Source organism: Pristis pectinata, chromosome 3 (genome assembly GCF_009764475.1).
Source record: "Pristis pectinata isolate sPriPec2 chromosome 3, sPriPec2.1.pri, whole genome shotgun sequence".
NCBI classification, from domain to species: Eukaryota; Metazoa; Chordata; class Chondrichthyes; order Rhinopristiformes; family Pristidae; genus Pristis; species Pristis pectinata.
In genome coordinates, this window is record NC_067407.1 from 56,135,748 (window position 1) to 56,279,926 (window position 144,179).

At 40.2% G+C, this 144,179-nt stretch overlaps 2 protein-coding genes across 4 annotated transcripts; one reads left to right on the forward strand and one right to left on the reverse strand.

Annotated features, from left to right (window-relative positions):
* Positions 1 to 2,776: 2,776 nt before the first annotated feature.
* Positions 2,777 to 20,311, reverse strand: tmed5 (transmembrane p24 trafficking protein 5). 2 transcript variants are annotated; one of them, XM_052012890.1, is made up of 4 exons: positions 20,196 to 20,311; positions 9,798 to 9,895; positions 5,540 to 5,720; positions 2,777 to 3,315 (listed from the first exon to the last, which is right to left on the reverse strand). In XM_052012890.1, the coding sequence occupies exons 1-4, from the start codon at positions 20,256 to 20,258 to the stop codon at positions 3,097 to 3,099; spliced, it is 561 nt and encodes a 186-aa protein (XP_051868850.1). In that variant the 5' UTR covers positions 20,259 to 20,311; the 3' UTR covers positions 2,777 to 3,096. The 2 variants fall into 2 exon arrangements, with proteins under 2 accessions (XP_051868850.1, XP_051868849.1); XM_052012889.1 differs by lacking the exon at positions 20,196 to 20,311 and adding an exon at positions 19,619 to 19,835.
* A 211-nt stretch (positions 20,312 to 20,522) lies between these two features.
* Positions 20,523 to 100,125, forward strand: suco (SUN domain containing ossification factor). 2 transcript variants are annotated; one of them, XM_052012179.1, is made up of 24 exons: positions 20,523 to 20,757; positions 51,307 to 51,397; positions 51,715 to 51,816; positions 55,235 to 55,377; positions 59,870 to 60,001; positions 60,217 to 60,400; positions 62,517 to 62,640; positions 63,349 to 63,470; positions 65,731 to 65,798; positions 65,988 to 66,095; positions 66,591 to 66,696; positions 68,604 to 68,624; positions 70,453 to 70,508; positions 71,325 to 71,416; positions 78,613 to 78,678; positions 83,894 to 83,974; positions 85,175 to 85,265; positions 87,247 to 88,500; positions 92,399 to 92,486; positions 94,255 to 94,359; positions 94,665 to 94,819; positions 96,708 to 96,799; positions 98,239 to 98,297; positions 98,439 to 100,125. In XM_052012179.1, the coding sequence occupies exons 1-24, from the start codon at positions 20,705 to 20,707 to the stop codon at positions 98,880 to 98,882; spliced, it is 3,837 nt and encodes a 1,278-aa protein (XP_051868139.1). In that variant the 5' UTR covers positions 20,523 to 20,704; the 3' UTR covers positions 98,883 to 100,125. The 2 variants fall into 2 exon arrangements, with proteins under 2 accessions (XP_051868139.1, XP_051868140.1); XM_052012180.1 differs by lacking the exon at positions 68,604 to 68,624.
* The last annotated feature ends 44,054 nt before the right edge of the window (positions 100,126 to 144,179 follow it).

A 144,179-nucleotide genomic window follows, 5' to 3' on the forward strand; every position in this document is an offset into this window, starting at 1 on the left:
TTGAATGTCACAGTACTTGGCTAACCACGTCAATTCAGGGAGATTATTGTCTGATATACCGTTCAAATATTATGAATTAGTTCATCGTATGTAAACAAAGACTTTGATGATCATTCCATTTACACTGAAGACTTGCTATAAAATGAGCTTTTGTCCATCTTCATTGAATACATTTGACATTTCATTACTGTCATATCTAGTTGTCATATGTGTTCTACCAAATCTCTGCTTGTTGGTCATTTAGAGGACAGGTTGCATAAACAGCATTTGTTATAAAACTGCATCTCTAAAATAAATCTACAATATTACGAGTTTTATACATGAGGTCTTCTGACTCCTAGAGAAAAAGATACCAAATGAATAGAGGATTCAATCTAGCTTCAAAGCATCAACAAGATTATTTTAAGAAGTTTAGCTCAAATAATAAAACATCATGACCTCTGAAATTTAGTAACATACTGACTGAAGTCCAATAATGTCTGTGGAGGACATAATGTAGCTGAACAATTAGGAATTCAACCAGGGCTAAAGTGGAGGAATTAGCACATTGAAATAAAGCTCGAGTGCTAAAACCGAGATCTCATGCATCTTCGAGTGGTTTGCTGCAATTCAGGTTTATCAGAATGGAGCTGGCTATTAAGGCTGCAAAACAAAGTTTTACACTGTATCTCGATACATGTGACAATAATAAATCAATTTTCCAGATCCCATCATGCTGACAGAATCCAGTGTGGACCTATAAGTGGCTAAGTGGGAGCTGGACTGGAGATTCAATGGTGTACTTCCCATCATGTTACATCCACACACCAACCATGTGATTGACGCTATTATTTCACGCACAATGTTCCTTTTGGGAAATTGAGTCACATTGTTCCAGGAGCAACTACTCTCCTGGGACAAACATGTTGCTTAAAAGCTTCATGGTATGGAAGTCCTTTAAGTCCCTACACTTATTTTTCTATCCCAAACAGAACTCACATGGAACACAACCAGACCACTTGCCCCACCTCCCCAGTCACCTGTCCGACTTTTGTTATCACGACAGGAGACAATCACAAAACCCTTGCCACATACCCTAGGTCTGGTGTGCACCCCTTCTCCCAATCCCCAACCTAGGCCTGCCCCATGAATACCTCCCCCACCCCACCCAACCGTCAAGGGCCTTCCTTCAATGTTTTCCAATCAGCACCTGACCACCCCCAACCCTGCTGTTGTCACCACTTACCTTGATGCCTATGACTGCAAGCCACAACAGGTCCTGGAAACACCAACACTTCTTAACCATTGTACAAGGTAGTACATTTTTTACTGTGAAAGTGTGCAACACCTTGCACGTTATGCTGAGGACATGACTTCCACGGCTGCCCAGTATCAATATGATGGGCTCACGACCTGAACTGTTGTAGGCCCACCACATAATCTGTACATTATTACGATGATCCTCCAAAATCTGGGTTAAGATTTTTCTTTACCCTGCACGTGGCACAACCTTACCCTTATATAGGCAGGCAAAGGAAGGTAGGTTTCCCAGAGAATAAACCATCATTTGTAGTACTAGTCAATGGACATTAGGTTATGGACAAAAGTACCTTTTTAATACAATGGCTGTAGTTAGTCTGACACAAAGCAAATCTCTTTTGGGTTGTGGATTGTACAGCTCTAAACTAGTACACTTCAACACAAAATGAAACACCAGTAGCTTGTAGTCAATTTCCCACTTGTACTTGCTTTTGCTGGTCAGGAGGACAGAAGAAACCAGTGAAAAGTGCCTAAATGATATTTTAAAAGCAGTATCTTTAATTGCTGTACAAGCCTGTTCCATTGTTCAAATCAGTCATAAGATCACTAATGAGGGAAAAGGAAAAACTGGGTTCAATCACATCAAAATTATTAAAGTGATGTTTTGAAGAATCCAAGGAAAATGGTTTCCAGGTAACATTATTTCAAGGAAACAAGAATGACAATATTGGTAAATAATACTGCTTCCATAATGTGCACATACACTTGAGAAGATTTTCTATGAAACTACAATACTGCTCTGAAGCCACAATTAACAGGGCTGAAATAATCTCAAAACCTTTCTGTTAAGCATGACAGATTATAATATTAATAACCCTCACACTGTCCTGGAAATAGAAATATGCAAGAGAAAGAAGTAAAAAGTATGCTCATAACAAATGAGCTCACATTATTATGGGCATCTTGGTGAAGGATTCTGGAGAAGAGTGCAGTTGCTGTATTGTTCAACCTTTGCAAGTCCATTAGATGTTTGTATCCTTACATTTTGGCTCTAAGTGTATCTATTAAATTGCTGCACGCAGTGATAGAGTAACTGAATCAGGTTTTACACCAGAACATTTACAGATTGTACCATGGCAGTTTCTGTTAAGAATTCACTATTCTTTTTGCTATGAAAATTTGATAAAACATTTTACATAATTTCTACAGCATACACTAATTAACATCTTCAAAAGAGGCAGAGCTAAAGATTAGGAAGTTGTTTTGTACTTTGGCCCCAGTCAGCATGTAATGCTGCTGTGGACTATGAAATGTTCATGTACAACTCATAGTGCACCATTACTCATATATAACAGCACACTGGCTTTTGTACTATGAGTCTATTACACTGGACTTAAAAGACTCAGATATTCAAGTCAAAGTACATTGCTGACAGGCACCAACATTCCACAACATGATAACATCACAACCTTGAAAACTAGTGACATAAACTACCTCTGTCCAAAGCAGCTTGCAGGATGTAGCAGATGGCCAGTAGTGAGGAGCAGTAATTATTTTATTTGTGTGCTGGCAGAGATCACCAGCTTGTTTGGCAGTGATTTTAAGGCATTAAGCTCTTAGTTTACGTCACCAATATTATTAAAGCTCTGATGTGTCCATTTATTCTCCCAAAGATTACAACGTTTCTCTTTTTTGACCATTGCATTGCTTAGTTACAGCCCTATAGAATATTAGTTTTTTTATTTAAACATATAAAAGTCTACAGTAAAGGAAATCCCTGCATACACGATTTTTAATAGATGCAGTGCCCTTGCAGACGCCATCTTGTCCCGTGAATCAACAATCACTCTTCAGGCACTACGTTCGGCTTCTTCTCTTGTCATTGAATAAATTTTTCAGCATGTACACCTGCAGACACGACACGATGAGCATCACAGCCAGGTTCACCATTGACCAGAAATTCACCCGATCATAATTGCCTTCTTGGAGGTTTCGATCACGTGCCTCATAGGCTCGAAGCAGCCCCTGAATCTGGTTGCTTTTACTAAGTCTTCCTTTCACACTATTTATAGTTTCCTAAATAACACACCAAAAAAAAACATTTCAGAACACAGATGTCCAAGTTGCAAATGAAATACTGCACAGAGTTAAAACAGTGGCAGACTTTTGGCATGCAATTCTATTTTAAAAGCAACATAATTTTTAAACCCAAATTTTTCTGCATCAAGGTGAAAAGTATGTGGTCTAAAATACTTTCCAAAATCAAGTCCATCACATAGAACAAACAACAAACTGCTGGAGGGACTCTTGAGTTGAGCAGCATTGGGTGGTTGGGGTGGTGGAAAAAAGGGGAAGGGATTGTTTACATTTCAGGTCAAAATCCTGGCATCAGGACCCTGCATCACTCCCCTTCTCCTGCCCCTCCCAGATGCTGCTCGACTTCCTAAGTTCCTCCAGGAGATTGATCGTTTGTCGATCCAGATTCCAGCATCTGCAGTCTCGTGTCAACATTACGCAGAACCAGTTTCTCTCTTTCACAAATCAGTTGACCTAATTCTCCATGTGATATTTCTGACAGGCTGATTACCACCTTCAATAATGAACATAATCACAATTGAATTAGTAATGGTGAACTTATTTTTCCCCTCCAACTAAAGTACATGGAACAAGATTATTTGCACAATTCCACTTATGTCTGAAAGTCCCCAAAAACCAAAGAATGTGAAAGATGTTAACACAAACTCTACTCTCCCCAGTTTGCAAATCTGTTCTTTTCATTATTTTAAGCATAACATGCACTCTTCCACATCTGCCCTTTTTGTATTTTTCCCTCAGATTCCCATCACCACCTGTAGTGGGAAGCAGATATTTAACTGTATGTTATCATATCATCGATCTCAGCCACAGAAACAAAGGGAGTGTTGCTAACAAACAAGTGAGATTTAGCTCAATGGGCTGAGCAATAATAATGAGGGAAGGATAAAAGTTAAAAAGCTAAAGTGAGAGGGAATATATAAAAGAAAATCTATACTAGAATTTCTACTTCTTTATTTTCTCAACCTCCCACACAATTCCCAGATTAGGGCCGGAAAGCAGATCAGTGCAGCCAAATTCTACAACATTCAGTTAAAAGTTTTTACAGATATGTAGAAACAGTACATTTGAATTTTAAAAAGTGCTATTTGATCATAATGGATCCAAGTATTGTACAATGCTTATATTTGTGCAAGTTCAAATTAATCTTTAGCAAACTTGCAGGGTTAGAATACCCGAGGTGCAGTTTTATTCTTAACATTAAGTAAACTGGGATCTTTCTTTCTACAGATTCTGTATTGTATCCTTTGATGTAATTAGTTTCAAGATAGGATCAAATTGCTGCCATTTTCTGTTCTTTATTGCTCTTTAAAGGTTTATAAATTGAATTACCTTTGCCCTGCAGATTATTCATGCAGAATCAATGTAAAGCTTCATTCGCAAAATTGTTATTTTGTTGAAAACAATAGCAAAGGCAATTTGTAGAATAGGGAGTGCGTGGAGGGAAAAATGAAATCAATGTGGCTCTGGATACTATGAGAATTTGGGATAGCAATCCATCAGAGAAATGTGATCATTTTAGAAGAGTGAAAAGCAAAGATTCAACATTGCCCTTACTTTGATTTGTTATCAAATTGAAGCTATACTCTGCCTGTAAGGGGTGGGTATGGAGGAGAGAGGGGCTGCTGTTTCCCTCCATTTCAGGCAGTCCCTCAATACTGAGGATTACTTATTTCCACTGAGGTGAGGAGGCCAGAATCAGCAGACTCTTCTGCAGATGGGACTGGCTGGTGGGCAATTTGGGAGTTGGCATATTCCTTATGCCATCTACACAGAGATTCTCTGGGTTCCCAACACACACACCCAAAATTTCATCCCTAATGCTCTTTCTCCACTTTCAGTGCCCACGGACCAGGGGAACTCCCAGGAGTCAGTGGGGATGTTGCACCTAATCTTCAAACAACACATTTTAGCCAGGAAAATCCAAACCAACAGTCAACCCTCTGAGATGGTTTAATTCCCATAATGGAAGGAAGACAACATTATTTCTGCCACAGGGGTACTTGTTAAATATCCATTTAGCAATGCATGTTATCATTCAGCAGACTAACAAAACGTGTGCAAGGAGTTTACTGGCTGTTAAACAGTGGTTGATTTCTGTTTACTCCCCACACCCATGCCTCCTGTTTTTTCCAACTCATTACTCATTTTATTGCACACAAGAAATTCACAACAGAATAAAAGCCACATGTAAGTTGGAACGTACTAGAATATCTTCCAGTTTCATATCAAGCATCTCCCCTCCTGGTAGAAAATCATTCCACTTGGCTGAGTCACCCTCAGGTTCCATGTTGTCTAGAATAAGCTCAAAGAACACTATCTTCTCTGATATAGAACTAAATGAGTTGTCGAAACAAAACATGTAGTCTCCATTCTCAGTTTCGATACTAAAAGTGGAAGAAAAAAAAATGTTTTTTTTAAGTAAATAGTAAATTTGTTCATTGAATCTGAAAATAACAAACAAATGCAGATGGTGAAGGAGGAAGCAGCAAAACAGTTCTACATTTTTAACTATTTATAAAATAGGCTATGAATGTCACAAAGCATTGCTTTATAAATTGATCATACAAGTAATATGGGGAAGAGTCAGCCCCAAGTCAGAAAGGAGTGAAATTTAAAAACAAAATGACAATTAAAATCCTGGATATTTCTCATTATTGGTTTATCACTTGCATACAAGGCTACAGGTTTCGTTTCTGAAAGCGATCTGTCTTTAATCCTTAGAACATAATGTTAGCATTCAACATGTGCACAATTGCAACATACATATGCATTTTATAAAATCATTGATCATTAGTATTCTCTGTAAATTGCACCACTGGAAGTCAAGAGTTGTTGAACTAAGGGGGATTTATTATAAACAAGTTTGTGATCAGGTGCAGTTTCTTTTCTGTTGCCTTAAATTTTTAGCTGATGCAAAGTTAACGTCACTCGTTTCAGAGATCTCATCTTGATCCTCCATGGCTCCACTCCAATTCATTCCAGCATGTGTTTTATTTTTCTTTCTAATTTCCTTCCCACCCACCCACTCTCCAAGGCAGTTCCTTAGGATTGAGGACAACTTGCTTCCGCTCTAGTTTTGTGGATTCTGAGTGGGCTAACCAAGGCAACACGGGAACCGTAGACTCTTCCACAGATCGGGCAGGAGATGCTTTGCGGGACAGGTAGGTGGGCAGTTTGTGAGGTGGTGCGCCTCTTTTGGTTTGCCCTTCCAGAAACTGTACCCATCATGTTTTTCTTTAAAGTGGCTATTTTCTGTGTCTCACTGATGTCAAAGAGTTGGTGTTCCCAGGCTGTGGTAGCTGATGAATATACAAGTTTGTTGGGTTGTCCAGGAAGATCCTGACATTCGAGGCCCTGAACTTCATAAAGTGGAGTGAAGCTTGCCTGTGAATGGTTTCTTTTAATGTAGGGTGGGCATAGCAGACATGGAGTCTTAAAGCTAGTGTTAAAGGGGTCCACGACAACTGGAGACCAGGCTCTGTTGAACAGGATTTGATACACAGATGCAGGTAGGCACATGAATAGGTGCTGCCTTGCAGGTACACGCTTGCTTGTACACACGTGCACACACTTAGCACAGGAGCCTTCGTCTACTCTCTCCTTATCATTTCACCCACCCACCCCGAAATTCGCTCTCAAGTACTTTGCCTGGACACTCTGCAGATAGACTGCATTGGAGGTTAGAAATCCAGACAACACATAGCCCACAAATACTAATTATATAAATTCTTCCTTGGTTTTTGCTTGTCACTTTAAAGTTATTTAAAACATTTTAAAATTTTGGTAGGTGTTATTATAATATGAATGTTGTATCAAAATGTGCACAGCAAACATTCAAACACTAGATCTTAGATCACAAATTGCCAATGCAATGCAGATCAATGCATCTCACCTGTGTCAAAAATACAGTTGCTTATTTATTATTCACATTTGATTTAAAAAAAATTAAGCTTCTACGAGTTGCTTTTAAAAATGCATGTCCACATATGTAAAGGAATCTGTTATCATTCAATAAATGCATTCGCCTGCCAATGGTGGTGCTCTGGCAACTCTTTGGCTAGTCCTGTACAGAAACCTACTGGACAGGGTTGATGTGTGGGGTGACATTAAAGTCATTTACTTCCCGGTGATCAACTTTTCACCTGCATACGTTTTCACAAATCATCTGCCAAAACGTACAGTACCAGCTATTCCATATACATATTAATAAACGGGATGACATTTCCAGACACAAGACAGGCATGTCAAATCAATGCATTAATACTGTTGGTGTGTTCACTCAGATTGTGGATACTGATGCCAGCCATTCAGCTCCTAGCATTTATTCTGTTGTCACCATTTCCAAGCATTCAACTGTGTGGCATCTGTGGAACAGTTCTGCACAAACTGGTAGCTGCGTTTCCTACATTACAACTGTAACTAGTGGAATCCTTAGGAATATTTGAAGCTTTGAAAACCTCTCTTCACGCACTCTTTCATAAGATATCTTTAGTCACATATACATCAAAACACACAGTGAAATGCATCTTTTTGCGTAGTGTGTTCTGGGGACAGCTGGGAGCCTGCCATCTGTAAACCAGTTTCCAGAGTTTATGTTATCATACTGTGGTGCCACACCCCTTCCTACCATCCGATGGCACATATCGCTGGGATAAGAGACCATGTAAATGTATGCACATATTAATGTGTGCACAACTGCAAACATTTATATTCATATTCAAAGGATTCAGAGCAGAAAGGCTGAATAAATGCAGAAAATGCTGGAAATGCTCCATCGTCAGGAAGCATCTACAGAAAGAGATACAGAGTCAATACCTCAGGCGAAGACCCCTTGTGTGATACACAAGAAAGGTCACGACCTGAAACCTCGACTGTTTATTTCCCTCCATAGATGCTGCCTGACCTGCTGAGTTCCTCCAGCATTCTGTGTGCTTTACCCCTTGTGTGATGACCCGAAACATTAACTGTTTCTCTCTCCACAGATGCTGCCTGACCCGAGTGTTTCCAGCATTTTCCATTTTTATTTCAGATTTCCAGCACTAACAACTTTTTTTTTAAAAAAGATTTTCAGGGGCAGAAAAGTTTTGGAAATAAAATCTGTAGGCTACATAAGAAATGTCCAAGATTTTAATTGTCAATTCAGCTTTAAATTTCATTGTTTTGTAACTTGGGACTATGTGATATATTAAGCAATGCTTTGCAACATTCAGTTTCATAAATTGATAAAAATATGTAAATAAAAGTTTATTTTGAGAGTACTGGATATATATATATATATATATATATATATATATCACACACATACACACACACACACACACTGGATATCGTTACTTTGGCTTGAAATGACTTTGAATTTAATTCATGTATGGTATTAGACAAAGAAACTATCCACTGGAATCATCTGGTGTTAGTTCCAGTGATATATTAATAGATCTGGTAGATCTTTAGATAGTTTAGAAGAAAAACTTTGCAACATTCAGTTTCATAAATTGATAAAAATATGTAAATAAAAGTTTATTTTGAGAGTACTGGATATATATATATATACACACACACACACACACACACACACACACACACACACACACACACACAGGATATCGTTACTTTGGCTTGAAATGACTTTGAATTTAATTCATGTATGGTATTAGACAAAGAAACTATCCACTGGAATCATCTGGTGTTAGTTCCAGTGATATATTAATAGATCTGGTAGATCTTTAGATAGTTTAGAAGAAAAACTTGAAATGGCATGAGGACAGAATTGACTGAAATAGTTTGGAAAATAAATTAGAAGTGAGACAGTAGATCAGCAGTGGCAGACATTTGTGGAGGTATTTTACAAACCTCAAAGGTATGTTCTGGTGAGAAAGAAAGGTTCGATAAGAAGGATGATAAGAAGTTAAAGATGGTGTCAACTGAAAGAAAAGGCATACAATGTGATAGGCCACAGCACTGGGACATTTTTGGGAACCACTAGTAGCTTAAGTAAACTGGGGAATTAATGGAAAACAGAGAAAATGGCAGGGATTCTAAATAATTGAAAGTCACTAAAAAAAAAATCCCAACAACAAGGAGGAATTTGAAACAATCTCTTTCATTAGAAGAAAAAAGTACGAGGCAAAGTAATGGGGCTACAGGCCAATGCCCACAGGACCTGATAGCCAGCATCCAATGGTCTTAAAAGGAAGTGACAGCAGGTACCCTTTTGGTGCCAATTCCACACGGTCTCATTGCTAGGACTATATCCTGAGTTCTAAGTGAGGTACCAATTGCCATGTTCAGATACTTATGCCTCACTTTGCACTTATATTTTGTCTTCTGTGACACAATAAATGAGGTATAAAATAATTGTTAATCAGTTTAAAGTTCAAACAGAATTCAATGACAAAGCACATTTAATGTTGTTGACAAGACCAACTCCCAAGATGAATAATGTTACAATGTCTGTCACTTACCTGTGCACTCCATCAGATTTTCTCTTATCAAAATACAGAATGTTTCCATTTGGAGAGGAAATGTAGAAATCCACATCTAATCCTGCCCCATCAATCACCTGGAGGGTAGGAGAGAAAACATTTTTGTTCAAAATGATACAATGGATTCACTTGTTCACAATGTTAGATTGACTTTTTCTTTTATCTTTTCATAACAGGTTAAAATAATAAAACCCCACTGAAAGCAACAACAGCAATTTACTGGTATTACTCAATTTACTGGTATTACTCAATTTACTCTTAATATACCATATAGTGGAAAATACATCAGCCAAATATTATTACAGCCAATGCAACTGGCAGGTTTCAACAGTCTGTGTTAAAAGCAACAGAGTGGCACAGTATTCAGTGTTGCTATCTCATTGCTTCGAAGACCCAGGGTTGATCCTGACCTTAGAGTGTGGACTTCCCTGCAGCTGCATGAGTTTCCACTGGGTGCTCTGGTTTCATCCAAAATCCTAAACAAGTGCTGGTAGGCTAATTGGCTACTGTAAAGGTAGGTACAGGTAAGAGACAAAAGAATCAGAAGGAAGTTGGTGGGCATGTGTGAGAGAACATGTTGCAGGGCTACAGGAAAATAAGAGGGAGAAATGGGACTGATGGGATTTCTTTATTATTCACATTTGATTAAAAAAATAAGCTTCCATGAATTGCTTTTAAAAACATTGCTTTTTTAAACAGACGAGATATAGATCCACCTATGTGGTAATAAGTAAGCCACACCTGTTAAAGTGAGCAAGTGAATACTGTACAACGCCTGGAGATTGCAGAACTTAAAAATAAAATCATTCTTCCCCTAACTTGTACAAATGCAAGGCTGTTCTTTCCATTGCAAAGTTAACTTACCCAAAGAACAGTATTTTACATAAACTTCTTACAAGGCACAGTAGGTTCCTTTGTGCAGTCAAGTAGAGTCAAGCTTCAGCTAAAATTGGGTTGAAACCCCACTCACCAACAGTATTCTGCACCATAACATCTCAGAACCCAAGAGCTTAGGGCAGAAAATAAAAAAGCTTCAGTAGGTACTTAGCCTAGGATTATCATTCACCTTGATTTTGTATACTTGATCAAAACGGGCAATCTTTAAAAATTCAGCTATTCCACTTCTGTACAAGCACCCAGAAGTGAAAGTAAAATATATTGCAGTTGCTGAAAATCTAAAATAAAAACAGAAAATGCTGGAAACACTCAGCAAGTCAGGCAGCATTTGTGGGAGGAGAAACAGAGTTAACATTTCAGGTCTAAGAACTTCCCTGGAAAAGGGTATTGAACCTGAAATGTTAACCCTGTTTCTCCTCCCACTGACGCAGCCTGATCTGCTGAGTATTTCCAGCACTTTCTGTTTTTACTGTGCAAGCACCCCGTCTGTCTTCCAAGTAATTGGATAAGTACAGTGAAAACAGCACAACCCCTGATATTTATCAGGCACAATGATTAATCTGCACAAAAGGAAGGTCTTATACAGCATTTACCACATTTGTATCAGGTATGAATAGCAAACGAACAGGAAAACATCCAACCCCTTTATGGTTGTTCCACCATTTAATACAGTGGATCTATGAACCAACTCTACAAGTCCATCTTTTCTGTATTGACCTATACACCTATGGCTAACTAAAATATATTAATTTCAGATGTACAGTTAATCTAGAATGATCCATTAATGGTGAAAGAGTTCTCCAAATTTTTTCCAACCTCTGCATGCTGAAACATTTCCCAACTTCACTGCTATTTTTGGATTATATCTTTAGTTCTAGATTTCCCAACCAACAAAAACAATTTCTCTCCATCTTCCCTGTCAGTTTCCCTTAAGATAAATCTTGATCTTCTAAATTTAAACTCCAGTTAGCATAAACTTTTCTCGAAAATTGACCTCCAAGACCAGGTATTGTTCCAGTAAATCTGTGTGCATTTCCAAAGCCAATATATCCTTCCCAAGCTGTGGTGCCTAGATCTGCTCAAACTGTCCAAATGTAATTTAAGTTGGGCTTTATACTGTGCCTCTGCATAACAACTTCTATATATAAAGGCCAGCACTTCATTATGAAAAACACTATGATGGAGGAACTCAGCAGTCCAGGCAGCATCCGTGGAGAAAAGCAGGCGGTCAACGTTTTGGGTCAGGGCCACGTTGAAGAAATTTTCTTCCTTTCTTCGACCACTTTGAAGAAGTTTTCTTCCTCTCTGACAGGTCCTAAAGAAGGGTCCTAACCCAAAACGTTGACCGCCTGCTTTTCTCCACAGATGCTGCCTGGCCTGAGTTCCTCCAGCATCATCATGTTTTTCATCTAGATTCCAGCATCTGCAGTCCTTTGTTTCTCCAGCACTTCATTACCTTTCTTTTGATTATTTTCAATAATCTAAAGATTAATGAATTGCTGGCCTTCAATGATCTATGTAGATGCCTCCTGAAGTCTTCATGAACCTCCCCTGCTTCAGGCTTTGTCACTGATGATATTCTTTACTCTATCCTATAAGGTCCAAAGTTAATGACCATATTCACTTGCATTTAAATTATTTTACCACTGCCCATTCCTTCAACTTATTAATGTCTTTGTTATTTAATGTTGCTATCCACAGTACTTATAATGCTGCCTTATCTTTGCCTCATTGGCAAATGTGTATTGTTAGCATTTTATCCTATTATCCAGTACATCTATAAATACAGAGCTCACAGTATTGGGAGAGGTGTGTTAATGTAGTTTTTAAACCGGTAACCACACAGAAGACAGCGAGTCAGAATAAATAGGCCTTTTTCAGGCTGGAAGGATGCAACTAGTGGAGTGTCCACTAGTGGGAGAGTCTCAAATAAGGGGATATAATTATAAAATAAGAGGGCAGTCATTTAAAACTATGCTGTGTAGGAATTTGTTCTCCCAGAAGGTGGTGAATCTCTGGAATTCTCCACCTTGGAGGGATGTGGAGGCTAGCTCATTTTAAGAAAAAGGTAGATTTTTTTTGAAAGATTGGGGGTTATGGAGAGCTGACATCAAGTCCTCCTCCAGGTCGGCTTTCCATAGCCCCCAATCTTTCAAAAAAATTGTTAGATCAGCCATGATTGTACTGAAGAGCAGGGCAGACTTGACAGGCTAGGTCCTGCTCCTATTTTTTGAATTCTAGCACAATCAGCAGATTTGGATATCAAACACCAAGAGAACTAGATTGCCAAATTTGAAGTGGTAGTGTTGATTATAACTCTTAAAGGCTTACATTCAAATTTTTAATCAATGTGACCGCAAAAGGAGCAACATGGGCAAATTAAATTTGCAAAATAAATGGCATGTAAACTTGCTGACGCAAGCTTAAATACAAAAACTACACACAGTACTCCAAATGAGGTCTCTCCAAAAGACCATTAGTATCTCATTTTCTTTGGTTCTCCAAACCCCTTAAAGGCCAACATTATTTCAGATAAAATTTCATGTCAAATTTCACATCATACGCAAGCTTAATGGTAAAAAAAAAGATTGGATTAACAAATAATTTTGCAAGTCATTCAGGATTGAAACCCACTCTGCTTTGGTAGAGCAACACTGGGGATATCGTGAGAAAGAAAGAAGCAGGTAACCAGTAATATCCAATCCCAATGTTTGACAGGGCAGGTAGAAATGTATCAACTTAGCATGATTAAACTATGTTTAGAAATCTTTGACAAGCTCCAAGATAGCGTATAGTATTATTTGGCAAACGAAACTTTGACACGGCATTTTTAAAATTCACCTGCCACCGATACAGGTTGTTAATGTTGTGGCCCACAACTCATTGCAAACTAAACATCAAAGTTCAGTGCTAGAAAACCTTTGAGCTGTTGGGCCATCTAAATTTAGTCTGAACTTGCAATAGGTGGTTAGGTCATAATGATCTATTAAATTGTGAAGTACAATGCTACCATTCACAAGTTCAGGCTGGATGCAACCATGGGGGTGATCATTTTTGCTGTCTGCCTCTCTTCCATGGCCACCCAAGAGGACTCCTTATTTGTGAAGCCTTCTGTGAAGAGTGAGCATTGAAGGGACTGCAATGTAGACCAGACATGGAAACACTGCTCTTTAATTTGATGTTTAACTACTTCATCATTTCTGTGTTTATGGTTGAGGTCCTCAAAAAAAAGGCATTCTTGCTGTGTTTTTTTGGAACGCTTATGACATTTGAAGCGATCCACTGTCACCATATGGGATATGTTGCCAATCCTATTCTTAAGAAAATGTTTTGCTCTTTTATAATTAAGGGTCCTGCTTTCTATGGAGATTTATACATTATGTGGAAGCATCCCTTCATCAATAGACATTTTCCAGAAACTTGTACTGCCTTAGATTCATAGTATGTGCATTTTCAATTCATTTTATAAGCCCCTGATATAGCTGTGTGTTTGCAACTGTGGCTGAGGTATAAAGTTAGAAAACTGAATAATCAAGCTCAGGTGACATCTAATTATAAAGGAACAAAAGCTTACAGAATCAGGGGTAACATGTACGCATGCAAGACTGGTTAAGGACAGAAAACAGAAAGAATTAAACAGGTCATTAGTTCCTAGTTGGACATCATAGAGATCAGTCAGGTTCTCAGCTAGTCACAATTTATACGTTACTTAGATGAAAAGATAATGCCATGTTTGTAAATTTGCTGATGATATAGAGTGGGCTATGAGGAAGACACACTCTGTACTGTCAATGAGATAGGTTGAGCAAATGGTCAAGGTAGCAGCAAATGGAGTACAGAATGTGGTAAAAACATGAGAATGTATCTAATAGCAGCAGCATTTGAGAACAATACATCTTTTAAAAAGGCAAGAAACTGGACCATATTGGTGTAGAGAAGATCTCAGTGTGCTGATTAAGTAAATGGGTACAGAGAGCAATTAGGAATACAAATGGTAATGACTCAGAATCAGAATGATTACCTCTGACATACAATGTGAAATTTGACATGAAATTTTATCTGAAATAATGTTGGCTTTTACTTTAAAGGGTTTGGAGAACCAAAGAAAATGAGATTCTAATGGTCTTTTAGAGAGACCTCATTTGGAGTACTGTGTGCAATGTTGATCTCTAGACCTCAAGAATGATACATTTACCCTGGAGTCAGTGTACATTGATTCACTAGATTGATTCCTGGTATAAGAGGGAGGTCCTATGAGTCAGCAGAGTAAGAACAGCCTGTACTCCCTCTGTGTAGAGTGCCAGATGATTTTATTCAGAGTTACTAGAGGGATAGGGCAGGATAGATGCTGAGAGACTGGAATTTTTTTTGGGGGGTGGGGGTGGTTCACGAAATGGTTTACCCAAAAAATTAAATGAGGACAGTTTCAGAATAAGGACATAGATGAGAAGAATTTTCTTCAACCCAAGGATGGAATTTTCTATCCAAGAGGGCTGTAGGGGCTCAGTTAATAAATATCCAAAAGAGATGGATAGATTTTTGGATATCAAGGAATAATGGGCTAGTGCAGAAGTCATGATCGGCTGAGAACTCACTGAATGACAGAGCAGTTAGGAGGGGCTTCTATTTCTTATACTGATATTCGGTCCCAAGGCATAATCAGATTTATCTTAAAACAATAAACAGAGAGCTCTCTGATGAAAATGGTAGAATGGAAGAAAGAGCGCAATAGATTACAGACAAGAGAATGCTGGAACTCTAAAATAAAAACAGAAAACACTGGAAACACTCAGCAGGTCAGGCAGTAACCGTTGATGTTGCAGGTCAAGGACCCTTCATCAGAACTGGAAAAGAGGGAAAACAAGTTAAGTTGCAGAGAGCATGATGGAGGGATGATTAAGTCAAAGGGAATATTTATGATAGGTTGAGTCAGGGGTGCTGTGGTGATAAGCTGTTGAAGAAGCCATCTCGTTGAGAGGGAGAGAGAGAGAGAAAGAAAGAATAAAGGGACATTAGGAAAAATAGGGGGCTTTGTGGGAGGGAAGGGTTAGAGCAGGATAAAATGTCAGCACAACATTGTGGGCCGAAGAGCCTGTACTGTGCTGTAGTGTTCTATGTTAAAAGCTGTGAAATGCAGGTCAGAGCTGTTGGAAATGTTGTGCAGATTAGACAGTGTAGAGACTGAGTCGATGTTGCAGATGGGTAATCTGCAGCAAAACTGACCAGCTCTGATACAAACAGAGAAAGCAGGTTATCCCAGACTGTTGAATTCAACATTGAGTCCTGAAAGCTGCAACGTGCCCAGATGAAAGATGAGGTGGTTACGTTCATGCCTTGTTGGAACAGTGCAGGAAGCCACAGGCAGAGGTCAGAATGGGAATGGAAAGGAGAATTCAAGTGACAGATGATAGATGCTTAAGATCACATCTGCAGACTGAACAAAGATGCCACCGCAGAGCAGTCACCCAATCTGTATTTGTTTTCTCCATTAGAGAGGAGACCAGATGCAATATACTAGATTGGAAATAACTGCAAGTATGGGAAGACTAATAAGAGTAGGACATGCACAATGAATGATACGACTCCAAGAAGTACTGACAAACAGAGGGATATTGGTGTGTATGTCCAAGGATTCCTGAAGGCAGAAGTAGAACAGGTACATAAGGTCATGAAGGTGGCATAGAGGATACTTATTCTTATTCGCCAGGGCATAAAGCATAAGAGTAGGGAGGTTATGATGCAACTACATGAAGTTAGGCAAAGGCTGGAGTTTCACTTACAATTCTGGTTGTCATACTATACAAAAGATGTGATCGCACCAGAAAGGATGCAGAGGAGATTCACCAGGATGTTGCCTTTTCAGCCATGCAGAGAGACTGGACAGGGTGGTTTTGTTTTCTTATGGAATGGGAAGGCTAAGTGGGTGGGGAACTGATTGAAGTATACAAAATTATGATTGGGTAGATGGTGAAAAACTTCTCTTTAACTGAATTGACCATGACCAGAGGGCATAGGTTAAAGGACAAGAGATTTAGAGGGCTTCTGAGGAAGATTTTTCTTTCCACTCAAAAGGTGGCTGTAACCTGGAACTCACTGCCTGAGAGGGTGGAGGAGGCAGTACTCTCAAAGTTTCAGAAGTATCTGGATGAGAACTTGGATCGCTGTGATACGAGGCTATGGCTGAGTGCTAGAAAATGTTAGTACAGCGGTAGTTCATTGACCAAAGGGCCTAGTTGACTCCATGACTGATTTGCTGCTTCTCTTGAAAGGACAGTTTGAACCTCCGGATGATAGGAAGGCACGAGCCAGATGGGATGATGCTGCATCTCCTGCAGTTGTACAACAGAAAGCTGTAAGAAGGGGATTTTTTTGGACAGAGATGGAAGAGCAGACCAGGGAATCATGAAGGGAACAGTCTCTTTGGAAACACAAGAGACTGCAGATGCTGGAATCTGGAGCACAAAACAAACTGCTGGAGGACTCAGCAGGTCAAACAGTATCTGTGGAGGCAAAGGGATGGTCCCTTTGGAATGCTGAAAGAGAAGGGGAAGATGTATCTGGTGGTGGAATCTGGCTGAGGGTGGCAGAAGTTGCCAAGGATGATCCAATTAAAGTGGAGGTTAGGAGTAGCGGAAGGCGAGTAGAGGAACACACTCAAAATAGCTGTGGGCTTGTGATGGATGCATGTTGTGGTGGAGACAGAGGGAAAGAGCTAAAGAGGGATCATGTAAAGGTGAGAGCAGGGTGGAAATTGGTAGCAAAAGCAATGAGATTTTCAAGTTTTGAACAGAAGGGAAGTGGATTGTCACCACCCACCCCGTCAGCCTCCAATGCAACTGAACCCGTGGTCACCGACGAGGACGCAAAATCAGTCTTCCGGAGAGTGAACCCAAGGAAAGCATCTGGCCCAGATGGTGTCCCTGGCAGAGTGCTCAGATCTTGTGCTGATCAGCTGGCAGGGGTATTTGCAGACATATTTAACCTCTCCCTGCTTCAATCTGAGGTTCCCACCTGTTTTAAGAAGACCACTAACATCCCAGTACCGAAGAAAAGCAAGGTAACGTGCTTTAATGACTACCAACCAGTAGCTCTGACATCCACCATCATGAAGTGCTTTGAGAGGCTGGTCATGGCATGCATCAACTCCAGCCTCCCAGACAACCTGGACCCACTGCAATTCGCCTACCACTGTAACAGGTCTACAGTGGACACCATCTCCCTGGCCCTACACTCAGCTCTGGATAATCTGGACAGTAAAGACACCTATACGTTAGACTATTGTTTATTGACAACAGCTCTGCCTTCAATACTATAAATTCCAAGCAAACTCATCACCAAACTCTGAGACCTGGGACTCATCACCTCCCTCTGTAACTGGATCCTTGACTTTATGACCAACAGACCGCAATCAGTGAGGATAGGCAGCAACACCTCCAGCACGATTATTCTCAACACTGGTGTCCCACAAGGCTGCGTCCTCAGCTCTCTACTCTACTCCCTATATACTCATGACTGCGTGGACAGATTCTGTTCTAACTCCATCTACAAGTTTGCAGATGATACCACCATAGTAGGCCGTATCTCAAATAAGGATGAGTCGGAGTACAGGAAGGAGATAGAGAGCTTAGTGACATGGTGTCATGACAACAACCTTTCCCTCAATGTCAACAAAACAAAAGAGCTGATCATTGACTTCAGGAAAAGGGGTGGTGTACATGCACCTGTCTACATCAATGGTGCTGAGGTTGAGAGGTTTGAGAGCTTCAAGTTCCTAGGAGTGAACATCACCAATAGCCTGTCCTGGTCCAACCACGTAGACGCCACAGCCAAGAAAGCTCACCAGTGCCTCTACTTCCTCAGGAGGCTGAAGAAATTTGGTATGTCCCCTTTGACACTCACCAATTTTTATCGATGCACCACAGAAAGCATCCCATCTGGATGCATCACGGCTTGGTATGGCAACCGCTCTGCCCGGGACTGCAAGAAACTGCAGAGAGTTGCGGACACAGCCCAGCATGTCACAGAAACCAGCCTCCCCTCCGTGGACTCTGTCTTTACCTCTCGCTGTCTTGGTGAGGTAGCCAGCATAATCAAAGACACCACCCACCCGGGTCATTCTCTCTTCTTCCATCAAGCAGAAGATACAGAAGCCTGAGGGCACATATCACCAGGCTCAAGGACATCTTCCATCCCACTGTGATAAGACTATTGAGCAGTTCCCTTATACAATGAGACGGACTCTTGACCTCATAATCTACCTTGTTGTGACCTTGCACCTTATTGTCTACCTGCAATGCACTTCACCGTAGCTGTGACACTTTACTCTGTAATTGTTTTTACCTGTACTACCTCAATGCATCTGCACTGTGTAATGAATTGATCTCTACGAACAGTATGCAAGACAGGTTTTTCACTGTACCTCGGTACAACTGAAAATAGTAAACCAATACCAAGTTCTGTTTGAGTGCTCGGTGCAACACCGATATAGTCTGGAAAAAAGAGTTGCAGGAGGGAGTTCAGATGAGAGTCCAGGAGGGGATATCAAATTACATATTACAGGATAGAATAAACTGGGTGTTTGCAGCAGCTTATTGGAGCTATTAATACCCAAACGGATATTACCCAACAGTTACTTTTCTGGATTGGTTGTTCAGTCTTTTAATAAAATGCACGTTCTTATTAATAGTTATTAAAGAGAGAAATATATCAATACCCACGCAGCTAGTACGATCCCAACAGGGATGTTCTTACACAAGTATCCTGTACTTGGAATCCCACCTACTTCGCATTCATAGTCACACTTTCACAAATGTGGCCATCATTTAAAAGAGAAACGCCATCACTCAATGAATGTATACTTAATGAAATAACACTTTAAGCAGAGAAACGTGCCGGTTGCCAACCTGATACTCAATCTCCAAGGTGGCATCTTTCTTCATAGTTTGGTAGAAACACTCCTTCTGCCCCGCCGGCAGAGTGAAAGTGAAATCGCTGTCAAAGGACTGGGTGAAACCGAGCGCGACTCTCGCCAAACCGCAGAAGAAGAGGTGCAGCCACAGCATCGCACCCATCGCGGGCGGCGGGCGGCCGGGGGCCGGCCGTGCGGGGAGGTGGGGGGGGGGGGAGTGGTGGTGGGGGGGGGGGGGGGGGGGGGTGGTGGTAAAGGCGCGGACGGAACGAGGAGCCCGGGCACTGGCCCGGGACAGCACGCACGCGCTCCAGAGCCCTGTCGCTCCCGGCCGCGTGGACCAATCACGTCGCGAATGCGGCTGCGCCGCTCCCCCCACGTCACTCCACCTGCCGCCGGCCTAGCGCCCACCTTTCCCCCACCACAGTCCGTCGTCAAAGACCACGTCCCGATTACTATCGGTACAACAACGGCGCCCTAAATCACCCGGTACAATTCACCGCACGGCGCGCTGGTGGAGTCCTCCGACCGCGCGTCTCTGGTACATTTAACCCCTCCCGCCCGGTCCGTACCCCAGGTCGGCGACTCGCCCCTCCGCATGGGGTGACGGAAAAAATACAACTCCCATAGTGCATTCCGGCAGCACGCACAGATGGCGCCGAACTCAACAGGCGACGCAACAATGCGTGAGGTTGCTGAGTGGGCGGTTACCCTCCTCTGTTTATTGCGTCAGGGAGCAGGGGCGGGGAGCGGCGTGGAGATTTTTTTTAACACCCCTCCCCCTCCCCTTCAATGGTTGGCGGACGTCACAGCATTGATGGAGGAGGAGGAGGAGGAGGAGGCGGGGCTGCGAGGGGGCGTGGCCGAGCGTTTGAATACTAATGAGGTTCCAACTCGACAGCGCGAGTCGGTGGACGGGGTCCCCCATGTGCAAGGAGCGCGGACGCGGCCTGCTGGCTCCCGGCGTCGGCCGAGGCGACGGGCTGCCGAGCCCCCATGGAGTCCAGTGACCGAGCGGAGGGCGATTAAAGAGCACGGCGGGCGGAGGGAAGGCCACGACGATGTCAATTACTGTGAAAAGATGAACCAGCGGCACGTTTTGTTTGTATGTCTGATTATCTCCGTGTTATACTGGTGAGTGACGCTGCTCCGGTCCGGACGCCTTTCCCTCCGTCGTCGTTTTCACCTTCCCCGGCCCATCTCCATCCCTCACCCCAGTAACCGCAGGCTTGGCTTCCAGCTAGGCCCGGGCGTCAGCTAGAACGCTGTTTCCTTTTCAGCGGTATCTGCCTGAAAATAGGACAGGCAGAAGCTCTCGGCAAGGTTGAAGTTTCATAATGTGACTGGGGGATTTCGGGGGGAATAAAACACGAATCCTTCCTTGGTACTGCTAGAAAATGTTGCCCTCTGTGCAGTTGGGGCCATTATTATTGGGACCGTGCGTTTGATTTCTCCAACTGTCTCTCTGCCAATCTGCGGACGCCTTTGCTCCTTGCTGCCCAAGTGGTTCTGGAGGTTTTGTGCCCTTCTGACACCTCTTGTAGATTCTCATTCTTCATTATCTCTTCATCCCCACCCCCCCCCCCCCCACTCACATCTGTTTTTAAAATGCTATTTGTATTACAATAGCTTAAATACTGTGTATATATTTTTCGATGTTTTTCTGCTTCTCATGAAATATAACGCAGGCTTCTATTTTCATTTCTACTCTGAACCAAGCCTACTCATAATCTGGAATTGGTCTCAAAAGTACATTCACATTTTTATGGGTGATACTGTAAATTTAAAAATTGCTTTCAAATAGAGTTTTGCCAGGTACCATGCCTGTGTGATATGTGGGGAAGAAGGTACATTGTGAACATCGTATGGCTCTAAAAATAGTGTCGGTACCTGCTATTATATCATCAGTTACATGTGGATGCCTGGTGGTGAATGAGGCAAACAGATTGTACGCTTTCCTTGAGCAAGAAAACACTTAGAGCCTTAACTGTAGTATCAACATTACCAATTGCATTCAAGGTCAACTCCTATCTTAACTTTCATGCCTCTGACTCTTTCCAGGCTGACATAGATCATCTGCAGTGTCAGCTAATTTGTTGCCCAGATCAAACAAGTGACCAATTGTTGAGCAAGGCCACTGGCTTTGTATCTTTCCCTCTGGAATAGCTGCTTAATTTTCCAGCCCTGTTGAATTTTCCAAAGCACAGTGACGCTCGAATTATTTAAGCCCTTTGGGCCTAACATTAACAGAATTGGTATGAAGGTTATGATGTTAGCTTTAAATGACTATCTAAATCAAGCATGTGTTGCAAAATGTGTTTATGTAGTTTCTTGTCTCTTGTTAGAGAGCAAGAGCCCCAAGTAGGCATAAACTAATGTCTTGGATAATCCTTTCAAAGATAGGTTTGTAACTTTTCAACCTCCTTCATTTGCACTATGTCAACTGACTTTTTATTACACTACTTTAAGACTTGAAGCTGTACTATTAAAGGCATTTTTGATTTGAGATGTGCATTGGTATTTTCTAATTTGTTGAAATACTAAGGAATTTTCACAATTTTTATAAATGTTCACCAGCCTGCAAAGGTTATATTGCAAAGATGTTAGTGGAACATATTGTGCTGGTGCTTGATGAAGGATACTAATATATGAAAATTTGTCTTCAATGGTATCCTCACCAATATTTTGCTCTCTAACAATGAAATAGTTTGGTTCAAATTTTGTTAAGAAAATGGCAGTGAGGCAAAGGTACTTTCAATTATGTACTGTAAACATGGGAGATGTCTGGTTAAATGTGAATATCAAAAACTTGTTGACTGAGTTGCAGTATTCCGCATTTGACTTCTGAAAGCTTCATCTTGCTAGCTATCTTGAAATACACCGTAGAGCCAAAGATGCTATATTTAGATAATGAATACAAGCTACTTTTGCTGCAAAGTTTTTTTTCCAATTTAACTTTATGGTCATTAAGTATTATTTGCTGCTAGTCATCCTTCTAGCCCTATAAATTAACTATTACATTTGTTTTATTGTCCTTAAATTCTTTTTTACTTGTATATTTCTCCCTCAATTTCAATTTCTCTTTTTTATCTTTAACTGATTTGAAATTGAATTGACCCACTCAAATTTGCACACATCAGTGCACTGTTAATTTCACAATTCTTCAGTCTGATTGATTAAGACAAAGCCACGTTGCTTTGTCTTATTAACTTGAAGGCTCTCGTTTTTTTCTTCTTCCCTCAGTGAGGGAAGAGCCTAAGAAAAAATGTGCAGTAAAAACTAGGACTTTAATTTTGATATGAAATGGCATTCAGTGTGCGCAATTTTAAGAAGATATCTGTTAAGGCATTCAGAGGATTAAAACAGATTCACTTAAGGGCAAATATTTGAAATGAAAACTTCATTAGCCTATGATTAGATGAAGTCCATTGGGAGGATAACAGAAAATTTCAGATATGTCTAATGAATGGCACAGTGGCAAAGCTAATAGAGTTGCTGCCACACAGCTCCAGTGATTCGGGTTCAGTCCTAATCTCCAGTGTTAACTTTGTGGCATTTGTACATTCTCTCTTTGACTGTGTGGGCTTCCTATGGGAACTTGGGTTTCCTTCCACACCCCAAAAGTGTGCAGGTTGATGGGTTAATTGGCCACTGTAAGATGTCCCGAGTGTGTATGTGAGGGGTGAATCTAGGTGGGCATGAGGGGGTGCTGAGGTGGGTATAGGGAGAATAAAATGGATTATTGTAAATTGGTGCTTGATGGTCATGTGGATGAAAGGGCCTGCTTCTATGCTGTAGGACTCGGACTCTTTATAACTAAAGAGGTGCAAATCTGCTGACTTGCAGCAACAAGATGAGGAAAATGTTTTTAATACTTTTCTTTATGGCAAGAGCGAAATAAAACAACAAATAAGCAAAGGGTGGTATAAATGATTACATCTTCCTTGAAATATCTTTGAAAAAAGAACTAAAACAAAGTATCCAACTGTGACACGAGTAATTCATGTATGGCTAATTCTAAATGGCTCATCGAGAAATGGTAATAGAATGTAAAATCCAGAACTAAATTTGCAATCATTACAAGTGATCATTACATGGAATTTTCTGACAGGCTAGCAGAACCATTAACTTTGAAATGATGTGAAATTCCATTACAAGCTGAGGAATTTAATATTTTGATTCGGTCTAAAGAATTCACTCGTGTACCATGTGATTTCTGGCAGATAATCAGTTACAATGTATCAAAGCTGCTTATTATTTTTGTTAATAAAATTGTACTAGTTTTTCTTGCTTTATAAGTGTTTGTACTTCCTGGCTAAACTCAGTCATCTTCCATGACCTACGTGGCATTTACTGAGTCCTTCATTGTTTATAATTTGTAGAATTTCATTGCTGACAAAGCCAGCATTTGGTGCTCTTCATAGTTGCCCTTAAATTGGTGGTGAGGCATCTTGAACGTGTGTGGTTACAGAAGGTGAGGACTGACATTACCAATCCACCATATTGTTTGTTCCTTCTTCACTGTCATCAATTTATTTTTTTATCACAATCTCCATTGTTCTTCAGCTGTTCTGGCCCACTTTGCTCGCTCCTTCTCTATCTCACAACCATGTCACCACGTGTCCTGTTCATCTCTTCTTCCGCGCCCCCCCCCCCCCCGCCAAACCTTCCCCTTTGCTTCTCTGCCCCCACTCTCCACTGTCATGCCTCCACTCTCCCCACTGTCTCTCTATTGCTTTCTCCACCATTTCTCTGGTCTCCCTTGTCCCAGATCTTCTCCATCCCCTCTCTTCCCAACCTTGTACACTCTCTCCACTCTCCCTCGTCCCCTCTCTGCACTCTCCTGCCTCCCCTCTCTCCACTCTCCCTCATGGGATTGTGTGAGAATGGATTCTGAGGGGTTGGATCTACCAGCATTTGGATAGAGAACTGGTCAGGGATAGTCAGCACAGTTTTGTGCCTGGGAAATTCTCTCTCACAAATCTGTTACCTTGTAAAGGTAACCAAGAGGATTGATGAGGGCAGTGTGGTGTCTGAGGACTTCAGCAAGGCCTTTGACAAGGTCCCCTATGGCAAGCTATTCTGGAAGGTTAAATCGCATGGGATCCAGGAGACGTAGCTAATTGGATTCAAAATTGGCTTGATGGTAGGAAGTAGGGAGTGATGGCTGAAGGTTGTTTCTCAGACTGGAGACCTCACTAGTGGTGTGCCACGGGGATCAGTGCTTGGACCTTTGTTTGTTATTTATGTAAATGACTTGGATGAGAATATACGAGGCATGGTTAGTAAGTTTGCAGATGACACCTAAAATAGGTGGTGGTGTAGATAGTGAAGAAGATTGTCAAAAATTACAAGGGGATCTTGATCAGCTAGGTAAGTGGGCTGAGGATTGGCAATTTTCAATTTGGATAAATGTGAAGTGTCGCATTTTGGGAAGTCAAACCAGGTCAGGACAGTGAATGATAGGATACAGGGAGTGTTTTGGAACAAGGACCTAGGAGTACAGGTACATGGTTCCCAGAAAATGGCATCACAAGTAGACTGGGTGGTGGAGAAAGTGTTTCGCACACTGGCCTTCGTCAGTCAGGGTGTTGAGTATAGGAGTTGGGATGTCGTGTCACAGTTATACAAGTCGTTGGTGAAACCACATTTGGAGTATTGTGTGCAGTTCTGGTCACTACGCTATAGGAAGGATGTGATTAAGCTGGAGAGGGTGCAGAGAGGATTTGCAAGGATGCTGCCAGGACTTGAGGGCCTGAGTTATGGGGAGAGGTTGGGACTTTACTCCTTGGACTGTAGGAGACTGAGGGATGACCTTAGAGGTTTGCAAAGTCATGAGAGGCATAGATTGGGTGAATGCATGTGATTTTCCCCCCCCCCCCCTCCCCCCCAAGGGAAGGGGAACTAAAGGGCATTGGTTTAAGGTGAGAGGTGAAAGATTTAAAAGGGAATTGGGGGCAACTTTTTCATGCAGGGAGTGATATATATGGAATGAGCTGCAGAAAAAGTGGTTGATGCAGGTAAGACATTTAGATAAGTATATGGATAGGAGGGGTTTAGAGAGATGTGGACCTAATGCAGGCAAATAGGACTTATTTGGTGGGCACCATGGTTGGCATGGATGTTGGGCCCAACATGACTATATATCATGAAGATGTTTCCAAGTCTGTATATCTTGGGGCACTTGCAGATTGTGGGATTCCCATAAACTTGCTCTCATTTGTCCTTCTAAGTGGTAGGTGGCTTTAGCAGATGCTGTTGATGACACTGTAGTCAGTTGTTGCAGTGCATCTTGTAGGTGGTATAGAAGGAGCAATAATGTGGTAGTTGTGGACAGTGTGAATTTCAGGGCAGTGGATGGGATGCCAGTCAGTGAGTTGTTTAGTCCTGGGTGGTGCTAAGCTTCTTGTTCAGGGAAGTGGAGGGAATATTCCCACTTTCTCCTGACTATCTTGTAGACGGTAAGGGTTAGAAGATGAATCATTTGCCACAGGATAGTCAGCCTCTGATTTGCTCTTGTACTTGTGTAATTGGTGGAGCTAAGCTTCTGGCCTATGGTAAACAAGTGAACCACCGAACTTCTCACTCCACAACTGCCAAAATGTGTTTCAAACTGTGGCAACAAATATCAAGCCCAGTGAACTAAAAAGTAATTGAGTGATCTTAACTGTTTGTTAATTATTGGTTATAATTGTGCTCTACACTGAATTAAAATCCAAATGTTTTTTGGCTTCCTTTCCTCTTGAAATCCAGGTTTGATTTTTGCCTGGGTTACTAGCTGATTGACTGTATCCTTGAGTCTGTTTCAAGCCATGGAGAACGAAAAAGGTGCCTGTTGGCTCTGTCAATCTTGACAGAGGCAACATTACCTAATCTGTTCTCTACAGGTACTGACTATGTTTCCAGCTTTTTGTGCAAGGTTTCCAGCAGTTTTTCTCCTAAGTCTCTACAGCTCTCTGGTTTTTAGTCATGTTGATCACAGTTAATTTAAAAGTAAAATAAGATGAAGGCAAGCTTTCTCAAAACTTTGAGAGAATTCTGTTTGCCTTTTAAATTTCTTCATTTTGCTTTTAATCTGATTAAATGCAACTTGTCCTATGATTGAAGGGCTGAAATAGCAAAGAAGGTAGCCATTCAGTCATTGTGGTTTCACTGACCCTTCCTGCTAGAGCTATCCAATCAGTTCCACACCACACTTTGTTCAGACTCTTCTGTATTGCCTTTCAATAATATGCTTCAGTCCAGTGCTAGAATTGTGATAAGTATGACCAGTATGGCTCATGCACTGACTTTTGTTTTGTCTTAAAGTTGTGATGCTGTAGAGCTCTTCAGAGATCATAAGATAACATCAGAGCTCAGCTCAGCACAGCACAGAATATCAAGGGATTAAATTGTGCTGAACCAGAGAAACAAAGGACTGCAGATGCTGGAATCTAGATGAAAAACTCAGTGATGCTGGAGGAACTCAGAAGGCCAGGCAGCATCAGTGGAGAAAAACAGGCAGTCTGAAATGTTGACTGCCTGCTTTTCTCCACAGATGCTGCCTGGCCTGATGAGTTCCTCCAGCATCGTAGTGTTGTGCTGAACCAGGACTGCTGCCTATAGTCCTGTCTCACTGTATGAATGAAGATGGGTTGTGAGTGGTGTAAACAAAACATGTCCTGCCAGGATTTCATAGCCAGATTAGTGGGGGGTGAAGCTCTGCCAGCTGCTAAGGCTGTAAACAATTTTAAATGTTAAATTTACAAAGTATTAAAGTAAACATTTTAAAGCACACATTTAAACACTTGAATCAAAGCAAATTTAAATTCTTTAAAAAAAACTTGGCTTCCTACTCCTTTACCTTTGAATCCACTTACCTTGAGCTCTGTGAAATCAGTAAGTTGTCTGATGGCACAGGATTTGAGAATTCTTGGTCCACCCCCACCCCCTTTCGGTATAATGTTGCTGCAAACTCAACAAGACTGGGTCGACCCGGGTCCAGCAATAGGTCAAAGTCGAGTTTATTGCCAGTGCATGAGTACATGTATACACAGGTGTAATGAAAAACTTACTTGTGGCAGCATCACAGGCACATAGCATCATGTAAGCAGCATTCACAAGAAGACAATTGAAACATAAATTATGCCCAATTTTTACAAGAAAGAACACAATTAGAACAAAAAAAAGTCCACTTTAGTGCAAAATGGTTATATTGTTGCTAAACTGTAGTGATTAGGGTTTTGCTGGTTGGTGCGCACCAACTGCCATTCAGTAGGTTCAGATTTCTGTGCTTGAAAGGGATAAGGCTTTTAAAATGGTTGATTCCCAGAAGTTCCTGTTGGAACTGCCTGCAGAACTTGGTGAGATCCAGTCCTTGGAAATTCATAGCCAACTGGCCGCCTCCTGTGCCATCGTGTTGTTGTTGTAGGTCCATGGTATTTCCCCCTAAGTATCTACTTGCACTTTGCAGACCATAAAAGTTTCTGGTTTATGAATAGAGTGATCCTAATTTATCTTCAATTTGCTGCTACTTTTTTAACTACACTTTTAGTTATTCTAATGAGGACATTTAAATGATTAAAAACAGTTATTGTTTTATACAGTATTAATATCACTATGCAATACTTGATAAATCTTTCAAAGAGTAAAACCTCTATGGTTGACTTAAACATATTAGGAAATCTTGTACAAATTTTATTGTGGAGAAAGCAATCCGAATTGGGTTTATTATCACTGTCTTGTGCGATGTGAAATTTGTTTTGTGGCAGCAGTACAGTGCAAAGACAAAGTATAAATTACAAAATATTTTTTTTAAAAAAAAGCAATGAGGTGGTGTTCATGGACTGTTCAGAAACCTAATGATAAAGGGGAAGAAGCTGCACCTGAATCTTTGACTGTGGGTCTTAAGGCTCCTGTACCTCCTCCCTACTGGTAATTTCTGTGGTAATTAAGGCATAGCAGAACAAAACACACTTTTTAAAAGTGTTCTTGTAACAGTGTAACCAGTTTTTTAACTAATGGTTACACTTTAAATGCTCAAACTTGCCAGCACTGAAGGATTTGCACAACTGTTTACTGCACTGCAACCTAAGGTAGTTGCCTTGCAGTTTGTTAATCTTAACAAAGAACAGTACAGCATTGGAACAGGTCCTTTAGCCTACGATGATGCCAATTTAAACTGATCCCTTCTGCCTGCAAGTGGTCTTTCTCCCTCCACCTTCTACCTGTTCATGTGCCTATCTCAAATACCTCTTAAACGCTGCTGTCATATCTGCTTCTACCACTTCCCTTGGCAGTGTGTTCCAAGCACCTACCACTCTCTGTAAAGAACAATTGTCTTGCAATTCTCCTTTAAACTTCCCCCTGTCACCTTAAATCTATGCCCTCTAGTATTTGACATGTATGTCCTGGGGAAAAAGACTCTATCAATGCCTCTCATAATGTTATATACTTCTATCGGGTCGTCCCCTCGGCCTCTGATGCTCCAGAGAACGCATTCCAAGTTTGTTCAACCTCTCCTTGTAGCTCATGCCCTCTAATCCAGGCAACATCCTGGTGAGCCACCTTCTGTAGCCTCTCCAAAGCCTCTGCATCCTTCCTATAATGTGGCGACCAAAACTGTACACAGTGCTCCAAATATGGCCTAACTAAAGTGTTATACAGCTGTAAAGTGAATTTGCCAACTTTTATACTCAGTGTACTGACCGATGAAAGCAAGTATGCTCTACACCACCTTTACCACCCTATCTACTTGTTGCCACTTTTGGGGAGCTCTGGACTTGCACCCCAAGATCCCTCTGTACATCATTGCTCCTAAGGGTCCTGCCATTTACTGTGTACTTTTCTCTTGCATTTGAACTCCCAAATTGCAATACCTCACATTTTCTGGATTAGATGTCATCTGCCATTTCTTTGCCCTTATTTCCAACTGATCTTTATCCTGCTGCATCCTTTGACAGCCTTCTTCACTATCCACAACTTTTGTGTCATCTGCAAATTTGCTAATCAGCCCACCTACATTTTACCACTGGTCACAGACCTCCAGCCAGCATAACACCCCTCCACCACAGCCCTCTGTCTTCTATGGTCAAGTCATTCTTGAATCCAATTTACCAAGTCACTGTGGATTCCATGTGCCTTGGTCTTCTGGATTAACGTATCATGAGGGACCTTGTCAAATCTGGTAAAGAATAGTTTTGTTTTTTAAATTAACACATCTTGCTTAACTTTAGAGATGAATAGGTTGGTGAACTGTAACTAGTGGAGTGCCAAATGATCAGTTTAGGGGTCTGAGCTATTTACGGTCTCTACCAGTAGTTTGGGAGGATCAGGTGTATTGTACTGAAGCTTGATGATACAGAACTAGGTGGGAAGGTAAGGAGGATAGTGTACAAAGGGCTAAGATAGATTTTGAGTGGGCAAAATAATGGCAGATGGCATACAAGGTAGAAAGATGAGGTTATTCATTTTGATGGGGAGAATAGAAGAAGAAATCAGAATATTATTAATGCTGATATTCAGAGTGATTTTGATGTCCTTCAAAAAAGCGCAACGTTAGTGTGCAATTATGGCAAATAATTAGGAAGGCAAATTGGATGCTGTCCTTCATTGAGGGGTGAGGTATAGTGTGAAAGTAGGGAAGTTTTTCTAGTATTGTACAGAACTTTTGACACCACGCCAAGAGCATAGTGTACCATTTTGGTCTCCTGACTCAGGAAGGGGTGTACTTTTTGGAGAGGATGCAGAGAAAGTTATGGAATTGATTATAAATATCAGAAGTTATGTCAAAATGTGAAGATGATTAGCTTAAATTTCTGGACTTTGGAAGAATAAGGGGTGATTTCATTGTAACATGAAAGATTCTTGGGGATCTTGTCAAAGTGTTTTCTCTGGATATCATCTCAAGATTAAGGGATACTTATTTAAGGCTTGGGTGAATAAATTCTTCTCAAAGGGTCGTCAGTCTTTTGAATTCTTTACCCCAGAGTGATGTGGATGCTGAGTCATTATGCTAGGATGGAGGACAAGGCTTTTATTTTTAGACATTAGTTGATTCAAAGATGATTGGGATGAGAAGAAAAGTGAAATGTAAGCCAAGATCAGAATTACCTTTTTCTTATTGAATGGAAGCAAATTAGAGGCTACATATAACTCGTTCCTCCCATTTCTTGCATTATTAGGTTCTTGTGCTCTATTTTGCATGGTGTTTAAAAAGAACAGGTTATTAACTCTGGCAGTGGAGAATGCTGAGGATGGCCAGGTCTTTGTGGGAATAGGAAGAGGAGCTATCCTGACCTCCTGGTTGCATGCCATTGAAACTCCCTGTTCCCACACTAACCTGTCAGTCCTCTGCCTTCTCCACTGTCAGGGTGAGGTCGTATGTACGTGGATTTCTCCAATTTCACATAACCCTTGCCTTCAATGTTTCTCGTCTCTCGTCCTCCCAATTTTTTTCCATTTTCCACCACCCCCCAGCCACCCGTTGCCCACTTTTGTTACCCCTACCTCTTGGTTCCATCCACCTACTACCCACGCACTTCATCCACTGGATCCCCTCTCTGGTTCCATCTAATGGAAATAAAATGAAGACAGTGGAAATCTGTCAATATGAGGATTATATTTATGAAATATCCCAAGTGTCTGAGTATGTTTTAATTTTACTGTCATTTTGATAATAACATGTTCTATTAATGGAGCAAATATTGCTGTTTCAAATTCTGAATTGGATTTTTTAAACATCCCTTTGTTGGCTTATAGGAATTTGCAGCATAAATTAATTTTAAGTTACAAAGTTGATCTTGGGGGCATTGGGAACCTTTGAATAACAGGATCAATGGTCATTCTATCTCAACCAATGAGGCATCTTCCTTAGTGGACATGAATGGAAATATTGTTTGTTAGTGCAGAAGATGCCCTTTCGCTGGAAATTTTGTGCATTTAATGGAGTATCATCTGGAATGACCAAATAGATTGAGAAAGAATCAGCTAATGACTTTGATGGAAAAAGTCAATTTAAACACAAGTTAGAGAGCGAGACGAAACAGACACAAAGGAAGAGCAAGGGGCGGTGGGGTTTGATCTCCCCGGAGCAATTTGCTACTTGTGGAAGTGAAACTCTGGTTTTAATTGTTCCCTTCATTGGCCCTTGAGATTGAGTGTAGTTGCAGGAGCATATATTTTGCCATTTAAAGGTATCCTTGCATTAAAAACGTGGAGAGTTTAATTTGTATTTGAGATGCAAATTCAGTTATTCATTGAAAATAATGGAGGTGTTGATGGTGAGATCACGTTTTAGTGAGGTTGTTCAAAGGTAGGTACAGATCCTTCTGTAGTTATTTGCAAGTATCTGCTCCCCATCACGTTTGCAATGTGAAGCAAGTGACTATAGCTGTCCAATTATTGGCTATTGTTTTTAAATTTGTTTACATGACAAATGAACAAGATGACTTTCAATTTTTTTTTAATTAAATAAAATTTGCAACACTGGTTCTTAGCCTCTTCCCACCCTATTTCATTCAGCCCATTCTGTTTGTCCCTCCTTTTGGTAATTCTAGCTTATACACTGCCACTTGCTATTGAGTTTTTTATTTTGTGATTTGAGCACCTTGCAATTGAGTTTTTTATTTTGTGATCTGATTTAAAGCAGTTTGAGCATGTTTTCATTCCTATAGTCTTAACTATAGTTGGGTAATGTCTGCAGTTTCTGAAGATACAGGCAGATGTAGTGCATAAATGTTCTTTTTCTTTGCATTTTAAATTTATTTGCAACTTTCTTGGTGGGTGTGAATAGAAGTTTTTTTTTGTTGGTGTATAAGATAAAATTCTCTTCCACTGTTTTCTAAAACAAAATTGTGTATTTAATGGAATATAATCAAGAAATCCCATGCTTCAAGATTATGCTACACCATACTGTCTTAAATTCAAAATCAAATGTGCGTGCATTAAAATTTCTTGAGAATAGTGCACTTGGCAACTGTAAACTGACTTAAATTCCCAAGTATGCAACTTTTCAAATTTTCAGTTGCTTGTATATCAAAGAAATAAATGTGAAGTAAGTTTTAAATACACAATGGTACTCCTAATGCAGCTGTACATGTGCTTGTTTACTACCATCACCAGTGATTTGTACAACGACTCCAGTTATGTTTATATGAATTTGAACATTTTAAGGCCTCTGGTATGTTTCTATGTACATCCGAGTACTGTGCCCTGATTTTGCACAATAAAGACTAAATTGGCTTAATTTCTGTGAACTGTACAGCTTTAAATCCTTATTTGCACTAATTAACATTTTGTCCCACTTGTATCAAATCCATGATCATGGGAAAATTTAAATTATTTCAGTATTGGTAGGCGTTAACTAAATGCAGCAATGAGTTGCCCATTCATATCCATAGTTCACAGCTGTGCTAATTTTATGTGCTCACAAGTTTTCAGTCAGTCTTTAGTGTTAGTATTTTTATTCCTAAAAATAAGTTTTCTATTTGTCTATCCCCAAATTAATTGGGAAAGAACTCTTCTTTATAAAACCATTTAGATCTGTTTGAGACAACCTCCATATGCCCTACAGAGTAAAGGATTGTGCTATCTTGATTCGCAGTTACAGCACCTGAAAATTATTTTTTATTCGTTAAGCCATTATTATGTGATTCAACTGCAATGAAATGTCTGCTGAGTTAAGTTTGAATTTTGCAATAAATATCGTGAATTGTTATAATTTTGTACAGTTTGTAAATCTTACAATGTCAGCAAAGGATACAAACATCACACTTGTAAGATTATTGTAAAAAAATATAAACAGCAAGAAATTTGAGTGTGCTAAAGATGTGGTGAACTGCAGTTAAGACGAAGAAAGTAAATCTTTTTCAATCCATTGTGGTTAGGCATGGTTCTTCATCTCTCAAAAAATTAGCACTTGTCTAGCTTGTATCAAATAATGTTTTATTTGTGAGGAGAGTTGTTTCCTGTTAATAATGAGCATTATAGTGAAACTCAATACTATAAGGCATCCATACATTGGCTTCAGGGGTCACTGGATTGAAGTGGGGTTTTAAACATAACCTCTGAGTGGAAGCTCATTGCTTCCCTCCTAACTCTTTCCTTAGTCTAGAGCACTGGAGCTCGCAGTTAAACTCTAGCTTGAACTCACTTTTTTGTTAATGTTGACTTCTTATGGCCTACTTGTATTTTCTTTTTTGCTATCTTTTAAATTGTGATTTCTTCTAAGTAAAACTTAATTTTGAGAAGCTTTTAAAGCATCTAATTTTGCACTGTTTCTGGTACTGTTATCATTTTTTTTGAGAAAAGTATTTGAATGCAGATTTGATATTAAGATGAGGGCTAACTGTCAACCTGGGGCTGGGTCCTAAACATGCCTGAACACTAGATAGGCTGAGTTGCCTTTACTTGTTTTTGATTTTTAACTTCTTGCAGTGGTGTTTCGACTTGACTGCAAATTGGCTAAGGTACACCTATGAATTAACAATTACACTGGTACTTTGTCTCATTTCTTGGTTTGTCTTATTCTGCTCCCTTTAAACAAGATCCTACTTTAAATGACGATTACCATGATATGATAAGCAATGTTAAATATTAATAACTGTTTAAGATGACACTTATTTCAGTTGTGTTAGAATTTGCTTATCTAGAGAAATACTTTTTTCACGAATGCTATTAAAATTTTTTTCTTTTGAGTTGGTGGAGATACTGGAGAGGCTTTTTTTAAAATTTTACAACACTACATTGTTAAACTCTCATTCCAGTGGCATTAGCATGATAAATGTCACTAATAAATCAAAGCACTTTTTTGCTGGACAACAAATTCTATTCACAGCAGTTGATATTTTACATGTGAATTTGCAGACCTGAATTTTTGTTAAATTGCTGGTTTGCCAAGGTACATTTTAACAAGATTTATTTAAAATGCCATGCAAATAATCAATATCAGGAAGAATTAGTTACAAGATTGCTTAACTATATTGAAATGCAATGTCAAACTAATTGCAGAAACGAATTGGACTGAATATGGTGGAGTGGCTCTGCCGCTCTAGTTGAACAATGTAGCAAGTATTTTCAGACTACATACTATTCATTTGGCAGAAAAAAAGCATCTCAATTTCGCCGTTGTTATAGCCAAGCAACGAGGAAAAAAAAAGCCACTAGAGACTACCTCACCTTGTGGGTTCCCTTCGGGCAGTCAAACTGTTCATTCTGTGATTTGGCCTCTCAGAAGAAATTATTCCCCACAGGCGAGGCCAAAAGATTGGAATAAATGAATAGTACAGTAGTGTATGTCACAGACGCCCTGTTTTTATTAGTAGAACTCCTATGACATTTCTGACAGTAAGTCAGGTGATTTGTTTTATAACAGGAGTATTGTACCATGTAATTTGGGAATGTATTCTACAGCTCATTTCAACCTGACTTTAAATGGGGTTTTAGTGTTTGTAAGTATGCAGATTAACAGGTCTTTCTAAGGCCCTTTATAAAAAGTTCTGGTCAGTAGAAATGAGTTTGTTTTTTCTTTTTATATCTACATTGCACCCAAAAGTGTGGCAGCCAGCTTGCATGTCTCCATTAACGCCTCTTTAGTGCTGGCTGCTAAAGTGATCTATTATGTTAGAAGAAAGCTGGCTGTGTTCTGTATTGGATGTTTTTAGTACACTTTGATATTTTCTCTTGGTTATATGATTACAGATTGATAATAGAGTTTGACTAGGCTATATAGAAGTTTGTACACATTGGTGTTTTGTTTTCCATCACAAAAATGTTGTTTGAGTTTTCATGGATCGTGCTTGGTAAATTCACTTTCAGTTGATGAGCTGATAAATTCCTGCTGTTATTAAGAATGGATGGCACTTTTGGCAAAAATAGTGCTATATCCTGAGGTTCCTTAAGTTTTGTATTGAACTCATTAGAGCCACAGTATTAAATATATAAAACAGATTTGAGAGTCCCAGCCACTAGTTAATTCTAACTGAGCTTACAGTGGTTCTTTACATATGGCTGAACAGAAGAAGCTTGCAAAATGGTTGAGTGCATTTTATATTAACCCACTTGCTCATGGAAAACCCAGAAGGCACCCACACTGTTCTGTGACAGCCTTGTGGATCTGGACAGGATATTACCTTTGACAGTTGCCCTTGGGGCTGCTGTTAAACCACAATTTTGTTTGAGCTTCCTCTTCAATTGCATTATTGTGATATGCTTTTATAGATTGTGGGAAGCAAATATCATTATCTTTACCAGGTTTCTCTTAATTTTTAGGGATAAAATCATTCACTGCTATAGCCCCAATGACTTAACCCCAGATCCTGTTGGATGCTAAATTATCTAGCATTAGTAAAAGTGTCTGGTTGATGCATTCTTTTAAGTGAACGTGTGAAATTTTGCCTTTTGGTTGCTCCATAAATGCTGGGCAATTTCACAAAATTCCTATATTCTGTATGTCAGGACCAATTGACACTTGAGCATGGTGCCTATTTGTAATAGAACAAGAAATGGTATTAAAATGCAGTTGTTGGATTGATATATTCTGTGTAAGCTATTTCCAAGGATCTTTGGATATAGTTTCTAGTTTGTGACACTTCCATTAATGCATTAGTTTAACACTTTGCTGGAAATCAAATGCTGCATCTTGTGGGAGATTTAAAAACCAATCTCAACACACTCTGTCACAGAACAAACAAAAGGTCTTTACTGAGCAATCAACGTAGCATGTGTGCCCAGAGCTCTCGACCTAGTCTCCAGACCCATTCTATCTGGTATAGAAAATGTAGTCTTTTTTCACACGCATGCTTGGGGGGAGGGGTGGATAAAGACTATGCAATTCATTACTATTGTAGTTCACTTAATGCATGTGATTGGTTGGTTGCTTCCTGCACTATCCCTCAAAGTGAGTCTACATTAGGGACACTTTTCCTTCACTTGGATCCAGTGGGCTCTGATAGCCAGGCCTTATCACTCTTTGGTCTGAGTTTCTATTCTCAGAGCTGGCCATTGCCATAGCAACAGGTATCTGCTGAGAGACCCTAGGTGCCATTGGAGATATCTCTAAAGTGAGCCCATCGTCCCTTATCTCCCTGCAGTTTGTTTTGCTTGGTTCCAGCTTGACTTGATTCTCTTACCTCAAGTTATTGCTGCTGGTAAGACCTTGGTCCTTAATGGAGAACCAAGTAGATGGATATCACAGTGGGGCATTCTTTTATCTCATGCAGTTGAACTGCTGGTACTAGCTGTTCAGCCTTGTGTGACCTCATCTACTGCAGGCTACAGAATTTTAAGGTAATCTTAACCTTTTGCTGCTGTTGCTCTTCATAAAACGTCCCACTATATTCCCACCCCACTCTTGGCCCTTGACTACCAACACGAGTAAGCCACAAGAAAATCTGTGCTGCCCTGAAGTACTCATCCTTATTCCTTTGATCAGTTGGTGGGTAATGATGCTTCAGTGCTTCACAACAATGTGACTGCTACACCTCCTGATAATCTTGCATGTTTCTAAATAGGAAGATTTAATGTCTTTCTAACTAGTGGCTACATATTTCTTACTATTTTGTAACTAATAACATGCAAATGAAAAGCACTTTCCAGTACATTCTAAATGTGGTTATATACAAGTGACCTGCTTAATGTGAGGGGTGGACAGGGGAGGGAGCACGTATCTGTCTACTGCTCCAGCAGCCACTTAATCAAACTTCTGCATCTCCCATGCACTCCATGATCTTATTGCCCTCTGATCCTTGGCTTTTCCTAGGAACTACATCTGGTTTCACAATTCCCCTACTTGGGGAGGCCTCCTTTTGGTTGTTTGTAACCTTCCTGGCCTGAGCTGACTGTGCTAATTGAACACTCAGCCTAACTTCCCCAATCTAGGGATGCTGTCCTGATGCTGGTCACCAGCTGATAGGATGGGCACCCCTAGGACATGACTTTTAGCAACATAGATTCCCTCGGCTTTCTTTTCATTTGCTATTCTCCTTGCACGTCAGCAGGCTGTGGCAAGTCAGTCAAAAGAATTGCACGTCACAATGCAACCAATATGTGTGGTATTGTATATTCCCATGGGTACACTTCAACATTAAGGCTCCAATTCTAGAATCTTTGATGCCAACCCTCCAACTCCAGGGTAGAATCCATGCCCTCCTGCACCACCTTGAGGTTCTGCAGGAGGATAATGTACTGTTGAATAACCAGTTATTTAGTGTTAAATATTCTTGAAGGGGTGGAACTTTCCAAAGTTCTGAAGATCTTGCCCCAGAATGTCTTGGGCATTTGGGTATCATGTATCCTGGCCTAGATGGAAACGAGTTGGCATGGCCAATACTGTTTCAAAACTTGGGTGTCTGACGTGGGCAGGTGATAGTAAATGTGAGACCTCCTTATCTAAAGGTTTCCTCTTTGCAGTGAAGAAATGTTCCCTCTTTCCTCTGTATTCTGTACAGATGAAATGGTGGGAGGAGTGTGATATTTACAGGATGCATCTTACTGGTTGAATTTGCAGGCATCCTTGAGCCTGGTGCCATCTTCCCTAATGTCCCAGCTGGAAGCCACCTGTTGAGTTTGCCCTCTTTTTGTAGGTTATTCCATAGGTCCCTGCAGGCCTATTTGAAGTGTGTCTTGAGGTTCAGTAAGACGTGTTAATTGGTTTTAAAGTTGTCCGGTTTGATTAAACTATTTATAGTCTCACCATCTCAATGGTCAGGCTCCCCACAACTGAGATTGTCGGGGCTGAACACTGTTGCTGAGCTACTCTCTCATGGAGGATCAAGCTGTTCAATGGGCTGGGTCAGTGGACCAGACACCTGATGAGAGTAAGCATGCTTAAGTGGATGTTCTCCATTCCCGGTTGCAGTGGAGGCAGCCTTTTCTGAAGGACTTACCAGTGTGGGAATGTTGAATTCTGGCAGATATTGCATTAAAAACCTGATGAAATTGAGAGTGAGATAGGGGAAAAGAGCTTGTAAGCTCTGACCCATTTCCTGTGCATGCTGTGCTGATTGCTTAATATGACATTTTACTTGAACTGTGGCAGACTGTATCGCGCTTGTTATGGGAGATTCAATAATCAATCTTGAGTGCACTCGAACTAGAAACCACGAGCATGTTCCATAATGTATGAAAACACAAGAGACTCGGATACTAGAATCTGGAGCAAAAGATGAGCTGCTGGAGGAACTCTGGGTCAGGCAGCATTGTGGAGGGAAATAGACATACAACGTTTTGGGTCTAAACTCTTCATCTGGATTGAATATGTGTTTTGAAATGTCACCAGAAATCCAATCCATTTCATTATTTTGTTTTTTTTAAAATAGATTAATGTGACTCAAAAGTAATTAGAATCTCCATAATGATATGCAGCATTCTATAAGTTGCAGGGGAATATAGGGAGACAAGGTTACAGGTAAAATTAGTAGGGGAATGGTGTTGCTCTGTGCTGGCATGGACTGACAGACAAAATGGAAAGAAACCATTTGGCATGGAAATATAAGTACGATGAAGACTTCTGTCCTCTTATTTTCCAATTAGTTATTTTGCCATAACTAACTAAACTGCCTCTGGTAACATGAACACTTTTTGAAATTAATATATCTGAGCCTTTAATTTCTGCAGGGATTTTCCTGATTGTTGGTATAACAATGGAAATTTTATGCCACCTGGGTCTTCTGCAAGTTTTACTCCCAAGCTGTAGGATCTCCTCCTGTTGAAATTCTACACTAATGAACAAAACACTTCTTGCCAATTTCCAATTTATCTTAGGATCTCATAACCAATCCATGCCTGCATTATCTGAGTTGGATATATTTCAGGTGGAGTGGGTTTTGTCAAGAATATATGGTTTCCTTGGTATTTAGTTTAAAAAAATACATAAATTTTACGAAGCTTATTGATTTGCAATTAGAAAAGTGTGAGAATATTTTGTAAATTTCATTGGTGGAAGGATTAGTAATCAGAAGACAGCAATTTAAGTTAACTGGCAAAAATCTTTTAATTGTGTGTATGTATTATGGATAGGGAGAGGAAGTGGAGAGAAATGAATGATCTTCATTGAATGCTATTGCTTTTGAGATTGGAGAAACCTGTTATGTAGCTTGTGCCCTGAACTCTGGTCTGGTTTTATTTACTCTGCAGCAGTTTGAAGTCCAGAGGGCACGATGGCATAAACTTGTGTTCCTTTACTTACCTCCAGACCAGGGTCCATTTTGTGTTTTTTTTTAAAATTTAAAGTGCAGGCTCCTTTGGGAGTGAAATTTCTTATGAGCATAAGAAGCTTCCTGAATAATAAGGTATAAACAAAATATCCCAATTGGCTTAAATAGGATGATGAATATCCAACTTGCCTTGAATCTGCATTAAACAAATCAGAACTGTATTATGAGGGCTGATGCTTTCCTTGTTGGTACCCTGGAAAAGAAAGAATAACATGATTAAGACACTGCTAATTTAACAATATACTAATGTTAGATATTTATAACTATCACATTTACTTTCAAGGCACAAGGATTATTTGGCATCAGACTTGTTTCTTGCTAATTATACTCGTGTCACACCAACTGTTTAAACAACATGAACTAATTGTCAATCAATAAGGTGTTCAAAAAGGAATTTTATGTTCCATTTCTTTGACATAGTTCATCCAAAGTCAGACAAGCAAATGCAAATCATGGTGGCATATTAAGCTCTAATTATGTTCGGCTTGCATGACTCTTCAGTTTTTAAAAAAAATCCTTGTCGAAACTGGCCAGGTGAAAATAATCACCAGGTGAGAAATCATGAATTACTTGTTGGTAGGCCTTTTTTTCGTACATAAGTACATAATGGGTATGCTTAAAGCTTTTGAATGCTAAATTTACTAAAACTGACAGCAGTACTCCAGTCTAACTGGCATTGTTTTGCCTGTATTTTCCTAAATTGAGAAGAGTTCTCAAAAACTAAATCAATTTATATTTGGATAGTTTGTTAAAATTGCAAAATTCCATCTCACACATCAATCTGTTCTTTTTGTAGTGATTTCCTTATGCTTTTCTGTTCAGTTAATGGCACTATTCTAAACTGGGCTCAAAAGTAATTTGCTCCAGTTCTGCCGGGACTTTTAAAACTGAATCTTCAAATAGTAGCTGAAACAAAATAAATAATCCAAGCTAATACTTTAGTTATCTTTGCAAGTGTAGGCGCATCCATGGAAACTGTCTAAGCATCCTGGAGACTCTCCATCATGCTGTTACTAAGGCACAAAGTTACCCTTGGGTTATTAGGACAACAGATGGGTGAACTTGTTGGATCTTGTTCTTTTTGTCCAACTATTCTAACCTTTCTATAATCACTGAGCCTTGTAGAAGGCACTTTCTTTTTCACTTAAAACATTAATTGAGCTCCCAATGAGCAATTTAGAGTTGGGATTTTCAATACCCTATTCTGCTTAAGATGTTACATAAGAACGTAAGAAAAAAAATAGGAGCAGGAGTAGGCCATCTGGCCTATTGAGCCTGCTCTGCCATTCAATAGATCTTGGCTGATCTGGCAGTGGACTCGGATCCACCTACCTGCCAATTTCCCATAGTATGTTTAAAAAAAATATCTAACTGTACCTTAAATATATTTAATGAGGTACCTCTACTGCTTCCTTGGGCAGAGAATTCCACAGATTCACTACTGTCTGGGAAAAGCAGTTTCTCCTCATCTCCATCCTAAGTCTATTTCCCTGAATCTTGAAGCTATGTCCCCTTGTTCTGGTCTTATCTACCAGTGGAAATAACCTTCCTGCCTCTATCTTATTCATCCCTTTCATAATTTTGTTTCTGTAAGATCCCCTCTCATTCTTCTGAATTCCAGCGAGGAAAGTCCCATGCAAATTGATCTCTCATAGGTTAACCCCTCATCTCCGGAATCAACGGTGAAACTCCTCTGCAATGCCTTCAAAGCCAGTATATCTTTCCTCAAGTAAGGAGATCAGAACTGCATGCAGAACTCCAGGTGTGGCCTCACCAGTACCCTGTACAGTTGCCGCATAACCTCCCTGCTCTTAAATTCAATCCCTCGAGCAATGAAGGCCAGCATTCCATTTGCCGCCTTGATAACCTGTTTCACCTGCAAACTAACCTTTTGCAATTCATGCACAAGCACTCCCAAGTCCCTCTGCATAATAGCATGCTGCAATCTTTCACCATTTTAAAAAAAAATAATCTGATCTTCTATTTTTCCTTCCAAAGCAGATGACCTCACATTTACCAGCATTGTATTCCATCTGCCAGATCTTTGCCCACTTACTTAACCTAACTATATCTCTGTGAAGACTCTCCACATCCTCTGCACAATTTGCTTTTCCACTCAATTTAGTGTCATCAGCAAACTTAGATATGCTACACTTGGTTCCCTCTTCCAAATCATTAATGTATATCATGAACAGTTGCGGGCCCAGCACTGACCCCTGCGGCACCCCGCTCACCACTGATTGCCACCCATTTATCCCAAATCTCTGCCTTCTGTTGGTTAACCAATCCTCTATCCACGCTAATACCTTATCTCCAGCTCCATGCATCCTTATGGATAAGTTTTTTTGTGGCACCCTATCAAAAGCCTTCTGGAAATTATAAAGTATAAAACTTCTGGAAAGTATAAAACATGTTGTCCCCTTGTAAAACAAAGAACCTACTTAAAACATTTCTTGTTTTAAAAAAAAAATTAGAATTAATTGAATGGAGCAATGAATTTGCAATTTGTAGCATTTAAATTTATTATTGAGTAATCTATTTCCACAATGACCTACACTGTTTTGGTGGAATTTTTCAACCTGGGTATTGCTTTCAATTGCACAACATCCATTTGTTGTTTTTGAGGGGAAAATGTGTTTATCATCTAGCAGGTGGCTCTCGCTCAGTTTGTGAGCACTAGTTGCCCAATCAGCCATCCTATTGTAACCAGTCTTTAGAACATAAGGTTACAGCATAGGCCCTTTGGCCCATAATGTTGTGCTGACCTTTTAACCCACTAAGATCAATCTAACCATTCCCTCCCACATACCTCCATTTTTCTATCATTCATGTGCCTATCTAAGAGTCTCTCTTAAATATCCCTAATGTGTCTGCCTCTAATTGTACCCCTGGCAGTGCATTCCACACAGCCACCACTCCGTGTATTTTTTTAAAAAAGACTTACCTCTGATATTCCAACCACCCCCTGTACTTTCCTCCAGTCACACTAAACTTGTGCCTCCTTGTGTTAGCCATTTCTGCCCTGGGGGAAAAAGTCTCTGCCTGTCCACTTGATCTATGCCTCTTATCTTGTACATCTCTATCAGGTCACCTCTCGTCCTCCTTCGCTGCAAAGAGAGAAGCCCTAGCTCACTCAACCTATCCTCAAGACACGCTCTCCAATCCAGGTAGCGTCCTGGTAAATCTACTTTTGCACCCGTTCTAAAGCTTCCACATCCTTCCGATAGTGAAGCGACCAGAACGGAACACCATATTCTAAGTGTGGTCTAACCAGGGTTTTACAGAGCTGCAACATTACCTTGCAGCTCTTGAACTCAATCCCCCAACTAATGAAGGCCAACATGCCTTCTTAACAACCCTATCAACTTGCACAGCAACCTTGAGGGATCGATGGATTTGGACTCCAAGATCCCTCTGTTCCTCCACACTGCTAAGGGTCCTGCCATTAACCCTGTATTCTGCCTTCAAATTCGACCTTCCAAAGTGAATCACTTCACACTTTTCCCAGTTGAACTCCATCTGCCTCTTCTCAGCTCAGCTTTGCATCCTATCAATGACCCATTGTAACCCTGGGCAACCTTCTACACTATCCACAACACCACCAACCTTCGTGTCATCTGTAAACTTTACTAACCCACCCTTCCACATCCTCATCCAAGTCATTTATTTAAAAAAAAATCACAGAGCAGGGGTCCCAGAACAGATCCCTGCAGAACACCAATGGTCATTGACCTCCAGGCAGAATACTCTACTGTCCGTCTACAACCACCCTCCCCCTTCTATGGGCAAGCCAATTCTGAATCCACACAGCCAAGTTTCCCTGGATTCCATGCCTCCTGACCTTCTGAATGAGCCGATCATGGGGAAACTTATTAAAATCCTTACTAAGTCCATATACACCACATCCACTCCTCTACCCTCAATGTGTTTTGTCACATCCTCAAAGAATTCAATCAGGCTCATGAGGCATGACCTGCCCCCCTCAAAGCCATGCTGACTACTACTAATCAGACTCTGCTTCTCCAAATGCTCATTAGTCCTGTCCCCAAGAATCTTTTCCAATAATTTGCCCACCACTGAAGTAAGACTCACTGGTCTATAATTCCCAGGGTTATCTCTACTCCCTTGAACAATGGAATAACATTTGCCACCCTCCAATCATATGGTACTGCTCCTTTGGCCAGTGAGGATGCTAAGATCATCGCCAAAGGCTCAGAAATTTCTTCCCTTGCTTCCCGTAGTATCCTGGGATATATCCCGTCCAGCCCTGGAGACTTATCTATCCTTATGTTTTTCAAAAGTTTCAGCACATCCTTAACATCATTATGTTCTAGCTTATCAGCCTGTTGTACACTATCCTCACAAACGTCAAGGTCTCTCTCACTGGTGAATACTAAAGCTGATATTCATTGAAGACCTCCCCCACCACCTCTGACTCCAGGCACATGTTTCCTCCCCTATTCCTAATTAGACCTACCTTCACTCTAGCTATCCTCCTCCTCTTCAAATACTAGTAGAATGCCTTGGGGTCTTTCTTAATCCTACTCGCCAAGGCCTTATCATGCCTGGTTCTAGCTCTCCTAAGTCCATTCTTAAGCTCCTTCCTGGCTACCTTGTAGTTCTCTAGAGCCCTGTCTGATCCTTGCTTCCTAAGCTTTTCTTCCTCTTCACTAGATATTCCACATCTTTTGTCAACCATGGTTCCTTCACCCTACCATCCTTTTCCTGCCTCAATGGGACAAACCCATCTAGAAACCCATGCAAGTGATCTCTAAACAACCTCCACATTTCCATTGTGCATTTCCCTGAGTACATCAGTTCCCAATTTACACTCCCAAGTCCCTGCCTAATAGCATCATAATTCCCCCTTCCCCCAATTAAACGGTAAAGGTCAGGGAGTTGTGGTCAATGTCTCAGAAATGCTCACCCACTGAGAGATCTGACACCTGACCAGGTTCATTGCCTGGTACCAGATCCAGAATGGACACACCTAACAAATTCTGCCCAATCCAAACCTTTTGCACTAAGGAGGTGCCAATCAATATTAAGGAAGTTGTAATCACCCATGACCACAACCCTGCTATTTTTGCATCTTTCCAAAATCTGCCTCCTGATCTGTTCCTCAGTGTTTCTGTTGCTATTGGGAGTCTATAGAATACTCCTAATAGAGTGATTGCTCCCTTCCTGTTTCTGACCTCCACACACGCTGACTCAGTAGATGATCCCTCCAGGGCATCTTCCCTTTCTGTATCAGTGATGCTATCCCTGATTAGCAATGCCACTCCCCCACCTTTTTTACCTCCCTCCCTGTCTCTTTTGAAAGATCTAAATTCCGGAACATCCAGCAGCCATTCCTGCCCTTGTGACAGCCAAATCTGTAATGGCCACACATTGTAGTTCCATGTACTGACCCATGCTCTAAGTTCATCATCCTTGTTCCTGATACTACTTGCATTAAAACAGACACACTTCAACCCATTCAACTGACTGCATTTTTGCTTTATCAACTGCATATCCTCCCCCTCAGTCTCTCCACACACTGCATCAACCTGCATACCAACTGCCCCATCTTCTGCCCTATCACTTGGGTTCCCAATCCCCTGCCAAACTAGTTTTTTGACCAAATTAAATGTATATTGCAGGCAACTTAAATTCCACAGTGATCTGTTATTTGCATTGTCTTCTAATTTATGATTTTAATAATGAAATATGAGAATTTTGGTTAAGGTTGTTGGGGCATTTGAAATTAAACCAATGTCCCTAGCAGTTAATAATCCTGAATGTGTTTAGCAATGTCTGATTTTTTTGTCACTTGCAATAGCAATTGTAATATTTCTTTGTTTTTGGAACTGAGAAAGGAAGCTATAACTTCTGTTAATTGTGTAAATTTTTCACTTAGACTAATATATTTTAAACTTGGATTACAAAAAATTGTTAACCACTTTATGCAACATTAATGCCAGGTTAATTGATTGCTCATCACAGCTTTGGAATGATTTAGTAATACCAAGAACATTTTGAAATTGCTGCTCTGGATGTTGCTTGTAGTGGTGGGCAGCATGTAATTATACGATCGTGCTGGCTGTGAGAAGTAAGCACTGAGATTTCCCCTGCTCCGCTCTTTCATAATGTTTGTGAGACCAAAAGATTGATTTTGGAATTATTGCTGCTCTTGTGTGGGTCTTAGTTGTGTGGGTCTTAGTTGTGTGGGTCACTGGCTACTGAAGTTACCTTGGTTAATAGGTAGTGGTTCTTATGGATAATAAGTAGTGTAGAGGTAGGTAAAGAAGGCATGCCAGTGGCTCTACTTCATTAGGGAGTTTGAGGAGATTTGGTATGTCACCAAAGACTCCTGCAAATTTCTATAGATTTACAGTGGAGAGCATTCTGACTGTATCAGAACCTCTAATGCACAAGATCACAAGAGGCTGCAGGGGGTTATAGGCTCAGCTAGCTCCATCACGGACACAACCATCCCTACCATCGAGGATATCTTCAAGAGGCGGTGCTTCAAGAAAGCAGCATCTCTTATTAAGGGCTCTCACCATCCGGGACATGCCGCCTTCTCATTACTACCATCAGGGAGGAGGTACAGGAACGTGAAGACCCAAACTCAATGATTCAGGAATAGCTTCTTCCCCTCCATCAGATTTCTGAGCAATCTCATTACTCCTTCCTTTTGCACTATTTATTTATTTTTCTAATGTATAGACTTCATGACTTTGCATTGTACTGCTGCCACAAAACAACAAATTTCATATTATATGTCAGCGATAATCTCATTTTGGTCTTCATTCCAACAGCAAGTGTAAATTAGGATAGTGTTGGGCTTATTTCATTCCTGTGGTAGTCTTTATTCATGTGGTGGTTCATGTACTAATAACTCTGAAGTATCCAGCATAGGTTGTTGCTATTTGCTAGGTAAGAATTTTTAATAAAGTTTTTTGAGATCTTAGGAAAATTAATAGTTCACATGTATACTTGCCTGCTGGGCTAAAATGGGAACATTGTAACTTCTGGTTTTAGACAAGAAAATGGGCATGGATTGAAAATTTGTAATAGGATGTACACATGAAGTTGTCTTTATAACTTCTTATTTGTAAGGATAATTCTCTTTTTATATTGTCCAGACATCTCTCCAGAAGTGAAAATCTTAAAGATTTCTTTTATCCTTTATTGCTCTTTCTTCATTCTTTATTATGCCACAGTTAGATGCAACAATCAAATGGAAAACCTGACTGGTGTTGCTAATCCATTGACTTTCATTCAGATTTCTCAACCTATTGGTTAATTGAAACTTCTGAACAAGGTCATGGCCACTGATGCACAATATTAACTGTGAGACACACTGGCATCTTGGCATAACTGCCACCAGCCTTGAGTCTTTGAATAATTATGTATTCTGGAAATCTAAAATAAAAACAGAAAATGTCAGAAATGCTGAGCAGGTGATCTGTAGGAAGAGAAACTGAACTAGTGTATCAGGTTGAAGACTCAACTTCAAGGAGATTAAAGTAAAAGGTTGTTAAAGTAAAAGCAAGTGACCATGGGGATAAACTGTAAATCAAATTATTTTGTCAATGAGTGAATGGGAACAGTTTGAGAGTGAGAAAATAGATGAAAGAATGTAGGTGTTGTGAAATGCAGAGCAGGAAGACTTAACCTGGTAGGTCAGGCTGGTCATGTTCTCCATTTCCAAGAAAGAAAGGGACGAAAAAACAATAGCTGAGCCAATATCACGGACTGGTATCGACAGGGAAATCAACTTTTCAAATAGTTGTGTCAAAACCTTGAAATATTGCAGTGCTTGTAAGTTGTGTATTCAGGTTCCACATTTAAATTTTTTTTGTTTAATCTATTTTCTGCCTTCAGACTCCATTTCACAGACTGGCACAATGCATCATGTCATGAATCTTGATGACTTGCTATTCCAGATGGCATCATTGTGGTGGAACACTTTTTAGAAAATTGACTTTGAAAATATACATGTAGTTTGAGTAAGTTATACTTGCTCAAGGAATGGAGGTTTAAATGCATGAAAATTTAAATTTAGATTTAAAAAAACTGGCAGGATAAATTTCCCTAGTAAAATTATAGGTAGAAAGATTCGAAGGTTTTTGCAGATTTTTGCATCAGCTTCAGGCCATGCACAGAAGTTAAGCCTTTCAATTCAACTTCTTACAAAATTTCCATTTTTGTTTTCCTCAGGCGGTAAGAAATGGAGAAACAATTTGTCAGTTGTCAATAAACTTAATTAAAACAGGCAGAACTGGTTTTACATAATGAGCTGGATCTCAAACAATGATGAGACAGTACAGGAAGGAGATAGAGAGCCTAGTGGCACAGTGTCAAGGTGACAACCTCTCCCTTGATGTTAGCAAAACGAAAGAGCTGGTCATTGACCCTGGGAAGTGGGGTGTAGAGAACACACCCCTCTCTATCAGTGGTGGTGGTTGAGAGCTTCAAGTTCCTAGGTATAAATATCACCAACAATTTACCTTGGTCCAGCCACATGGATGCTGTGGCCAAGAAAGCATTCCAGTGCTTCTGCTTCCTCGGAAGACTATGGAAATTCAGCATGTCCCCAATGACTCTCACCAAGTTTTACATGTGTACCATAGGGAACATCCTGTCCGGATGCATCACAGCTTGATTATGGCAACTGCTCTGCCTGTGACCGTGAGAAACTGCAAAGTTGTGAATGTAGCCCAGTCCTTCATGCAAACCAGCATCATTGACTCTGTCTACACTTCTTCCTGCTGCCTCAGGAAAGCAGCCAACATGATAAAGGACCCCTCCTACACTGGTCATTCTCCTTCCCTCTCCCATTGGGCAGAAGGTACAAAAGCTTGAGAACATGTACCACCAGGCTTGAGGATAGCTTCTATCCTGCTCTTATAAAACTCTTGAATGGACTCTTGTACAATAAAGGTGGACTTTTGACTTCTCAATCTACCTTGTCATGGCCCTTGCACATTATTTGTCTACCTGCACTGCACTTTCTCTGTAAGTGTAACACTGTATTCTGTGTTATTTTTCCTTTTGTACTACCTTGATGCACTTAAGTATGGAATGATCTGAATGCAAACAAAAGCTTTTCACTGTATTTTGAGATGTAGCAATAATAAACAAATTACCAATTCTGCTTTAACTTGGATTTATGTCAGATGAATGTAATTGTGCAAGATGGTGTAAAGATACTATTTTACGAGGGGAGAAACCAGTCAGTTGGATTTGCAGATGTACACATTATTCTAAAACAAACTCTAATATTTAGGAATTTAGAAAACATTCTAGTCAGCTTCAAAGCCGCCATTTGGTTTTGTGTGTTAATCCAGTGTTTAACTTGCCATGTCTCTATTGATGGTCTGGAAATTTTGATTCTATTGTCAATGCATAATTAAGGGATTATTCTGAAGTACAGCATGGCCTATTTCTCCCATCTGTCTCTCCCCCTTCACCCCATCCCATTTATTTTTCTGGATAATTTATTGTTATCCATTTGTTAAAGTGTGGATTTGTGGTCTTGATTTTAGATGTCGGTGATTTATGTAAAGTTACTAGGGATGGTAATCAGTTGGTAATGAGCTTTAAAGAAGTCAAGTTTACAGAACATATTTGCCACCTTTACACTTGAGCATAACCTCGTATGTAGATTGTTTCTCTTTAGATCTTATCGCTGCATTGCAATTTAAAAATTTTGTTTTATTGCTCTTGGTGACATTTTGTTGATTAGAAGGTGGAGCTTTTGAAGTGTTATACCACAAACTGAAGAATGGTGATTAATACTGCTTTATATCTAAACTATTCTCAAATTGTCATGAATCTTTACATGTATCTTGTGCTTTTAGACCTTGGCGTAGGAGACTGCTATTTGCAAGTCCGTCCCAACTGTGTTGGAGAGGGCAAGTGCTGAGGTGCTAAGGTTAGACTCTCAGGAACTAGGGAGAACATTTAAAAGTAGGTCCTCTTGGGTAGTAATCTTTGGCATGTGGCACTGGGAGCAATCCAATGAAAATGGAAGTAGGAAAAGGAAGATCCATGTGTTGCTTGAGGTGTGGTGAAGGAGGGAGATCTCTAGGTTTTGAGCAGAATGCACCAATTCCAAAGGGGTGGGATATACCTCAATGAGAGTGGGACTGATGCTCTTGCAAAGAGGTTAACCAGTATGCTTGGCACTGGTTTAATTGGCAGGAGAACGGGCAATGGTCTTAGCAGTAGAAAAGAGGAATATGGTGCAGAAGAAGTGAGTGTTGGACAGTGTTAGAAAAGAAAATGGTAGCATATTACATGAGAGCAAACTGGACAGCTTATGTAGAAAACTACATGTGTGCAAATCCATAGTGTGGTGAATAGTGTAGTCAAAGGTTAGTGAGCTACATAGTTGTGTGGTAATGTGATATTATGGCAAAAAAACTGAAGTGTGGCTTAAAAATGGATGCTTACTATTCATGGGTACAAATTCCATCAGAAAAGATGAAAGGGAGGTAGTGACATTATTTATAGAAGTCATTGTAGTTTCAGAAAGGATGTTTTGAGAATCAAAAAGCATGTGATCGATTTACTGGGGCTAGTCTGTAAGACTCCAAATAGTGCAAATTAGATGGAGGAACAGGGAAGTATAAAAATGTGCATGAACTGTGGGGCAGAGATATTGTGAGATTTTAAATATCCATTGGAGCAGTGTTAGAGTGGTGGGGAGGGGAATTTCTGAAATGTTTTTGGGAGAACTTCCTTGAATACTGTATTCTGGTATTCCTCCTTCCCAACCAGGAAGGAGGCATTGCTGGATCTGATGCTGAAGAATGAGATGCACCATGTCAGTAGAAAGAGTGATCACTGAATCGAGGTTTAAATTAGTAATGGAGGAGAAGAAAGAAAAATCTAAAGAAGAATTTCTAACTTGTGAAAGCTAACTTTTAAGGGATGAAAGCAGACCTAGGTAAAATGGGACCAAGTTTGGGAGGATAGAATGAAGGAGGTAGCCAGGAGTTTGTAAGAATTGGCAGAAGTAGAGATGTTTAAAGAGTATGTGCAGCTGTTTGAGAAGCGCATGATCTGGGGCAGGTGGACTTGAGTAGCATTACAGAAATTGATATCAGTGATCCTGGCGATAATGTGACTATGCTGTTTGAATCTTGGGGTCTGACACTTACAGCTCTGGTATAATAGTCTTTTCTGCTTCAGATAGTTGCCAGGAAGAAGACTGAAGGCAGTTACTATGTCCTGGGAGTTGTGGCAGGCTGAGTTAGGCTTAAGTCTTCCTTGTATTCATTTGGAGGAAATTTTTGCTCATTTAGTCAGGCAATTAGTCTGATAATTTGGACATCGTGGTGATGAGGTGGAACTGGGTTGTTGCCAAAATACATGATGAAAGTGGCACTGAGGCAAGTTGCCCATAAACATTGCAGATTTTTCTGTGTGCTTGTCATAAAATGATACTTCTGAGCGTCCCTTTATCTTGCTCATAAACATTTCTCTCCATTGACAGGTGCCCTCATTGGCATGTAGGTTGTACTGGGCAACGGGAGAGTTCCTCATTAGAAACACGTATTGCACAAAATGAGCACTTTGAAGAAAAGGTAAAAAGTTTTAATTTGTAATTTTCTTAGTGGATCACAATAAGATTAATACTCTTTCAAGTTCAGATCATTTGTTTCGAGGTAAAATGTCCCAAGAATTAAACTTGTCTTCCTATCCTTCAATTTATTTACAATAAATGTTTTTAATAAGCTTAGCAATTGGTTGCACTGTGCTGTTAAATTCCTCATTTTCACCTGGGCAGGAACTGAGTGTGTACTTGTCATTCTGCTAACGTGTTACATTACCATTTGTTTAGATTAGTCTAACTGTCAGAATACCATTTACCTGCAAGTTACATGTTAATATAATAATCTAGCCCAAGCAGGATGCAGCTGATGAATCCACAGATGTGAAACATTCAGATATTAGTAGTCAGCTAGATCCCCCGCTAGAAGAGTGCACAAAAGCAAACCATCAGGTAAGATTTTATGTATCTTAAACTATGTTAAACGTTTTCAGTTGTGAAATGTAACTTATCATTTGCACATTTTAAGTTCAGTGTCTCTGAAGGCAAAATATTATCTACTTATGCATTTGCATGTTTTGAATGTAATACTTAAGCCATTTGAATAAACCTGTTCTCAAGTGGGTCATTAATTCATAGCCTTTCATCATTGTGACAGTAGTAGTCATTGCAAAAGCCATGTAAAATATTTGCTGGTCAGTTTTGTGCTGAAGACTTAAGAGGAGCATGAGAAATTGAGAAAATGAAATTGCAGTACTTGTAAAGTGTTTATAGAAGAAAAAGCAAATGTTTTCCTGACTAGAAGGAAGGATATGATGTGATTATAGATCTAATGGTACAGTATCTCTAGCAGGACCAAGTATAGCTTTTTGACTTGATGAAAATATTTTGTCTTGAAATGTTAAATGCTGATAGCAATTATGTTGCTATTTTTAGACTGGGAAAGATACATTCCTTCAAACTGATTTGACAGCGGGTGGTTTTAAAATGAGCTTGTGCCTTTTTTATAGGATTTTACAGTTGAGTCCAGCTGATGCAAAATGTGTTCACTCCTTCTAAGAACAAGTTTACCCTCAGTGTGGGGGGTGGTTCACTTCACAACATTTTTATTGAGCATTTTATTAAATATATGCAACATTTTCCTCTTGAAAGTACTTTTTGTTTTGGAGTAGGATTCAATAGCTGTCTTTGGATGTTCTCTGGTAGCTTGTACAAAAGGTCCATTATTCACACACAGACCATGACAGTGGATGGCTGTTTGTCCAGAGTTGGGAATCACAGTTAATTGTGACATCGCACAGCAATAGCTTGCATGTAGAAGTTAATAATTTGGGTGTGGGCATACTTTAACTCCTTTGCAGCCTGGTGGCAGAAAAGGAATTTGTAGTCTTTTTGTTTACTTTGTCTGAGTCATGATTTTTTTAAAGTCATGAGCATTGCTGTCAAAAACCATTATTTATTGATCATTCCTAATTCTGTATGAGCGTGAAAGTTCCACCTTCTCACACTGCTACAGTTCATGAGATGAAGTTCTGCCAGTGTGGTTGATAGGGAGTTCTGGTCAATCCTTCCAGTGAAGGAAGGATTATGTTTATTCAACATGAGATGGTATGTGATTTGGAGGGCTATTTGGAAGTGTGGATTTTAAGTTAATTTTTTTTTGTATGTGTAAATTGACATTGAGATATTCTTCATGACATATGGGATATAGATTGTCTTGTAAGCTGCATTGTTTTAAAATACGGTAGTAAGAAATTTTAATAGTAATATGTGATAGAATGAAACAGTAAGCATTAAAGTCCATTGTTCCCATTTGTACTGTTTGTTAATAATTGTGAAAGGTTGTTCCATTTGAGGAAAATGGAGTTCAAAGCAATTGTAACAATGTTCAACCAGAAATGCCAAATGGATGATCCATCTCCGCATTGTCCTGATTTCAAAGCCATCACAAAAGTCAGTTTATTGCCAATTCAATTCACTGCATGTGATATTAAGAAATGACCTGAGTGCACTGAATATATTAAAGGCAGACAACATTCCAGCTGCAGTACATCAAGACTAATGCCCAGAATGAACTGTGCCTCCATGCTGTTCTAGTACAGTTATAACACTGTCTACCTGATGTTGTGGAAAAGCAGGACAAATCCAATCTGGCTCAATCATTCTACTCCCAATAAAAGTGATGGAAGCTGTCATCCACAATGCTACCATATAGCACTTGCTTGCTGAGGCCCAGTTTGGGTTTCACCAGGGCCACTGCACTAGAACTCATGATGACCTTAATCCAAACATTCACTAAAGAGCTGAATTCCAGAGGTGAGGTGACTGTGAATACGATGACATCAAGGAGCCCTGGTAAAACTGAAGTCAATTGGGATTGAAGGGTGAATATTCCAGTGGCTGGATTAATAGCTTTCACAAAGGAAGATGGTTATGAATATCAAAGGTCAATCATCTGTGTCAGCATGTCACAGCAGGACTTTCTTGAGGCAGTCTTCTTGACCCAGCTATCTTCAGCTGCTTCATCAATTACATTCCTACTATAATTAGATTAGTTGTGGCATTCACAGATGATTCAACAGTAATTTCTTCTATTCACCACAACTCAGCAAACGAAACAGTCCAGGTCTGTGCGCATTAAGACTAGGACAACATTTGGAGAGGGGCAGATAAGTGATAAGTAACATTCATACCTCAAATGCCAGGCAATGACTATCTCCAACAAGGGAGAGCCCAACCACCTACTCTTGACATTCGGTGGTATTACTATTGCCAAGCACCTCACCATCAATATCCCGGTGGGGCTATATTGTCCCCATTAACAAGAAACGTGATTAGCCCACTATTATAAATGCTGATGGTACAAGAGAGGGTCTGAGGCTGGGTATCCTGCAGCAACTGACTTGCTGTCTGACAGCCAATCCACAAGGCATTGATGTAATACTCTTCACTTGGCTAAGTGAGTGCAGCTCCAACAATGCAAGCAGATTGACACTATTCAGGACACAGCAGCCCTGTTTGTTTGGTACCCCAACCACACTTGTGTATATATAAAAAAAAATTAATGCCCTCCACCACTGGCACATAGTGACTGCAGTGCGTATAACTACAAAATACATAGTAGTTAACTTGCCCAGGCAACTTGACAGCTGCTTCTGAATCCACACACTCTACCATCAAATAGGATGAAGATAGCAGGGATATGGGTACATCACCACCTGTAAATTCTGAGTTGCACACCATTCTGACTTTAAAATGTATCGCCAGTGGCTAGGTCCAAATCCTGGAATTAGCTACCCAACAGCAGTGCAGGGATACCTTCACCAGAAGCACTGCAACAATCAGAGGTTGACCAGCATCTTGAGGCAGTTAAAGTCGGGCAATGAATGATGCTAAGATCCTGAAAATGAAATATTAAAAAAAATGCATTTTCTCTTGAGAAACTTTCAATTATAATTAACTCTAGAAACTAATGATTCCAGTTGAGGCTAGATTTGAGAATCTAAATTGTACAAGTAAGTAGGGGATGCATCTCAATCTGTTTCAACATTTGGAAAGAGGAAAACTGTTTTGTGTTAAGGTGGAAATCTTAAGGTATCAGGTTTTAAAATAAGAGTCCATCTTAAATTTTATTTTGATGTTTGATGGATTGCTTTATTCTGCAAACTTTGTCCAGACCCATTGTGTAAGTGCCATGGTAGCTGAAAAGTTTCTTGAGGCAATAGAAGTTCATATCGTTAATCAGAATTTTAATTGAAATGCTGATACTGTGAACCGATGGAAGTGTTATGTGTCCATTGCGTCCACGTCAGGCTTTTAACTGGGACAAGTCTTTTTGCCTTTTAACAAAAAATATTTTCTTTATATACAGTATGTGAAATCTGAACAGCCTGATTTTCCTGAACCTGGATTGGAGCCTTCTATAGGACTAGTGGAACCACCTCGTAGTGTAGCTGCTAGTATTGATAACGTTTCCAGTCCATCTACCTCAGAAAACGTCTCCTCTCAGCATAGGCAAGTGTCCTGCACTATCTAACAACCTACTTGTTATCCAGCAAAATGTAAACAACCAAAATGTGAAATTTACTCATGGACTTAAAGGATTATCTTGGTGGGCTAAAATAGAATTATTTTTTGCAAAATACAGCAATGATGTGATGTTTTTAAGGTATTTAATTTAAGGGTCTTAAGTATAAGGCTTAGTTTTTAATAGGGTTGTAATTTATTAGGGTTAGTGTTTTTATAAGGTACTTTTATAAGGGTGTAAAAGTTTTAAGTGGTAGAGTGGGGGCAGGACTGCGCAGGCACGGCACGGGCAGTTTAAAAAGCCAACTGCCATATCCAGTGGGCAGCGTCGGAGCGGGCAGCTGTGTGAGAGGTAGCAGAGTGTTCTGGGCTTTGGCTCAAGGGGCTTAGGCGTAAAGGGGCGAGGAAAGGTAGGTAACTTGAGTTAAGGAAGGAGTATGAGTGCAGTTTCCTGTACTCGGTGTCAGATGTGGGAGTTCCCAGTGTCTCCCTGCCTCCGGGAAGCTACATCTGCACCCGGTGTGTCAAGCTGCAGCTCCTGAGGGACCATGTTAGGGAACTGGAGATGCAGCTCGATGACCTACGTCTGGTCAGGGAGAGTGAGGAGGTGATAGGAGTAAAAGGCAGGTGGTCACACTGGGAACATCAGAATGACAGTCAGGAGGGGGAGGGGGAAGGCGAAGAGTCAGGTACTAGAGAGTACCCCTGTGGCTGTACCCCTTGACAATAAGTACTCCTGCTTGAGTACTGTTGGGGGAGACAGCCTACCTGGGGGAAGCAACAGTGGCAGTGTCTCTGGCACAGAGTGGCCCTGTGGCTCAGATGGGTAGGGAAGGAGTGAGGAGGGCACTAGTGATAGGAGACTCTATATAGTTAGGTGGGCAGACAAGTGATTCTGTGGATTCAGGAAAGAAGCTCGGAAGGTAGTTTGCCTCCCAGGTGCCGGGGTCTGGGATGTTTCTGATTGTGTCCTAGATATCCTGAAGGGGGAGGGAGAACAGCCAGAGGTCATGGTACATATTAGTACCAACGACATAAGTAGAGAAAGGAATGAGGTCCTGAAAAGAGACTATAGAGAAATAGGAAGGAAGTTGAGAAGCAGGACTTCAGAGGTAGTAATTTCTGGATTATTGCCTGTGCTAAGTGACAGTGGGTATAGGAACCGAATGAGGAGGAGGTTAAATGCGTGGTTGAGGGGTTGGAGTAAGGAGCAGGGATTCAGTTTTCTGGATCATTGGGGCCTCTTTTGGGGCAGGTATGACCTGTTCAAAGAGGATGGGTTGCACTTGAATCCCAGGGGGACCAACATACTGGCGGGGAGGTTTGCTAAGGCTGCTGGGGAGAGTTTAAACTAGAATTGTTGGGGGGGTGGGATCTGTACTGGAGAGACTAGGGAAGAAGTGTTTGGCTCTCAAATAGAGGAGGCTAGGATTAAGTACCATAGGCAGGTGATAGAGAAGGGACGTGTTCAGACAGGCTTGAGATGTGTCTATTTTAACGCAAGGAGTGTTGTGAACAAGGCGGATGAGCTTAGAGCTTGGATCGATACTTGGAGCTACGATGTGGTGGCCATTATGGAGACTTGGATGGCTCCGGGGCTGGAATGGTTGATTCAAGTGCCGGGTTTTAGATGTTTCAGGAAGGACAGGGAGGGAGGCAAGAGAGGTGGGGGAGTGGCACTGTTGATCAGAGATAGTGTCACGGCTGCGGAAAAGGTGGACGTCGTGGAGGGATTGTCTATGGAGTCTCTGTGGGTGGAGGTTAGGAACAGGAAGGGGTGGATAACTGTGCTGGGTGTTTTTTATCGGCTGCCCAATAATGACAGGGTTATTGAGGAGCAGATGGGGAAGTAGATCCTAGAAAGGTGTGAGAATAATAGAGTTGTTGTGATGGGGGATCTTAATTTCCCCAAACATTGATTGGCATCACCAGACAGTGAGGGGTTTAGATGGGGTGGAGTTTTTGACATGGTATGTAGCTAGACCTACAAGAGGAGAGGCTGTGCTTGATATTGGGTAATGAACCTGGTCAGGTGTCAGATCTCTCAGTGGGTGAACATTTTGGTTATAGTGATCATAATTCTATCTCCTTTACGTTAGCACTAGAGAGGGATAGGAACAGACAGGCTAGAAAGGTGTTTACTTGTAGTAAAGGGAATTATGAGGCTCTCAGGCAGGAAATTGGAAGATTAAATTGGGAACAGATGTTCTCTGGGAAAAGTATGGAAGATATGTGGCAAATATTCAGGAGGTTTTTGTGCAGAGCTCTGCACAGACATGTTCCGATGAGACGGGAGTCATGAAAGGATACAGGAACTGTGGTGTACGAAAGCTATAATAAATCTAGTCAAAAGGAAAAGAAAAGCTTCCAAAAGGTACAGAGAGCTAGGTAATGTTAGAGATCTGGAGGAGTACAAGGCTAAAAGGAAGGAACTTAAGAAAGATTAGGAGAGCCAGAAGGGGACGTGAGAAGGCCTTGGTCGGCAGGATTAAGGAAAACCCCAAGGCGTTCTACAAGTATGTGAAGAGTAAGAGGATGAAATGCGAAAGGATAGGTCTTATCGAGTGCAGCAGTGGGAAAGTGTGTATGGATCTGGAAGAAATAACAGAGGTACTTAATGAATACTTTGTCAGTATTCACCACAGAAAAAGATCTAGGGGATTGTAGTGGGGACTTCAAGTGGCCTGTAAAGCTTGAGCATGTAGATATTAGAAAAGAGGTGGTGCTGAAGCTTCTGGAAAGCATCAAGTTAGTTAAGTCACCGGGACCGGATGAGATGTACCGTAGGTTGCTGTGGGAGGCGAGGGAGGAGGTTGCAGAGCCTCTGACGGTGATCCTTGTGTCGTCCATTGAGGTGGGAGAGGTTCCGGAAGATTGGAGGGTTGCAGATGTTGTTCCCTTATTCAAGAAGGGGAGTAGGGATAGCCCAGGAAATCATAGATTGGTGAGTCTTACCTCAGTGGTTGGTAAGCTGATGGAAAAGATCCTGAGAGGCAGGATTTATGAACATTTGGAGAGGTATAATATGATTAGGAATAGTCAGCATGGCTTTAAGGGCAGGTCCTGCCTTATGAGCCTGATATGAATTTTTTGAGGATGTGACTAAGCACATCGATGAAGGGAGAGTAGTAGATGTAGTGTATATGGATTTCAGCAAGGCGTTTGATAAGGTACCCCATGCGAGGCTTATGGAGAAGTTGAGGAGACATGGGATCCAAGGGGACTTTGCAGTGTGGATCCAGAACTGGCTGGCCCACAGAAGGCAAAGAGTGGTTGTTGAAGGGTCGTATTCTGAGTGGAGGTCTGTGACCAGTAGTGTACCTCAGGGATCTGTACTGGGACCCTTACTCTTTGATTTTTATAAACGACCTGAATGAGGAAGTGGAGGGGTGGGTTAGTAAGTTTGCGGATGACAAAGGTTGGGGGTGTTGTGGATAGTTTGGAGGGCTGTCAGAGGTTACAGAGGGACATAAATAGGATGCAGAGTTGAGCTGAGAAGTGGCAGATGCAGTTCAACCCAGATAAGTGTGAAGTGGTTCATTTTGGTAGGTCAAATATGTTGGCGGGATATAGTATTAATGGTAGGACTCTTGGCAGTGTGATCAGAGGGATCTTGGGGTCCGAGTCCATAGGACACTCAAAGCGGCTGCGCAGGTTGACTCTGTGGTTAAGAAGGCATATGGTGTATTGGCCTTCAATCGTGGAATTGAATTTAGGAGCCGAGAGGTATTGTTGCAGCTATATAGGTCCCTGGTCAGACCCCACGGAGTATTGTGCTCAGTTCTGGTTGCCTCACTACAGGAAAGATGTGGAAGCCATAGAGGGTGCAGAGGGGATTTACAAGGATGCTGCCTGGAATATGGAGCATGCCTTATGAAAGCAGGTTGAGGGAACTCAGCCTTTTCTCCTTGGAGAGACGGAGGATGAGGAGGGACCTTATTGAGGTGTATAAGATGATGAGAGGTATTGATAGGGTAGATAGAGGCTTTTCCCCAGGGCTGAATTGGTGGCCACAAGAGGACATAGGTTTAAGGTGCTGGGGAGTAGATATAGAGGAGATGTCAGGGGTAAGTTTTTTTTACTCAGAGTGGTGGGTGCATGGAATGGCCTGCCAGAAACGGTGGTGGAGGCTGATATGATAGGGTCTTTCAAGAGACTTAGATAGGTACATGGAGCTGAGTAAAATAGTGGGCTATGGGTAAGCCTAGTAATTTCTAGGGTAGGGACATGTTCGGCACAGCTTTGTGGGCTAAAGGGCCTGAATTGTGCTGTAGGTTTTCTATGTTCTATATGAGAAGCAATCAGAATGAAAGCGAGTATCTACTTAACAATCGTTAAGGCTAAGTTTCTGTACATTTAAAAACAATGCTTGATTAGTTCGGGGGATGTGTTTCTATTAAGTTTCTTAAAGTTATTCAGGCAGTTTGGAGGAAGTTCTGAATGAAGCAATATGTTAAACAGTGTTATTATTTTTTTATAGTGCAATAGAAAATTCCAGTGATGATATTCCTGTAATAAGCTATGAACAGTCAAAAGCTGACTGTGAAGCTGGAGGGGACAGTGAGGCTATTCCTCAAAGCAAGCCCCCTTCCTATACCAGTCTGCCTGAAAGGTGAGTGTTGCTCAAGGCTTATATGGCTTTGCAAGATGTATTTTCTCTACTGTGCTGGATGTGCAGTGCCTGGTTGCTTCATGCTCTGCTTGCTTATTATTGTACAAATAATATTACAAGAAATGACCATAATACAAGTAGAAAATGTACTAATAGCTGTTATGTTTCTGGCTGCAGAATGAAGGATTTGGAAATAATTTGTTTCTTTATTATAGTCCTCAGGAAAAATCTAATGAGGAGCAATCTTCAAATGGCAAGGGAAAAGCACCCAATTCCAGTTCTGAACCTGTTCTTTCTGAGATTCCAAAGACAGTTGTGCCCAAAGCTGACAAAGAGAAGCCAGCAATAGAAAAAAATTCCAACAAAACACAGGCCTTACAGAAGGAAGAGTTGGCAGAGGTCAGAATTATTTCAGTACAACATCATGTTAGATGTGTAATTTTTATGGTTAGTTGAATTTTCATTCTCTGGAATGCCCAGATATTTAATTTAAAATTGCATGGTGTCTTAAGTCTGCCCCCTGCGCCCCCGCCCCAGGGCAATTCTTAGAAATACAAAGGCCAGTCCTGAAAACTATCTTGGCTTTAGCAATAAAATAAGCCAACATTAAAATATCAATGAAATGGGTTATAAATTAAATTGTTTGATTAAAAGCTTTAAATGAGAGCATTTTTCAATGTGGTTGTTCTGTGGAGAGTCTGGTATCATCTTCATTAAATTGAACAAAGAGCAAGAAGACATTGTCCAAGTTTTTAATAACTGCAACCAAAGATCTGTGGATAGTAGTTGGTTGCTGAAATTCTACCCATTCTGAAACACTTCCCATTTCTCATTTTCATGTCGTCAGTTCAAAGTCTGATATTTAACCAGTGGAAAAATTGGCTGTTATTTTTTAAAAAAGTGGTTCAGAAGATATTTCTTGAATATACTTGGTAACGTTTGATGAATAGAGTTGAAAATTTGTTTACTAAAGCATTTTGTATTCATTATCATTCAACACTTGTGAGGGAACTTAGTTTAACTGACTGAAAGTGACATTTTTGTAAAGTGTGTATATATGATACTTTTGAGTTTTTCCAATAAATTTAAGTGATTTTCTTAAAAGCTTTTGAGAGTGTACCTTTTAGTGCTGGTATATCTTAAAGTTTCAGCTTTTTTAAAACAAACTTTAAAAAAGCACCTCTTGGTCACAAGCCCCAGGTCAAATCACTGTTGTAAGCAAAGCCTGATTCTATGACTTCCTTTTATTTTAAAAAAAACGTAGCAGAGAAAAAAAATAGAAACTAGTTGCACTGGATGTGGTTTGCTTTTTTAAAAAAATGCATGACTTTTTGCACCTGTTATGCTGCCAGCTCATTTAATTGAGCTGACAATGCAGTCAAGCAGGAACATGAGAAATAGAAGCAGGTGTAGGTCATAGTGACCCCTGGGCTGGTTCTGCCATTCAGTGGAATCATGACTGAACTGGTTTTGACCATTACTCAGCTCTTATGACTGATTCCTACAAGTCTTAATTCCTCTAGTTCAAAGATTTATCATAGCCTTGAATGTATTTGACTCTGCCTTCACTGCTCTCTAGGGTAGACAGTTGCAAAGATTTGTGATCCTCTACGAGAAGAAATTTACTTCTCATCTGTCTTATTCTGAAACTATGCCTAGTATTTTTGATTTTCCCCAACAGGGGAAACATCCACTGTACGTCCTCCTTGTCTAGTTTCCTTGGAATCTTGCATCTTTCAATTCTTGTTCTACTAAACTTCAGTGAGTATAGATGGCCAAAACTACTTAGTCATTCCTCATTAGACAACCCTTTTCATCCAGAATCAATCTAGTGAAATGCTAGTCCTCAGTGCCATCGTGCTTTTATTTTGTGTAGGACTTGATTTTTTTAAATTCCATTCTACACTAGTCTCTAGAATTTTTGTTGGATGACCAAAAGTTATGAATTTGGAAGTTTGCTTGACAAGGATTATTACTGTAACAAGCAATTTATAGGTGCCAACTTGAGGCTTAGCTGAATTTGGGGGTGGGGGGGATGGGGGTTGAAGTAGTTATTCATTGTGCCTAGATCAAAAAATGAGCTGCTGAAGGAATTCAGTAGGTCAGGCATGAGCTCTTCCAGCAGTTCCATTCTTCTTTTTGCTCCAGGTTCCAGCATCTGCAGTCTTGTCTTCATTCATTTATACCTATGTTGTGTGAGGGTTTATTTGTCAGGGGGCAAAAAAGTTTCAGTTGATGGGAAAGGTATTTTTCCTGCAACTTGTCAAGTATTTGTCTGAAAATTGTAAAATTGACTTTTTGGGTCATGAATGGGGGGGTACTGAAGTTGGAGTCAAGAAATGATCTAGTGCATACAGGCCGAGAAGGAGATGCACCAAAGTACTAAATAGTTTTTTATTATGCTTGGCAAAATCTTGTGTTTGAAACAGTGAAACTTTTTTAAATTAGTCAAGTATCCATAATAGTCTAAATGCAAGTCCATATGAATTTGAACTTTTGTTTTTGACCCATGTAGGATACTGAAGTTCCAAGAGGAGTAGATGTTGGAGATTCTTCTTCAATTCCATCTAAAGATCCAGGAGATATTCCCTCATTTGATGAATGGAAGAAGAAAGTCATGGAAGAAGAGAAGGAGAAAAGTATGTATTGAAAAATCATTGAGATTACCTGAGTAAATGGAAACAAAGGATGGCATGATGGTACATTAGTTATTGCTCCAGCGACCTGGGTTCAATACTAACCTCTGTCACTCTGTGTGGAGATTTCACTCTTTCCTTTAATCACATGGGTTTTCTCCTGGATTCTCAGGTTTCCTCTCTGAGAAATAGGAATAAAACTACAGGATCAGAAGAGATACTGCGGTCCCATTGCCTGGTTCCTAAAATTTTGTTACTTAGTCACTTCGTTAAATGCCTATCCAATTCTCCTTTTAAGTTTTTCTACATTATCTGCCATAAAGCATCTCTTTAATTTACTTCTATGGTGTGAACACTTTTGTGCGCATTGGTCAACTCTGATCTAAGTACTCCTGCTTGTAAACTTGCATCTGTATTCCAGTGCTCATTCTGGAGAGTGCATTTTCCATAGCCTAAATTTGACTTATTTGCAACTCCGAGAAGGTGAGAATTGTTCAGACTTTATCAATACTTTGAATATTAAGGATGAGTAGACATTAAATAATTTCTCTATTTGTATAACTGCACCATATTTTAATGGTGAATTTAAACTTTAAGTTGGTAAGGCTCCTAGTCAAAGGTAGTATTAATGAACCAGAACAAATTGTTTTTTTTTGCGTTTCAAGTAATAACTTGAAGTTAGGACTAAAACAATGGATGACTTTCTTTCAGGCCAGTCACTGCATACTTCTAGTGGTGGGCTTCATTCTGGAAAAAAGCTACAGAAAAACTTCAACAACTATGCCTCTGTAGAGTGTGGAGCAAAAATTCTGGCTGCTAATCCAGAAGCTAAGGTATTGCATATTTTAATCAAAGGTTGTTTTTTTTCCCCCCACGTAGTAAGTATGTTGTCTTCTGTTGTAGCGTTTTTATGGTTCCTTATCAGTGTGTTTCCATTGAAGAAAGGAATGCTAAAAGGCTTGACCTGTTTGTGTCAAGGATAGTGTAGCAGTGTTGTGCCCCTCAACTTGGTTTGCCCTCAGCCTCTGTCCTCTGACCATAATTACTTACCACATTAAGGACGTGCATGTGTGCCTCAACAAAAACAGGTCAAATCTGAATTCCTCCTGGCATCCCTGTGTTGTGTGGTAGTGCTGTGGCAAGGATGGCACTGGCCAGTTTTAGTTGTGCAGTACAGTTGAATGTTTTCAGTGAAGTTCAATGCACTTGCCAGATGAGGATAACAAAACAAAAACTTTCTCAAAGCAATGCTCAATGGACTCATTGGGCTCAGAGTGGGCATTCTAATCTTCTTTTTCTTAAATGTTAAAGGTACATAATTTCTCACAAATGTGATCAAGTCTTAATTTACATCCTACTATAGTAAATTCTGGTTTGATGTAACAGTGATATGATGTCCTTGAACGGAAGGACCTTAGGAGTGGGAACAGATATATTTGTGCATAGAACACAATGGCAATGCTAGCATTTATTGTTCCTTGCATTTGTCCATTTCCAAGTGTCTTTGTTGGGGGGGGGGGTGGTGGAGAGGAGTGATGGACATTTTGCTACTGTGTGGGGTGCACGCAGTGTTGGGTGACAACTTTGTTTTACCCAGATTTGACAAAATGTTGATCTATTTCCAGGTTTGAATAGTGTGTGACTTGTAGTTGCTGGCATTCCCATTGCCCACAAGTCATGTTCCTTGGGCATCCAAGGTCACTTGTTTGGTTCTGTTGACATTGTGGTGGGGTGTTGCAAATTTTTTAGTTGATATACGCTGCAGCTGAGGGTCACCATAGTGAAGAGTGAATATTTGGTATGGTGGCCGGTGTGCCAATCAAACAGGCTGCTTTGTCTTGAATGTTTGTGGCCCTCGAATGCTATTGGAGCTGCATTCATCCAGGCAAGTTGAGAGTAGTACATTATTCTTATGATCTTCCTTTCTCCAGAAGCCTTTCTACCATCTAAAGTCAGAAGGTGAGTAACTCATTGCAAAAAGAAAAGAAATCCAGCTTCTGACCTTTCTCTTGGTTGCTGGCCAAATTAAACTACTGATTAATATTATGTTAATGTGGGATGTGATGACAGTGATCGTGCTATTGAGTGCCAGGTGGGGTGTTTGGATTCCCATTGGAGATGGCCATTGCCTAACAAGCATGAATGCTACTTAGCACTCTGGTTGAGCCTGGAAATTATCTGGGTCTTACTGCACTCAAGTATTATCTATGGAGTTGTGATTGACATTCAGTGTTGAGCAGAGAGCAGTGTGTATCCACTTTTCTGACCTAATGAGGAAGAGCAAGTAATTTATGAAACAGCCGAAGATGTTTAGGCATAGTGCATTGCTTAATGAACTCCTGCAGTAATGTCCTGGAGCTGAATTGATGGGCCTGCAAATAACTCTCAAAGGTGGAAAGTTTTAATTCCCAATGACCAATTTTGGTAAAGTTTTTTTTTGGATGAAATGGGCAATCTGATGCTCCCTTGATTTCTTGGCAGTCATTCGCTTCTTGTTGGAATTTAGCACTGTTGTCCCTTTTTGGATCAAGGTTATTATGAGGTTTGGAGCTGGGTGGGATGAGTAAGTGGAGCATGATTCCATGGTTGACTACCCCTTTAATGATTCAGGATAAATCGGTGAAATTTTAGTGGACGATTAAATCTGTCCTACTTTTACAGAACTGGATATATCTATGCAGTGTTCCATTTTGTCAGGTAGATAATTGTCATATAGCTGTACTGGAACAGCTAGTACTAGAGCGAAGGCATTGGCATAATATCCATGGTGTTTGCTTTTTGCTATATTTGGCATACTCAGCTATTTGATATTAAGTGTAGCCAATTAAAATGATTGAAAATTGGCTTTTGTGCCAACAAGAACATTTTAAAAAAAAAACTCACTGCAGGAAAAGGTGGATTTAAGATGAAAGTAATCCTACATGTAGCATTTTGTTTTATACAAGTGTTAAATTTCTGCAATGGGAATATGAAAGATATAAAGCTTTCACATTTCCTTTTTGACTCTTTAGATAAGAAGGGAGTATTTGCATTTTTTAAAATCAGTATAAACATTTCATTACTGAAGGTGTTTATTACAATTTTGCCTTGCAGAGTAATTCAGCAATTCTAATGGAAAATATGGACTTGTACATGTTAAATCCATGCAGCGCCAAAATTTGGTAAGTGGTAAATTTGGGCCAAAAATTTTTTTAAAGTTTCTCCTCATTAAATACTTGCGCAGCTTCCTGATGCTTTTGTTCTGATTTGATACAGGTTGTGCACAGTTATAGAATGCAATTGAAGGTGGAATGACTTCCTGTTTTAATAGTTTCATATTATTACAGCAATATGACATTCTCATTTTGTAGGTTTGTAATTGAGTTGTGTGAACCCATTCAAGTCAGACAGCTTGACGTTGCAAATTTCGAGTTATTTTCATCTACGCCAAAGGACTTTCTAGTTTCCATCAGTGATAGGTATGTTTTATTTAGCACTATTTAGAGGTTTTATTCCATACTTTTTTGTTTAATGTAAAATCAGTGCACCCTAAACCAAGATGATTTTATTTAGTTTACTCCTAGGTGCATAAATTCAAATTCATGCTTGGGTAAAGTAAAATACTGCAGATATTGAAAATCTGAGATAAAAACAGAAAATGTTAGTAGTTCTGATCAAAACAACATCTATGGAGGATTTGAGCTGAGTCAACACTTCGGGTTGCTGACCTTTTGAAGGACCTAATGAAAGGTTGCTAACCTGAAATATTAAGCTTTTTTGTCCATAAATGTGCTTGACCTATTTACAACATTTTCTGTTTTATTTTGTACAACAGGTGAGTGATCTCCTTCCAAATCACTTTGATAGTGAAGCTGAATTTTGCTGTTTGTGTGGGCTAAAATTTAATGTTTAAATAGTTTTCTAAATAAGTCACTCATAACCACTTATTTTCTTGTCACCTTCTTTACATTCAGGTATCCCACCAATAAATGGGTTAAACTCGGCACATTCCATGCTCTGGATGAGAGAACAGTGCAGAGCTTTCCTTTAGATGAGCAAATGTATGCCAAGTATGTCAAGGTAAAAGTATATTTTGTTTTCAGAAATGGTGCAAATGAAATAACTAGCACTTCATTACTGCTCAGAAGTCCACTTCTTTCAGGAACGTATTGTAATGTAATCTGATAGTAAGTATTTTTAGCTTTCATGAAGTTCTGACTATTGCAGCCTGTGCTATCTGCTAGTGGCATCCTCATTACTTAGTTATGCAGTAATAGTACTCAAACTACAAGGTACTATGTATAAGCCTAATATCCTTGTAAAACATGTCTTAAATGTTTGTGTGTACTTCAATTCTAAATACTTCCAACATGTATTTGCTGCAATGGATTCAAGTGGTTCAAACTATTCTTACTGAAAACCAGTGTTTGGTCATTTGTGGTCTATTTTCTTTAATTTCCATACGATAATTTATTACCACTGGTTTCATAGCTTAAGGATTTTTAGATACTGTGCAGCATTTTTGTTGTCCTTTTTTGAGGATTGCTTTCTCTCGCCAGTTTCTGGCAAACAAGTCTTGTATACCCAGAAGGAACCCCAAAGTAATAAGTCTGACCTGAATTTGGGCATTCACATTTTAAACAAAAATGTTCTTCTAAATGCGTGATCTTTGAGGAATCAGACAAGTTTGCATTGCAATTGTTGCTAGATGTTTGAGACATGCAAGAACTGGCGAATGTGAGCATCCATCTAAAAAGGGTGTCAATAAACAGCTTGTACTTCATTCTGTTTCTCGCTGCTGCTTAGTCCATGTTAAGTTGCTCAGTTGTCGTTATTAATGATTAAGGACTTCTTGAAGTAGCTTTATCACAACATATGGGGTTTACAGACCTTAGCAACTTTGTCTGAAGAAACTCGTGCACATCCAAAAGTAGTCAAATAAAGGTTGGTTGGGTTTGTTAGACTTGATTTAGAACGTCAGAGTGTGGAAATGGGTATACTTAAAAATCTGTAGTGGAGACTGGGGAGGCTGATGAAGCTGCCTTTCCATTGTCAGCCACATCTTTACATTGAATTTTAGATTGTAGATCCTTTACTGGAGGGGTGCTTTGTTTTGTTAGTTCAGCACAGTGATGCTTGTACAGCCACTGTTTCATAATGTGTGTATGTCATATGACTAGTACTTTTCTCAAAGTGAAATTTTGCTTGTGCATTGCCTTTTAAACTAACATTTTATATCTGGATAATGGGTTATAATTAACAGCTTGATATTAGGTACATGTGTGATTGCTTCATTCAATGGTTTGAGTGCAGGCAAATATTTTGTGGTCGATCCCTATTATTTTAATGGCAACAATCATAATTTCTGTTATTTTTTATTTTAAATCATCTGGTTTGCCAGGATTGTTGACTTTTTTAAGTATTTGTGTTCTTTTTTGCTCAACTGAAAGGTGCAATCCTGAGGAGTAGCACACTCTTTGCTTCCCTTTTTCTTTCCTTCCCAATAAAATGGAGCACTCCAGTGCCATATGGTGATTTACCTGTCCATACTTGAAGGGATGAGAGCTTTGTGTAGAACTTCCAGTGCTTTGCTATGGCATCAATATTGTGACGTTTTCACTGAAATATAGCTCAAATGCTTGTGAGCATTCTGTTTTGCCTTAAGTAGCTGAAATTAATGTTGTGCTTTTTTTAACGTTAAATAAAATTAATATAATGCAAGGCTGGAAGTATCCTGCAAGGATGTATTTGCAAATCTTCAAACTCTTTGACAAATCTATGGCTGATTTTTAAAGAGTTCTAAATATCTGGAAAACTTTTGTATTTTGCTATTTCTTTAAGTTCTTCAGAGCACAATATTTGGAGAAAGATTTTACTTGGAAAATGTTTGAAAATAATGGTACTGTGATCTTTTTATAGCATGTAGTGATCAACCTTGACTGTTACTACTCTTACTGACATCTTTTTCTCCCTTTCTCTTGCTTCAGATGTTCATCAAATACATAAAGGTTAGCATTAATAGAAGTTAATCATGGATTGGAAGTTTCCTTTCTGGAGACACTGCAAGCATGCATGAAGTACAGCATTGCATGCCTTTATTAATGAAGTAACATGCATTGGCAAAACTAACAAATCATACTTTTAAATACCACTCCAACTGGAAAAATTTAGTTTATTGCACTGTTTCTGTCAACAAATATTATTTTGTCTTAATACCTTAAGAACTTTGAAGTTTGGTGAAAATCTAATAAGTATATTCCTCTCAATGAATTTGCTCCCAGCTATAGTGAAACCTGTAAGTTAATACAGGCACTTCCTATGCTATCACTGGAGTTGGAGCACGCAGGAATGTATGCTTGAAGCACAAAATACTGCTTTTGTGGAAATGGATACATTTTGGTGGTACTTGTTGTTTTCAATATTGTCCGTATGTAGATTTAATCAATTTTATTTGTACATTGAATCTAGTGAAACCCAAATTTCCAGTTAATTTAAAAAAAAATTGATGCCTCACAATTCAAGGCTAGTCTTTATAATTAAAAAAAATGCTAGTATAACTGAAATGCCACTTTCTCCCTCTATCCCTGCCCCCCCGCCCCCCCCCCCCACCAGCTAAGTCAGTAATCTTCTGTTTCATTATTGTGAAAAAATCAATGCTGCAGATTGTTTTGCTACTTCACAATGAGTTCACAGCAAAAAATTGGGTTGTTACATAGCTGGCTCCAAGTCTTGTGGTTTTTTTTAATAAAAGTAATGTTTACTCTTTTGATTATTGAACAAACCTGTCCTAACAGAAAACTAGTTTAAGAATATTAACGTAGTGGTGATGGGTGTCTCCACACCAGAGTATTGTTTCAGTACCTATTGGATTTTCGTCAAACTTAAACCCCATATAGTCCTCAGTTTTCAATTTTTAAAATTTTGTCATTTAAGACATCTGATTTGTACTTTGATAACATTCAAGAATGGTGCTTATAATTGTATACCTTCAACACTGTCTCTGTATTTTGTTTTTGTAGGGAAGCAGAATTTTTTTTTACAAAACAAACTCTTCACCTAAATATGTTTAATTACAATAGCTTATTAATAATGAACTTAATGATAGAAATGAATGTGTGGAGTCTTGCTATCTATATGTAATTTTGTGTTTAAGTTGAATCATGCTAAGCTTTAATAAATTATTTGTTTGTAATTGTGATCTGATTTCCACAATATGCAGTTTTCAGTGAACTCTTAACATGCTGGAAGTCATTTTGTACAGAGATGAGTCTAATCACTTAGTAATAGATAATTTACATTGCTTGGGTCTTGCAGCTATGAGTGAATTGATTTTTGAATTTTTTACAGTGCTTCTTGCATTGTTAGCATCTAATTATAGTGGATGATTGAAGTCAGTTGCGAAGGCCTTTGATTCATTGCATGAAGAGTGTGAGTTTCTAAACATCCCAACATTTGTGCGCAAGTGTGGATGTTATTGTTGCTTGATTTTGGCAAATGTGCCGAGAAATGAGTGTTTATTCGTGAGCAAGTAGCTTTTTAAAAATCAAATTATTTTTTGCTGCATATTTGAGAGCTTCTGTGTATATTTATTACACTAAAAGTTGTAGAACTGATTTATTAAACCACCTACAGATTTTCTGATTTTTATCTTTCACAAATTACACTTGAAAGGTAGCAAGCCAGCACTTTGTTAATTCATCACAGCACTCCTCTGTTCCTTAAATTCTTGTGTATTTTCTTCTTGGTGAATGAATTTTCTGAAAAATTTTCACCTGTTTTTCTCCTAATTTGAACTGTTGAATGTTACCTCATGTTAATTCAGTAATTCTTTTGTAGGTGGAATTGGTATCACACTTTGGATCAGAGCACTTCTGTCCCCTTAGCCTGATAAGGTAAGGTTGTATTTGAGATTTACTGATTGCATAAATCAGTGTTCTCTTTTCAGTAATGTAAATAAGACAACCACTGTTTCACCTTGTACATTCCCTAAAACCACATCATAGAATGTTATCAGAACTAGCATTTAATCTTTTTCACTGTTGGCAATTGCTGAATCGAATTTGGGGTACTTTACTCCAGGAAGACCAAGGCAAATGACAAAAAATATGGCATTTTTGTTTAAAAAGGATTAACTTGGTGTCTGCCTTCCTGTGTCTTGTAAATAATCAAGATAATACATAGAAAAGTTTAGCCTGCAGTAAAATCAAGTGGACAAACCGTGTCCAGCCAAATATGTTACAAATAGTGAGAATTATTCAAACCCTCTTGGCTTGAGGGAGGAATAATGGTGCTTTTCAACCATTCAACCTGAAGTTTGTTGAATTTGGCAATTATTTTTGAAAACTGTCAAATATTGTCAATCCCAAAAGGTGAGGTGACTTTTTTTTGGAGCAATTTTTCTGTAGGTAATGCAAGACATATTATTGAAATCTTACCAAAATATTAAGACTGTGAAGGACTGGGATCTGGCACTTGCAGATGAAAATTGTCAAAACTACATTTACAAAAGTGGGAATAGTTGTTCCATTTTAAAAATACTATTGTGATCCTTTACTTCATAGAAGCTGGACTAATACTTCAGTGTAACATTTTAGTGATAGTATAATTGAGAGAGGATCACTGTGCCAGCAGTGGAGCTTCACATGTATTGACTTCTTAAAAATTCTTTTGCTGCTTTTAAAATATAACATAAAACATTTTTGTATTAGAGTGTTTGGTACCAGCATGGTGGAGGAATATGAGGAAATTGCTGAGTCTCAGTACAATACAGAACGCCTAGAATATCTTGATGAAGATTATGGTATGTATTTTTTTTACTGGTAATTCTCTATGTAGATATTACTTTTCAGCTTGAAGGTATCCAGACAAAGTAATTCTGTGTCAGTTTCCAGTAAAATGCATTGTATGATTAGAAAAGAGTTTGTAATGTGTAATTGCAACATTCTACCTTTCTTTGACAATTCTATCTTCATCTTAGGCTAGTGCCTTAATGCAGGCTCACCAATTTGGATGGGTATCTTGACCATATTTCCTCCCACGTTGCCTCCTGTGAGGACTCCATTACATTTCTGTTTCTCTGCTTTGTCTCATCCATTTGACGATACCGCCTTTCTAACCAGTGCTTCCGATATGTCCTTTTCTCAGCCAAAAATTCATCACTAACAAGTCTGAGTCAATTCCATTTCCTACACTTTAGCTCTAGCTTTCTGTTCAGGTAACTATCTTGGCTGCCCCAACTCTCCTTAGCCTTGTCCTTCTCCCTCTCTCCTGGTTCTTGCTTTTCACCTCCATTGGCCTCCATGTTCCACATTTTGCAGGTGAACAGAGATTTACTTGTGCAAATTTGCTAAACTGTAATGATGCTCGCGATGTGGTCGCCTCTACCTTACCTGTATTCAATCCACAATTTTTTGTGATCTTTCTGTCACTTGTCTGCTTACTACTCCATCCTACTGCACTCTTTATACTATGTTTCCTACACCATGCAAATGCAACTGAACTCAGGCTTGAGGAACAGCAGCACAACTTTTGGAAAAAGTACATTACTATTTCTCTGGTTAAATGTTGAGTTCAATGATTAATGACTCTCTTTAATTTTCTATTTCGTATTTCCACCACCTGCAATAATTTTCAGTAATTTCAGATTCTGTTTTTCCAGTTCATGCCTCCCCTAGATTTTTTGTTTCTTGTCCTATTTCAATCCTTGTCTGCCTTTCACCATCCATCGTCCATTTTGCCATTTAATCTGTCCTGCTTTCCACCTTGGCACAGACATTCCCTTTTGCTTTTGGCCCTCAGTTGCTCACTACTTCATGACCTGGGGGAGGGAATTAAATGCAAGGTATCCAAGTTTGCAGATGATATGAAAATAGGTGGAAGGGCATGTGATTCTGCAATAGGATATAGCTGGTTTAAGTGATTTTGGTGAGAATATAGCAAGTAGAGTTTAATCTGGCAAATGAAGTGGAGAAATGTGAGGTCATTCACCTGAGTAAGAGGAATTAAAACTTGGAATGGAGAGAGGCTGAAAATGAGTGAAGTTCAGATGGATTTAAGTATTTCAATGCATGAATGACAAAAAATTGGCAGAAGGATAAGTGTGTTGTCCTGAGCTTAGACAGTTGGGTCTTTGTTCCCTCGGGTTAAGGTGACCTTATTCAAACATATAAGAGGGCATGACAGGGTAGATGTTGAGCTGTTTTTGCTAGTGGGTGAGTCACAAATGAGGGGACATGGCTACAAAATAAGGAGCTGGTCATCTTAAACTGAGGCGCATAGGAATTTCTTCTGAGGGTTGCGAATCTCTGGAATTCTGTTCTCAGGTGGTGGAGGCCAGATTTAAGATAATTCTCTGTTCTTTCAGATATTTATTTGAAGGTTATGGGAACTGGCACATTGAAGAACTAAGTACAGCATAGCTCAGCTTTAGTCATATTGCATGGTAGGTCAGGCTTGAGGGGCTTGCTGGCCTGCTATTTTCTTCTGTTCTTGTGCTATCTCCTTCACTTCCCTTTTCCTGTTATCTTCAAACCTCCTTTATTTCTAACTTTTCCCCAAGTTCTGATAGAAGCTTGTTGACTTGATGCTTCCAGTGTCTGCTTCATCTGATTTTTCAGCACAATCCATGTTTTGTTTTTATAAAATGTAATCTTTTCTTCCTCTTCAAAGTCTGGAACTTTACCAATGACCTGGAAGATAGATGCCTGTGCAAAGGCATATTCATGAAATTAGGATGCAGTTTCTGCAGTGTAAAAAAAAAACCTGTAACTTATGCAAAATACAAAGATCATAAGGCATAGAATACATTAAGCATGCAGAACAAACAAACCTAGTCCTTGTGTTCGTGCTCTAAGCCTACTCTCATGCTGTCTATCTCCATCCAAGTTATTTGAGATCTTGCAAATCTGTGTTTTTTCCATGTACTACCCTCATTGTGTTTTGCAAGCAATTTAGCTGTTTATAGTAGTCAAAGGTTGACATTCTGTGCAATTATCATGGGTTACTTTCTATTTCTTACAATTTGTAAAATTCAATTTTATGGTATGTATTGATTGAATATTCTACAAGATATTTTGAGGGCTTGGGTATTAGATGGATGATTTAAAACGGTAAAAGGATCCAGTTTAACTATTTAATTTAAAAACTTTGTATTCCAGTTTTTAATCCTGGTTAAAAAAAATTGTTGCTTGGTGGTGGGGGTGAGAATTTAAAATGAACATTTATTTTGTGGAAAGGATGGAAATGTGAAGAATCAGTGAAAGTAAAAAAGAAAAAAAAATGGGAATTGCATGATGTGAAAAGAATGAGTGACTACCTGGGTTCCATTCCAATGTGACATTACTCTTTCCACTTGTATTTTATCCTTCTTCACCTTGCCTGTTCCCGGAACAAGATATGCCAATTCTCCTTTTAACTGAAAGTAACAGGAAATGTAGGTGCAAGATGCCTACTTAGTTGGAAATAGAGAATTTATTGTTTTTTGGGTTAGATATGGATCTCTAGTTCTCTTTCCAACTTTCAACTGTGGGCCATGTGCAATGACATTGAGGTTCTCAATTCAGTGATGTGATTGGTAGCTGTCTGCTCGCAACGTCCACATGGTGGCATTTGAAACCCTGCTGCTCTTTGTCATTACTTAGTTCAAAGTGACCAAGATCCTTTATTTTAGGTTTGTATCGGGGGGCGGGGGCAGCAGGGCAGGGGCTGTGAAATAGAACCATAGAACAATACAGCATAATACAGGCCCTTCGGCCCACCATGTGCCGCCCTTCAAACCACACCTAAGACTATCTAACCCCTTCCTCCCACATATCCCTCTAACTTAAGTTCCTCCATATGCTTATCTAACAATCTCTTGAACTTGTCCAATGTATCAGCCTCCACCGCCACCCCAGGCAGTGCATTCCATGCACCAACCACTCTCTGGGTGAAAAACCTCCCTCTGACATCACCCTTGAACTTCCCATCCAATACCTTAAAGCCACAGCATTGGCACCCTGGGAAAGAGGTGCTGGCTGTCCACTGTCTATTCCTCTCAATATTTTGTATACCTCTATCGTGTCTCCCCTCATCCTCCTCTTCTCCAATGAGGACAGCCCTAGCTCCTTGAGTCTTTCCTCATAATCCATACTCTCTAATCCAGGCAGCATCCTGGTAAATCTCCTCTGCACCCTTACTAATGCCTCCACTTTCTTCCTATAACGAGGCAACCAGAACTGGACACAGTACGCTAAGTGTGGCCTAACCAGAGTTTTGTAAAGCTGCATCATCACTTCACGGCTCTTAAACTCAATCCCCCGACTTACAAAAGCTAACATCCCATAAGCTTTCTTAACTACCCTATTCACCTGTGAGGCAACTTTCAGTGATCTGTGGATATGAACCCCCAGATCCCTCTGCTCCTCTATACTGCCCAGGATCCTGCCATTTACCTTGTACTCCGCCTTGGAGTTTGTCCTTCCAAAGTGTACTACCTCACACTTCTCTGGATTGAACTCCATCTGCCAATTGTCAGCCCAGCTCTGCACCCTATCAATATCCCTCTGCAAGCTTCTACAGCCCTCCACACTATCCACAACACCACCAATCTTTGTGTCATCTGCAAACTTGCTAACCCAGCCTTCCACCCCCTCGTCTAAGTCGTTAATAAATATCACAAAAAGTAGAGGTCCCAGACCGATCCCTGTGGGACACCACTAGTCACAGCCCTCCAATCCGAATGCACTCCCTCCACCATAACCCTCTGCTTTCTACAGGCAAGCCAATTTTGAATCCACACAGCCAACCTTCCCCGGATACCTTGGCCTCTGACCTTCTGAAGAAGCCTACCATGCGGAACCTTGTCAAACGCCGTACTAAAATCCATGTAAACCACATCCACTACACTATCCTCATCAATCTTCCTGGTCACCACCTCAAAGAACCCTATAAGGCTTGTGAGGCAAGATCTTCCCTTCACAAAGCCATGCTGGCAGTCCATGATTCTCCAAATGCTCATAGATCCTATCTCTTAGAATCCTTTCCAACAGCTTACCCACCACAGACGTAAGGCTCACCGGTCTGTAATTCCCTGGACTATCTCTACTAGTTTTTTGAATAAGGGGACAACATTCGCCACCCTCCGGTACCATCCCCATTGACAATGAGGACTCAAAGATCCTAACCAACGGTTCAGCAGTCTCCTCCCTTGCCTCACGAAGCAGCCTGGGGAATATTCCATCAGGCCCCGGGGACTTATCTGTCCTAATATTTTCTAACAACTCCAACACATCCTCTCTCTTAATATCTACATACTCTAGAACGTTACCCTCACCTACACTGTCCTCAGCATCATCAAGACCCCTCTCCTTGGTGAATACTGAAGACAAGTATTCATTGAGAACCTCACCCGCTTCCAGGCACATCCTCCCACCTTTGTCTTTAATCGGATCTACCTTTACCCTAGCCATCCTTCTGCTCTTTACGTACGTGAAAAAAGCCTTGGGATTCTCCTTAACCCTACTCGCCAAAGCGTTTTCATGTCCCCTTCTCGCTCTTCTCAGCCCTTTCTTAAGTTCCTTCCTTGCTACTCTATATTCCTCATGAGCCCTGTCTGATCCTTGCTGCTTACACCTTATGTATGCTGCCCTCTTCTTCCTAACTAGTTGTTCCACCTCTCTCGTCACCTATGGTTCCTTCACCCTACCATTCCTTCTCTGCCTCACTGGGACAAATTTATCCCTAACATCCTGCAAAAGATCCCTGAACATTGACCACATCTCCATAGTACATTTCCCTTAAAATGTCACCCCAATTTACACTCCCAAGTTCTCGCCTTTATAGCCTCATAATTTGCCTTTCCCCAATTAAATACCTTCCCGTCCTCTTTGCTCCTATCCCTGTCCATGACAGTTCTAAAGGTTATGGAGCACTGGTCACTGTCCCCCAAATGCTCACCCACCGATAGATCTGTCACCTGACCTGGTTCATTACCTAAAACTAGATCTAATATGGCATTCCCTCTAGTTGGCTTGTCAACATACTGTGTCAGGAATCCGTCCTGGACACACTTAACTAACTGCGCCCCATCTAAACCTTTGACACTAAGTAGGTGCCAATCAATATTTGGATAGTTGAAGTCTTCCATTATAATAACCCTGTTATTTTCGCATCTCTCCAAAAACAGCCTGCCAATCTGCTCCTCAGTATCCCTACTGCTACTGGGGGGCCTATAGAATACTCCCAGGAGGGTAACTGCCCCTTTCTTCTTCCTAACTTCCAGCCATATTGACTCTAGAGAGGATCCTTCTACATTATCTACCCTTTCTGCAGCTGTACCTGTGTCCCTGACCAGCATCGCCACCCCTCCTCTTCTCCCCCCCGATCCCTTTTAAAACGCTGAAAACCAGAAACATTCAATATCTATTCCTGCCCCGATGTCAGCCATGCCACAATATCATAGTCCCATGTACTTATCCAAGCTCTCAGTTCACTCCCTTATTCCTGATGTTTCTCGCATTCAAGTAAATGCACTTTAGCCCATCCACCTTACTACTTTTGTAGCCTGTACTCTGCTTCTCCTTTCTCAAAGCCTCTCTACCTGTCAGATCTGACTTTTCCCCATCCCCTTCTTTCTCTGACCTACTCCTCCGGTTCTCTTCCCTCGCAATCTAGTTTCCCCCTCAATTTTTAAATTTCTAAAAAAAATTTTATTTACAGCCCTTTCAGCCCAACGAGTCCACGCCGCCCATTTTAAACCCAAATTAACCTACCCATACGTCTTTGGGCCATTACTCAAATTTACAAAGTCTCATAATGTGTGACTAAATCTCTGATACTTGGAGAACCTGGACCCATAGGATATCCCAAATTAACATTCACTGAACTCTCTTCTGACAATGAGTCAATCCATGATAAATAATCATAGACATTGGGAGGCAAACCAGACCTTAATTTTCCTGTGACATAGCCCACACAGAATTTTTGCACAAATGTGTCAAGACTAGTATTGCTTGTCAAGTTGGGTTGTAGCACCTGACCTCACCTAATAGGGAAATGTGTTAACACAAATGGGCTTTTGGCAAAAATCCTGGTTCACAAAATCCTGTGCTACAGGATAGCATTTCTGGGCCATTGACTTTGGCTTAACCTGAACTTGTAAGTGAAGTCCATCGACGATAGGAAGCATGAGATTCTTCACATTTTTCCCCCTTGCAATTGTATCTTTTATAGGCATGCAAAACCATAATTTTATATTTTTTCAGTGGGTTGGTGGGGAACACGGTGTTTTCTGGGCTGTAGATATTAAGAATGTATTCGTGCAATCCACCTTTTATTATGAAGGGAAAAAAAACATGTCTGGAGACTTTATTTTTCGGCAGCAATTCTATGCTGAGGCTTAGTTGCTACCTTGCTGTCAATGTTCTTTCAAAATCAAATCAAAATGCAGTACATGTGTATTTGTTTCCTGTTTGAGTTTTCAGTTACTAAAGCTTGCTGAATCAAATGTTCTATGACACCAAATATTTTTGGTGCCCATTTGCCTCGGTAGTAAGTAGTACCCATTATTTTGAGGAGCTAATGGTTCTACTGCTTGGGAAATTGTAGGAGGCTGTTAATTAATGACTTAAGTACATAATGATTAGTAAGATCTCAAAATGATCTTAAAAAATTTAGCTTGCTTGAAAAGTAGCTTCATCTTGATTTTGTATTTTAAAAAGAAATGCAGCTTTCTTTTATTTCCTGTTTGTGCTTGGTTTTTGGCAGTGTGTGGTTGCACTGTTTTCCAGAGATTCTGCATTGAGTTTGGGCTCAAAGCAAAATTGCCGTAAGCATTTTTTTCTTATAAGGACAAGAATGGCTTTGTATGTGTATTATTTCTACAGTGTGGTAATCATCAGCAACCTTGAAGCAATTTTGATAGCTGCTTTCTTCAACTAGCAATTGATGCACACATTGCTATCTAATGTTTGCATGTAGCTGTTGTGAAAATGTTTGTATGTCGTTGCTATTAAACAGATTATCCCCTGGATTATGGTACTCGAGAAGAAAAATCATCAAAAAATCTACTGGGTTCAGCCACAAGTGAGTTTTTAATACATTTTTGATTCCCCATTTTGATCTAAGGATGGATTTCAAAAATTGTGACTGCAGGTCCATAGCTATTGATTATGATGCCTCTCCTCTGCTTCTCCATACACTACCCAACCCTGATCTGTGGTTAATCATGCTTCCTTTTTTTTGGTCCTTCACTCAATGTTTTATTATTTTGCTTAACTTTCCAACCTGTTTTTTTTTACTGAAATTATGATTGGAAGTTGAGTTTCCCAAATTGAATGTTGGTAGATGCAATGCTTGTCATAATGTTGTCCAAATCTATAATGATAACGAAATTACAAGCTGGCACTTTGTAATTTTCAGTTGACTCAAAGACTTGCATTTTTATTGTAAGTGAGAAGGGAAAAGCGTTGGGTTGATTCATTCTGTCCAACTTAGCAAATTTTTCAATTTTTTAGTATGTGGGTGTCACTGAGAGACAACATTTATTGCCCATCCCTAATTGTCCCTTAGCTGCAACCTTGAACCATTGTGATCCTTCTGGTGGTGACGGACCGGTGCTGGATTTTAAGTCAGGATGTTTTGTAATTTGTAGGGAACCTGCAGGTCGTGGACTTCCCACGTGTTTGAATGTGACACATTGTTTCAGAATGGGTTATGTGGGTATCTTTACCTAATGTATGTAATTGAGAGCTGTTCTAATTTTATGATATTAGACCTCAAGAACCTAAAAAATGCAGGTTTTGATTGGTATTGGTTTATTATTGTCATTTGTGCCGAGGTACAGTGAAAAACTCATCTTGCATACCAATCGTACAAGTCAGTTCATTACACAGTGCAGTTACATTGAGCTAGTACAGAATGCATTGATGTAGTACAGGTAAAAACAATAACAGTACAGAGTAAATTGTCACAGCTACAGAGAGTGCAGTGCAATAAGGTGCAAGGACACAACAAGGTAGGTCGTGAGGTCATAGTCCATCTCATCACATAAGGGAACCGTTCAATAGTCTTATCACAGTGGGGTAGAAGCTGTCCTGAAGTCTGGTGGTACGTGCCCTCAGGCTCCTGTATCTTCTACCTGGTGGAAGAGAAGAGAGAATGTCCTGGGTGGGTGGAGTCTTTGATTATGCTGGCTGCTTCACCAAGACAACGAGAGGTAAAGACAGAGTCCAAGGAGGGGAGGCTGGTGTCCATGACGTGCTGGGCGTAATTTGAGATGGCACTAAACAGTTGTCTTTTATTCTTAATGCAGGATATAGCAGGCATTATTTCAAAGTTAGAATCTTATCAAGAACACGACATATATTGTTCACTGTTTTAATTTGGAACTATTAAGGTGTTGATTTGTCTCAACAGACTAAAGCCCATAACTTTTGGATTTTGGTTTTTTTTGCAAATTAATGCTTGGAGTTATTCCTGCAGGGGTCCCAATCTTGCCTCAACAATGTACTGCTGCTGCTTTTCATTTCAACCAAATTGGGCTGAGAATGCCAACATAATCTTCAAAAATAGACATTGACATTCATAACTGTCTATAAAATTACACAAAGGAGTCAAAATAAGAAGTTGAAACCCTGCTTTAATTCTTTCTTAAAACGGGTTTTTAAGTTCCTGTGATCACAGAATTGGCCTGTACTACTTTGATTACACATATCTATACTTGTTTGATTACACATCAGTTCAAATTTGTATCAAACTTCCTAAGTGACAGACCAGATGTAAGGATCCAATTTTGAATCTTTAACTTGCATAGTTCTTGTTATCTGTTGGGATTTTAGTGAAGGGCACCTCAATTGGCCAGAGTAGTTCTAGCTTCTGAGAAATTGTTTTTTTGTATCTCATTACACCTATAAAAACTGAGGGGGAGGGGTTGGTAGTGGGGGTGTGATTGGTTTGATGATGAAGACCGTATTAAGCTCTTTCTGTAATGTTCCTTGTCATGTAGCACATTTACATGCTCTGTTCTAAATTGGGGCAAGATAACAGCAGGATTCCTGTTTAACCTAGCAGATGACAAATGTGCAGGATCCTGAGGAGAGAAAAGTATTAAATTGGGAAGAAAATGGGGTTAGCCATCTTGTTTATTTTTCTGACAATATGTACAATGACTGAGACCGAGCACATTAGCTATGATGTTGCTGAAAAATGGATCAAGCTCAAAGGACCAGATGGCCTGTTTGCATTATTTTAAATTTACATTCTTGGCCTGTGTCATGCTGCTTACACTGTTTAGTATGCATGTAGTTCTGTGTTATAGCTTTTACCAGATTAGTTGTTCATTTTGGGTTCATCTGATTCTGGTTTCTGGCATGCTCTTTGTTATAGCTTTTTCACTGTTGGTTTCTCATAAAATGTGATTTTCTGCTGCTTAACAGCATTGCACACCTTGCTATTTTACATAATTATGTAATGTGAGCTACAAATGTTTCTGTTTCCCACTTGCGTCACTGGTTTAGCTGCAGTCTACATAGAATAGGTTTCTGAACAAATTCTCTTGATTTTTGCTATTTTATATTATCTACAACTAAATTTTCATTTTTATTTGAATAGTCACTAAAGCTGATAGGTAACAACGATGCTGATAATAATAAAAAAAAAGTCTTGCCCAGTTAGTTGAAGTTCATGTGCCAGTGCCTTGTGATACACTGAACATGCCAAAGGCAGTAAAATTGCAAATGTAAAAAAAGATCATAGAGAGAGGGGAATTTTCTCATATCCTGAGAGAAGGCAAAAAATGTTTTCACTATGTATTTAGCTAATGTATTTGTTGGAGTGTACACATTTCAGAATTCGGTGTGGAAATCCTCCCAGTAGGATTGACTTTTACAGGTTTTTGCCAAGTCCAAGTAAGCTTGTCTTGTTTTTGAATACTGAATTTGCTTGTCAAGGGGGAATGTCTATTTTTTTTGTTGCTGCATATAGTTCCATGCCTGCCCCTTTCTTTAAAAAAAAGTCAGCTGCTAAATACTTGTATCAAAAAAAAAGTTACTATTCCTGTTGAGGAATAGTAGGGATATTTTTCTAAAGAAAATTCTAGTTTGCAAAAGTGAGCCGTGTGTGTACTTGCACAGTACGTACACTTAATTTTGTGTACTGATTCTGTAGCACATATCTCTATCACTAGGCATTTTGATTTGAACAGGTTCCTCATTATTCTGCTAATTAATGGCAACTTGTTTTGTGAAAACAAGAGAAACAGCAGGAGGGAAAGGAATTGTTGACGTTTTGGATGGAAACCCTGTATCAGTACTGGAAGAAATGTTTTTTTTATTTGGGCAGAAAATTGGGGGGTGTTGAGGGTGTGGTAGGGAGAACAAAATGTTACTAGTGTAGTAATTGTTAATGTGGGCCAAAGGGCCTGTTTCCATACCCTGACTGATTTCTACTTGTCTACTTTGCAACATCCCTACATTCTTGTATACTCCTAAGATATGGCCCTCATAGCAGGCATCTCAAAAACCCAGTGAGCTTCACCAAATCCACTGGCAGGATGAACAAACTTCTGTCACTGACTTCAAGCCAACATTCTGGGCATTGAAGCCCTAATTACTGTTACTTAGCTGCAGTGGGTAGGCCATGTCACTCACAGGTCTGATAGCTGATCCTTAGACACTGTAGTCCAATTTCCTTCATGGCAAGAGATTACAGGTGAGCAGCAGGAAAGTCTTTGACTCAAAGCTTAAGAAAAAATGTAAAGCCCCCACTATCTTGTGAGCGTCCCTGGCCTATGACTGTCCGAATGTAGTGTTCAGGAAGGCATTGAAAACCTTGTCTATTTGATGGGAGGACACAGAAGCCTGGCATCTCCCAAACTACCTACCTGCTTGGTCAAGCACCACCTACCCCATCTGGGACAGAAGCTGCTAGTCCCACATTGGCCTCCTCAGCCACCTCCCAGAACTCACTTGGAATTGAATGGAAACATAATCCTTCAGCCCAAAGGAAAAAAAAGCAGGGCAGTTCTGTTGGAACTGTGTACGAAATGGTTGACCACTGCTGAATGCCACATACGATATTGATCGCAATGTTTCAGAGTAAAAAATAATTGAAAAGAATGTTAAGATTGGAAAATGTTAGGAAGATTTATTCATAGGGCTGAGTATTTATTTTCCTTAGGACAGAGGAATCTGAGGAAAGACTTGATCGTGTATAAAGTTATGAGGAGCTGAGATAAAGTAAATGGAAATGTGATGAGTGGTTCTGCTTCGATCACCCCCAGAGGGCCAAAACCAGGATGCATGGATTTAAGTAATTGGTAGAAAGCTTGGAGGGTGCATGGGGGGAAGAAATATCTTTAGGGTCTGGAACTCAGTGATGGAGGCAGAAATGCTCATTTATAGTCGGGTGTACATTTTGAAGAGCTATAACTGCAAGACTACAAAATTAGCACTGCAAGGTGAGATTAGGCTAGTTAACACTTTCCCACCTGATATGTACACAAGGGGCTATTGGCCTACATTGTAAACTTTCTGTGATTTTTAAACATTTTAATTCTGTTTTAGAATTTACTTGAATTTTAAGTATAGTGTATGTAACTTGTGTCTTTTCTAGATAATTTCTCAGTTGACTAAACTCTGTTTGCTAGGATGTGAAATGACAATGAGAGTAATTTGCAATTGCATTGAAGAGGAAGGCCCAAAGGCGTGTTCTTAGTACAGATTATTGGCTTTTGAATTTGGGTTTTTACTTGTCTACACTGATTAGTGTAAATATTTCATTCAAAATTTATCAGTTGAAAATAATTGCATGTTAGTTTGCACTTTACTAGTTCAAAATTGCTTTGGGGTGTATTAAAACTATCTGGTTTGGCTTCAAGTGAATTGGGAATTACTTGAAACTGGAGTCAGTTTCGTGACTTGTTATTTAGATAGGTTGGTTCATTTTAGTTAAGGATTTGCATGATTCTTTCAAAATATCCCATCAAAGTACTTTTTGAAGTGTAGGATTTTGCTTCCAAACTCATTCTAAAATTTTTTAAGCTGCCTATCAGGTTTTGATATGATCAACACACAGCCGAGGTTTATTGCTTTCAATGGCTGGTGGGGGGGAAGAGTAGAGAGGGAGGAGAAGAGACAAAATATCTATTTCAAATTATTTACATTCTCTTGTACTCATTTGTGTAATGATAAAGTTCTTCAATCTGCTATGCAAAGTCTGATCTTGGACTCGAATGTTAACAACCTTTCTAATAAACCCTTCACAAAAAATCCTTTTGGCAAATATTGTTATTTCTTTACAGATGCAATTCTGAACATGGTCAACATAGCTGCCAATATGCTTGGGGCCAAGAAGGGAGGAGAGGAAATGTCTGAAATAGAAGGTAGACCTTTTTTTATTGTAGGTTTAATGATCTCTTACAATGGCATGCATTTTCTGAGCTAGTCTTTCTAATTTTGAGTATTTTGTTAGTGGCACTTCTTTGCATTACATAGATGGGCTTTGGTGGAAATATTTCTCTTTAATTGTAGAAGCTGATGGAACAAAGAGACTTTCTGGCTGATTGGTGTCAATGCTGGCTGAAAAAGCTACTCAAACTGATCTGCAGCTCCTCCTTTAGCCTTCTATAATGCAGCCTATCAAATGCTCAAATTGCTGCATGTTAATTATGTCAAAGATTCCTGCCTCCACTCAGAATTTGGGCAGTGAATTCCAGACCTCACTAACTTACAATTATATTGTTTCTTCAGATCTTTTGTTTTGTCTGCGATTCAAACCCATTGAACTATTTTTGTAGTTGCTGTTCAGAGTCTGATCTGGAGGCAGGCCCTAGTGTTCCACCAGCCAAGTCACCACTTGAATACTGCTTTGGTTTGGGCAATGGAGAACTCTTGGAGCTGTGAGCTGGGGAGAGCATGGTGCATGGTCCAGATCAATAATAATCCCACCTGATGAAGATTAAAATAAAGAGATCCAGCATTGAACCTTGCAAAACCCAAATGTGATGGCTTTCTGGTCACTAAAAACGAGTGGAAAATTCAGCCATTTCTGTAGCACAGTGTACAATGATCCCCAATGGATATAAAGGGATCTTTAGAGAAAGAACTTGCCACTATTTAATGTTTGCATATCTTCATCTTATCAGATTTTCACATTCATTTAACTGTTTTTGTAGTTGTTGCCTGTTTGTGGGCAATGTAGCATTTTATGCAGCAGAGATCCACATAAGGTGAATTAAGCAATTAATCAGAACTCTGTTACTGAGAAAACTGATCTTTTTCAAGTCATGTCTTTGGTCTTTTGCATTTGCTTGACTGAACAAGTAATTTAGAAAGCAATATTTCTTAATACTGCAGCATACCCATCAACTCTCCCTGCCTGCATAATGCATTCAAAGTTTGGAATAAGGTTTCGATCCATAATTTTTTTTACTCGCATCTATTGCCACTGATCCAGACTGATTGATATTTCCTGTTCCACTGCACAGATTTCATCAAACTTCAAGATGAATGCATTACCTAGGTTATTCCATTGGAACTTAATTTTATCTTATTTTACATTGGAATTGATTTGTATTTTACAGTTAATGGAAGCATGGGATCTGAGAATGAAACCACAAAAATGGATATTTCTGTTCCAGTGCTTAGCCCTAGCCCTGCCTCTTTAATGCCTGAGTAAGTAGTTATGATCTTTGTATTAAGCCTGTTTGTTACTGTCTGGAATATTTAGTTAATGTTGCATAATTTGATGGAGTTTTGAAAATGCTGATGGTCAAGTAAGCTTGGGCTTTGAAGCATTAATTTTTGAGGACATAAATGGAACACTAAGCTGAGAAATTCAATGACTTTTTTGAATGCTGTGTAACTGAAAATCATTTTTATACTGTGGTGAAATGTGATAATGAACATTGGGTTGCTTTGCCAAGGAGGTGCAAGGTAATGACGTTCCTCATGCACTGTTTCATTTGGAATATTGAGGGGACTTGACCACTGCCAGGGCAGTGCATTTCATTGGGTACTCCAGCGGACAATGTGGTCTTGCATGCACAGAGCTAGACTGGAATGTTAGCCAAATAATTGAATAAAATGCCTTCATTCTTCAATCCCTTCATCTCTCCACCAATCGTGGCCCTGAACTCCAGCTTAATTCCATGATCCTTGTTATTGAAAATGTTAGTCTGTGCCTTTTGATTTTCCTCCACTCCCCTCAATTCCACACCTTCTGTGACACTGATTGCAAAACTGTTGCTGCAAATCTGCACTCTTTAGGGTGCACTGGAATTTCTAGGCACTATCATCCAATTATCTCTCACAATACTAGATTTATTGCCCTGAAGGAAATGGCATTCCATCAAAACTGCATGTTCATTCATTGTAATTAGTGTATTCCTATGATTTTTTTTTCTTGTTTGAATTGCAGGTTATAAGGCAGATGAGTAACAACATGAAGCATTATAGGGCATATGAGGAAAAACAATTGTGAACAGGTTCCCATGTGGCAAAACTTCCAGTTTTAGGGTGTAGTGACTCTACACCAGAGAGGGCAAAAAAAAAACAAAATGGTTTGAGCTGTTGTGAATATGGTTCAACTTTTTAATGTTTACTTGAATCAACCCTTATGTACTTGCAACCTTGCTATTTGGATTAGTTTGATTTGTCAAAGGATTATGCAAAATGGAATTGGTAGTGACATCAGCATGAACACGATTAGGTCAGGACTGTTACAAAATCTATAGAATCAGCACAGAAGGAGGCCATTTAGCCATTCAGCTTGTGCCTTTCTGAAAAGGCTTTCTAATTAGTTCTACTCCCTTGCTCTTTCTCCATAACCCTACAAATTTTCTTTCTTCCTTCCACCTGATATTGAAATGGTGTTTGTCATGATTGTGTATTTAGTACTGGATCTGCCAGTACTTGGTTTGTTGCTGTTTTAATCTGCATTCTAGCTTATAATTTGCACTTTCTGCATTCCTTTTTCACTAGTTGACTCTCATTCTCTTGCCAATTATTTTAAACCTCTATTTGTTGCTTCCAGCAATGGAAGAATTAGTAATTACTTTCTCTTTAATAAAACCAAATTTTGCACGCTGTCATAATGTGCTTTGCTTTGCACGTTATTATGGAGGGTGTGTGTGAAGTCAAATTTGCCTTGAATATGGTGGAATCGAAATCTATTAAGTGAATATACAAATTTTGCATTACTTTTTAAAAAAAAATGGATAGTTGTTTTGACCCTGCAACACTTACCTGACATTAAATATTCCTTGTATTGATTCAAATAAGTGAAATTTCCTTTGTTTAGAGTGGAGGTTTCTAGCAGCAGACATTCTTAGATGTGACAAGGCATGTTTGCTATTTTGCCTTCAACACTAGTGACGCAAAAGCTGAGCTTTGCTGGCCTCGAGGATTGCACATTAAACACAAACTTTGACTATCTTCGTGGGTTACACTGGGATGCCAAATTATTGTAGCATCCCACTGAAGTTGGGGTTAAGCCATTTTTTGTTTGTAATTGGTAGAAGGAGTTTACTCAGCATAGTGACTCCATAATACTTGATAAGGCAGTGTCCTGCTTGGTGCTGAAGATAAGGTGCATATCTAGTGACAGCTAATAAATTATTTGAAACTTGTTTGACATTCCTTCTACTCCTTTTAGGTTGGACTCGGTTGTTACATCTGTAATTGAAGAAAAACCAGAGCAAGAATCTTCTGACTTGAGTTTTGAAAAGAAAGATTTAATTGTGCAGTTGGTACATGAGGATGAGGAGGAATTGGTGAATCGGCTATCTACTGTCACTCTTCTGAAACCTGAAGATGATTATGATAATCTAGTCAATTGGTATGAAACTGAAACTCAGATATACTGCAGTGAACTGCCAACGATTTCCTGTATTGCAAATTTTGTGGAATATGTTTATAAATGGTGTTCCATTATTGCAGCCCTCCAGAGGCCACGCAGCATAACACTTACTGGTGAACTAAAAGTTGAACCAGTTTCCAACATTTACCAGGTTCTAAATGGGCAGGAGGAAACACTTCTGGTAAATGCAACTAAAGAGATGAGAGAGGATGAATTGGATAGTATGCCTGCTGAAAAAGTGTCTAAAATTTCCAGTGAAAGTCAGTCCAGCACTTATTTGTTTGAGAACTTGGTTAATCAGACTGACTCTGTTGAGCTGGAACCCAGTCATCCTCCACTTGCTTCTCATTCTCCTGAAGTCAGTACGTTTGAGACAAAATATGATGTGAAATGTACTGCCATACTTCAAAGTTCTGATGATGCTGCTGACAAAGTGGCCGACCAGCTCCACCTCCATCCAGAGCTTACTGTGCCCATTCTAGATCAAAGTACGGAAACTAAACTGGAGACCATGCAAAAGGAAGCAGCTGAAGAATCAGAGGAAGCTTCACTTGCATTAGAAACTGAAGCTGCTATTAACCCAGATGTGGGTATTTCAGTAAATGGGTCCGTAGATGAAAATGAAAGTACTATTCAAATATCAATACTGCCTACGGAACCCTTCCAAACAGCTGGTAGTGTGGACGACTATCCAGTGACTGAAATTCAGAATGAAACTACTGGAACAAAAGGGACTGTGGCAGATACGGAAGAACCTTTGTTACCTTCAGGTTCGGATGTGCCTATCTCCTCAGCGACAGAAGCAAAAGATGAATATCAAGCTGCAGAGGAAATCCTCCTGTCTGCTCCATCCTCAAATGGACTAAATCGAACAGTTACCGATTTCTATGCAGAATTGCACAATGTCACTGAGCTGGGATACACTAATGGGAATCAAGTGCATGGATCCAACCAGAAGGAATCTGTGTTTATGCGACTCAACAACCGCATCAAGGCGTTAGAAATGAACATGTCCCTGAGTAGTCGGTATCTCGAAGAACTGAGCCAACGGTGTGTATGGTAGTTTTCAGTGGTCTTTGTAACATTTTTCATTGGGGAAAATGATGATCAGAATTTGTTTTGTGCATTAATTTGTGTTTTAAATCATACTATGTGTATTATCACAAAAAAGAATTGCAGCCTTAAATGTTAATCCATTCCTTGTTTGTTCTGTGTAGCTTAGAAAAATGCAGCCAAGGTATTGATAAAATTACTGCAGTTCAAGGTTTTTGTCCAGTGACTGCCAGGAAGTTTGTGGGATCCTTGGTAGTGTTGCTGAAGATCAAAGGGAAGTTGGACTTTGGGTTGGAAAATCAAAGAAACTGCAGACACTGGAAATCTGAAATTAAAGCAGAAAATGCTGGAAACACTTAGGTCATGCAACATCTGTGGAAAGTGAAACAGTTTGCAAAGCATCTTTGACTTGAGGTGTTAACTGTGCTTCTCACTTCACTGGTCTGTCTGATTTAATGAGTGCTTCCAGTGTTATCTGTTTGGACTTTGCTAATAGTCGCTCCAGCAACCTAATCACTTGCAAGACTCGTGCTCCCATTTGTTTGCTGAAGCTTACAATTTAATTCAAAGTCTTTTTGATTTTGACTGAAAAATAATAGTTTAATCTGAGAGTCTTTTCTTGGTTTGAAGTAAAAATTTTTGCTACTTGTGGTGATTGCAAATGTTTACTTTGGAAAATGATGCTCAGTGGCTTTTAAGGGTACATTTGCACCCATCTTGATCAATACATTCCTAAAATGTGTTTGTTAAAGTGCTGGTTAAGTCAAAGGAATCAGGAGACACACTTAACACAGAATACTAGCCTTTCTCCTACTCGGTATTTAAAAAGTTTTTAGTCCAGATACATTTATGGTTACTGCCAAGTTGCTTATAGGGGTCTTTGATTTAAAGGAGGCTGGACTTGGGGTTATCCATCACTTGGCACTTGCAACCAGTCCCAGGTGATGGACTTCACAAACAAGCTTAAACTATTAGAATTCCTTCTGGCGTGGCATGAACTTCATCAGGAGTGTTGTGAGGGAAGCTGAATGCTCTAGAATTCCCAGCAAATTGCCCTGTTCCTCTCATTATTATTCAGGAAATACCATTAATTTATAGGGGAATGGTTGTTTGGGTTAAGAAAGCTGACTTGAATTCTTAATGTACTCTGATCATTTTTGTTCTTTACATTGTAGCTGTCTTCCTCTATGCATAATGTGTTTACTGCTTTGAGGTTAAGTTTGTGAGGTAACTTGATGTTTAAAATGGTGAAGGATTCAATTGAGTAGATATGGGAATGTTCTTCCTCCTGAAGGGTTGGTGGGGTGGCAGAGAATAGTGAGAAAAGGGGACATGATCTTAAAATTAAAGCTAGTCTATTTAGATGTGAAATTGGGACATGGTTTATACCCACAAAGGGTATTGGAAATATGGAATTCTGCCTCAAAGTTTTGGATTATAAATTGAAGCTTTCAGAACTGAAATTCCTCGATGAATGTCCATTAAAATAGAGGAGAGGTACTTTAAAATGAGTTGAGGTAAAGATCAGTTATGATTCAACTGAATGTTGGAACAGGCTAGAGGAACTGATGAATCTAGCACTTGAAGAGTTTTTAACCTTGCCCTCAATTGAACATTTTCACTCCAGCTTCTTGGTGCCAAACTCTGTCAAATGCTGTCTTAATACATAAGGTGGTTGTCTGTTTCTGGCATCCATTCCCTGATTTCATGTTTGTCTGGACCAACACTTTGGAAAAAGCATGGCACAGAATGGTTCTGCTGAAACTTGAATGAGCATTAATGAGTAGATTATTGAATTGTATGATTGGTATTGCATGATTGATTCTTTTTCTGTTGGTTTTCTGATGATTTAAGGAAATTGAATGCATTGTTATTTGGCTATGTCAGACTTATTCTGTTCTTTGTGAATGAGCATTCACTGGCAGTTCTTCATCTCATCGGCTGAATGGCAGTGTTGAAGCTGTACTTAAATTGCTTGGTCAAGTGGTAGATGGATCATGTGTGCAGGTCTTCAGGACTACAGCTGGGAAACATTCAAGGTGCCACACCCTGTATTTTTAGCCACTTGGTGCTGTGCAAAGTGAACAAATCAGCTGGGTGCCAGAACTTTGTTTCAAATCTGGCTTCCACTGCTAAAAACATCAGGATGCCATGATGTCAAGAACAAGTTTGTTTTTGTGGTTTAAAAACAAATCTATAAATGGTATAGTTTAGGGAAGTACAGCTGCCAATTTGTATCAAACAAAGGTTAGATGATTTGTGTTGGTCACAGAATAAATGTGGTTTAGAGCATTAGGAGAGCTATCCAATGTCCTTGGGACTGCTCTGAAATGCTGCCCTGGATCATGCGCTCATATCATTATTCTGGGTCTCAACCGATCCTGGGAGTTGAGTGTGTTATCACTAAGCTAAGATTTACACTTTTTTTTGTATATGGCAAGTTTTATTTTAACATAATAGTTACCCAGTTGTCCACCTCCATTCTTTACTACATACCTAGAGGGTCAGAGTTCTTTTAGAACAGAACACTACAGCACAGTACAGGCCCTTCGGCCCACAATGTTGTGCCGACATTTTATCCTGCTCTAAGATCTATCTAACCCTTCCCTCCCACATAGCCCCCCCATTTCTCTACTATTCACGTGTCTATCTAAGAGTCTCTTAAATGTCCCTAATGCATCTGCCCCCACAACCTCTGCTGGGATTGCATTCCACGCACCCACCACTCTGTTTCTAAAAAAAAAATCTCGTGTTAGCCATTGTCGCCATGGGAAAAAGTCTCTGACTGTCCACTCGATCTATGCCTCTTATCTAGTACACCTCTATCAAGTCTCCTCTCATCCTCCTCCTCTCCAAAGAGAAAAGCCCTAGCTTGCTCATACACTTTGCTATAGTTGGCCTCTGATTAATTTGTCACATAGGGTGGTGTATTATCAAATATCAAACAATTATTGCATAACTTCATTTGGAAGCTTGCTGTTTCTAAAGGTATCACCAGCATGTTTTGCTGGAGAATGTTGAAGCATTGCACCATAACGTTATAGGTTGGTATACCTTGCATGGCTAGGCATTATTTGTGCAATGTGGGCAGTGCATGCCATCAGACTAGCTGACCGCAAGAAATAGAACCATCACGCCCAGTTTGAGAGCTCTGTTTGCCATGAGCAGTTAGGCTGCCTGATTTCCACCCCTTCGTCCGTCCTCCCCTGATGTACAAGGAAGCCAATTATAACACCTATGCTATTACTAATGGCTGAGGTTGGTTAACTTGACTAACATTTAAGATTCAGCCTTGGATGTTCCCACCTTTTGCAATGCTACTTATTGGACAACCTGCAAAGTCATTAGGGAAGCACAATATAAAATGTTTAATTAGTGGAAACATTTTGAGAAAACAAAGGGAAAATAATATATCCTGGCACTTGTCATTACATTCGCAGTAGAAACTAGAGAATCAAAGGAATTTTCAATCACATTTTCTCCCTTTCCAAGTGCAGCTTACCCTCCTGAACTCAATATTTTCAGTTGCAGTATTTGATATTGATATTTATCAGAATGAAATTGCATTCTCCACTAATTATTGGAGTCTCTTTGTCACTGGAACCACTAATCATTGGTTAAAAGTTCAGAAAGTGGGGTATAATTTATAAACTCTAGGTGTTGCCTAATTAAATACACGGTAAGTGTGATATATAAAAAAAAAATTGGTTATTTATGTAACTGGTTGTGAGTCTACTAGTTTCATAGATCAACAGAACTGTTGAATCTGTTTATTTTTAACTGGTCTTTGAAGGCCATTGTGCCTCAAGTGTGTATTATATAAGCAAGTTTACAGATATAATTCATTCAGACTGTAGAATGTCTTTGTATTATTAAGAAATATTTTGGTTTCTAGGTATCGCAAACAAATGGAAGAAATGCAGAAAGCTTTTAACAAGACAATAATTAAACTACAGAACACTTCAAGAATAGCAGAGGAAAAGGTATATCACCATTTGGTTTGGAAGGTTGATGGACTGAATGCTGGAGATCATGAACATTCAGTGTCTTTCCTAAATTAGCCGATCTAAGTAGGGGTGATAGAAGTGCCAGTACATGTTGGAACAGGGGAACAATGGGGAAGGAAGTGCCATGTGTATTGGTCACCACTTTGTGGCCACAAAGTCTGTGTGTATTGAGATTCAGGATCAATAGTTTGACTTCGGTAAGGAGTCCATCTGAAGATCTTAATTTAAGAAAAAGAAACTGTAGACCATAGTCTGTTACAAAGTTCAGTAAGATTATGACTGACCCTGAACCTCGCCCAATTTCTCCCCTGATCTTGTATGCAACTCATTCTGTTCAAGCCCAATGGATGGGCTAAAAGATTTCAATTTTCTGAGTAAAGTAATTTCCATTGTAAATAATCAGTCTCTTGCCCAGAAGCTGTGCTGTTTACTTCTGGATTGTCCATCCTGAGGGCTCTGTGGATCCCTGCCAGAATTTTGTATGTTTCATTCTTCTGGATTTCAGAGATTGTAGGCCAATTTTATTCCATCTCCTAGGATATCTCGTTCATCCCAGAGTTTGAATGAGGGCTAAAGTTGATTTTGTTTTCCTTTTACATTGCACAGTTAAATGAAGTTTTTGTTTAGCTGGGACAGCAAGGAACTTTTCTATTTTTTAAAATGTAAATTAGTGTGAATGAGTGGCTGATGGTCGACATGGAGTCGGTGGGTTGCACAGCCTGTTCCCATGCTGTATCCTTCTGACTCTACACCTTGAAGAAAGCTGGCAATCCAATCAGCTGTCTATTAGCTTCATCTTCACTTGAGGCTTGAACTTAGTGAGGTGTCTCTTTTTCCTATTTGCTACTTTTGCAAAGGACCAAAAGATTAGATTACCAATAGAAAATCTCTAAAAGGTACAGTACAAATTTAACAAAATACTGCAGAGAAAAAATGAAAAACTATGTACTATTTTGTTTTCACCACAAAAAACTGCTGGGATTGGTCACAGATAATGCTTTGCAACTATAGGCTGCCAATCACTGATAAAAGATTGCAGTCCTGATGCTTTCACCAAAAATGTTGAATAATTTGAGGTGTCCTTGAAAATGTTTCTTTTAGTACATTTAGTGATTGCTTGTAATTAGCTACAGATCAAACGTTACTTGTAGAAATTATTCATGTTCAGATATAAATGAAGTCACTTCCATTGCATGTGTCTTGTAAACAGAACCATCAAGTGATATTTCACACAGGAAGTTGTGTTTTCAGCATTTGAGAATTGTTTGGACTTGTCTAGTTGTTATGGGTTCATAGAATCATAGAAAGTACAGCACAATACAGGCCCTTCGACCTTTAAACCTCACCTAAAAACTACCTAAACCCTTCCCCCCCCCCCACCCCACATACCCCTCCATTTTAACTTCCTCCATATGCTTATCTAGCAATCTCCTCTCATCCTCCTCCTCCTCCAAAGAGTAAAGCCCTAGCTCCCTTAGTCTCTCATTACATGGAAGCAAGACTTTATTTTCATTAGCCTTAGCAAGAAAGTTGAACTGTTAAACCAGTATGTAAAACAAAGTAAATTTTTAAGTTCTGTAACTTTAAAGCAAGCAACTGAATTTAGAAAAGTGTTTTGGTTTTCAAAAAGAGAAAGCCCCCACAACTTAGTGGTAGAAATAAATTTGAACCCTACTACAAGAATGTTTGGAAGGCAATTATTTGTTTGCTAATTGATCCTTTTTTTCCCCCCCTTTAAATACAGGACCAGCGACAAACTGAAACAATTGGTTTGCTTCAGGGTCAGCTTGCAAACCTCACTGAACTGGTGGGAAATCTAACAGAAACGGTGAAAAGATTGGACCAAGAGGTAACTAATATAAGCCCTTTTGGTCATTGATGTTGTGAAATCATAATAGCTATCCAATCTAATTGGATAGGACTGTATTTGTGTATGAAATCCTTGTACTGAAGAATGAATTCTACTTAAAGTGTGTGCTGTGTCAGAAGTAACTGCTTGTATTATCAACAGAATGAAGGTTGTACACTCCCCCCCTCCCCCCCCGGACCATAAATAGATGGCAGTCTTCAGTCTTGCAAAGATAAGCCAAAATGTAAAGCATTACCCTACCAGCATGTTTTGAGATGTTATTAGTTCAATGCTTTTTCTCCTAGGTTTCTGACCGCCAGAACTACCTGGTAATTTCCTTGGCTCTCTGTGTAATTCTGGCTGTACTGCTCTGTGTGCAGCGATGCTGGAACAATCCAATATCGAGGGATGTTCATTCACCTACAGTTCCTAAAAGCAATCACTACCCAAGCCCAAAAAGGTAGACATTTTATTTAATACTTGATCACAAAAATCAATTTCACTAGAAACTGTCATTAGAGCTACTGTCAGTATTTTTATTAAATTTATAACAGAAACCTCTGACCAGCACTATCCTAAATGAGATTGGTTGAAGCTATGGACATGTGGGCAGCTCTTTATTCTAAGCTCATGAAGTGAATAAATCATTACTGAGATTCCTACTTGCATTCAGAAGCAGATTGTGAGAAGGCAGGAGGAAAGTGTAACACAAAAAGTGGTGGAAAAACTCAGCAGGTCAGGCAGCATCTATGGAGAGAGAAATAAACAGTTAATGTTTCAGGTTGAGACTTCTTGTGCAACCCTGATGAAGGGTCTTGAACTGAAACGTTGACTGTTTAGTTCTCTCCATAGATGCTGCCTGACCTGAGTTCCTCCAGCACTTTTCGTGTGTTGCTCCAGATTCCAGCATCTGCAGAATCTCATGTGTCTCAGGAGGAAAATGTCTTGTCTTGATGAGCTTGATGCTTTTGTATATACAACCACAAGGTCTATTTTTCAGTGCGTTCAGCTATCTATAAATATTGCTCTTAAAATCTTTTTTAAAAAAAATTCTAATCCATAATTCAGAAATTCTGCCACACGTTCATGGATTCCATATCCATGATATATCAGCAAGAAATTATTCTATTCTTAATCACAGTCTATAATACCAGTATTAATAACGTTTAAATGACCATCCATGTTTAAAGCTGCAGCTTTCATGAATCCTTCAGTGTGAAAATTTTTGCTGAAAAATTATTTAACAGTGGTTAACTTTAGTTGCTTTTTGATGGTTTGCTTTAGAAGATAATCGAGAAGGATGATTTATATAAAACAAGCATTAGAATAAAATGGCAGAACTGCAATTATTAAACTCCATATTTCCTTTTTCCTGAGCCCTACACCACTGCTGGCTGAGAATGATTAGCCATGCCCCTTGAGGAATATTTTGTTTTCCTTCTGTCCTTACACACTGCGTCATGGTGTGGTTTCAGCTATGAGGCAGCACTATGAACCTCCCTGAGGTTGTACATTAATACTTCACTCAGCAGCAAGACCGGGTCTTTTGTTAGCCTTTTGTCATTTGAGAACCATTGTGGACACCTAGTTGGTAACTTTAATGTCACTAGGCTTGTATGGGAAGGTATTGATTGGAAATGCATGTCATAACTTGTGCTTTTTGAGGATGATCCATGCATCTCTATAAATCTCAATCTACTTTTACAGAAATAAAATTCAATCTGTAGCTAGCCTTTTAAGTGCTTATATAAAGTCATACAGTTATTAATGGGAGTCATGTTATTATTCTGCAAGTATTTTTGGTACTAAAAAGGGACACATACAATGGTATTGAAGACAATCCCTATCTGATATTTTTGTTCAACGTTAACTTTTATTTTTGCTGCCCCCATTCTTATAAGTGCAATAATTTTTGCTGAGTAGCAAAGCACAGCAATACAATTCCATGCAACACATCCTATTTTATTTACTTGAATTGCCATTTAACTGTGGCTGCAATTCAGTGATAAACTGGATGTGAAATCATTGTATTTGATTTTTAATATTTTAATTTTTTAAAAATGGTGAAGATATTTCCAAAGTTATTGTTGTGGTATTTTTGTTTCATTAGTAATATGGTGTAATTATTTCAATTTATAGTTTTCAAAAAACGTGCACAGTTTGACCTAAATAGTTGAGCTGCAATTTTCATTTCTAACTTGTCATTTGGTGACTTATCTTGGAATTAAAACTGAGGTTTGAATTTTAGATGTTTCACTACATTTTTTTTCAGTTAATAGTTGAAAGTTAATGTGTAAATTTAATAACCAATAATGACATCTTTTAACAAACTCTCTTGTATTATAAAGATGTTTTTCTTCCTATGATGACATGAATCTTCTAAGAAGAACATCATTTCCCCTTGTTCGTTCAAAATCTTTTCATTTGCCTACAACTGAAGGTAGGTATCTATGTTGCTACCGTTTTAAATTGTTTGTGAAAGCCTTCATTGAATTTGAAAATTTGCATGGTGTATGTAGGATAACTATGTTTAAAGATCAGATTTATACTGTTGGCTTATTTTGATGTTTTTCTTCCCTCATTATTTGTTAGCAAATGATAATCCACGAGAGAAGAGTGTGTCACCACCAGAGGAAAGGTTCAGGGGCCAGAGCAATAAGTCAGTCAGTGAAGCTAACCCATCGGAAGGCAGTGCATTTCAAGGCAACTCAGTGCAAGCAGAATCTTCTTAATTGTGTTCTGTTGAATTAGTTGTACTTCAGAGACTTAACGACAATGCACGTGAAAGGATTTTAGTATCAAGAACCTTCATGGCCATGTGTGAGCTGTTCTCTTACAGATTTGAAGACAATTTTGTTTTAAATAGCTTAAAGTTGCACCCAGCTGAATTACCAAAATATTTTCGGATACATGCCCTATTTGGGAGTCATTGACTGTACAAGAGGCCTTCGTGAATTGGAAAACGCTCAATCTCGCAGGGTAGTGTTTTTAATGTTACTGGACTAGAAATTGAGGTCTGGATTTAAAATCTAGAAAATGTGAGTTAACATCTCACAGTAGTTAGAGAATAATTGTGTACATATTAACTAAACAAAATACTAGTATGATGAAAACAGCTGCTATATTACTTTCAGGGAAGAAAATGTCACCTGATTTGGCTTAATAATGGAGTCACATTTGATTTTCAACCGAATGCCTTTCTAAAGTTGTATTAACCTTTATAAAGAAAGTGGGCTTGCAGCAGTTGAACAAGGCTTCCTGCTACCATCTTGGGACAATCCCAGCCACACAAGGACTCCCACATTAAATAAGAATTTGAAAAGTGTACTTAGAATGAGCTTATTCCAACTCGTAGGCTAAAATTTGGTGACAGAAACAAAATCTGTAATATTCCCAAGTTGCTTTCTACTTAGAAGATTAAGACGGAGGCCATTAAAATACCTTGTCTTGTCCATTTCTGTATGCATCAGAACATTGTTTTTGTTATAACATGTATTCCTTTCTCCCTCAGAGGAAATTAATCTAAATTCTGAATTATTAAAACAACGAGGATAAGAGTCGGGGTGGGTCAGTTGTATTTTATTTTGCTTTCATTGTCATTCCTCCACGTTAATTATTTTTGAAATAAACCCATTTAGGATTATTTTAATGTAATACTGTTTTCATGAAACATTCTCATTTTTAAAAATTCTTCCACTTCAACTTGCATTTTCTTTTCCTCAGGGAAGTGAGACATATTAGCTTGATGCCAATATGCGAGTCATGAAATTTTAATAAATATGCTATATTTGGTTCCAAGTTTCCACACTGTAAGTGTTCTATAAACTGTAAAACCTTTATCCATTCCACTGTTAATATTTGTACCACTTTTTTTTATAGTGGGCCCAGATGACTTGTACATTGTAGAACCACTAAAATTTTTACAAGACAATAAAAAGGTATTGTGCTATTTATCTTACTTTATTTTAATTGTTTTAATTCTATCTAATCAATAGTTTAATTTGGGATATGTTACATGATGCTTGTATTTCTCTTTTTAAACTATACAACTCCTGAAAGCATTTTTTTTGTTTTAATAGAAAAAGCGCTGCAGAACAAAAATTGAGAAGGTTGAAACAGTAAAACCAACAGAATCTGTAATCCCAATGATTAATGGAGGAATAAAATCTTGCAAAGCTCCTTCAAATCCAAGTGACTTTTCGAACACTGGTGTTGTCTATAGTTCTTCACTCAAAGATCCCCCATCTGAAGGGGGTTCAGAGACCTCATCACAATCAGAGGAGTCCTACTTTTGTGGCATCACAGCATGCACAAGCCTCTGCAATGGACAAACGCAAAAGACTAAAAATGACAAACGATCTTTGAAAAAGAAAAAGTCAAAGGTCACGGATCAAGGGAAGTTCATCAGCAACTTGATACAGACTAAATCGGGATCAATGCCAAGTTTGCATGACATAATAAAAGGAAACAAGGACATCACAGTTGGGGCATTTGGTGTCACAACAGTTTCGGGCCACGTGTGATTGAAATTTATTGACTTTGAATTGGAGCACTCTTTTTATTTTCTCTCGTTTATGGTTCACAAGGCACTTTCCGCCTTGCAATGCCTGAACAAAATAATTATCTGCTGGTGTGAGAGACTGTCTTCAGGGTCTGTTTTGAAGCAGAAATGGTTTGTACTTAACTGCCATGGGGAGCAGCATTCTACAAGTCAACTCCATGTGAATTTTGAAGGTATAGAAGACATAGAAGAAGCATCTCCCAGATCTTTCACGAGGATACGCAGTGCAATTATTTGGATTAAGGATCAGCTTAATTAACTGGGTACAGATGGAACAGGGATTAATGCACAAATTCTGCATTGAGCTGTATTCCTCCTACTTGCACCTTTCCATATTTGTGCCTTTTGTATATTTATAATGTAGCTGAAAACTGGAGAAGTTTCATCTCCAATTTACCTTGTGTTCATCTTTTTCCTTTCAATTGTATGGGGTTTGATACTGCAACACTACAGTTCTAAAGATGATCTACACATCGTCAGATGGGTTCAGGCTCCAAAGAAACTGAATATGAAAGGTATGGGAGGGAAGGGGAGAGGGTCCTTTTGAAATCCTTTTAATTTTGCAATTCAACTTTAAATTCAGACCATTGCGCATGAGCCGAAATTTCTAAATTGGCTAGAGTGCAGATTTGTATGCTTTTCACCTGGTACTTTCACATCGTGGTACAGAGTTTTTATTTCTGAGGCGTGCATTAGAAAGTTTGTGAGAATGAGTATTTTTTTTGGAATGTATATATTTGTGAGCGAATGAGTGAGTGTTTAAGGAGAACATTCCTTAATGACAGAACATCTGGTGTCAAATTGTTAACTTATAGTTCAATGTGCACTTTCACTTTTTTTATTCCAATGCTTTTTGCTGAGTTAAAGTTTGTCATAGTTTGTAATGTAACTAATTTAATGCTGAATTTCATGTTTTTTTTTCTCTCTCCCACCCCTTGGCCTCCTCAGAATAGAGTTTGACTCTGGTGGTATACTTGCCCCACTGATCTGCACATTAGCCAGTCACAGAACTTGAGGACCGTTTATTGTGGGCCTTTGTGAAAGGGTCCAAATCTAAGCAACTTATTATTTATATGTTTTTAAACTTGTATGAGTGCTATGCACAACACTGTGGAACACAAGGATAATGTGACTGCAGAGCTGTAGTGCCATTAGAAAACTGTGAATTTCTAAATAAAATGGAACACTTTACTGTCTTTAATCAATTCACATGATTAGTTGATTACTTTTTACCTCTTTTACTAGATCTAGAAATTAATAAAGGATTAAATATTTGTATCCTTTAATTATGCCAATCAAACTAAAGGACGCAAGATCTCATGAATGAAGCACAGGAAAGCATAGAATCAATAGAGCACAAAAAGAGGGTGTTTAGCATTTAGAAGCTGGCTTTTGGTAAGGGCAATCTGGTCAGTCCCATTCTCTGGTTTAATGTCCTGTAGTCTGACTTTTTTTCCTTTCAGTACAAGCTGATCCATTTTGTTTAAGAGTCACAATTGAATCTGCTTTTTGACACGTTTTGCAACCAGTACATTCCAGATAATTTTAATTTCCTTTGTGACTTTTTTGGTTCTTTAGCCAGTCACCTTAAGTCTATGTCCTTGGGTTTTTGATCTCTTTGCCACCAAGGAAAGTTTCTCCTTGTTTCTTGTGGCTAGTCCCTTCATGATTTTAAACAGACATCCACTTCATCTCAATTTTCTGTCCTGGAAGAACAACTTCTCCAGTCTAACTCCTGTACTTGAAATCCTCTACCATGAAGAAATTTTAGTAAATCCTTTCCAGGCCTTTGTGTACTTCAGTAGTGGTGGCCAGAGCTGGATCAGGGTGTTGCTGAATCGGTGTTTGAGGTTGAACATGCCTTGCTTTTGTAATCTATTTCACAGTCCAGGATACACAGTCCAGACCTGGAAGTCTAGACCTGAAATGTCAACTGTTCATTTCCCTCCACAGATGCTGCCTGACCCACTGAGTTCCTCCAGCAGTTTTTTTACTTCAGATTCTAGCATTTGGAGTCTTTTGTGTCCATTTGTAACCTATGCCTGTTTTTTGTTCTAAAAAAAAATTTTAAAATCCAATTTGCATTTGTAACCTGTTACTTCACCTTCAAAATTTACTGTCGTGCATCTTCTTTCCCACTCTGATTCCTGATAGAATATATCCAGTAGTATAATTACAGCCCTATTATTTTTTGATTAGAATTGCCTCTCGATCATCCTCTGCAGCACTGTTGTTTAATCAGTTCTGTTTACCCCCTCCTGTCATTCCTGAACTCCTGGTATACAAGAATAGATTTGGTATCCAATTCTCCCCATTGAACCAACTGTTATCACCATGACAATATACTCCCATGCAGCAACTAAAACATACAGCTCATGGGTGTTATTGCATTCTGCATTTACACATGTACTGTTTCATTCTGGCCTATTTCCTATTTCTTACTCCAGTTTTGTCTTCCAATCCTTGATGCACCTTTGCCTAGAAATTGGATTGCATCCATTTTTGATGTGCTAAGACGTAGCTCCTGCAAAAATTCATGGAACTGGCCAAATTCCAGTTTTAAAAAGCATTGTTGTAATTTACACCCTGGTGTAAGCACTAAAGCAGAACTTGCATGACTCCTGATAAGACCTCACCCAGATTTGTACATCTGCCACTTTGCTGCACAGTAACCTGAGAAGGGTAATAAGCTCTTAATTCACACTCCCATGGCAGTCAAACAACAACAATAGACACTGGCTGCTGTTGAGATCTACAGTAGGCTGCAGGGGAGAGGAATACAGATTGCACAATGGTTTAAAGGTATAAGTATGCCATGAGGGAGGTGCCTTGCAAGCTCTACCCTGTATTGAAAAGTACCCATGATTTACTTGTTTGGGAATTAAACTAATTTTTTTTTATGCGAGGGGCTGGTGTGCCTTCATATAACTAATTACAATTATTTCTGCTCTCTAGTTACAAGTGGACAGATACATAAGAACTCACTGGCTCAGTCTCCACCTCTGCATGCTTGTATACTTAGTCGTAGTTCTACAATACAGAAATGGGCCCTGCTGCCCAACTTGTCCATGTCAACCAAGATGTCTACCTGAGCTAGTCCCATTTGTCTGCGTTTGGCCCATATCCCTCTAAACCTTTCCTCTCGGTGTCTTTTAAACATTGTAAATGTAACTGCCTCTACAGCTTCTGGCAGCTTGTTCCATATACCCATCACCCTCTGTGTGCAAAAGGTTTCCCCTTGGGTCCCTTTTAAATCCTGCCCCTCTTGCCTCAAATCTATGTCCTTTAGTTTTAGACTCCCCTACCCTTGGAAAATTACTGTGACCATCCACCTTATCCATGGCCCTCATGATTTTGTATAATGTCACTTCTCAGCCTCCTATGCTCCAGGGAAAAATAGTCCCAGCCTCTCCTTGTAACTGAAGCCCTTCTGTCCTGGTAACATCCTCATGAATCTTTTTCCTGCACCCTTTACAGCTTAATGAGATCCTTCCTATAATTTAGTGACTAGAACTGAGCACAATGCTCAAAGTGTGGTCTCAAAAAAAAACACCTGGTACAGATGCAACGTGAAGTCCCAACTCATGTCCTCAATGCTCTGACTGATGAAGGCAAGTGTGCCAAGTGCCTTATTTACCACCCTGTTATACTTGTACAAAACACTGAATAAGGTGAGATTTGGCTCTTTTGGAATGAAAAAAACAGCATAATAGAGACCTTTGCAGGATAAGGCCTCTCACGTGGATCATTAATTTTCAACGACAGTGACTCATTAGTGGCCTTGGCTCTAACTCTCACAAATCTAAAAGATGTTAACGAGTCAACTGGGAACCTAATGATTAATTTGCAGATTATAAAGGATGAGGAAAATTACCAAGGCTATAAAACAGGTTTGATTTGTGCACATTGTCCTGCAATCTGACACAGGTGGATGTATCAACGTTTGATAAAAGGGTTTGCCTGATATTAAAATAAAGTATGTAAACAGGAGCGGTTAAGAATGAGCAGAACTCGTTTTAACCTGCTTGAAAAATAAAGCAGTAATTGGAGCAAAGAAACTGTAGATGTTAGAAATGTTAAATAAAAATAATCCCATAAATACTCAGCAGGTTAGACAGCACCCAAGGAGAGAGAGAGTGTCAATGTTTCAGATCATCAGATGAAACACCAACTCTATCTTTTTCCATGGATGCTGCCTGACCTGAGTGTTTTCAGGATTCTCTCTTTGTTTCAGAGAAACAAACTGATTGCTTTCTTAACGCATTCAAATCTGCATTTTTATTTTTGATTCTAACCTAATTTTTCAGTGCTTATTTTCCAAATGTCAAAACTGGGTTGGGATGGGTGGGAAGTGGGGTAAAGAAAGGGAAAAATAAACATAGGTTAAAATTAATGTTTTAAAATTATCTTCTCACCTCTGAATTAACCAAGTATGACTTGCTGTGCTGGAATCCCTGACTCTAGTGCCTTAATGGGGCAGAGGTTTCCTCCTACACCCCAAAGATGTGTGGCTGGGTAGGTTAATTGGCCACCAAAATTGCCACTAATGTGTAGGTGAGTGGTAGAATCTAGGGGCAGTTGATGGGGATGTGGGGAGAATAAGGTGGGATAGGTATAAGTGGGTACTTGCTGGTCACACAGACTTGGTGAGCTGAAGGGCCTTTTGTTTTCAATGACAATGCAGAATTTTCATTAGTCTCCACCCAGAGCAGAAGGTGGTTTCCAGTGTCAGGGATCTGCCAGTTCCAAGCTGTAGAATGTGCCCAGTTTTGGGGCTACATGTCATCTCTTGCACTGCCACATGCTCCAAACCTGGGTTCTGTGCCCACTCCTCATGGGTTTCCTCTCATTCAGAGCTGGTGGTTAGGGCTACACACTGACACTCAATCTGAATTTCATAAGTTATCAGTTTTGTATACGAAAATTAAAAGACTAGTATTACTTAGTAAAAAAAATACCTTTTAATTTATCAGTGAAATGCTGGGAGAAACCAAAAGTACATCCGGATGCCAATAGTTAATCCTTGCAAGCCATTTTTAAACAAACCATCTGAATATCCTTGCCCTGAAGGAAAATCGACAGATATTGGAAATGTGAAATAAAAACAATACTGGAAGTACTCAACGAGTAAGGCAGTATCTGTACAGAGAGAATCAAATTAAATGCCTTGGGTCAATGACTTTATCAGGTATTTTCATTAAATATCAACAATATCTGACTATGTTCTCGGTTTCTAAATTATTGCTTCCCTCTCCTTTCTTTCCTGCTCCCAACTTGTGTTGAAGAGCAAAGTTCAGGGCATAATATGAATTGGAATTCTGGTTTTCTTTGTACATAATTTTCATGCTCATTTTGGGAAATAAACCTCACTCTCAATGAAGTTTAACTGTGAGGCTTCTGTAGTGTTGCCATAGGGAAAAGGTGGACCACAAGAATCACTTGTAGCTATTTGGCTATAATAGTGCTTATCTTGGCAATAATGTACAGACTGTCCATATGGGAAATTAATACATTGCTGAACTCTTAGAGCAACAAATGCTCAGTTAACTGCGCAGATGAAATATTTTAAATTATTGTGTTTTCATATATGTTGCAGTATATTGCCCTTATTGGTTATAAGCTGAAGGTGGTTTGTTCTTCACGAGGAGAATGTGCCCAGTTACTTAATGGCCAAACATTTACAAGGAACTTGACTGCAGCCCACAATCTGCAAAATCGATTCATCCTTTGTCTAATTTCCTTTTGCCACCGCTTCTGCTTATTTTGAATTGGCACATTGGAATCATAAAACCTCTTTTGTGCAACTGCAGATGACAAATAAAGTGGCATATTAATTTATTAGAATGAGACAATAATTGTTTGAAGACATGGAATTGTTCAACTGACTTTTGTTACCAACTTATACCGATCCAGTTTCCACTAATCGGCCAGTAGAAGATAGAGTGCATCCATTGGTTTGGACCGTAACTATGTGTGCAGGATATTGTAGTGTTTCAGAATACTGGAAAAGCTCAGTATTTTCCACTTTGTTTTTGCTTATCAAATTGGCACTAGTTTTTCCTAAATTACTGTATAACTAACATTCTGGACATGTCCTACACCTTGCCATTAACAACATTACACAGACCAAGGTGTTTAATGTACTGTTAACTGTTCCCATTAAGCCATTTTGACTTGCCCAATCGGAGACATGCTCTGTTTCCACATATCCCTCCCCCACCTTCTTTCCTACTGAAAACTAACTTGTATTTTTCCCTTATCTAGTTCTGATCAAGAGTCTTCAACCTAAAACGTCAACTATTTTCCATAGGTGCTGCCTGACCTGTTGAGTTTTTCCAGCATTTCCTGTTTTTATTTCAGATTTTCAGCATCTGCAGTTTTTTGATTTTCAAAATGAGACTTGTGATCTTGTTTGATTCTAATGTAAAATGTCATCAGTTAAGATTATTTTAAGTGTGAGTTTTATGCCTTTTATCATGCTGAATGATGGAGGAGTTTTTTTTAAATCCATTCTTTTCAGTCTTGTACATCGGCATCACTGAACGTTCCTAATCAGATGCAAATAAAATATCCCATTGAGATCTAAGTAGACTCAAATCCTGACTTTGCTATAATCCTCCATTCTTATCCCTTCTGCAATCATTTCTAATCAGATTACACGGGATGAACAAACAGAAGCGGACCATTCACCCAACCAGTCTGTGTTGACGTTTATATTCCATGGGTCTTCTCCCATTTTTCCTCATTTTCCCAACATCCTCATGTGCTTGTCTAGTTTCCCTTTTTCATCAATGATACTTGCTTCAGTCACTCCCTGTGACAGTAAGTTCAACATTTTCACCAATCTTTGGGTAAAGAAGTCTCAACTGAATTCTCCATTGGATTTTTTGGTAATAGTAACAAAGTAGCTGAAATATCTTGAATACAATTCATGTTTTATGCTTGCAAACACCCAGAAGAATCCATCTATTTGGGCTCGATTTAAACTCCAGATCAGAGGTTCTTGATTGCATAATACTATCTCCATCCTCTTAGCTTCTGGCATACTATATTACATCAGTAGGTGGTGCTAATAGAATGTGAAAAAACAAAGTGAAGATGAACTTAAATAACTTGTTATCTGGTGTGTGCTGAGAATGCACAACTAGTGGTCAAATCGGGTGGAAGACTGATCAAACAATAACATGGGAAATGTTAAACCTATACAAGAACAAGATTGTATAAGAACAGAGAATACAAGGATGAGAATTTTTTTCAGTTCAATGAAATTTAAGGTTCTAGAGCCTTTGGTATCTAGCTGCATTGTAATTAACATAGTTTTTTCTTCTACCTTCAGGATTCTATCAGAAGATTTTCACATTTATTAGTTGTGCAGAGTCTTCAGAACAAACTTCTAACAAAGCAGTTGTAGGCTCATAATAACCTTGACTTTGTAAAAAAAAATGCTGTGGATAACAGGATTCTGAAATGAAAACACACAATGCAGCAAATATTCAGCAGATCTGTAGGGAGAAATATTGTTTCACGTTTGCAATAACAGAAAATGCTGGAAAAACTCAGACAACTTCTGGGAAGAGGGAAACTGATATGATGTTTTTTGTCAAGGACCCTTTCATCAGAACACAATATCCTTAAGTGAACATGAGTCTTTGCCAAACTGTCATTGTCTTGGTCATAGCAGTCCTATTGAATACCTTTTTAAGCTAATGGCCGATAACTAACGTTTAAACACAAATACTCCATTGAGTAAGAGTTCCCCAGAGTGCAAACAAGATCTGATGTAATGAAAGTGAAAATGTATCTATTTTCTGTCTTTTGACTAATGTTTTATGTAGTCAAGAGCTTTCCTTCATATTAGTAGCAAATGAGTTTGTATATTTGCCTGTATATTGTGCAAATGGTCATATTCTGTTAGCTGTGGATTTCGGCCTAAATTATTTGACAAGTGTCTGGAATCTGGGGATGGATGGTAGATCTGAAAGAATGTAAATGCAGTTTTATTCCTGTCTGTCTGAATCATGTATTTCTACTTGAACAAACCCCTGGTAAGTGAAATAGAAACAGAAAACACTGGAAATACTGAGCAAGTCAGACTACAACTGTGGATGAAGAAACAAAATTAATATTTCAACTCAAAGACCTAACACCACACTAGGAAGGGTTTGAGAAACATTAATTTAAAGTGCAAGGAAAGGAGGGAGGGAAGGAGAGAAAAAGGGTAAGTATGTGATAGATGAGAGGCAGGAGAGATTACATGATAAAGGTGTGATGGTACAAAGGAACCAAAGCTCAGAGGAGGTAGAGTCCTCGTCATACAATGGTAAACAGGCCCTTTAGCCTATTAAGTCAGTGCCAAGTACCTATTTTACACTGATCCTATACCAATCCCATTTTATTCTCTCCTTGTTCCATGATTCTACCACTCACCCATACACTTGGGCCAATTTACCCTGGCCAATTAACTTATCACTCTGCACAGCTTTGGGCTGTGGGAGGGAACTGGAACACACAGAGGAACTTGACATGGTCACGGAAAATGAGCAAGCTCCACACAGATAACACCAGTCAAGATTTAACTTGGATCATTGGCACTATGAGGCAGTAGCTCTATTAGATGTGTCCCTATGCTACCCCAAAATGTAGAAATGCTTATGTGAAATTACCAAAGGAGTTTGGAAAGAGTGATGAAAATCTAGAATAAACCTGCTGGAAATGCTCATTACTTTTAAAAAAAAATAATGTAGTACTGAGTAAGGATAGGCTTAATGTGCCCAATTGCAAAAGGATGATGCTTGAACTTGTGATAAGCTTGGGAAACACAAGAGACTGCAGATGCTGGAAGCTGGAGCAACACCAACTGCTGGAGGAGCTAAGCAGGGCATTTAGGTTGAGACCCTTCCTCTAGACTGAAGGATAAAGGGGAGATGGCCAGTATAAAAAGATGGAGGGAAGGGGCGGAGTAAGAGCTGGCATAAAATCTGGAGCAACACACAAAATACTAGAGAAATTCTGGAGTGTAGAAGCTCTTGCTCCACCCTTTCTTTCCACCTCCTTATACTGGGGATCTCCCCTCAATCTTTCAGTCCAGACTAAAGGTCTTGACCTGAAATGTCGACTGAACGTTTCCCTCCACAGACGTTGCCTGACCCACTGAATTCCTCCAGCAGTTTGTGTGTTACTTGTGATAAGCTTTGTTGGAACCACGGAATTGGAATGAATGTGGAATACAGAATTAGAGTAACAAGTATCTTAAAATAAGATACCTTCATTTGTCACATGTATTTAACTGTGTTTTGATGTACATCTTTTGCGTAGAATGTTCTGGGGGCAGCCCGCAAGTGTCGCCACGCTTCCGGTGCCAACATAGCACGCCCACAACTTCCTAACCCGTACGTCTTTGGAATGTGGGAGGAAACTGGAACACCCGGAGGAAACCCACACAGACACGGGGAGAACGTACAAACTCCTTACAGACAGCGGCTGGAATTGAACCCGGGTCGCCGGCACTGTAATAGGGTTATGCTAACCGCAACACTACCGTGCCTGCCCTTTTATCACTCTTGCAGATGTGAGGAGGTTAGAAATAGAAGCAGGGGGATGCCATTTGGCCCTTCACACCTGCTTAGCCATTCAGTAAAATCTTGGCTGATCTTTTACCTCAGCACCACTTTCCTGCACTGACCCCATATCTTAATACCCAAAAATCTTTCACATGCTGTTGGGAATGTATTCAGTGACTGGGCCTCCAGACCCCTCTTGAATAGAGAATTCCAAAGATCCATTACCCTCTAAGTGAAGCAGTTCCTTCTCATTTCTGTCCTTAATGGCTAATCCCTTTTGCTGAGACTATGACCCCAGGTTCTAGACACCACAGCCAGGGGAATACATTATCCTTGCATCCACCCTGTGGAACCCTGTAAGAATTTTGTATGTTTCAGTGAGATCGCCCCTCATTTTCTTACACTCGAGAGAAAATGGAATTAATTTCTCCAATGCCTTTTTTTTAAACTAATGCCAGTCTCTTTGAGTTCCTCATTCATGCTATTCCTTTTACCTATTGTGATGTGGAATTGAAACATGTTCAAATAAACAAGTAATATCCCTGAATCTTGCAGCATTGGCATGAGTGGCTGAATGTCTTACTCCTGTTTCTATTTTATTTTTATATGCTTAATCAATGGAATTTTTCTCCTCCAACATGCTGCTTGCTGTGTGTTTAACTACAATTTGCGAGCATAAAGGACATCCTGTTTAAGACTTCATTGAAATCAAGATCCTTTCTCAACTTCATAATAAAACCTGAACTTCAGTTTTCATCGGTAAATTGGTTTATTATTGTCACATGTACCAAGGTACAGTGAAAACTTTGCTTTGCATGCAATCCACACAGATCATTGCATCACATCAGTGCATTGAGGTAGTACAAGGGAAAGATAATAACAGAATGCAGAATAATAATGTTACAGAGAAAGTGCAGTACAGGCAGATAATAAGGTGCAAGATCATAATGAGGTTGATTGAGAGGTCAAGATTTCATCTTTGCATATTAGGGGACCATTCAGTCGTCTTATAACAGCCTCAGTACATTAGAGCCTTGGTAGCATAGAAAAGTACAGCACAGGAAAAGGCCCTAAGGTCCACAATGTCTGCGCCAAAGACAGGCGGACAAGAATTAAACTAAATCTCTTTTGCCTGTACGTGACCCATATCCCTCTATTCCCTGCAAATTCATGTGTCTATCTAAGTGTCACTATTGTATCTGCTTCCATCACTCCCCCCTGGTAGGTTTCAGGAACCCACCACTCTCTGCCCCACACATCTCCTTTAAACTTGCCCCCTCTCTCCTTAAATGCATGTCCTCCAGTACTTGACATTTCTACCCTGGAAAAAAGATTCTGACTATCTACTCTCTATATATGCCTCTCATAATCTTATAAAATTCTATCAGGTCTCCCCTCAGCCTCTGACACTCCAGAGAAAACAATCCAAGTTGTCCAACCTCTCCTTCTAGCTCATACCTTCTAATCCAAGCAGCATCCTGGTAAACACCTCTCTTGCACCCTTTCTGAAGCCTTCACGTCCATCCTGTAATGGACATTGTGAGCAGTTGTGTGAACCTTAGTCCGTAGGGAAAGATGCCCAGCAATTTCAGAAGGAAAATACATTTGCACTGTTTGGAAGTCGAGCCAGTTCCAACCAGTGTCAAGGAAAGTTGGAGATTTGACATTTATATTTGTGCAGAGATATATGTTTTAATTCCAATGGATAGTTTGCAATGTTTAATGCATGTTAACATTTTAGAGGTGCAAAGGACAGTGTTAACTGAGGAAGGGTCTAAACAGAGTTGAGCAAAATTTGATGTATTAGGAGACTTTGGGAATATAAATTGTACAAATTACTTTCTTTGAACAGAGGCTGAAGATACTGACAGCAAGCATTCTTTCATATGTTAACTTCAAAGTTGATTAAGGAGAGGTCTGCTCGTTATTTAGTACATGGGTAATAAGTCGTAAAGCTCTTCCAGAGGTGGCACAGTAGCACAGCTAGTAGAGCTGCTGCCTCATAGCTTCAGAGAACAGGTTCGATCCTGACCTCTGTTACTGTGTGTGTGGAGTTTGCATGTTCCCCCTGTGGTAGTGTGGGTTTCCTCAGGATACTCTGGTTTCCTCTCACATTCTAAATTTATGAGGGTTGGTGGGTTGCCCAAGCCATGATGCATTAGGATAGGATAGGAAGCTTTCTATGGTGTGGTAAAAATTAGTGAGGGTCAATGGGATCTCGTATCATTTTTAGAAGATGTATTTACTTTTGCCACATCAGTTAAACGTTGATAAACGTGTGAGATTAGATTTTTAAACAAAATATAGTCTTGCCATAATAAAGATCATTTGTGGTTTCACCAAAGTCAGTATATTGGAGGGATTTCCACCAGAAGAGAAAATTAGCTGTTGTGCGCCACATTCTTGGGTAGTGTACGAGTCTCTTGGATTGGCTAATATCAAGACCTCCAGTCAAATAATTACCCCTTTATCAAATAATTGTAATGTCATTAAGATTGAAACTATAGCTTTCAGCTCATCCACCCACCTTTTATGTGATGATAACCGAGAACCTTCAACAGCATCTAGACATTTATTTGTTCAGGAGATGTAAGTGCGCTGTTCAAGATTCGTGTGGGTGGAAGTTAAGATGATTGAGAAAGGTGACTTCTCTCTGCGCATGTGAGGGTTAAACAACTTTCCCTGTACTTGGACAGGAAAACGCAATTGGTTGGTCCAAAACGACCCATTGGATCTATAGGGCAAGAAAGGTATAAACATAGTCTATCAGAGCAGGAATGCAGCTTAGTGATATCATTGGTTGTAGGGTAATGTGGTCAGCACAGAGGTGCAATTAGCAGAGCTACTGTCTGAAAGCTCTAGTTTGATCCCGACCTCTGGTGTTGTCTATGTGGCATTTGCATGTTCTCCCTGTGACTGTGTGGGCTTTCCCTGGGTACTCTGGTTTTCTCTTGCATTCCAAAGATGGCTGGCTGTGGCTACTGTAAATTGCCACCTAGACTTTTTCCCAGGGTGAAAATGGCTAACACAAGGGTGCATAATTTTAAGGTGATTGGAGGAAGATGTAAGGGGATATCAGAGGTAAGTTTTTTTTTACACAGAGTGGTGGGTGTGTGGAATGCACTACCGGCAGAGGTGGTGGGGGCAGATACATTAGGGACATTTAAGAGACTCTTAGATAACCACATGAATGATAGAGAAATGGAGGGCTATGTGGGAGGGAAGGGTTAGATAGATATTGGAGCAGGATAAAATGTCGGCACAACATCGTGGGCTGAAGGGCCTGTAGTGTGCTGTAATGTTCTGTGTTCATAGGTGGGTAGGGGGAAGTTAGTGAGCATGTGGGAGAGGACAGGTTACAAGAAACACAAGTGGGGCATGAGGATTGGTGGATTTGCTCTGAGAGCTAGCATAGCTCTTATAGGCCAAATTTATTCCTTCTATGTCGTATAAAATATGAAGAAAATATGTTCTATGCAGGACTGTGAAGCAATGCCCTGTTGTGAGATCCAGAGCTTGCAGGATAACGTTCAGGATTGGATGGTAATATTGAGTGTTGTAGTGATATCCAGTATTGGATTGGTATCAGCTGGAATCCCTGTCTTTCTGGCTTCCTTCAGTCTTACATTCCCTTCATAAATCTCTCCTTCATTCCTGGTTTCTTGTGTGTTTTCCCTGCCTTCAGCTGTTGAAATGGACTCCAAGTTTCTCCCCAAATATCTTGCTGCTTCAATCTCACATTTCAAGACTCTCATGAGGCCAAGATTATTAACCTTCAATTGCACCTCCCCTGCCCCATCCTTCCAACTTCTGTCAGCTCCTCCTTTGACCTGGTATCCACGTCTGCCAAATGCCTTGTGATTTTATTGTGCTAAACGTGCTCTGTAAGTGTGTTTCTCTTGTAGCTGGGAATTGAATACACTTTCACACATTCTGCATGAACTGAAGATCAAGGAGGTAGCTGCAGGGTGATACATTGTACTTTCCAACAATATATAGCAAAGAAAGAATTTCCTTTAAATTTGGATGGGTTAATTGTGGGGAACCACAGTTTCCTCTCTCTATTTCTTTGTAGTGGAGATTTTTATGGGCAGCACATTTTGAGTGTTTAATTATGAAAATGCCCTGTTATTAGAAAGGAAACAACATGTATGTTACCCTTTGTTATGTTTAGGCATACAGGTGCAGCTACTGAAATATGACTTTGAAAACAATTCCCACGGCTTCAAAAGGCCTTCATTTCAAGACGAAAGAACTTGCATCTTTCACAACACTGGAACAAATTAAAATACTTTTCAGCCAGTAACATACACTTGAAAGATTGTAATATAAGAAATGCTAAAACATTGCTTTGATTTTAATTTCTCACAAACCTTATAAACAGTTTTCTCAGCTCTGTTGAGGTGAATTGAAATTATTATAATCTAATTCCAAATAAATTTACAGCAATGTTAAATATCCCAAACATTTTGCCACCTTTGTTAAGGTGGTAGCTAGAATCATTGTTTTTTTTGTTAACATATTGGGCATGGTTACTGCTATTTTTCTTGTTACTATTGCTAGTAATGGTAACAAGAATAAAGAAAACTGTTGTATTCTTTGAAAACTGACTTTTACTAAATTCATTTCTCTCTTTCAATTTATTTTCTTTCATACTTTTTGCTGCTTGGAGTTTTGCCATGGACAATTAGCCTTCCACATTTACCAGCAGGTTACTGGTGGATATGTTTCAAAGATAATTTATCAGCTCAAAACCCCTTTGAGATGCCTTTTGTACACAAGTTAATTGTTCAAGTGACTGTGGCACCATAATGGGACAACATTTAAGTCATGTATCTTCAGGTAAATGTTGGTCCATTTTGTAGCTGCCAGCCTGGCATTTGGGTTGAGTGAAGGATTTTTTTTTTTTGCTGTTGTTGTTTCTCTTCAAGCCCAGTAAAACCTTACAAGTCAAGCTTACAACATAAGAAATTACTGAGCAAATTTTCCTTTCTTTCAGAACAACTTCCATCTCTTCCATTGAGGCAAATGTTATATATTCAGCAAAAGGCAAGTGCAATGAGTAAAAAGGAGAGTAAACTGAAAGGGAGAAATGAATTTAGTAAAAGAAAAGGCAATTTTCAAAGACTTCAATAGTTTTCTTAATTCTTGCTACCATTAGTAGCAATAGTAACAAGAATAATAGCAGTAACCATTCCCAACATATTAATAAAAAACAATGATTCTATCCACTATTTTAACAAAGATGGCAGTACTTAAGTAAACAGTTACAAGGAAGGCTCTAATCAATCACAAAGTGGCACTGAGCATCATGAAGGGAAGTCTGATCTTTTGGGCAATGATAAAGGCAGATGACACGTATCCTAGATGAGTGGGATTGGATTTTCAGATTGTCAGTGTGGTGATCAAAATGTAGATTCCCTGATATAGGCTCTTTCTAACATGATAGAAAGTGGCTGCTGGCCATTTCGCAAGGTGCAGATTGTAGGTCTTCCATGAAGGTCAAGGTTAATATTTCATCAAGTGTCACATTAACTGCCATCTTTGGTGAGCTGATCTGTAATGTTATGGTTTAGTGCTTAGCCTCTTCAAAGGATGAAGGTCCTGGGTCACTGAGGCAACAGTCCAGTCATTAGTTTTGGGCCGCCACCTATACAAGGTTACATCGGAAAAACCATTGCATTCTACTCTGCATGAGAGCTAAATAATGTCCACATTCAGCTGTCCACTGGAAGGGTTTTTGCAAAAATCACCATGAGTCTTCAGGATTTACTTTTTCAAGAATGAGATGTGTCATTGCAACTAAAGAAATAAAAAATGAGTTAGGTACATACGCAGATCTATACATGAGACTATACCACAGATTATTAGATGCTCCATTGCTTCTAGATTGTGCTTGAAGCATGGATGAGAAATGATGGACAGACTTCTGCTCTGAAAAATAGTTAACTATTCTTAAATTGTACAAGCACCCTATTTTGGAGAAAGATTTGATGCGTAAAGATGAGCTGCTGTTAAAATCAATACAGTGTAACTTGGGTAAAGAAAATATTATTACTCTGCGCTGACAAATCAAGTATGCTCCTGTTTAATTGATACCATTCATTGGTTTCAGTATTGGTTTGGTATTGATTTATTATTATTGTCACATGTACCGAGATACAGTGAAAAACTTAGTTTAGCAAGCCATCCACTTTGAGTTGTTGAGTTGGAGTCTTCCTTGAAGTAATGTATTCTCTGTAGCTGCAGGATTGACATCAATTATTCAGTCCTAAGTTTAGCTTTCTCCCCATTACGCAGCTCCCTTCCCACTCTTGTGACATTTATTGGTATTGGTTTATTATTGTCACTTGTACCGAGGTACAGTGAAAAACTTGTCTTGCATACCGATCGTACAGGTCAATTCATTACACAGTGCAGTTACATTGAGTTAGTACAGACTGCATTGATGTAGTACAGGTAAAAACAATAACAATACAGCGTAAAGTGTCACAGCTACAGAGAAAGTGCAATGCAATAAGGTGCAAGGTCACAACAAGGTAGATCGTAAGGTCAGAGTCCATCTCATCATATAAGGGAACTGTTCAATAGTCTTGTCACAGTGGGGTAGAAGCTGTCCTTAAGCCTGGTGGTATGTGCCCTCAGGCTCATGTATCTTCTACCTGATGGAAGAGGAGAGAAGAGAGAATGACCGGAGTGAGTGGGGTCTTTGATTATGCTGGCTGCTTCATCAAGACAGCAAGAGGTAAAGACAGAGTCCAAGGAGGGGAGGCTGGTTTCCGTGACGCACAGGGCTGTGTTCACAATTCTCTGCAGTTTCTTGCAGTCCTGGGCAGAGTAGTTGCACTAGTAAGAGTAGGTTGATAACGTTACTGAGTGTGGTTTGATTAACTTTTTGTGACATGTTTAGGATAAATCTAACATCTAATTACCTGATCTGATCTAGCCTATTGCACTGTCAGTTTTTGGTTTAAGGCATCACAGCAATTGCTCTTGTGCATCCAGCTCCAGAAACAATTTAGGAACTGTCTACGGCATTATGTTTAACTTATTGATAGTTTTGCCTGTTTAGGAGGTGCCGGTAATTGATGGATCCTGACCTTCATCAGCTCTACTCAGTGGGCGGCAGGGACATCTCCTGAAGTTAGTGGTGCCACATGTTTTTACATATCCATGTTGTGTGTGGGTGTCACAACCACCTTGCCTGCAGGTTGCGCAGCCTCCATTTCACAGCTCAGAACTGAAGAAGGTTGCTTGTCCTGCAATAAACTATGTGGGGACAAGTTTCTGTTCTGGCTGCAATAGTCTGGGCTGGATTCTCGTGTGCTTTTTCCATCAAGTTTTGGTCAAACTTCTGCAGATCATTGAATATGAAATCTGCCATAAACCAGCAGAGCTGAAGAGTGTTTTACCATCCCTTGACTTTTTTTATATGTATGAGAGCCCTGAGTTGGTGCAATTTTACTAATAGCACAAAAAATGAGTTTGTCATAGAATCAAAGACATTCATGGCATAAAAAGGGGTTATTCAGCCCATTGTGCCAAGGTCAGCCAAAGATGAACCTGTTAGATTACTCCCATTTCCTGTCTCTCTGTCTTGTAAATTACAGAGCTTCACACAATCGTCAAGGTGCTTTTTCTAAATGTGGGAATATAATATTTAAAGCCATTTTCAGTTATTTAAAATTATAACTCTCAGGTGGTAAACTAGAAACTGATCAAAAATAGTTATATTTTTAATGAGAGCTCCACAGACCCAGTTATATTGGTGGACAGTTCCTCAGGAATGTGAAATTTTTAAAACGTATCTTGTGCATAAACAAGAATTATTTATAGAATCTCTTTTAGGGCTTGTGGCCTTCTCCACCTGAGGAGAGGTCCAGTTTGTGGGGTGGGACAGCCAGTTTGTGAGAGGGGGCAGTTTAAAGGGAGAGGCCTGTTCGTGTGGTAAAGTCTTTATATTAGTGCAGATGACTGTGAAAATTTGATTTGAACTGGACAGAATTTGCACTTGAAATTCCAAGATATGTTACACTGAAAAAGATTCTTTGAACCCAGTGTTCCCATTCTATCAAATCAAATCAAATCTAATCAAGTACTATAGAGAATGATTCTATTCTCTGCTCAACTCAGTAGTAGAGCAATCCAGCCAGTTCCATTGCCCTGCGCTCTCTCCAGTAGAATCATGGAATTGTTACAATAATTCGTGTTAAACTCCTCAGAGTGCATCGCTGATGCCTTTAGAAAAAATGTCATTTTATACACTTATAGGCAGTGGGCCTCTCTGGCAATAAAAACATTGAATATATGTTTCTAATTGTGCTTGAGAAGGAGGTGGTGAAATGCTTGGCAACTAAATGACTATCAAATCTTTCATGCCAGGTGAATACCAGTCAGCTTATTCCTCCAAGATTCACTTAGATGTCAGAGAGATAGCCATGTTATCTCTGTTTGATATTTTGTGGTTTTTGAAGATCTTGAAAGAAGGTAGGAAAGACCAAATGACGTGGAGATCTGATAACAGAGGTGCCTGCAAATGACAAATTACCAGCTGCCAAGTAAAACAGTCAACACCTACAGGGGAAGCGGGGGAATAAAGACATTGAATTTGTCTGCAAAAGGAAAGCTGGATGCAATTTTCTTTTTGTAGTATGCAAATATTACTTCCTCTGCATGGTGTCAGGAGACACCTCAAGGTATTTTCCTACCTTGTCTCTTGTATACTCTTTCCTTGTATGTGTGTGTGTGTGTATGTGAGAGAGAGAGAGAGACTGTGCAAGAGAAGATTATATGATTATTTTACTTCTAGCTATAGAATGGTTTATGAGAACTATCTTTGAATCAATGGAGAAAAATGCAATGTGGGTAGAGTACTTTGGTTGTTTTTTTCTGTCTCCCAAACATCCTTTCACTATCTTCTTCTTCACTTCCTGATAGAACTGCTTCTCTGTTGGTCCTTTTGAATGCAATAAACCTCTGGTCTTCCCCTAGGGAAATTGGTCATGTTTGAACCTGGAGAGCTCATTGGTTGGAATTGCTGTGCACGTCACACTGGAGCATGATTACATCCAATCATGAGCACTTCCATCAACGTTCCATCAGTTCATTTCCCCAACCTAGGCCTGGTGATCTCTATCCCAACATGAAACAGAAGCTGTTCTTTGCTTGAAGGATGTTGTGTTCACCTGGGGTGAAGGGGAGGGAGGAGTTTCTAAAATGCATTCAGGAGAACTTTCTTGATTGCTATATTTCTGGCCCTACTTGGTTCTGTGCAATGAGCCAGGCAAAGTGGTACATGTATCAATAGGGGGACATCTAGGAGTGATCATAATATAAGATTTATAAGCTATAGAAAAGGGAAGGGCCAATTTCAATTGGATGAGATCAGATCTGGCTCAGGTAAATTGGAATCAAATCTTGGCAGGGGAAAATATAATTGAACAATGGGAAGCCTTTAAAGTGAGAATGTTTCTGCTGCACTCTAGGTATCTTCCCGTAATGGAGGAGGGTATTGAACTTGAAGCCAGAGCTCCAGGAATGATCAAAAAGACAGTAAATAAGAGCAGAAAAGAAGTGTGTACAACAGATAGCAGGTTGTTAACATGTGGGAGAAGCCGGCAGATTACAGTAAGTTCAGAGGATTGTAAAACTGGAGAAGGGGCATCCTTGTTCAAAAAATAACAGTAACTACAGACCAGTCAGTTTAACCTTAGTGGTAGATGAAGGTTTCAGAAACAATAAGAATTGGCAGTCATTTGGCCAAGTGTGGATTGACTCGAGAAAGCCAACATAAATTTAACATAGAACACCGAACAGGTCTAACTTAATAGGTTTATGATGAAGTAGCAGCAAAGGTCAATGAATGAAATGAGATTAATGCAGCATAAATGGACTGCTGATAAAGCATTTGATAAAGTGACACTTAGTAGGTTTATCATCAAGAATAAAGGTGATGAAATGAAAGCAGATATAGCAGCATGAATAGAAAATTGACTAAGTAACAGGAAATAGAGAATAGTAGTGAAAGGTTGTTTTCCAGACAGGGGGAGTACTGTACAGTGATGTCCCCAGGGGTTGGTGCTAGGACCACTCCCTTTCTCAATAAACATTAATGACTTGGACTTGGGTGTACAGGACACACTTTCCAAATTAGCAGACATAGTGAACTGTAAGGAGGATGATAACAGGTGATAGAGAATTTAATGCAGACAAATTTAAAATGTTACATTTTGGTAGGAAGAATGAGAAAAGGCAATATAAACTAAAGAGCGTGATTCTAAAGGGGTGTAAAGAGAGAGATGCGCGTATATCGTTGACAGATCCAGAACAAATCACACAGGATCCCGGGCCTTATAAATGGAGGCATGGAGTACCCCAAGAAGAAACTCCTGACTAACCTTTGTAAAACACTGGTTGGGCCACAAGTGGAGTATTGTGTCCATTTCTGGATGTCACATCCTGACAGAGATGTGAAGGCTTTGGAGAAGGTGCAGAAGAGATTTTCAAAAAGCAATCCAGGGATGAGAGACTTTAGTCATATGAATAGACTGGAGGAACTGGGGTTATATTCCTTGGGACAGAGGAGGTAGTGAGGAGATCTGATAAAGCTATTTAAAATCTTGAAGTGTACAGGCAGAGTAGATGGAGAGAAACTATATGGCAGAACTTTATATAAAGATTGAAAGTGATTTATTTCAATCTGAAACTAGGGTCTTAAATCTAAGCAAAGCAAACCATGAAGGTATGGGGCATGAGCTGGCTATGGTAGATTTAGGAACTATGCTGAAGGATATGGTGGTCCCCATGATATGATGTCAGGTGACCCAATCTTGTGTCTGCCCACATATTGACTAGAGGCAAGCACTGCAATGTTTGAGGTCAGCCTCAGCTCCTTGCATCCATGCGAGCCATAGTCTGTCCTGGGATGGCTCCTGCCTCATGCCTGGGCACCAATGATGGTGCACAGGAGCCTGCTGTGATTGGTTGAGACTTTTACCCAATCAATGAAGAATAGAATATCTACTGGTGGAAGTTTGCAAAAGGGACACTGGGCATTTTGAGTTCCAAAGTTAAAAACAGGAAGAGTTGGAAATGCTTGTCAAGTCAGACAGCATCTGTGGATAAAGAAAGGGAGTTTACATTTCAAGCTGCTGAAATTTTATCAGTTCTGATGAAAGTTCATTAACCTGCTTCTAAGCAGCTTTTTACCGTGTTGGCCTTAAGTGTCACAGTTAACAAGAAAGTGTCAATGACCTTTCTTCATTTCTGATCCTCTCTCCACAGATGCTACCCAATTTGTGGCAGGCTTACAACTTTTCCTGCTTTCATTTCAAATTTCTGACATCTGCAACTTTGTGCTTTCTGAGTTCCTCAACCCTGATTACCATCTCCCTGGAGACACCTGACCCTGCCAGTCAGGCTGTTGAGTTTGTTGAAGTGAACTTGGAGCATCCACAGCAGGATGCTCAGAGAAGTGAAGTGTTCCCATCTTGGAGGCACAAAGCTGCAGGAAGGATGCAAACGCTCTGTGGAGGTGGAATTTTGTTGCCACTGTGATACCAGAACATCAGATCTATCTGTTGGGCTACTTTGTGCACCCCTGCATAAATGATTTGCCTTGAATATTTAGTGCTCCTTACGGCAAGTATGATAGTATCTGGAGGGATGAGTGGAGGAGGGAGGGAACTTGCCCGAAGTCATTGCCAGAGCATTCTAATACTTCCCCAGGGATTGCACCATATAGCCTAATGTCATTTATTGTTCCCAGCTGATTCTTCCCCCTGCCCCCTTACTTTCGGCTTACATCCTCCCCTTAATGGTGTAGCTACAAACGAAACTCTACAGAGCATCTCAAAGCAACACTTGTTTGAAGTGCACCTCTCAAGGAATGCTTTAGAGTTTCGAGCTGCTAGAAGGGATGATTTGTAATATGGTTCTGCAAACATGTAGCGTTATTTATGAAGTTGGTAAACCACAAAAGAATGCAAACATTGCGTTGGTTAAGTGAACAAGCACATTGTGATTCATTAGTTTCCATGCCGATAACCGATCTCTCACAGAATTTTTCTTTGAGATTGGAGGATCTCTGGTTTGATGCCTGCTTTAGTGTTGGTGGTGTAAGCCCCAACCCATCACCCCACTGAAGCAATGATAGGGATCCTCCTTTCTTCCTTTGCCCCCTATCCCCTCCTCAGTGTGTGGGAATAATGAGTGAATGCAGAACAATACTTTTACTGGATGGGTGACGAATAGGTAGAAAGTTTTATTTTGGTTGATTGTGATTGCAGAAACCTTAATAATAAATTAAAGTTTAAAGGCATGGAAAGCTATGGACAAAGTGCTGGTAAATCAGATTAGTATAGCTGATTATTGGATAGTCAGCATTGTCATGTTGGGGCAAATGGCCTATTCCTATGCTATATGAATCTATGACTGTGTTCCTGTGAAGGATTTTTCTTGATAACAATCCTTGCTTCAGCATTATTAAATGAGCCACAGTAGGTGATTTAAGGGAGGAAAAACAGGGGCAGACTTCCAATTGCCTTGAGGTCAGTAGCCAGTGATGCCCTTGACTGGGCTGTTTCTTACACCATGGTCTCGGCTGCAGCTTTCCATTGGGTGCCTTGGTCCCAGCTCATGGGCAAAGCCCAGGGCAGCACAGGACATGTGGCCCACTGCTTGGACAGAAGGGGTTTGACAGCGGGTGTAGCCCTGACCTCGGGAACACCAACTTCCAAAGCTGCCGCTTCAACTGGAGGTGAGTGTCTCTGACATTCGCAAACATTAAAAATTAAAATAATAACAGAAAGATAAAATTGTTCAAAAAGGTTCTTTTTCTTCTTCTCAGGCAGCCTATCGGGATTAAGGATGACTTTTTGCACTCTGGTTCTGTAGATCCTGAGACCAATGTGGGAACCACCAACTCTTCCACAGATGGGGCAAGAGGTGGCTGAGGGTATGGGTGGGTGGGTAGTTTGTGAGACAGTGTGCTCTTATGCTGTCTACGCACGGCTTCTGTGTCCTCCTGATACCTGGTCACTTGAGATGCCCTGTGCTACCTTGGGCCCTGCCTTGAATTCTTAATGCCATCCCGAATACTCCCCCACCATTTTGAGTGATCGTGGGTCAGAAATTCCCAGGATCCAGTGTGGATGTTGCCTTTGCTTAAGGAGGTTTTGAGCACATCCTTGAATCTTTTCCTCTGTCCACCTGGTAATCCCTTTCTGTGATGCATCTCAAAAAGAGTGCTTACTTTGGGAGTAAGGTATTGATGACATGTCCTGCCCAATGTAGTCAACTGAGTATCACTAGGGTCTCAGTACAGAGGATGTTTGCCTGGGAGGGTACAATGGTGTTAGTTTTCTCAACACGCACACACACACACACACACACACACACACACACACACAGCCACATGCACACACTGAGACATACACAAAGACACACAGACACAAATGCACAGAGACAAATACAGACATACATAGAGACACGCAGACACACACAGAGACACATGCAGACACACACAATACAGACAGACACAGACATGCAGACACGCATACGCACGCGCCTGCAGCTGAGCATTTTAACCTGGCCTCAATTCAGTGAGCTTATTTCCCACCCTGAGAACTCTAGGCCTTTATGTTGAAGCACCAGAAATGTGAACCTGTCCCATTACATCATAGAAAGTTTTTCACATATTCAATAAATTTTCCAGTGTGCATTGGCTCCCATTTCAACGGGTGATGAAGTGGTACCTCTCTACCACATCTGTCAATCACTGTCATAGCCACATGTGCTTGCTGCTTACAAGCAGATTAGATGTTGCAGTGACTTTTCTTCCTGCAGATCATTGGCACTTGGTATTGGTTGCAGCCTTGACTTGTGATTAATGATTTCCTGCCTTCTTTCCAAAGCAAAAAGCCTGAACTCCTTGTACCAATGTGCAAACGGTAGGAGGATGATATTTCTCACCTTTGCTATGTTCTCCTGAAACTTGACTTACTAGGCCTTGGATATAGTACTTCCAAAAATATTGTTCCTTTTTGCCTCTCTGGGTAGAGTGCATGAAGTGCTGGGAGCTGGAGAATTTTGAAGAGCATGAAGCTCAGTGTATGCACCTTGAACCAGCTGATTATTTGCATCTTGCTAGATGCAGACTGGGACCTGTGCTTCCAAACACTGTAACAAGGACTGCACTACAACGTATTCATTCCCCTGCAGAATGCTTTGTGAAGTCCTTGGATCAAGAAAAACATAATGCAAGTTTTTTTTGCTTTCTTGAGATCCAAGGAAAGAAGTGATTCATATGTTCTGATGTTTTAATCAACAACTAGAGTAAATCTTTTTATTTATAGTCTGTCCAGCCCACTCCATCCTGAAGCACCCACAATGTCATGGATCAAAATCATGAACTACTTTCCATCTGGGCAGCTAACTTGCAAGCTGAGGGATTGCAACTTTGTGGACACAATGTCTAATTCTCTAGCTTCTGACAAACACACTCTCTGTGCCTTGATGTAAGTCATTCTTCTGTGTTATTGGCTCAGTCTTATTTGTTTCCTTTCCCTCTCCATTAGAACACCCTTGCCTACTATTTGCAACACATTCCCACTTCTCTGTCAAACTCTAACTGCCCCATTTACAATTTACCTCTGCAACAACCCTGGCCTCTCCCTATCTGAGATATTCCCTTTGTTCTATCCATCCGTCTCAACTGAAAATTAACTTTTTTTCTCTCTTTCCCAGGCTGACGAGGGATCTCCAGTCTGAAGCATCAACTCTGCTTCTCTCTCCACAGATGCTTCCTGACCTGCTGAGTATTTTCTGTTTTTTTTTTGTTTCAGATTTCAAGCATCTGCAGTTTTTGTGGTTTTCATCGATGGATTAATTTGGATGAGAGAGTCTATCACAGAATGATTATAGGAGAAGGCCATTCAGCTCCTCAAGCTTGGACCAGCAGCATGCAAGAGCAATCCAGCTGGATCAACTCCCCTGCTCTTTCCCCATGGCTGTGCAGATTCTTTCCTTTCTTACTCAGGCCTGCAAAGATTTTCTCACAATAACACTTTTTCATTCTAAGGCTCAAATTAACCAGTGCTTTAAATTATCAACCTAATTATCAAGTGATGATAAAGCAGCAACTGTGAAGGGGAAAATCATGTGGGGGGACAAACTGTGGTGCAATGATGAGGGAGCAGATGATATCATTCTGTTGTAGCTCACTGGAGCGGATAGAATGTACAATTTAAGAATATGGCATTTCTTTAACAAACACTCTCATATCCATAAACATTTAAGAGGCTAATGTGCCTTTGCCATTATTATTAATTTATCCATCAGCTTCAGCAGGTCAGCACAGCCTATCGAAGGAACAGAGTGAAGATCAAGACCTCAAACCTGATACATAACTCATGGTCTACTGGGCAGCAGTGATCACTGCCTTCCTGTCTGCTTCTGAAACACAGACGACCTCAAAGCGCTGGTATGCTACCATCCTTTACTCTTTGGAGAGGAGGAGGATGAGGGGAGACATGATAGAGGTATACAAAATATTAAGAGGAATAGGTAGAGTAGACAGCCAGCGCCTCTTTCCCAGGGCACCAATGCTCAATACAAGAAGGCATGGCTTTAAAGTAATGGGTGGGAAATTCAAGGGAGATATCAGAGGGAGGTTTTTTACCCAGAGAGTGGTTGGGGCATGGAATGTGCTGCCTGGGGTGGTGGTGGAGGCAGGAATGTTGGTCAAATTCAAGAGATTGTTAGATAAGCACATGGAAGAATTTAAAATAGGGGGATATGTGGGAGGAAGGGGTTAGATAGTCTTAGGTGTGGCTTAAAGGTTGGCACAACATGGTGGGCCGAAAGGCCTGTATTGTGCTGTACTGTTCTATGGTTAATGCTGCCTCTTCAAATCCTCCCAGTTCACTGGCAGGATCGGCAGACCATGCTTAGCAGAAGACTCCTGAAACAGGAACTCTCTCAAGATAGGAACCTGTGAAAAGTGTACTGCTATCATTTAAAGTGTATAGCGTACAAGGTAGAAAACTATTACTGTGAGTTTACAATATGCAAAGTAAAGTGAGAGATATATGCTGGCAGTCACGGGTAGCAGAAAACTGGCAGAGACATTGTTTCTATCCCTCATGGTCTGACACGCGAGACAAGTCCTGCATTTAATCACATGGCAGATATCTTGAGGCCAGGGGTGTGCAGAAGTGTGTGCAAGGAAGAGTTCGAGTCCCCTTAATAGTCATCCAAAAATAGAGTATAGTATAGGGTTAGAGATGTGCTTGTACACATTTATACCCTTCTGTACACACTGGCTTGAGACTACATTATCCTCATCATCTCCATGAATAAGATGTTTTGCCTTGCTTTTACTGAAATCAAGTGCTATACTCACCAGCTCCCACATAATAATAGATACACTCTTTACTGAAAGTAATTTAAATATTATTCTTATCTTTATCACTTGATGCTTCTCCTTTGTATTTATTTCCATTTAAAGCTTCCCACTATTAGCTCAGTATCCCGTTTAAAACAAAACATTTATTGTGTTATGTTATGGAGTGATTTGGTTGCACTTTCAGTAGAAAAAAATTAAACTTGTGTGTTACAGTGATCTCATAATTCCAACCATTGTGAACGCAATTGTTTTGTGTCACTTAATTTCATCGCACCTCCCTAACAAGATGGTCTCATGCTGGAAACAATGCTTTTAAGTGAAAAACACAAGAATGTGAAAATGAATCATAGTTAATTTCATGAGTTATTATCAGAAGTTGACGTATTTTAGCTCTATTATAATACCTTTCCATGCTTGAACAATACATTCAGGGCTGGGTGGATAGTCAACTGGTTCTGCTGAGTAAGGAGAAAATAGTCGGGTTGAAGGTAAGAGGACCTTGAACATAAGGATTTAGTGTTTGAGTTGGTTGTGGGATGTCCAAACTGTCCATTCACTTGACCATAGGTCTCAGAATGGGTACTGGACATCTGAATGAGGGAATAAGATCAATGAGAGGGATATCATGAGGAATGTCGTTTCCCAACTGTAACTGAAGCTTGACCTTTGGTATTTCAGATTGACACTCACTCCAGATATTTACCCATGCTTGCTGTGTTAGGAGACAATCTAAATCATTTCTTTTTGCAATGAGAATTATATCTACCTGGAAGCATCAGTATCATGGTGTCCTGCTTGCCATGAGTTTGGGTAGAGGGATAAGGTAGAGAAAAGGTCATAATCCCTAGAAGCAAATGCCTGATAGTTGGAACCGAAAGTATCCTGATGTGTCCAGTGGATGTAGCTCCTCCAGATGAGGTAGGTGTACAGAGTGAGGCAAGGTCAATTTGTGGCTTTGACCTGGGCTCCTCCTTTCCAATATGTGGATGTTGTGAGACCTTTTGCTGCTGCATGGTGTAACCCTTATATTGACAGCACTGAGGTAGGTAGCCTTGTGTTATAAAGGCTTAGTGATAAAGTGTGCAAGGAGATGCTGTGTTAGTGCTGTTGGCTCTGCAGGTAGCACTATCAGGAGATAACTTCCTACTCAGACAGTTTTGTGAACTTCAGTTGTTGAGGATGATACTTCACTACACCATTGAGGGAGTGCTGCACAGCTGAGGGGCTGCCTTTTATATAAACAACTACAATTAAAACTATCTTGCCTCTCATAAGGAAAAGATCCTGTGTTGATGAACAACAGGGGAGTTATCGCTTGTGTCCCAGCTAATCTTTATTCTTCAACTAACAGCTAAAACAGATGATCTGGTCATAATCACAATCCTGTTCACGGTAGCCTGTTATGTGTTAACTGGTTGCAACAACAGCTACACTTCAGATGGTAACAGTGTGGGTCATGTTAAGGCTATAGAGAAACTATATCTGGGCAGACAGCATTTTATGCAAATGAGGGGAATGCCGTTATTAATTGGCAACAGCCCCTGATTTCCTTATCTATGATGCAGAGCTGTGTTCACTTTTTCTTGGGTTAACTCTAGCCATTCCAAATTTACAATGAGAGCTCGTTGATTTGAAAAGTGGGCCTGGAGGGCAGTGGACCAGCCCCACTGCCGGGACCCTCTGCCCCGTGGTCCCCACACACCTGGGCTCACCTGTGTGGAAGTAGAGGGCTGATCTCGCTGAACCGAAGTCAACGTCGAGTTTATTGTCATGTGCACAAGTACATGTGTGCACAGGTGCAATGAAAAACTTACTTGCAGCAGCATCACAGGCACATAGCATCAGATAAGCAGCATTCACAAGAAAAAAACATAAAATTATGCACAATTTTTACAAAAGGACACAATTAGAACAAATAAAACATCCATTGTAGTGCAAGGTGATCAAAGTGCACTGGAGAGTCAGCTGGGCAGATCTGAATGATAATTCAGCCTCAAGTGGCCACAAGCTGGTTGATAGGAAGATTAATTGTCCTTATGGCAAAAGTGAAGCAGAAATTCTTTGTTAATCCAATGGTGGTAGTTTCAAGTTTGCAGCGATGCAGTTGTAGAGCAAATGGAATTCTGTGAACTGTAGCAATAGGGAGATAAGTCAATTCATGCTAATTATGGGTCTTATCAGTTAGCCATCTTGCCTTTTGGGCTGCAGCCCGCAATGAGTTCCCTTTCACATTAAAGTGTTTTGAAACGCTCCCGCAGTGATGAAACTTGCTCTTGCCCTGTGATCCCACGCATGGTGAGTCACCTAAAGCAGCCTGCTCTTGGGGCCTGTGACACCAACAGGTATCTCACAGGGAGAACTGTATCATTGTGGGGCCCTTACTTAATCCTGAGTACCTCTCAACGGCTGGGGTTAGAGTGGACCTGGCAAAAGCCTGCAGCCAGCTCTCCACACAGCTCATCCCCCTCCTCACCCCCATCTGGTTCTGGTTCCATATGGCATTCACCTCTCCCCTAATGGTTCCCATTTTCACCTTCTTTCCTTATCAGAGTCCAGCACTGGTAACCTCTTATGTTTCTGCTTGTCTCCAACCTTCACACTCACCTCCTCCCCCACCTTGTTCCATCTGCCTCTCCATTTTTTCCCTCTCTCTTCATCTCTCATCCACCTGCCACTGTCACCCAACTCCACCTCCTCTCCCCTCCCCTCCCTGGTGCAACCTGCCCGTCATCCTGCACCCCTCCCCAGTCCACCAGTCACCTCGAGCTCCTGTCTCACTGCTCCCCTTCTCCTCGTTATACTGGCCATCTCCCCTCTCCATTCTAAGTCGACCTGAAATATCGACAATTCCTTTCCTCCCACTATGCTGTTCGACCCGCTGAGTTCCTCTTACAGATTGTTTGTTATTGGATCATAATGTAGTACAGCACAGAAACAGGCCCTTCAGCCCATCTACTCCATGCCGACCTGATCTTCTGCTGAGTCCCATCTACCTGCACCTGGACCATGTCTCTCCAAACCTCTCCCATCCATGTACCTATCCAGCTACCTTGGTTGTGGGTGGGTAGGTGTGGGGGAGGCTGGACTTTGTATAACAGAAAGAATATAAGGCATTATTGTAGGGTTTGGAGAGGTAAATTTCAGTTAAACAACTTTACAGAGCAATAAGACATCTGTCTTGAGTGGTGGGCATGCTTACGATCACATTTTTGGATAACTGCCTCACTGCTTGGTGATATGAGGGCTTCAGAGGGCACTTTGTGTAACGCAGAGGGAAGCTTGTTGGTAGTTAGCAACTGCCCCTTGTTTCCTTACCTATGATGCAGATCTATGTTCTGTTATTTCTGGATTAACTCGAGCTACTTCACCTTCGCAATGAAAACTCAACAATGTGAAACAATGGGCTGGATTGTGTCGGGCCTGGCCTGCTCTAGGAGTCTGCCTCCTCCATGGTTCACTTAAGCTCCTATAAACCTGGGTTGGCTCAGTAGGGCAGGTCTCAGAGTCACTCTTGAACTTATTGGCCCCATGTGCTGAAGTCCTGCCTTTATCCCTGCCTTTGATAAGTAAGTCTGGGGCTGGAGCCGGGCTTCTGTTAAAGCTGTCACTGATTTTTAATAGCTTTTAAATCTCTCTGACATTCAAAGACATCTGAAACTATTGCAATTGAAGTAAATGATTAAAATTTAGACTTAAAAACAAGCTAACTGAAAAATCATGAAAATGTTAAACTAGAGCAAAGCATTTAAATAAGCATGACTAACTTTCTCCTTTGCCTCCTACTCTGCAGGCTGACAAACCCCACTGAAGTCAATGGGACTTCAGTCGCTCAATGGTTCCTAACTGGTCCAGGATGTAAGAGGTAGTTTCGCCAGCGAAATGCCACAGAATTCTTGCCAGTGGACTTCATGAGGATGCTAATGCCCCGGTGAAGTGAAAGATTCGGCCCCTGAATGTGTCAGCAGTTCCCGCACTCCAAAGTTTCAAAGGATTGTAGGCGGGTGGTTCCGTTTGCACGTATGGGCCCAGCCAGCGAGACTCGGTCTGGTTGACTCTGTTTTGATCTGTTGAGAGGTGCTGGTGTTTACAGTAAGATTACAGTACATCAAGTGAATATTGGGGTTTGGTGTTTGGGGTTGGGGAAGGAGTGGGTTGGGGCAGGCTGGTGGTGGGTGGATGGTGGGGGGGGGGGGATGTGGTATGATCTATTTTCTGTATCTGAGAATGAGTTTTAGAACCAATGTCTATTACCTGCTGAAAGGCCAGTAATTTATTCATAAAAACAATGTCTGTAATTTTCAAGAAAATTATGAAAATATCTGCAAAAATTTTAAATTGAAAAATTGTTACAGACAGCAGCAAATCTTATTTGGTTTCAGGTTTAATGGTTTAACCACATTGTCAACAATATTCACTTGTTCACCTTACTGACCACTCTCAGTTAGTTTGTGGAGCATCAGTGCTCTAAAGCCCTCTATGCTCTCCCAATTACTTGCAGCTTCATGGAGATTACAGACTGTATTGTCGTCAGAATGCATTGAGATGCAACAGATTTGTATCCAACAGCCAGAGGCTCATTTATATTAAAAAAAAGCACACTTACTCTTTGCATGTGTTAACGTATGATGTGCTGGCAGAGTGAATGTCTGTTAAGTAGCCACAATGCTTGAGAAGCAGGCACATCACGTGACTCTGATGCCCAATAAGATTACAACCATATATATGCAGATGCAGAGACAATAGTGTGTTCCATACCTAAAGAGATGTTACACTTTGTTCCCTCTTTTTTAAAGCAACAGTGTAACATGTAACATAACAAATGTTTACATTTAATGTTGCAATATCTATAAATTTAGTCTGGTAACTGATTTTCCAAAGTATTCTGGATCTCCTTACAAGCTTTGGACTGTTCGGTTCTAGTTCTGAACTCAAAGACCTTCGCTTCCTGTGATAGAGTTGCTTGGATTTCGGCCTTTAGTTCCTGAAGTCTGCACTGGATCCCACTCGGACACAGCTGTGACTGAGTGATTCACCATACAGACTTGTTCCATTTCCAGCGGAGATCACGTGATCCATGTAACACTTCACATCCTGTCACCACTTCCAAATGTACATCTCTTGGTTCCAGCAATCCTCTACTGTGATTCCTGTGCCCCACTTGTATGAGATCAACTTGCTAGAACAGCTAAGAATATAAAGGCATTGGTTTATTTCAAAATCTCATTAGTGCCATTGTGATGTTTTTGGCCTAACTGTTCAAGTCTGAAAAGCAAAGTTGGTTGAATAAAGCTCAAGTGTGTTCTTAATCTTCCCTTCATCAAGAGCTCTGCAAGTGTACGTTCCCTGGTGGTGTGCAGAATGGCCATGCACTTCAGCAAGAAATTGATAGACCAATGTTTCATGCTCAGTTTTGAACTTGACCTCACAATTTAACTTGTCATGGCCTTGCACCTTATTGTTTACCTTTCTCTACAACTGTAACAATATATTCTGCATTCTGTTATTGCTTTTCCCCGTACTACCTCAGTGTACTGATTGATGAAATGATCTGTATGAATGGTATGCAAAACATAGTTTTTCACTGTATCTCGGTACATGTGACAATAATAAACCAATTTACCAATTTACACTTGTACCTTGCGAGCTTACTTATCTATTCTAACTGACCTTTTCACTGCTCCATTTGAATCTGGACAGCTGGAAAGAATGAATACCTTTTATTCAGAATGTTTGAGAACTGTGGATGGAAGCTGAGGGTGTTTATCAGCAATGATCTTTTCAGATAAGCCATGACTTGTATGCATTGACCTCAGCCATCTGTTGTACATTCATACATGGATCCATGTGTTTCAATTCAATCCACTCTGAGCAACTATCCAGCTTTAATTAGAAAATTGTCATTCCCAAGTTCACATACTAGGTAGCCAGTGTTTTGCTGCTTCCTTCATTGGCTATCTGTGGTCTTCAGTTGTGGTAAAGTGAGTTAACTTCCCAAGTTATAGCCACTGCTAAGTGAAAAGGTCACATTGGTATTGTCCTTTACGTCATCCTGTGACCTATCAATCCTGGAGATGCACCACTTAAGCTGCTATCAATCTTCTTGTTTATATTTTCTTAACATTCCCAGGCAACTTCACAGACCATGAACCATCCTTGTATGCGGCAACCTGCAAATGTTGGTCCAAACTGAAAACACTGTCCATTCTTCTGCTCTCGGATGATTTAACCCCCTGACTACCACATCCCACACTAGTAAGCATTACCACCTGACCCCACTTGATGCATCATTCACTGTGATGGCTATGGAGCGATTTCCATTCCTCATCGGTACACTGGCCGAATTCTGTCCACCCTCTCATGTCTATTCATAAATGCTTCTCAATGCTGATCAATCTGAGTCTTGTCTGCAATTTCAGATGCAGTTACTGGAAACTTCTCTTTGCCCACATTTAAAGTATAGATCCTACTTTTACTTCCCATATCATAGTTATCGTATTACGGTTCAAATCTGCAATGCTATTCTGCTTAGAAGCTCTCATTGTTTAGTCATACAGTGATTGAATGACTGGCCATCCTTGATGTTGTCAGAATAGTTATAGTTGAATTGGGACCTAATATCACTAAAAGTGCCTTATGATCTGAAAGGATCTGCTGGTGAAAGCTTGATTCCAAACATTATATCAGTGCTTCCTCCTCAATATGTGCATAACTGCACTTGCTTCTTATGAGACTGTAAGAAGTGAAAGCAATGGGTTTCTCCTGCTCACAACCTATCATGTGGCTTGTTACGGCATCTGCAGCATGACTTAAGGCATCACATGCTAACTTCACTTTCCAAGAAATTATGCAACAGTGTGAGCACCATCACATGTTCTGAAAGGCCCTTGGGTAATGTGGCAACATTCCCAGGAATGATCATTCTGATGCATTTCAGGCTCATTGGCTGCTGGCCATCAGTAACAACCTTGGAATTGAGATACGTTAACTCCTATTGCAAAAATGTATATTTGCTTCAACTTTGCATTATTCTCATATTATCTCCTAAACACTTGATCCAAAATCAGGAGATTTTCTTCTACTGAATTTTGGACAGTCAACAGACCTTTTTGGTTAAAGCAGGAATGATCCACTCCTTGCAAGATTTTATCTATCATGGCACAAAAAATCTTGAGCAAAGACTTGACTCCATGAGGTCACCTTGTGTAGGAGTATAGCCCTTTCTGTGTATTGATGGTCTGGTAATTGCTGAACACCACTGGTCACAGACCTCCGCTTAGGGGGAAACCCCTCTACCACTATCTATCTTCTATGACCAAGTCAATTTGAGATCCAATTTACTAACTCACTGTGGATCCCATGAGATTTAATCTTCTAGGCCAACCTACCATCAAATGCTTTACTAAATTCCATGTAGTTAACATCCAGTGCCCTACCCTCATCAATCACCTTCATAATTCCCTCAAAAACCAATTAAATTTGTGAGACAGGACCTCCACTGCACAAAACCATGCTGACCATCCCTAATAAATCCATGCTTTTCCAAATGCTGGTCCCGAACTCTAATTAACTGGCCTTTAAAAGACTCCCACATGTCAGATGTTGATTTAACCTCAAACAGCCACCCCCTAATCTACTTTGTCCCGTCCCTGTCTCATACTTTTGTAATTAGCCTTCCCCTAATTTAGCACTTTCACCTGAGAATCAGTCTTATCCTTATCCATAACTATATTAATACTTGGGAAATTATGGTCACTGTTCCCAATATGATCCCCCACTGAAACTTTCATCACTTGGCCAGGCTTATCCCTGATTATATAATATTATATTCAGGAACTTAAAATCACCCACTATAATAACCCTGTTGATTTTTACATCTTTCTATGATCTGCCTGCATATCTGTTTCTCTAGCTTCCACTAGCTACTGGGAGGCCCATAGTATAACCCCATCATAGTGATTGCACCTTTCACATTCCTGAGTTCTAGCCATACGGCCTCTCTGGGTGAGCCCTCCAAGATGTCCTCTCTTAGGGCAGCGGTGATACTCTCCCTAATCAGTAATCCAACTCCCCCATCTCTTTTGCATCCCCCTCTGTCACGTCCAGAACATCTGTGCCTTGGAACATTGAGCCATCAGTCCTGCCCTCCTCTCAAGCAAGTTTCTGTAATGGCTACAATATTGTAGTTCCATGTACAAATCCAGGCTCTAAGCTCATCTACCTTACCCGTTATGCTCCTTGCATTAAAATAAATACATTTCAGACCATTACTCCTGCTGTGTTCATTATCCTGGCCTATCTATTTTTGCTATTAGACTAACTTGACCAATTGAATTGATTTGTTTTGAATTGCCACAGAAAGTGCTTTTATTGCTCGTCTTAGCTTTGGATTTACAGGCTGTCAAAATGTGACCTGTCTTTTGGCAACTGAAGCACTTGGTTATTCTCAATGGACAAGAATTTGGTAAGTGATTGCCATGCAACTGACTAAACTGGTTTGGCCAGCATGTTTTGGAAATGGTTTTACAGCTTGATAAATCTCAATCATTTCCCACATACATGGAATGAGATATTCTTAAAACTGAAAAATACCATCAAGCTCTTGGAATACACAGAACAGCGCAGTGTGGCCATATGGCCATATTATTGCCAGCTGGAAGGCCTGAAACCAATGGAATGTTGGGGAGTTTTCCAGCCCTACAAGTTACCAACAAGGTCTCTCTTATATGAGGATAAATTACATTATCCTACTATGAGAGAGCCCTAGTTGGTCGTTTGTGTGGTTGGCAGTATGCTGAAGGAACATTTTTTATTTAGAGCCTTCAGAGATTGTTGAGAATTGCAAGCTTGCACTGGGGTACTCAGATTCAGATTAGTTTATTGTCATATACACCAAGGTGCAATGAAATTCATTGCTTGTGTGAAGCTCAGAGTAAACAGGATACATGGTAATAATAAATACAGCGACAAGAGCAAAACAACAGAATGGTGCAAAGATTGTAGTGCAATCTGATTATAGTGCTATCAACATACCAGATAGGATGATAACATGGTGGAAACATATTTATTGAGGAGGATGGCAACAATGTACTCATAGCCACCCTATTAAAATTGAGATCGTCACATTAGATATTTGCTACTGTTGCATTTAATCTGTTACAAGCTAACATGTGTATTGGAAATATGTCAAATGCTCTACATTGAGATGGAGTAACATGGTGTTGGGTGTCTATGCAGAAAATACTGTCCAGGGTATGGGAGACATAACACTTGGGTTGTCACTGGAGGTAAATGGATCCAGTTATACACAGTGGTCATGGGCCAAGGACATGCAGCAGTGATCACTGGCACTGGTGGGCTTGAGTCATTTGGTTTGAGGGACTGTGTGTTTGATAGAGTCTCAGTGTTGGATCCGGGAGCTACTGTTACTTGAGGGTGCTCTGGCACCCCCCCCCCACCACCACCAACCCCCCCCCCCCCCCCCCACCCCCCCGGCTGACTCACTGGGTCTGCACACAGACACCGGTGTCAGATGTCAGTAGCATCACTTATGGTCCTATCCACCTGGGAGCGAACCCTGCCTCTTCAGGCAGCTCCTTCATCATGACTTGATCACTCAGCTGTGGGAAGTATTGGTATTGGTTTATTATTGTCACTTGTACCGAGGTACAGTGAAAAACTTGTCTTGCATACCGATCATACAGGTCAATTCATTACACAGTGCAGTTAGATTGAGTTAGTGCAGAGTGCATTGAGGTAGTACAGGTAAAAACAATAACAGTACAGAGTAAAGTGTCACAGCTACAGAGAAAGTGCAGTGCAGGTAGACAATAAGGTGCAAGGTCACAACAAGGTAGATTGTGAGGTCAGAGTCTATCTCATCGTATAAGGGAACCGTTCAATAGTCTTATCACAGTGGGATAGAAGCTGTCCTTGAGCCTGATGGTATGTTCCCTCAGGCTCCTGTATCTTCTGCCCGATGGGAGAGGAGAGAAGGGAGAATGACCTGGGTGGGTGGGGTCTTTGATTATGGTTGGCTGCTTCACCAAGGCAGCGAGAGGTGGTTCTCCTCATGAGGTCAGGTGGGGTGATCGAGATGTGGGTAGTAATGCTTTGCACCATTACATTTGGAGTTAGATGACAGCCCACCTGAATAGAAAGTCAAGCCTGAGCCAAAAGGGGAACTAAACGGCTAAAACTTTCACGGAACTAAGCCGGAATCTGGTCCAATGCATTGCAAAGATTGTGTGTCAGAGACTGAATAAAGATTGAGTGAGTTGGAGCCAGGAACTGTGGTGAAATTTTGTGGTGTCAAAAGTGGGCTTGTAGTGAGTGTTGGTGCTATCAACAGAGAACATGCAAAGAACATGCCTTCTGGGACATAAAGGGAACATTATACGAAAGCTTCAGGGTTGCAAAGTTGACTGTTTTAGTTGCCTAAATATGTGCTTTACTGTGGGACAGCAACGAGAGGAGGCGGAAGCTTAATACCGTGTGGCCAAAGTGTGACAAAAGAAGCTGCTTGTGGATATGGCCGAACTGGGAGCACTGGAAGTAATCCAGAGAGGGAAGGTGAAGGGCGATGACTCTAACTTCAACAGTAAAAGCAGGGAAAAGAAAAGGTTCGGTGACTATGAGAGCTGCAAGACGTAGAGAGCAGAGAATCGGAGATGCCTTTAGGAGGAATTGAAGTAGAAGATGATGACTGAGCTTCTGGTATTTTAGTAATAAAGTGAACAAAATGTACAATTGTAGAAATATTGTTAGCCTTAGTTAAGTTTGGAAAATATGCTTTGCAATATATTTTGTGTTATGCATAGTTAAGGTAATTGTATTTGAGAGTGTGAGATTAGTTTTTGCGTAAAGCTAATTTGGAGGAGTGTGTTAAGAGAATTATTTGCATTTGGAATTAATTCTGTTTAGCATATAGAAGAGAGTTTGCAGTTGAGAGATCTAAAGAAATAAGCGAATTTATATTTTGTTAAATCTAAGAACAGTGTATATACGTACCTATAATTTTATTTAAATCTAATTTTACATATGTAAAAATCTAGATAATAGTATAATTTAACACATAGTAGATAATAAATGGTTTGCATGTGTTTGCTACTTTAAGGGAAAGTATGAGGGATAGGTGAATGTGAGTGTATCTTTAGAAACATTGTGTGTAACAAGGCATGACTTTTGATACATCTTTGTATCAACCACTGCTGTTAGTTGAGTGTTTATTCCTGTTATTTGTATAAGTGAACAACACACTCAGCAACATGCACACAAACATGAGAACTAGAAGCAGGAATAGACCACTCATTGCTTCCAGCTTGTCCTGCCTTTCAGTCTAGATGAAGGACTTGACCCGAAACATCAACTGCCCATTTCCCTCCGTACATGCTGCCTGACCCACTGAGTTCCTCCAGTAGTTTTTTTTTGCTCCAGATTCCAGCATCTGCAGTCCCTTCTGTGTCCTGCCATTTAATACGTTCATGACTGATCTGATTGTAATCTCGACTCTGCATCCACACCTACCCCAGGTAACCTGTCACTTCATTGCTTATCAAGAATCTATCTACCTCTTCCTTAAAAACTTTCAAAGACTGCTTCCAGCATCATTTGACGAAGAGATCCCCAAAGACTCATAGCACTCTGGGAGAAAAGAAACACATTTTAAAAGCCCCTTTAAACCGTGATCTCTTACTTTTAGACTCTGCCAAAAGAAGAAGCATTCGCTCCACATGGACCCTGTCAAGACCCCTCAGGATTTTATGGATTTCAATTGTCCCCTCTCACTCTTCTAAACTCCAGTAGATACAGGTCTAGCCTGTCCAACCTTTCCTCATACAACAAGCCAACATTCCAATTATTGGTCCAGTAAGCCTTTTTTAAACTGTTTCCAATGCATTGAAATCCTTCCTTAAAGGAGACCAGTGGTGTACACAGTACTCCAGGTGTGGTCTTGCCAATGCTCTGTATAACTGAAGCATAATCCCCCTTCTTTTGTAACACAATCTCCCTAACAGCAATACCAAAGAGAATGGATACTACATTATCCAAATAGATAGATGTTTATTTATTCAAAGCACATTTGCTATTTACATGTTGTGACTTTAAGTGCTGGCACTCTGTCTGTGACATAGTTCCACTATTTGAAAAGCAGACACACCATATTTCTCTGCTGTCGAATAGGATCACAATACAAATATACACACAGATATAGGGAAAGCACTGTGTTCCATGCTTAAGGATACATTACACATACAAAGCAATGGTTATTTTAAATTGTAAAAAAAAACCTCTCCACCTTCTGACCTACTGAGTGGAACTCAATGTTTCCACATGATTTCTGAGCACAAAATTGTGAGGCTTGTGTTGCACTCCCACAGCTCACCCAACATGTTACCCCGGCTGCTCTTGGAAAAGTCTTGTTGACTTGGTAACAGTAATATTGAAACTCTTGCACTTTGGAAGAAAATACAAAAGAGATCAGTTGTGCTGGACTGGATGCATTTGCTCGGAAGTATTCTCTTTTTAATGATGCAGGTACTCTCACGATATTCCAGTAGACGAACACTTGAATCACCAAGGTTTAGAAGGCTATGGACTAAGTGCTGGTAAATGGGATTGGTATAGATGGGTACTTGTTGGTCAACATGGACATGGCAGTCCGATGGGCCTGTTTTAGTGCTGTCTGACTCTGTCTCCAAATGGAGACATCAGGATGATGTCTATAGTAGAGGCACTCCCAAAAAACAAGTGATAAGGGTGACGCTTGCCTTGTAACTTTATGAGGAGAGAAGTACTATGGTTTTAAGGCTTGAAACAAGATATTGTTAACAGATGTTACACTGAGGCTTGGTGGACAGTAAGGTTGCCTATACCTTTTCAAAGACCCAGTAGCCAGGAGGTTGAAGGAGCTCAGCGGGACAGGCAGCATCTGTGGAGGGAAATGGACAGGCCTTCTTCATCATTGTAAAGTCTCTTCGAGGTATGCCTGCTTTCCTCCTCTCTTCGACAGGAGTTCTGTGAGACCCTCTCTCACTGCTCGCCCTCTGTGATTTCTACTGCTCTCCTGCTCTTCGACTACGTTCTAACCCAAACTCGCTCCCACAGCCACATGTCCCTTCCCGCCCAGATGAAAGGTCTTGACCCGTAACATTGACTGTCCATTCCCTCCACAGATGCTGCCTGACCCCACTGAATTCCTCCAGCACCTTGTTTATTGTTTATCCAGATTCCAGCACCTGCAATCTCTTGTGTCTCCATCAGTTAGGTATCAATGGCTGTAAGAGTATGCTGATCACAATATAAAGTAGAAGGAAGGTTTTCAATATATTGTGCCTGCAGCGGCTCCGTTGTTGAGCAAATCTACTTAGTCCAACCCACCCTTTCCACAAGTCCCTGCAAATTTTTTCTCCTTGATGTACAAACCCAATTCACCTTTGGAAGCTGTGATTGAACTTGTTCACAGTACCCCAACAGGCAGTACATTCCATACACTCAATGCAAGAGGAAGTTGTTCCTCACATCACTTCTGCTTCCTTTGCCAATCACCTTGAATCCACGCCCTTCACCAATTGGTATGTTAGCCACTGAAAAATACTTACCTCTATTTACTCCGTCAAATGATTCAGGAATTGTAAACATCCCTATCAATGTCCTCTGCATCTTTTTCGATGACAATAACTTGAGTTTGTATTCACATAACCGTTACCCTTAATTATTAGAAAGATTTTGGTCATCTTCCTCTCTGTTACTTCAGTGCCCTTCATATCCTTTCTAAAGTATATGATGCTCAGAAATGGACACAATATTTCACCTCGGCCTGAACGTGTGTTTTATAGAATGTAGAACATAGAACATTACAGCACTGTACAAGCCCTTCGGCCCACAATGTTGTGCTGACATCTTATCCTGCTCTAAGATCTATCTAACCTTTCCCTCCCACATAGCCCTCCATTTCTCTATCATTCATATCCCTATCTAAGAATCTCTGAAATGTCCCTAATGTATCTGCCCCCACAATCTCTGCCGGCAGTGTGTTCCACGCACCCACTACTTTCTGTGTAAAAAAAACTTACCCCTGACATCCCCCTTATACCTTCCTCCAGTCAACTTAAACTTATGCCCCGTCATGTTAGCCATTTTCGCCCTGGGAAAAAGTCTCTGACTGTCCACTCGATCTATGCCTCTTATCATCTTGTACACCTCTATCAAGTCACCTCTCATCCTCCTTCTCTCCAAAGAGAAAAGCCCTAGTTCACTCAACCTATCGTCATAAGACATGCTCTGCAATCCAAGCAGCATCCTGGTAAATCTCCTCTGCACCCTCTCTAAAGTTTCCACATCCTTCCTACAATGAGGCGACCAGAACTGTACACAATACTCCAAGTATTGGTTTAACACATCTTTCCAGCTTTTATACTCTCTGTCTCTATTTATAAAGCCCAAGACGTGCTTTATGAATGGTTCTGTTAACCTGTGCTGGCACATCTAAATACTTGTATACGAACACCCCTTTCTCACCAAGGGCACAGGCAGGATAGATAGCAGGAAGCTTTAGCTCATAACAGAGGTGTAATAAATAGAGGGCATGGTTTATGGTGAGGGGTAAGAGGCGAAGAGGAGATCTGTGGAAGAACTTTGTGACCCAGAGGGTGGTTGGAATCTGGAATGCACTGCTCGAGTGGGTTGTGGAGACAGGTACTCTCACGACATTTAAAAGGCATCTCAATGAGCACTTGAATTGCCAAGGCACAGCAGGCTATAGAGGCAGTGGTGATAAATGGGATTAGTATGGATGGGTACTTGATTGGCATGGATGGGTGGTGCTTATATGACTCCATGTGGAGGAACAGAGGAATCTTGGGGTCCATGCCAATGATCCCTCAAGGTTGCTGCACAGGTTGATTGGGTTGTTAAGAAGGCGTATGGAGTGTTGGCCTTCATAAGTTGGGGTATTGAGTTCAAGAGCCGCCAGGTAATGTTGCAGCTCTATAGAACTCTGGTTAGACTACACTTGGAGTGTTGTGTTCAGTTCTGGTTGCCTCATTATTAGAAGGATCTGGAAGCTTTAGAGAGGGTGCAGAGGAGATTTACCAGGATGCTGGCTGGATTAGAGAGCATGTCTTATGAGGATAGGTTGAGCAAGCAAGGGCTTTTCTCTTTGGAGAGAAGGGGGATGAGAGGTGACTTGATAGAGGTGTACAAGGTGATAAGAGGCATAGATCAAGTGAACAGTCAGAGACTTTTTCCCAAGATGAAAATGGCTAACATGAGGGGGCATAATTTTAAGGTGATTGGAGGAAGGTATAAAGGAGATGTCAGAGGTAAGTTTTTTACACAGAGAGTGGTGGGTGCGTGGAATGCATTGCCGGCAGAGGTTGTGGGGGCAGATACATTAGGGACATGTAAGAGACTCTCAGATAGGGACATGAATGATGGAGAAATGGAGGGCTATGTGGGGGGGAAGGGTTAGATAGATAGAGCAGGATAAAATGTCTGCACAACATTGTGGGCCGAAGGGCCTGTAATGTGCTGTGATGTTCTATGTTTTATGACTCTCTCTGTTCTTGTGAATGATTTATCTTGATAACAACCTTAGCTTCAGCATTATTAAATGAGCCACTGTACATTGTTCACAGGTGTAGCAATACCTGCAGGTAAGGTGGCTTCCCGTACCTCTGTTAACAGGGCTAGAAGGTTGAGTCAGCATTATGGAGTCTGCGACATATTCCAAGAATGTGTCATCCTCGACTGTGCCTTCCCTCACAGACTGAGCTTCAGTGCCTCCCTCAGCATGTACTGCACCCCTGCACCTTGCAATGTGCCATTTGGCAGCATTCACTTGCAGATACCTCCTTATAATGGAAGAGAACAAGTGTCGTGCAAGCTAGAGTTCATCTTTCACCAAGTTCAAGACCTTTCAGCAGCAGCTGATGTTTGTTTCAGGACATGTCCCTCGGAGCAGCCCATAGATCACAGTGTTCTGTGTGGCAACTCAGGATGACCCTCGACAAGGACCACTGCCTCCCTTTCCACATCTTCTTGGCAAATGCACAATCCCCAAAGAGATGGACGAACATCTCATTTGTACCGCAGCTACCTCAAGGGCAATGTGGGTTGGGATTGAGACCCTTCTCACTGTCAGTTAAGTGAGGTCTTGGCGCTAGTTGGTGAGCTCTAGCGATGGGACGTTCTGCCAAATGGCTTTGACAATCTGCTTGGGAAATCATACCACAGCATCCACCTTACCCTTCTCCCACAGGGCCTGAAGGACTTTCCTTGCTGACCATTGCCTGATGGACATGGTCAAAGGTGTTCTTCTGAAAGAACTTTTCCACGAAGGACAGGTAGTGTGGCAAGGTCCAACTGAAAGGAATGTTGCACGCAATGAGGCCAGGGTCATCCCTCGCAACACCAAGGACATGTAGAACCCTTGTGACACTTGGCTCTTGCATACTTTGGTTCTACGCAGAGCTTGATGCAGCCACACACAAAGGTGGCCATTAGGATGAGGGCAATGTTGGGTACATTTTATCCCCTCCATTGTCTGGGGACATGTGCATCATGACCCACTGGACACGCTCCACCTTGGATCCTCATATGAAACAGAATATGGCTTGGGTGACCACCATGGAAGAGGAGAGGAAAGTGGACCACACCTGCACCAAGTATAGCAACATGGAAGATGGCTTGGGTGACTGCAGAGTAGAATGCACCATGCACATTAACACAGTAGAATTCTGCAGCTGTGGTTTACTGCAGACCTCCCTTTGCCATGTACCACCTTTGAAAAGTGTATTATTGCAGTACACAGAGTATAGACCACACTGAAATAAAACTTACCACTCGCAAATTACATCCATGCATAATCTTTGGAAACTTTCAGTTACAATCTAACAAGAGAAAGATTTGCATTTTTGTATTCGATTTTGCAATTGTGGGACATCCCAATGTATTTCACTACCAGTGAAATACTTCCAAAGTATTGCCACTGCTGTAATAACCTTTAATTGTTAAAAGTTTGCTAATGTGGTGTGGGTTATCTCACCTGCTTCTTTGAGGAAAAACATATTCTCTTTTGTGGTATATTCTGATCTGGCAATTTGCTAGCATATCATGACTCTAAGTTTGTTGTTTAGTTTTCAATCTTATGGTTGTCAGTAATGCAAGTTCTTGCTCACAAGAACCGCCAACTATTTTTTTTAAGATGAATCAAATACCTCACAGCAGATTGGTATATTCCTTGTTATTGAAGTTCAAAGCCACGGAAAGTCAACATCAGACAAGACTCTATCGCCCACACAAGCTACTGTCTAATCTACATGAAGATACTTGATTGACAATACTCCTGACAATGGGGAAATTTACTGATTGACAACATTTTAACAAAATCCTATCAGATAAGCAGTGGCAATACTGAGGTTATGCCATATTGTACCCATTGCTGTCCCGATACATGACACAGGACCCCGCATTCCCTCCAAGGGAACTTCAGAACTCAAACAGTTACTGCTCACATTCTTTTGAGGTTGGTTCAATCTGCCTTTGCCTTCCTCCTTCTTCCTTCCAAGACTTGGTGACTAAAATGTTCCGCTATTTATAAACCTTATTTCAAGGGTGGGTGAACCCTTCTGTCAGTCATGGTTATTCTGGTAATCAGGCTCTAGCCCCATGGTGTTGCCCTTGCCTCTGTCCCTTGGAAGCACATTTTGGGGACAAGGGGGGATTTGATCGTAGTTTCAAGATAGTAAGAGGAACTGACAGGAAGGCAGAGAGAAACAAATTCTTCATTATGAGGGATCTTATCTTGACGCCAACTCTGAGGCAGCCACTGATAAATGTGCAGAAGGAGGAAGAGGAGAAAGTTCAGCTCCCTTCTGCCTGGGTTGTCCATGAAGAACTCGCATGAGAGTTATATCAGCAATCACAGCCCCAGTTCTCCCTTTCCTACCAGCCAATGCTTTCCCATTGTGCACAAAAAGGAGATCTACCAAAAAATGAATTGGAGCAGGTTTACAGTTCAAATCCTGCCACATTGCATACAAAGATAAACTAATCACTGGGATGCATCCCTTTATTGTCTGTCTTCAGTGCCCCTTTGCCTGTTGTAGTGCTTCCATGTAATTCTACCTCAGTAGGTACCACATGATTAGTGGAAGGCCACTAATTTGGAGTGAAGGGTTGGTCTTGGAGGATGATCCTATCTGTCTGCGGACACCATTATCTTGGCAGGGACGGCAGTCACCTGAGCAAGGGTATTGGTATTGGTTTATTATTGTCACTTGTACCGAGGTACAGTGAAAAACTTGTCTTGCATACCATCCGTACAGATCAATTCATTACATAGAGCATTGAGGTAGTACAGAGTGCATTGAGGTAGTACAGGGTAAAAACAATAACAGAATACAGAGTATAGTGTTACAGCTACAGGGAAGTGCATTGCAGGTAGACAATAAGGTGCTGGTTGTTTCCGTCTGGATCCGGGAGTCGGGTCTGTTTCACAGTCGTTTCTGGAGGTTGGAAGATCGTCAGCCCTGGTAAGATAGAGCGCTGGGGAAGGAGAAGGAATGATGGCTTGTGGAAGGAAGGGAGCAGCTTAGTGATCCATGGAGCCATTCTCCTTCTGTTAGGCTGTGCGTCAGTTATAACCTGTTGGAGGATGGACTGTCGGGCTGTGGTAGCTCCTGCAAAGCCCCTTTCAACACAACAGTGAGCAGCTTTGATGAGGCAGCAGTGGCTACATTGAAAGTTGTGACAGTTTCCCTCTGATGCCATGTCAGGGCATGTGGCCACAAGAGTACGAACATGCTAATCAAATTGGACACCACTTCCTTGCTGCAAAGGATGTACACTTAAGCCCTGAGTGCAGGACTTCCCTGTGCTGCTTGACTCTGAATGCAGGCTTCCTGTAACACCAAGCATTTCATTGTACATACTTGTCAGCCATCTTAAGGAGAAAACGACTTGAGGGACTACAGAGAGATATAGATAGGTTAGCTGAATGGGCACTGGTAAATGCAGTGTAAAGTCAATATTTAAAATTATTCATTTTGGCAGGCAAAATAAAGCAGAAGTGTATTATCTGAAGTGTGAGAGATTTGCAGAGCTGAGGTGTAGAGGGATCTGGGGGTCCTGGTACATATGCAGGTCCAGCAAGTAATTAGGAAAACTTACAGAATGTGATTATTTATTGCTGGGGGGATTTGACACAACAGTAGGGACTTTATGTTCCTGTTATGCAGGACAACAATGAGACCACATCTGGAGTACTGTGTAGAATATTATTTAAGGAATATTA

Bases quoted from the DNA above. Each gene is read 5' to 3' on its own strand.
- tmed5 (XM_052012889.1), bottom strand. From the start codon at position 19,786: ATGGGTGCGATGCTGTGGCTGCACCTCTTCTTCTGCGGTTTGGCGAGA. The intron at 5,721-9,797 runs GTAAGTGACAGA...TTCCACTTTTAG, and splicing joins AAATCTGATGGAGTGCACAG to TATCGAAACTGAGAATGGAG. The intron at 3,316-5,539 runs GTACGTTCCAAC...TGTGTTATTTAG, and splicing joins TGAAACTGGAAGATATTCTA to GAAACTATAAATAGTGTGAA.
- suco (XM_052012179.1), top strand. From the start codon at position 20,705: ATGAACCAGCGGCACGTTTTGTTTGTATGTCTGATTATCTCCGTGTTA. The intron at 60,002-60,216 runs GTGAGTGTTGCT...TCTTTATTATAG, and splicing joins TATACCAGTCTGCCTGAAAG to TCCTCAGGAAAAATCTAATG. The intron at 83,975-85,174 runs GTAGACCTTTTT...TGTATTTTACAG, and splicing joins GGAAATGTCTGAAATAGAAG to TTAATGGAAGCATGGGATCT.